This window comes from Caloenas nicobarica, chromosome 11, assembly GCF_036013445.1.
Source record: "Caloenas nicobarica isolate bCalNic1 chromosome 11, bCalNic1.hap1, whole genome shotgun sequence".
NCBI classification, from domain to species: Eukaryota; Metazoa; Chordata; class Aves; order Columbiformes; family Columbidae; genus Caloenas; species Caloenas nicobarica.
In genome coordinates this window covers 876,937-998,832 of record NC_088255.1, presented here as the reverse complement: position 1 = coordinate 998,832, position 121,896 = coordinate 876,937, and the positions used below count along the sequence as shown (strand labels likewise).

General features: G+C 41.4%; 4 protein-coding genes across 13 annotated transcripts; 2 read left to right on the top strand and 2 right to left on the bottom strand.

The window, feature by feature from the left end:
* Window positions 1-7,861: 7,861 nt before the first annotated feature.
* On the top strand, window positions 7,862-85,551 carry RAF1 (Raf-1 proto-oncogene, serine/threonine kinase). Of its 7 annotated transcripts, none has more exons than XM_065642812.1 (19): window positions 7,862-8,151; window positions 51,903-51,958; window positions 60,587-60,802; window positions 61,655-61,767; window positions 62,816-62,918; window positions 63,877-64,034; window positions 64,998-65,096; window positions 66,573-66,726; window positions 68,304-68,363; window positions 70,179-70,206; window positions 70,297-70,424; window positions 71,001-71,118; window positions 74,910-74,994; window positions 75,911-76,087; window positions 77,060-77,106; window positions 78,572-78,690; window positions 80,297-80,428; window positions 82,623-82,757; window positions 84,399-85,551. In XM_065642812.1, the coding sequence occupies exons 3-19, from the start codon at window positions 60,596-60,598 to the stop codon at window positions 84,537-84,539; spliced, it is 2,004 nt and encodes a 667-aa protein (XP_065498884.1). In that variant the 5' UTR covers window positions 7,862-8,151; window positions 51,903-51,958; window positions 60,587-60,595; the 3' UTR covers window positions 84,540-85,551. The 7 variants fall into 7 exon arrangements, with proteins under 7 accessions (XP_065498884.1, XP_065498885.1, XP_065498882.1 ...); XM_065642815.1 differs by lacking the exon at window positions 7,862-8,151 and adding an exon at window positions 41,467-41,525; XM_065642813.1 differs by lacking the exon at window positions 51,903-51,958 and having other exon boundaries at window positions 7,999-8,151.
* A 788-nt stretch (window positions 85,552-86,339) lies between these two features.
* Window positions 86,340-98,353, bottom strand: MKRN2 (makorin ring finger protein 2). Its single transcript, XM_065642817.1, has 8 exons — window positions 98,282-98,353; window positions 97,341-97,469; window positions 95,538-95,713; window positions 94,527-94,831; window positions 92,845-93,059; window positions 91,280-91,390; window positions 89,327-89,471; window positions 86,340-88,726 (listed from the first exon to the last, which is right to left on the bottom strand). The coding sequence occupies exons 1-8, from the start codon at window positions 98,305-98,307 to the stop codon at window positions 88,583-88,585; spliced, it is 1,251 nt and encodes a 416-aa protein (XP_065498889.1). The 5' UTR covers window positions 98,308-98,353; the 3' UTR covers window positions 86,340-88,582.
* An 82-nt stretch (window positions 98,354-98,435) lies between these two features.
* MKRN2OS (MKRN2 opposite strand) lies at window positions 98,436-103,776 on the top strand. The gene is made up of 4 exons (XM_065642765.1): window positions 98,436-98,641; window positions 99,318-99,367; window positions 100,611-100,773; window positions 102,888-103,776. Exons 1-4 carry the CDS (start codon window positions 98,436-98,438, stop codon window positions 103,105-103,107), a joined length of 639 nt encoding a protein of 212 aa, XP_065498837.1. The 3' UTR covers window positions 103,108-103,776.
* Window positions 103,777-103,873: 97 nt separating this feature from the next.
* On the bottom strand, window positions 103,874-116,533 carry TSEN2 (tRNA splicing endonuclease subunit 2). Of its 4 annotated transcripts, XR_010606823.1 has the most exons (13): window positions 116,448-116,533; window positions 115,435-115,630; window positions 114,549-114,630; window positions 113,893-113,929; window positions 111,553-112,075; window positions 111,373-111,450; window positions 110,742-110,792; window positions 109,942-110,080; window positions 108,444-108,480; window positions 107,706-107,817; window positions 107,000-107,089; window positions 106,351-106,528; window positions 103,874-106,130 (listed from the first exon to the last, which is right to left on the bottom strand). XR_010606823.1 is itself a non-coding variant. In XM_065642762.1 (12 exons), the coding sequence occupies exons 2-12, from the start codon at window positions 115,606-115,608 to the stop codon at window positions 106,469-106,471; spliced, it is 1,383 nt and encodes a 460-aa protein (XP_065498834.1). In that variant the 5' UTR covers window positions 115,609-115,630; window positions 116,448-116,533; the 3' UTR covers window positions 106,242-106,468. The 4 variants fall into 4 exon arrangements, 3 of the variants coding, with proteins under 3 accessions (XP_065498834.1, XP_065498835.1, XP_065498836.1); XM_065642762.1 differs by lacking the exon at window positions 103,874-106,130 and having other exon boundaries at window positions 106,242-106,528; XM_065642763.1 differs by lacking the exons at window positions 103,874-106,130; window positions 116,448-116,533 and adding an exon at window positions 116,012-116,240 and having other exon boundaries at window positions 106,242-106,528.
* Between the last annotated feature and the right edge of the window lie 5,363 nt (window positions 116,534-121,896).

Here is a 121,896-nt window from a genome sequence, read left to right as displayed (position 1 = left end):
CTCTCTTCAGAGATTCTCCCAGCGTCATTGGGGTCTGTGCGATGTGCCACACAGAACCGGGGATCAGCTTTTGCACAGTCAGCACTCCTGCAGTGAGCTTATCTGCAGAAAAGAGAATCCGGAGATATAAACCAAATAGCTCCTTCCTCAAGATGGTGCAAAAGCTCTCCCATCTGAGTATCTCCACAGTTGCGTGAAGAAGAAGATATGGGAGAAATATGAATGCCCCCTAAACCAAACAGACTGAGCACGCAAACATTGGTGAATTTTAAAGGTCGCGTTGCTCTCATGCTAACTTGGCTCTGCCTATGCATTTCCCTTTGCCAGGTAAACAACTGCTACTGTTCTTTGCTCTTTGCATATACCATAAAGTATCCAGGATATGAAATGTGGAAGATTCAGAGATGCAGGAACACATCTAAGTTAAAGAGTTTTCTGATTTAATCCTGAACTAGAGCTAGAATTTCACTTCTGGTTTAGCAGTTGCCCTCAGCGCTTCACAGTGCTTCTTTCACTGATGGATCACTCTGTGTCTCTTCTGGATACTTGGCTGAAGACACAGAACTCCTCCAAACTGTCCGCATGCTGGGCCTGAGTCAGCAGCGTGCCTTTGGCCTTGGGAGACAGACTGGCTGCGGAGCAGAAAAATATGCAAAGCAGATCAGCATGTTTTACCATATATGCAAGAGCCCAGTTACCCTTATAAAAAAAAACCTTAGGGGCTGGTGTCATTTGGAATTTAGACCCAGGCTGAAATAGCCCCAAGTGTTTAGGCAATATAATGAGTCACGGATAATGGCTTTGAAAAGCCCTCGTGTAACCACAGGCGAAGGGCAGACTCGATGCTCGCTGCTCCAGGTACGGGTGCCTTTCAAGGCGCTGACATTCGCTTAACCTCCCCGGCACGCAGTGTCAGATAACCCCTGCTCTGCAGAACAATGCGCAGAAAGCTGACAGACTGTCCGAGGAGTGAGCTAGGTTTACATTAGGCATTTGCCGTAAGGTCTTTTGAAAAGGTACACGCAGATCCGAGAAAGAGAGTGAGCAGGAGTGACGGCACTTGGGGATGTGTACAGTCAACAGGCACGAGAGCAGGTGACAGGCTCAGCTAACATGCATTTCTAATCTTCAAAGTGACTCCAAAAGTGACATTGTGGAGGACTCCTTCAATCTGTCGGCCGTTTGTTCGTTTTATAAACAAGTTTTTCCTTGAACTGCCAAGTCTTTCTGTTCCCCAGAGATGCTGAAGTCAGGCAGGGTTCTCCTGACTCATGTTTCATAGACAGCAACTGAGGATGTGCAAGTGAAACTCATTTAACCCTGCGATGGAAACTATTCGCTCAGTGGTGCCTTTCTTACTAGAAAGCCCCCGGCACGGCTGAACACACAGGCAGCTGTATCCCAGGTACCCACCATCTGTCTGCAGACAGAAAGGAAAGGTTTGAGGCGACTTAACTGAAACTATGTGAGATTCCAAGCGTCACAATTAAACCAGAAGCCATGTTTAACAGTTATAGTCAATGTTAGAAATACCACGCGTGACATAACCTAAACATTAAAAATGATCAGAGGCTTTTCCTATCATAAGTTGTTTTTCTGCTCTGTTCTTCTTTGAGCTTAGAGAAAACTCACTCTGATTAGTATTTCTTCCATTATTTTCCAGGATTTTCTATTTTTTGTATGGTAAATCGCAAGGAATGACCAAAAAAATTTCAGGCTGATGCTCATCTGAACTCGAAAGCTGCAAAATGTTCATTTTCTCATCTATATACTGCTCTGCAGTGGCTGCACAACCTACCCACCCCACAATTTTTCATCCTTGAAAGGCTTCACTTCCCACCTTTGGGTGTCTTTAAGGAAAGTACTGGGCAAGACACAGACCTTTGTTAAAGTCATACCGAAAAAATGAAGAGTCTGTGGCTTTGTGTCAAATTCTCTGGCTGTGAATCTGTGCAAGAAGCACCGTGCTGCAGTGCCGGTGTGGCCCTGATCGTCTCGTTATGCAAATGAAGGTCTGTCTGTGGTTGTATAGTTAAATATATCATTCCAAGAAATAAAGATCTTATTGTTACTAAGTAGTTGAATGATTCGATCTGAAATTTAACTGCTATTTTCCTTTGGACTAGAGCTTGTGTAATCTCACTTTCTTTCTAGAGAGGGAAACTAGATCGATTAACAGAACTGAGTTTCACTTACTAATACCTTTGCACAGTTCTGTTTGTTTTGCAAATAATGTAGGACATGTATGTGTATATATATATATAACAAAAAGCTGTTTTCATTGACTTGATTTTCGTAGTTCTTTCTCCTTCTTCCTAAAATTAGGACACTGAATCCAAACCTCTTCACAAAGCAAACTTGCTCCAGAAGCTTTTTTAGCCCCCTGTACAAATTAGAGAGTCAGGCTGCACTTGGAGAGAAACTCCAGCGCTCGCTCCCAGCTGATAACAGGAGAACACGGAGCGCAGGGGCTTCTCCCGCCCCACCACATGAAACGCGGCACTGAACATCAAGGATCCAGTTTCAACCACAAAGCCGTCGTTATCAGCACCAAGGAGTGTCTTTGTTCTTATCCCAGCTCTTGACCTGTATCATGAATAAATATGCTTTACGCTTGCTTTTCCAGTGTGTGTCTTATTGCATGGGATAAGCAAGAATGAACAGCCAAGAAAGTGTAAAGACCTTGTTCCAAAAATTGCAGTTGAAATCCCAGCTTGATCTAAGAACGTATGCCGCTCTTTATGCAACCTTGTCTTTACTGGAGCTTCTGCTTACTTAAAAGGACCTATGATGGTAATATTTTATACCTACCATACGTACATACACAGCAAGTACACATTTTTCAAAATCCTAATTATGTATCTTTACTGTTGCTCCAAGCAGTTTGGACGGTATGCTGACCATATTGATCATATAACACCCAATACTATATTATTTGATTATGTTATTAATGGCAACACAGAAAATCTGTCCACGGTTACATGAGGGTGGCAGGTCTGAGACTGAAACCCAGAATTCTGTTCCCCAAGTCCTTATAATAACTCAGTTGGAACTGATGACTTGGAGGACTCGGGCATTGTCTCCCCCGTTTTGCCTCTGCTGAGATGCTGATATGCTATTAGGGCAGTTTATGAGGCCCAACAATTTATCGCTTCTTGCTGCGACCATGAATGGACTCAGGACACCCCAGCTCACTCAGAATTATCAGAATCATCAGAATTATTCTGGTGATCAGCTTTACGAGGTAAAAAGAGTTCTTTCCAAATGATATTACTTCTGCATTGTCTAGGGCGATCGTTTTTAGACTCAGCCTTGTCCCAGACGTACAAAAAAATCTAGTTTGCTATTTAGTAATAAGGTGTGACTGTTCTGAGAAAGAGAGAGGCTCGTGATACTTCTAAATGGTGTAATAGTCATATGGGAGTTCACTCCCCTGCTCAGATTTGGTTCTCAGTTTTCAGTGTCTCCATCCATAAAGTAGTATTTATTATATGGACATTTCAAGAGTGTCGAGAGCCTGTATAAGAGGGGCAAACAAAATGTTAACTATTACATGACCTTTGAATATGGAAGTGGCCAGGTAGAGAAATTTCTCTAAGAAACCCAGGATTTTGTTAATGTTATTTTGGTTTTAATTTGTTTGAGTATTAACCCACAAGAGTGAGGGCATAAGGCATATTTTGGTCAATAGGAGGAATTCTTTAAGCGCTGTAATAAATTGTATCATCTAAAAATGTTTTTGTTTGGAATAGCATATTTGCTCATTTTAGTAGCGACATGTTTAATTGTAACCAGGATTCTTATTTGCTACAGAAATCCAGGCATCTGCCTGCCTGCCTTGCCCAAGTCTGTATACCCCTGGTTTTGAAAGCACTTGCCTCCTTCGGACTTGGGTTTCTAACCTGGATAAGCTACCATAAATCATACCCAAAAATAACGAGAAAGAAACCAAGTAAAAATACTGTAACAACACTCAAGAAGCACGCCCAAGTCAATAACAGAATGGTATTTCTAGGAAACTGAGCTCCTTGAAAATATTCTTTGCATCTATGATGTTTTTTATCACCAAACCTGCTACAGCTAATTCAGATAATTTCCCTGCACGTGAACGATTAGTTCAAAGGAAGTACAAAGTATAAGTGAATGTGCAGTCTATTGATAAGTTCAGATCATGATACAGAAGAAATGAGGGATATACTTATAAGGAATATACTTATTTCCCTATGTGAGGGAAGTATTTATGAAAGTAGATATCTAAGCTTTTCGGCTGATGGCACAAACGCCAGACGCATTGTCAGCTATGATTTGGAACTGCATTTAAAAAATGTGTCACTGAGAACCATATATTGAGCAAAACACGAGTCTAGCTCAGGGATCTGAATCTGGTTAACATTTGACATACGCATAATTTTTAATTCCGGGTGAAACGAGAGAGAGAAAATCACATCGTTCTCAGTCTAAAGCCAAATCCTCACATTGAAGGAATTAGTGTAAAATGGTTTGGCTCTGCTAATCCTGGCACACTCTGTACTCAAAAAAGAGAGGCAGGATCTTCCAGAAAGTAACTCAAATGAAAATGAGAGTCTGTTTCTCTCCTCACACACCCCAAAGTTAGACACTGTGTGTTAGATCGTGTGGATACTCCCATCCCTTCTCAAAAACAAGATTCAGGTTGCTCTCCTTAAAGTTCCAGGACTGAATAAAAACCTTGGGATTTGATCTGAAATTTTCCATGCCTTCCACAATTATCTCCATATAATTGGTTTTAAAATCTGTCTTCTCCACAATACAGATGCCTAGATTAACATTTTACCATGTCCAAAAAAAGGAAAGAATAAATCAATGAAGGAAAGAGCAACACACCTGCAAGAAACACGTCAGGGTAGGTTGAACACAGTCTTTCTCTAGAGATTAGTTGAAGAGAAACTGTTTATTAGTGGCAGCTACACTGCACACAGATTAGGGTTTGAATAAAATACACTTGCGTTTGAGAATAAAACAGAAGAATTTATGTTTACTCTCATGGACAGGACTCACTCTGCTTTACAAATATTTACACGCTAAGAGCTTAAGGCTTCTTGTGTGTCCTGCTCTCAGGAACTCGCTCCTCTATATTTCTTGGTGACAGAAATGCGAAAAGTCGATGAATCATGACCCACAGTGGTAACTCAGTCCCTACTGTTAAGTCATCCAAGCAGCACTCCATTTTCTTTTTATAACTTTCTATAGCCTTAGGCTGCCCTGCGGGCTCCCTAGAATATCTGGCTGCATTTTCTGCCCAGCACAAACATTTCTGCACCACCCATTATAGAAAAAGCACTGCCATGTACATTCAAAGCTGTATAAAAAACCATACCACACTTAAAATCACTTTTAGTGAACTAACTTATTAAATAGGATGGAATATACTCTCCAAAATTATGCTTTGAGTCTCAATGTTGTAAGGGCTTGTACTGTGGCCACCTGTGCTTTCTCATGGAGGATGCTTCCGCAGCAGGGCAGAGCCCAGCGTGGTGTCACATTTTCTATCCTGGTGGCCACACCTGCTTTTTAATGCTAATTACATCGTGAGTTGTGCTGACCTCCAAAGGCTCCTCGGTGGCACACAGTCCATGGCTGCTCCCAGTTCCCCAGAGACCAGCTCGCTCGCAGCTTTTCTGCCCCGGGCACCTTCTCCAAGCCCCGCGGACCAAGCAGAGAGAGTCAGTCCGAATTTTGAGCTCCTGACAACTGTTGTGTCACCTCACACCATCTGACATCAGCTGTGTACATCCTGAATGTTAGAAAACAGAAAAAAAATAAATAGCAGACCAGAAACTCCCTTAACAAATCAACATTACTATTTTACCAATATAAAGAAAAAAAAGTCAACAGGCAAATTGCCAGTGGGCAAATTGCAACAGAAGAGTCTTTGAGTCATCACAGTCTTTGACTCCTCATGAATCCGTGATCTGAAGCACTTTCACGTAGGTGTCTCGGGCTGCCAGCCAGCACCAGGACGAGAAAGCAGAGGCTTTGGGTCATTTAAGGAAAAATCTCCATGAGAAGAACAACTCTACAGAAAAGTCGCATCAATATGGGAGACTAGAAGGTTTTCCACTTCAGCTGTGCTTGACGTGATGAGACACTGAAGCATCACGGTGGCAATGGCAGTTCCTAAACTGTGATATTCAGTGGCAGGGGTAAATAACACCAGCAAATATGGTTGAGCAAATATGAATACCAAATACCACCTATGCCAAGGAAACATGCTCATGTTACAGAATTTGCCTAAACCAGTTTTAAATATGCCGGGAATAAAAATAAATTTAAAAAATACATAGAACCTTCTTTATGCAGTGGAGAAAACTGACCGATAACATTAGCTGCTCTGCTCGAGATCTCTGCTTTACAGTTCTTTTACTCTGCATTTGTTACTTATGAAGAGACAGAGAAGCTGCCTTGCAAAACATTCATTTTCAAGCAACTTCAGTGTTACACACAATCTATATATTCAGCATATTGGCAGACGAGTGCTCCTGTTCCCTCCAAGTGCAGTTCTGCTGTCACGGTGTTCTTTGCCCCATGGTAAGACCAAAGCTTTCTCTGTTTTTATTGATTTGCCCTCCTTCTTGGCAACAAACAATCAAGCCTGCCAAAACTTTGATAAATAACAAGGTGAAGTGTGAGGGCAGGAGTTGAGCATTTACCACCTAAATGAACTTTATTCCCTGGAGGCTGGAGGAGGAGCGATGGTTTAGTGAGCTGTGGACGGGACGGGCAGGCTGAACGCCGAATTCTAATCCGGGCTCTGCTGACTCACCACGTCACCTTTGGGAAAGAACTGCTGCGATACGCTTGTTTTTTCTTCCGTGAAGTGGTCACACTCCATTGTAGACACTAGTTACCATAGTTACAGATCCTAGAGCAGTTAGGATGAACAATTTCTCAATCAGATAAACTGGCAATCTGTCATTTTGTTCTCTGCTACAGGAAGAAAAGGCCAGAAGTGACAGAAAATTGAAAAGTAAGTTCAAGCGAGGTAATTCGGCTCCTTAGTATCAGAGACCAGGTTTATTCCACGTGCATACCGTGGAAGAGTAACGTAAAAACCTGACACCTGCTCACCGAAGACTGGGTGGAAGATGGCAGCCCAATTAATCCTAAACAGAACTGGTAGTTGCAGTTACGTGTGTGCTAAACGAGCCATCGTAACTCGGAAAATCTGACCTGCGAGATTATTGTCAGCACTGACCTGCTGCCAAGCAGCCTATTCTTATTTATTCCACTGAAGTCAACCTTGCTGACACAAGCCTTTTTAAAAGGCAATCTGCAATGTGCATGCCTGTTGCGTTACTAGGTTACTAGAGAATGAAATATCACTGTTTTTTAGCAAATCCCTGCTCTTGCTTTTGGAAATCTGGTCACAGAGATCTGTTGTAGACCAGACCTATTTGCATCTTTGATTTCTATTTACTTACCCCTAACCTTTCCCAGCTATTCTTTACATTTTGATGAACTCTTCTAGCCTCCTTTCCCAAGCCCTGCCATAAGATAAATAGAGGATTCAGACTATTTGGTTTTGAGCAGTGCCAAGGTCTGCGCTCTCGGCAGCATGCTGATCATGGCTGCAATTCCTGGCTCGCGGGGACCTGGGATCCAGTTACATTTGCTGGCGTCAAGCAGACTCTGCAGACCACTATGAGATACTGAATCTAAAAATAAAAGAGCGAAAAAGTACAAAACCAAAGAGAGCAGGATATTAAAATTCCAGGAGAACTGGAGAGAAGTTTGGAAGAGGCACATAAGCAGTCTCGGGGGAAAACACTAATTTATTGGGTGGGTTTAAATCAAGCCTGTGGGTTCGCCTTTTTTAGCTCTGTCACCCATGTGACACTCCAGAGCTCAGCCTGTGGTCCAGGTATTTCTGCGAACACAAAAACGCCCCAGAGCCCCGTGGAAAGGCGAATCATTCGGACCGGCTCAGCTTCTTGCCTTTGCTCTCCCTGAGAGCCGTTAACCCGGGGATATCTGCTGCATCTTCCCAGCCAGAACCCATCCCAGCCTCTGGATTTCTCCTCTGGATCAGCATTTGGATTTGTCCTTCGGATCCAGCCCACTCCCCATGGTGCCCGCGGGCTGGCTGGGCGCGGGGAGCAGCCCCGGGCTCTGGTGAGTCTTGGGGGGACGGGTGGGGGGAATACGATTTTCACAGCTTTTGCGGCACTTTTAATGGACAGTGACATACGGCAGATCAGTGAATCTGGGAATCCAGGCTAAGTGGTCAGGATTAAGTACTTGCTTGGGACTGCTTCTCAAGGTTAAATTTATTAGTCTGAGATCAGATAGAAAAGCCCAAGTGCTATTTCTAAGGGGCATTTTATGGATCTCATATAAAGAATTTGGTGGGAATGTCCTAATTTTCTGAGGGAAACTCTACTAATATTTGAAATTGTCTTTCCCTATTTAAATATTAAACCAGGACAAGAATGAAGTTTTATCAAGTACAAAGTTGAATTTTGAAGTGCAATGTTTGTTGTAACTGTCCTTTTCTGACCAGCATGGTGCCATTTTAGGGTTTCAGCCTGCCCGTGTTTGAGTTGTTTGCTAAAATTCTTTCTAGATTTAATCGAGGTCTATTTGCAGACTTTATTTCTGCCTCCTTTTTGCTGCTTTGAAATGAAAACCATGATGACTGTGAAACTGAGGTTTAAAAGTCAATGTGTGTTTGCATAACAATGTATTATATACACACAATCCCGGAGCTCCATGGCTACCTGTAATTGCAGCGATAGTGTATCTGCAGGGGTAGCTCCTTGCAAGTCTGCGTGTAGGTCAGAAGTTTCCAAACGATGATTGCGATGATGTGTATTCCGGATTGCATTTTCCAAGTGTGCTATAGTTTAGGCACGGGACTCGTGAGCATTCGTGAGAGCTGTGAAGTTCTGCTCCTCACTCCACGGCAAGTCCCGGTCTGTGGACCTACCCCAGCCCCGTGTCATGGCGCTGAGATATTGCGACGTCTCGTCTTACCTCTGACTTCAGTTTCTTAATGCGTTGCCACAACGGGGTCTGTTGCAGCGGATGAGGCAATAGGGCTCGATACCTCCCGGGCCTTCTGTGTTACACAATTTTGAGATTTGCTTTGGTTCTTGATCTTCAGTACAGTGGCTCACATGGTGCTTTCCAAAGAAACCTAGAAGGAAGCTCCCGCCAGCATTATGTGGGTGTTTAAAACTGCGTGGGTATTTTTGTTGGGGTTCCTTCTAATACTCTAAGACCAAACCTCTGTTGTCCCAACGGTGTGACCTTGAAAGTACTTCACATGCAGCATTTTATGCAAGCCATTTGTTTCTTAATAGTACAAGTAAAATGAAATATTATAATGAGCTATAACAATTTAAGAGATATAATCTAAATATTTTAAAAACTATACTGCTAATTTACATTTCTTCATTTCCCTCACTAACTCTGTAGAAGAAATTTGGACCCATATATTTTAATTTACAGCAGGGAAAAAGCTAATGGAACCATCAGGTGAGCATTTGAAGCTGTTTCACCATGTCTCAGGCGTGCGTGTGTTCCAAACAAAAAACCACCTAAAAATATATATGCAAAATGCCCGTTACTTATGTATATTAACATGGCAGATGCCTTTATAGTTTTGCAGCACATCAGGTTTGCAACTTCACAGCTGATTAAGTGCACATCACAGGGAGAGGTTCTAGGAGTACGAAGGAACTGAACACGTTGCTCTGTTGTCCTACGCAACTCACCAGGTCGGTGGGTCGGATTTAGCACAGCTCAAGGCAGAGTTGGCGTGAGGACTCCCAGCCCTGCAGGACCCGGTCCCGCTGCGCCAGGACACCCGTACAGCAGAGGTTCGTCTTTGTAACCTCATCTGGGTGCTCCTGCTCCAGCGGTGGGATTGGACTGGATGAGCTTTCGAGGTCCCTTTCGATCCCTGACATTCTGGGATTCTGTGATTCTGTGATTCCGTGATCTTGTCTTCTCCCCTGACACCTCGTCTGACTGTAGCTTCAGCCAGAGAACACAGCCTTTGAAGCCTTGATTTAATTAAGATGAGTGAATAGGCTGAATTCCTCGTTACAACTGTCAATCTCTCCCCTTAAGATTCAGGTTTTACATTTTTTCCTAGATGGTCTGAGGTTTAATGCATTTCAGCTATTTATTTGGAATTCATTTGAAGGAAATAACAGTCATTCATATCCTCTGATAGAAAAAAAAAAATCACAAGCTTTTTGATGGCTGTCCTCAGCTGAACAATATCTGGCAGCAGGTCAGAAGTTGCAAGAAAAGCAATAATATCCTCCTTTATCAAAGCCTGTGTCAGCCAGGACGTTCAGCACACAGGAAGGTCTGGAGTTTCTGCCCGACTCTTAAATTCTTCAGCTGTCTCAGAATTGTAACTTCTCTTAACTCCCTCAGTCTTGTGGATATCTACGTTGTCTAGTTCTCTCCCTCTGTGTGTCCACATTCTTGTGAAACCCCTTCTCTCACCGCTCAGTACAAATAAGTTATTATATGTGTCGTATGAGACCCTACCCTACCTTGTCTTATAACCGAAACAGGGGTCAACACAAAAGGTAGGGGACATCAAATACATGAAGTACCTTCCAAGTGAAGGGTAAATGTGTTAGATGTCTCATGCAAAGTCTGCGTGCCATGTTCTGCCTTTATTGCGCATCTCTGAAGGCACAAAGAGGGATCATGGGGCTCGCTGGGGGGAAATGCAAACCTTTTCAGCCTACAGGATGCCAATAGATGCATCCTTAACCAAAGCAATTCACTCACCAAAGCCTGGGCACACTACAGATTCAAAGAAATAGTTGTAAAATGCTTAACAGAGCAAAGCTTTCCTTCTTGAGGAATTGATTGTTGCTATTTTATCCATACGGACGCACACACAACATAACCTTAGGGCAGAGACCCAGCGTGAAAATCTACAGTCCAAATAATATGTTGGCAATCTGCTAAGCAACAGAAATCAGGATTTTATGTTTGGAAATGTCAAGTGGGCACGGTTATCTATACCACTTGGATGTATTGTGTATATTCTGTGTCATGTTCTCAGCTTTAAAATCTAGCTGTCTTTATATGCTTCATGTAACTCCATCTATTATTCCATACTTTTTCTTCTGGTTGTCTGTAGCCAGAAAAGCTTCACAGAAGCCAGCGAAGTTTTTGTTGACAGGGTTTCTAATACAACGCAGGTGTCTCCGCGTGCATTTTCCCTGTTGTCAGCGGCAGGTGCAAGCTGGACTGGCACTGAGAACAATTGAAATGTGTGCGCAGGCTGCAATGTGCTCCCAAAATTCCTTGGTTGTTGTGTGGTCATAGAAACATTAGTAATTCAAGACCTGCAGCGCTGAATAGTGTTTATTGACCTCTACACTAACCCTGCCACCTCTACCCCTTGCTGTATTTTAGGCCCATGTAGCCAATATAGTGGAGTCAGGACTAGCTCTCCAAAAATCCAGCTCACTACTCACTTTTGCTGGTTTCTGAAGTCATTAACTAAGCTAGCAGCGAGTTCATTTTGAATGGTGTCCTTTATTTTTTTACCTTATTTTGAAGAATGATTGCAGGAGCAAGTTGAATGTGTTGCGTCTTGGGTATTACTGAGGCTGGAAAGCAGCCAGAACAACCAAGGAGCAAAATGTCTGGGCAGTTTTCCATATCTACAATAAAAGTCAAGACTCTAGCTAAGTTATCTAAGGAATTCAGGCTGAGAAAAACAAATGAAAAAGGAATGACACAGATAGGGCTGTGCTATAAGAAAAAAGAGCTTAGCATTTCATGATTTTGGGCAAAGTTTCCTGCACAGTTATACGACCCCATTGCTTTTATTCCTTAGAAAAATCTGAGTCAACATGCTGCCACTACAGCAGCTACATTCAGATTCTCATTCTCTGGCAAGCTGGGTAAATCAAAACAATCTTAGAGAGACAGATCAGAAGTTATTACCTACCCTTTCCCATTCACAGGTGAAATAACTTATGGTCATCTAGCCAAGGACAAAAATGTTGCGTATACTTCCACCCAGTATTTTAATTATCTGCTGCCTCAGCTGGGGCACAGTTTGCTGAGACCACGCTGCTTTTGGAACAAGAAGACCACACTTATTGAGTTTGAATGTTTGAGTGCATTTCAAGAATAAAAACCAGCAACGTTGCTCTATGAGCAGCAAAACTAAAGCAGTTTCACTGCAGATTTATAAGGTCTCATCCCTCAAGGACCTTTGCTCCCCACTATAATAAACAAGGATGTCGTAACCGTGCTTCTCATTTCAGTGTCACTGCCATAGGGTGGCTAATTCAGCTGCAGGTAAATGGTGACCGGCTGCTATAGCAAACAGTCTGATGTACAGTGGTTGGTTCCTGAGTTCTTTCTTTCCTTCAGCTGGGGAACGAATATGGTCCCTTTGTCCGTCTTCAGCTCCTGACTTCCAAGAAACTTTAGAAATGTAATTATTTTTGAGGCCTGGGCTCATGTGTCAACTATGTTTGAAATTTGGAGCAAGGGATAGATGGAACCATGACAAAAGCTTCCTCTCCTCAGGAGAGCAAGCTCATCAAGCGTGTTCCATCACAAGCCCCGCACTCAAAGGACTGGAAATGACAAACATTTTTTTTTTTACAAACATAGACCTACGCCAAACCATAGCCATCAGAACCCCTCTGCGCAGCCTCCTTGCTCTTGGCAGTGACACACGCTTGGGTTTGACAATGAAACACGGATTGTTTGTCAGCTGCTTTGAAGAAGGAGTTTACAAGTTAATAGTGATGTCTAGTTATATTCCCAACTTCGATTGAATCCAAATCATTGATAATTACCATTAATCAGGCTGTAGGAGAATAACAAAATGGAAACGTAGTCAGATTTTTTTCCATAATGTTAGGTCAGCGGACTTTTACCCTCTACGCTCCAAAGCTATACTGTACGTCATTTCATTGGCAGATATCCCATACTTCTTCAAAATCTGAAGCAAAAAGATGGGGATGAGTATTCTGGGCATTCATAGTATGTTAGACAAATAGTTGGCTTTCTACTCTGCATCCCATGATTCTGTCAGCCCTCGCTCATCGGTAGCTAGTCTGGATTCTGCTGTCATAGTGGATGTGGTTAGCCCAAGTGCTATCTTTTTTTCTGTTTTTCTGCATATTCCTATAGTATGGATTAGGCCATTTGCTGGCGTGCCCTGTGCTCCTTCCAGTACCTCTGTCTAGGTGGGGGAACATGAGAATATTGACTGTATTTTCGCTCCTAAGTGCAAAGATACTATATCACTCCTACTGGGAAAGCCAAACGCAGATAGTGGTGCTGTACCTACGAACAGGAGCAGTGGCCACACGCAAAGCCGAAGGATGGACCAGCATGTGCAAGAAAATGAACTGTGTTTCCTTCGCCACTCAACTGATCCTTGCACAAAACTCTATTATATTTATGCACTTCTCCCACAAAAGATGTGTTTGCCTTTATTTCATTTTTAATCATACTGCACTAGAACTTTAATTGAATATCTGCTCATTTTGATACTCAGAATTACATTAACTTTTACAATCAATTGAATACAAGAAGATTCACTTTGATGCTCAAATTTAATACTTGCTCATTCTGACTTCAGAAGGTGTGCATGTCTGAGGATCTTTAGCTTGTTCCCTCCTTAGAATATTTCCAACCAGGGATCACTCTTTTGTGTTGCCTCAAATTTGGTGAGAATCAGCTTTTGTTACCCTGGAATGTATCAGGTAGCACTAAGTGTCGGTGGGTTAAATCAGAAAGCTTCATACTTTGGAAGCAGCAGAGAAAGATTCCAGAATTCTGTCACAAGGTTTTATTCTACTCTGTCTTGTACCCTTATTCATTTGCAGTACAAGAAGAAAGCATAAGTAATTCCATAAAGAATGTGGACTTTCATTAAAATGGAAGAACACATCTCTCTGGTGCCCAGACACTCTGGTATGTGATTATTGTTTGGGTAGGAAAAAAAAAAAAAAAGAAATATATATCAAAGTTTTGGCAAGCCCTGCTTTTGCATGCCCCAAACACCAGGTAGACACCTGCACAAATATTGTTTTCATACAAATAAAACTGTGTACACAGAAGTCTGGAGAAAAAAAATCTAAAAGTTGAACCACACTATAGAAGCTGAGCCCCAAACCTCCATCTTGTACAGTATGGCATTACTGAAATAGTGATTAGTTTAAAGTAATTGCATTCAAGGAAAAAATAGGATAAATAATTTTGCTAAGTGATGACATTCACATCCTCTGACACTGGGATTTTACTAGCATTTTGAACTAGCTGGCTGAATTTTATGTAGAGGTATTTTTAGCTACACCTGTAGACAGGTTTTGTTTTTGCAAAATATCTACACACATACCTACCAATCTTTTAAACTTGCCCACTGTATCTACACACCGATCAAAGCAGCACCAGACACATAAAGAATCATCTCACAGAGATCCTTGCCAACAAGCTAGCTGAAACACAAGCTTCTGCTTTACAATATCCACAAGATTTCCAAAGTACTTTTCTCTTTTGAAAAATGAGGAACCTGCAAGTGGACAATGCTGGACTTAAGCTGCTTCTAAGCAGAGTCCCAAACATGTCAATGAGCGCTGAAAGCTCTTCTGAGCCCAGCCGGTTATTCAGACTCATTGAGCACATCTGCTTCCCGTCGCTCACGCGTGGTTTATCATTTATAATCCAGTGGGAACTGAAATGGAGAAAAATTGCTTGAACTAAACCCATGAATTTATGGATACCAGGACAATATTTTCTTTCAAAATTAAGTCTTCCCAACCAGCAGCTTATTTTTTGTCACTTTCACTTGGGTTACTTTACTTCTCATCATCACATACATGGGAAAAATTTTACTATTTTTCCTAGGACACCAGAATTTAATCTGTTTGTCTACCAATTCAGTGACTCCTAAAAAACCTGGCTAAAACTGAGTATCTTTTCCAACTTTCATATGGAAAATTATCCAACCTTTTTTTGTTAGGAAATCTGTAGTGGATTTGAAACAAACCTTGTAGTCACGAAAACTAAATGACACGAGACAGTTTTGGACACAGAAGCTTGAACTTCCAGGAGGAGAAAGCAGTGCTGCTATCTAGAGTAAACGCTATCCTAGGCTTTCTGTTATAAATCCTGTACTCTCCGTGCCTTCGAAAGCCAAACTTCAAGTACTTGGGATTGATTATTTTGTTAGTGTCTACCTCAGAATTCTATTTTTTTTTACTATACTTAAAGATATCAGTAAAAGTAGTTGATCTCTTGATGAGAATCGTAGTTAGAAAGGTGAATGTTTTACCAGAAATATAAAAGAAACATTTCATTAAGTTTGCCTGTGCACTGAAAGGCAGTGAGTGTTATTGGCAGCCGTTGTCTTAGCACAATTTACAACATTCCTTCTGCATCGTACAGACCACGCGCCTGATTTCTGAGTCTACTTTCTTCACTACAGGGTTTCGCATCTGGCTGCCATGCAATGTGTTATTTGTAATTTGAATCTGCATGGATATACACCTGCAGTGGGAAACAGAGACTGGCTAGTAGCACAAAAAAAGGATTGTCCATGGCTATTCCGTGGCGTACGCAGGGCCTGTGCAGTGACTGACTGCAAACACAAGGAAATGGTTTACTGGGGAAGGCTGTGGATTTCTAGTGCAGTTATCTCTTGTCCAGTAGACCAGACAGGCAATATTTTAGGAAAACATTTCATCTTCCCAGAAGAGAACTGAGAATTCTTTTTACCCAAAGCTTGTGTATGTTGAGTGAAAAGCCTAGTTTGTCCTATACAATTCTCTGGATTCTCATCTACTTTCCTTCACATGGAACAAGGCAGAGGCCACAAGGAAAGAATGGGCATGAGAATAATATGTTCTTGCAGAAAGGAGAAGTCCACCAAGTTGCACTGCAGAACATAGATCTGCAAGAGAGGAAAGAGCTGAAGAACAAGCATGCTCCTGGTGAGAGCAGTTCCACTCCTTGTTTACGCCCTGAGGGAGAGGACAGACTTTGTCCCCTGACGGACGAGCAGGGCACCCAGCACCCACCAGCTTCATCTGGAGAACAAAGACAACTGGTAAGGACAGAAAGTCTCTTGGCTGCTATTGGGGACACCAGCAGGAAGAAGGGGCTATAGGCAGAGTGAAGGAGCAGAAAGCAGGACAAATTCAGTGTTTCTCAAAATGAAGAAAAGGGAAGACTTAGTATTTTAGTTAAAGCACCTGCTCCTTTTTTTTTCTTTTTTTTCCTGCTGTAGGCCCATTATCACTGCATGCTAATTTGCATTTAATTCTGCAGCCTCCTCCCCACATTTCTATATGCATTGACTTTTAACAGCTCGACATATTAACAACGGAATCTTTTCAAATTGTGACAGTGCAAGATACCTTACTGTAATGCATTTGCCTAAGCGCAAATTACCACACGCAAAATAACAAGAATAACCCTGATTTTGCAAAATGAAGAAGAAAAAGTGGGTCAAACTTAAGCATACTCGTTGCTGATCTGCTGAATTGCTAAGCACCTGAAGCTAGTGGGTAGCAGCAGCAATTGTAATTGCTCGTTGAGGTTCTTCTTGCCTTATTAAATCAAGTCAATACTTGCTCAATGATCAGAATCTCTCTCAGCTTCAATCTTGTGCAGGAGCTCAAGGGAGGAGACTTGCATGTGGGCTTCTTCTTATAAGAACTAATAAACAGTATAAAAATGGAAGCATGAGCGATCTGTCTTGCCTGGGGATATTATTGAAACCTGGTTACATGTAGATTCATTCTTATTTGGTGATGGCAGCTCCCCATCTGAAGTCACCTGTAGCAGATGAGGAATTCCTTGGGTGTATCAGATACTTCATTTAGCTTTGGGCAGACACCAAGAAAAATTACAGGTTAGTTAGCTAGTTCAAAAGGGAAAAAATGCATTGCAATTAGGGAGCCCATTATAAGCAGGAGACTAAATACCTGCCAAGCTGCATTCTGAGATGCTGGGATCTGTTCCCAATGCCATCAGATGACATGCAGAAGAAGATGCACTAAGTACAAGGCTTTGATTTTGAAATTATATACATAAATATATATACACATATATATTATTTTTTTATCTGAGGGAAGATTGCAATCGCTATTTAATCAAAGATAATGTTTTCAAGGTGCAGAAGCAGCTCTGGTCTTCAAATTGTATATTAAAGTTGGCTATACACATATAAATCTTGTTTTGTCACAAGCAAGGGTTTCAAATCGTGGATATGGTTTTACTTTGAAAAGTGTATCACATATTGCTCACTAAGTACAAAAATACATGTTTACTGTCCTGAGAGAGCTATGCATTTAATGTATGAAAAATTGGTAACTATGTTAGTTGTGAAAAGCTTTTAAATAGTGTAACTAATTTTATATGTGGACTGGAGACAGCTCTAATTCTTTGTTTCCAGAAGGTCCGTAAGAGACCCTTGTGACAGATTTGTGTCCCGTTTGAATATATTCAGTTTATACATTAAATAAATACTGTTTAGAAATACTTTATGATTATGCAGATCTTGAAGCCTATGTGGCAACCAGAACTCAGGAATCTACACAATCCCTGCAGTTACTTTACAACATAGTGGATGTGCAGCCTAACTGGGTATTTTATCTTCCTCTGCTCCCATGGAACTTTCCACCCCTGTACTGTGAATGGAAGGTGATGCTTCGGGCGTGTGTAGGCATGTAGAGGAGGAGATTCTTGTAGGAGTTGTATTCCTGAGGAAATACTACTAGATTTCCTTATGGAACTAAACAATCCTATGGACTGAGATGAAAAAGAATACAGATTTGATAATCATGCCTTTGTCCTGATGTAATTGAAGGAACCTGTATATGAAAGACTAGTAAGAATGCTCGGATTAATTATATGCTACTTTATTATTATTATTTTTAGATTTACACAAGATTCAATTATTTAAGAGGAGTTCAAATCTGTCTAGAACCCAGATTAGCGTAGTTTTGTGTATGTGACTGAACGCAAGGGAAATCACTTCCCTATCGCTTCTCTATTCTATCAATACAAATCTTTCTCTGAGCACGTTCTAGTCCACAAATCCCTGAGATCGCACTAGGTTCATTAAAAGTATCCTGCCCCTATGTTGTTTTCCACACTGCTGCTACTTTATATGGTACAGAAGGAAAGAGTAGCCAAGGGATGTAGGAGCACAACTGAGCAAGATGTGACTTGAGCATGTGTTGTAGAACGTGGCTGCAACATGAAGGAGCCGTTTCCTCCGGCTGCAGCAGTGAGGGATGATAATCGCCACCTTTTCGCAGATAGGCAGCCCTCAATTTCAAAATCAAGTTTATAGTACCCTGTCTTGCTGATTAATGACATATCCACTGGCCAGAATGAAGCTGTAAGAACGAGTTCCGTGTGGTGCTGTGAAAAACAACCCAAACCTGATTGAATTCCACCCAGCCCAGCATCCCTGCCAGCTCCTGGATTTCATTGCTGTCTGGATCCCGCGAGCGAGTGCCTCCCACAAAGAGTTCTGCAGCACCTTTCTGAATCTGGTTTCTCTCCCGGGCGTTGCATTCGGATTCCTTCACGTATTGCCAAAAGCTCGCAGTGCTTTCCTCAAAGTCTCAAATCCCAAAGGAAATGCTTTGCTTACCTTTTTCTGATTCTTTCTTTGGTGCAATTCTCCCTACAGACACAAAGCTGAAAGAATGCCGTGACAATCTAATTTCCTTCAGCAGTATGCAAGCAATTAATATTGTTTAAAGAGCTGATGAATCTGTGGATTTCCAACTTACATGAGCATGTGCTACTTGTAGTCAAAGTTCATTTGCTAACCAGGGCTTGCGGAAAATTTATTACTTCATGAAAGAATTACTCAAATTGTTGAGTGAGGGTCAATGAGGAAGAACTGTTACAGAAACCGGAGTCAAGTTTTACACATTTAGGTCTTAACCAGAAACTTGTGCAATTTGTTGATGTAATTGTCCAGATTCAAATTTGGTTGTTATACCACTTTGAAGTCTAAATAGATGCCACGGGACATCATAAGCATGCATATTTTGATCAGGATCATTGTAAATGAAAGGGATTTCTGACTAAAGTGTTTGCTTATGGACAAAGGTACTAGCGATGAACCATGGAGTTGGTAGGATCGTCATTCTTTGACACAGATTTTGGCGAATGCTTTGTGCCACCCGTGTAGCCTTCATGCTAATACTTCTTATTCGGTGCTTGTCTCTCTTCCTATTTTTCACACCCACCACACCCTTATATTATTAACTATCAATTTATATGGAAAATGTCACGATATTGCACTGTGCCCCTTTTATAATGACAAACTGCACTAAGTCCCACCTTTCTATATCCTGTATCTCTGAATGTGAGTTGCCGTTTACTCAATAGAAACATTTTGTCTTCAAAAGACAGGTTTTTATTCTCCTGGTTTCAATTACACACTAAATCCTCAGATTCTAAAAAGACATGATCTCATTGCTTGTGTCTCCAACTACAAGCAGATCAAAATTATTTTTCCTGCTCAACAAGCAAAATGCAGGATTTCACAGCTCTTTTCAACACAGTTGCAGAAATCTTAATACAATATTAGTAGCTTTTATAGTGATGTTGTGCTGTGTTTTAAAAAGGCCAGACAGGAAACAAAAACATACTGGCCATGTTAGCAGGGCTTTGGAGGTTCCTCTTCTATGCTGTAGTAATCAGACTTAGAATATTCAAGTCAGTCTTCCACTAGGGGAGGGAAAATTTATTGAGAAACTGGGTATTTAGTGATGCTTGTCTTGTTTACAGGAACTTTTGTATCCAGGAAAAACGTATTTCAGAAATTTGAGTGCCAGTAACTGTGCTCAGATATTGAAATATCCAATAAATTCTGTTAGCAGTAACTTCTTGAACAGTTTCTTTATCATCAAACCTCTTCAGACGTTGCCCTTGAGTTCCCTACTGAGGGTGTATCGACACTCCCAGTGAAGGTTGCGTGAGAGGATCGGTTGGCATTTCTTTCTTTAATATTGTTACATGTCTAAAGGTCAATAAAACCGACTGGAGTCATCTTAAGCATAAATACTTACAGTAGCCTCCAGGGAATACGTATACATTAAAGTTGCTTTCTAGGTTGACATCCATAATAATTTATCTTCACTGTTATTTTCACTTGTCCTACCTATACTAAAATGGGCATGGATATATTGTGAGCCGCTCTTGCAATGTAGCATATATTGTAAGTACTTGACTGAAAAAAGACTTATTATGTATCTGGTTTGAAGGAAGTACAAAGATAATTTAAAACATTCAGATTCTCTTGTGTTCATATAATGTAACTGCTTAGAGTCCCATAAATTATCAGTGGAATTTGCTGGGTGATACCAAAAGCATCCGAACAAGTTAAGAATCAAATACAGCTTCCAATCTTAACTGTAGTGTTCAATACCGACAAATGCAATATTTCTTTAAAGAAAAAAAAAGGCAATTGTCCACATAAATTGTAATTTCTTTCTAGCAGGAAGCAAAAGACGTTTTGATCTGTGTGTGACTAATTTCTGCTGCTTCTGAAACAGATTAAATCTATTCATATGCAAAGATTACTCATCTATAAATTGCAGCTGCTTTCACATGCAGTGTTAGCTTACTCACTATACCCTGAAAATAACTGCAAACCAGTACAGAATGCTTATGTACATATCTTTCAAGTTAATTACTTATGCAAAAATCCATCTGTTGGATGACACTGATGAGGCTCATGATTTTCAAACATTTCTTTGTCTTACACACTGATTACTCAAAACGCTTCTGTTCAGAAAGAGAAGTCATCAAGAGTCTTTCAACAAAATGCTTTTTCACTGGAAAATGAGATTCAAAGCCAAACGTTTTGCATGGAAATGAACTTATTTTGCTGAAACTTATGTTAGGAAAGGTTTTGATGTTCCAAGACAAAGTTTCTGGTTTAGATGAGAGACATCATTCCAAATTATCAAATAATGTAGGCCAATTGCTTGGGACAAAGTAAGTTCCAGGATTTTGCTCCTTTTCATGTGTACCTATACAAAATAAACCAGTTCCATCAGGAGAGACTGGAAGACTTACTGAAAACTGGCCGCCAGCGCTGGGCTTGGGTATCCAACTTAGTTATGGCAGAATCTGATGATCTAGCATGTAGACAAAAGACTTCGCCCTTAATGTTTGTTTTGTTTTATTGACAAGCTTCAAAAATAGTCTTGGCTTTACCCCCTAAAACTTCTTATGGGGCTCTTCCCAAAACACTTTCACCCCGTGATTAAGTAACTCCTAATCCAGGGAGAATTGTTCTGCAGATTCCAAATACAGTTGCATTGTTATGGGACGCAAGCTAGAAAACAGATGTGCAATATTACAGCTTAAATAAGCCTGGATTCCTCCCTTCAGATAAAAGTATTTAAAAAAGTAAAATCTGAAGAAAGCTAATATACACATATGTGGAACTTGCAGCTCACTATGTAAATAGGTTTATGTAGTTGACTTATTCAGTAAGTAGCAGAGAACTTTCTTTAAAGCAGAAGCATCCTACTTGTGCCTTTTGTACAGAGTATCACAGCAATCCTCATTTTTCAAGGGTTTCCAGCTAACTCTTTCTCCCCCAGCACCATCCCCGTTCACACCGAGTAGAATCTAAAAGACCAGATTCCTCCCTCTCTGGTACGCTTTGCAATGGGAAAACAAATGGATCGTAATAAATTTTCTCTTTTCCCCTCATGGTCTAGTCTTGGAAACATCACTATAAATGAGAGATTAAACCTGTCTTTTTTGGGGATGCAGGGAAAGAAGAAAAACCAAACCCAACATGTATATTGTTTCCTGAATTCTTTTGTTATCTTAATGTCCGAGTTCTATGTCTATGACTTCATGCCTCTTTCTGTATTTCAATTACTTAACCTTCAGCTAGCACTCTTTGGACTAGTCGTGCAGAGGCTCTCAGTGTTGAATAGCTAGAGAATGTCTTCAGCTATACATTCAGTGCTGGTATTGCAGAATTAACCTCAAAAAGCACAAGCTGGATCCCAAGATATCCCGAGGAAGAAAACTGCAACAGCAACAACAAAACCAAGAAAAGCTTATAAGAGTGTGTGTATATTTATCTGATTATCCCGAGCACTCTGAACTTGAGTCTGTAATGTTGCCAGTTCTCCTAAATATATAGAATGCAATTTGCCTTTGGGGTCCAGGAATGTTTTAAACTGCCTGATAAAGGCTTCCAGTAACGCCCCACATTCTGTTCCACCATCCTCTCTGCTGACATCAGTTAGTGATCTGCCTGACGAGAACATCCCTCATCAATACTTACGGCAGCCAGCTTGTATTTAATCACAGTTTTGTTGCCCTTATTTACATGATGCCCTTAATTACACTTCTGTTCCTTGTGGCTTGCAGTGTGCGCTTGCTTTTACCACAGGCTTGAGACAGCTTCTAGACTGGGGTCTTCCAGTCAAATCGAGGAAAGGCCGGTGTTCTTCAGCCCACCTCCACAATGAGAGGGACAGCAAAGCCCAGCTTTGCTTGCAGGAACGGCAGGAGAAGGAATGAGGGCTGGCTTGGACCTCTGGACACTCTCTGCTTCTTCCTATGAGGGCTGCATTAATGATTCTTCTTCTGGTTTAACCTCAGCTGCAAAAAATCATATTGGTACTGAAGGAGAAAAAGGAAGGTCTGTCTGTCTTGTGAGAGAATGACCTGGATGCTGTACCCCGGGAGGTGGGAGTAGCAGGCAGGCAAAGGAGATTTCCACGGACAGGGCTGAAAATGGGGTGGGAGCTGGAGCTGCTGGGTTTCCAGCAGACTGGCTGGCTCACAGGATGGAATCTTTCTGCTCTTGGAAGAAACACGAGAATTAATAACGCTGTACTGTCCAAGTTCAAAGGAACTGGTCAGGGACTCCAGTCTGTTCCTATGATTATATCACGGATGAGCCATACTACTAATGATACGTGGAAGAATTTCCCTTTGCAGGATTAAACACTGAGTTGTTGTTACATGACCGGCTTCAGCAGATCAGAACTTAACACAAACAAAAACTTGTATGTGGCCAGAGAATTCCAGATAAGTTGTTGCCATGTAACTTTTTATTTTAAACTTCCCACTGGGAGTCTGCATACATTTCAAAAGAGGTTTGTAAGTAATACTACTTGCTATTCCCCAGAACTCCTGGAGTCTTGTATCTCAACAGTGTTTAATTGTCCTCCCTGTTAAAGATGAGATGAGTCAAAGCAAGAGAACCGCATGTCACAGGCCAGCTTGGAAACAAAGTGGTAATCAGCTTTATTCTTTAGGGAACTTGCTGATTTATGACATCATTTGCATTTGATACTTCTCAGACACCATTTTGGACACAATAACCTCTACAAAATAACGTCAGAGGAGCAACTCAGGATCTCTGCAACTACCACAACATGAGCTGAGTGTTAATGTTCTTCCTTCTTTTATAGGAGGTAGGGCAAACAGGGTTGCTAGCCAGAAAAGTGCAATGTTCATAATATTATAATGTAATCTCAGTCTGCTGAGAAGTGAGTAACTCTTAATTTTGATTCTGTTTATGTTTTGGACAGCAAAAGCAGACTGTTTGTGCTGCAAGGATGCTGGCAAAACTCTTCTTAGGTAGACATATGAGATTTTACAGATGTCTAGAACAAATATACAAATGCTGTAAGTGGTGAGAATGAAAAAAAAAAAAAAATTAAATCAGAACCAGTCTTTCCAAGTGGGAAAGGATCTGCTCTTGGAGACAATGCCCTTCTATGAGTTTTTCTGCTGGTTACTGAGAGTCCTTTTCTCTCTTGTTCCCCATGACAAAGAAGGGAGGCAGATGCCTCATGAAGGAGGAGGATGAGGATGGTATTTGCAGGTGGGACTTTCTCTCAGAGGTGTGAAGTTTACCAGGCATGGACACCTACATGTGCTTGGCCCAGGAAGGTCGGTGAGGTTTACTCCTGTCTGACTTCCATGGTACGAAACGAAATGAAATAACACTTAGCTGATTCACAGCTGAAGCGGGAGCTTTATGTAGTAAATAATTCTGATTTCTAGTCTAGTATGCTCTTTAATCCTTCCTCTTCAAAGTGTTAAAGGTTTTGTTGTTGTTGTTTTCCAGTGCCTCACTCTTCACTAATACAGTTTGTTTTGGTTTGGTTTTTGTGCCTTTCCAGTGTTAGTAGGCACTGGAGATATTTTTCTTGTCGATATTCCAGTTATGTCTAATGCTAGCAGGAATTCTGGCTTGAGAATGAGTATGCCCCTCATATAACCGATGTTGATGCCTCATAAACAGTTGAAAGTGTTGAAAGAACAAGGGAAGTGTTCCTGTTTCCATTTCAAGGATTAAAAAATTGAGGCATTGGGAGGCTATGGCCCTTTACTTACAAAACATTTTCCAAATATATTCCGTAACATTAGAACTGAGTCTTTGTTATAGCAATACCCAGGAATCTTGTGATGTTTAGCTTCTCTTTGCTTCATCCTTCCTCACTCAGGTATGGAAGCGTAAAGTATGAGCAAAGAGCAAGACTGAAAATTGGACACTAAAACTGTCTCTAACAACTCCCAGAGCCAAGCTCTGAGCTTGACTTTGCAGTGTGACCCATCCAAACCTCATGGAACGGCTTTGGGCGTAGCTGGAGCAGATTCTGGTCAACGTGCAGTAGATACAGGTGCTCAGGTGGGTTGCGCTTAGAGCTGCTCTGGAGATGCCTCTTTCAGAGCCCTTTAGACAAAGCCCAAGTACCTGGACATGTGCAAAACTTGCAGCAGGGCTGATATTTCACCTCAGTCTTTCTAGTTGAGTGTTGTCAAGTCCTGTGACTCCATTGAATCATGTGAGTCTGGTGAGAACTGGTGTCGGTCTTGTGAGGATGTGAGAAGTTTCAGCCCCGCTGTGGATTTCAGCGCTCCACGGGACACAGCTCTTCTGAAAAGCTGCTTTCCTTCTTTCAGTACCGCTAGAAGCAGCAGCAACAGTCAGCCTGGGAGAGGAAGCAGAACCAACCCACTTGTGGGGGTGTGAAAGAGCTTTTCAATTCGAGGTCAAGTAAATTTGAGAATGGTGGCAATATTATCACATGTGCTGTCCCCTTATCTTTTGGGGACAGCTGAGGGAATAGAAACAAACCACCCTCCCCAAGGGTCAGATCCAATCCTTAAACAGGATTTGTGTGTGTGTGTGTAATCTCACAATTTTGATTCAATGACTTTGAAGCTACAGGTGTGGCTATCGATGGATATTCCCTGTTACCGCCTTGCTACTGTACAATTTTTCCCAACTGATGCACTTGCATGAAGAAAAGTAATTTTGGCATTCTCGAAAATCTCTCTCTTGCACTTAACTTGGTCTCAGAGCCAGTAAAACATTTAACATCCGCTTAAGCACATTTCAATTACTCACCTAAGTGACTTGACTAAGTAGTTTCTCATAGAGCCATAATTCGAGCATTTCACTCCTTGAAATCCAATGTCTTTGTAGGTGTTGCTCATTATAATCCAAAATTTGCTATAATATTGTTTTATACATTTTTTATTGTGTATTTTATCTTAAACCCATGTTATTTCCTTATTAACACCTACTTCTATGAAGAGAATTAAAAATGCATAAAGCATCACTCTTGAATATTCAAGTACTCTAGAAGAAAACTGGAGTCAATGGAGCTGGATAATAAGAGTAACTTCAATAACCAGGAGCTGTGACAGGCTCCAAAGCCAAAGGAGCGTGTTGCGAAACTCCTCGACGGTGTGATGATGTGGTAGAAAACGAAGATAACACAGAATCTATTTATGGGCTAACCTGAATTCAGGAGCAGTTCTAAAAGACAGACCTGGCAAGTCATGTGCAGCTCCATAGCAGGGCCACTTTTTTGTTTTGTTTTTTTCGTAAAGGAGATTCTAAAGCTTTTTTTTTTCCTGGCCATATTCTATGCTGGAAGGAGCAATGCTCCTCTCATGTGGTTTGAAATATCCAGCCGCTTGGCCAATGATCTCAAGCACCAGGGCATACAGAATGACACTTTGCTTGCATTACTGTATTAGCACGCTGCGTCCAGCTAGTAATTTTCTTTAACCATTCACAGCTCAGCACTGTGGTGTGTGTTTTCCAATACACTCTCATGTAATCTTGAAAGCTGTTTTCTTTTTCTGTCTTCCTTACAAATGTTTTAGAATTACATTTTTAAGAAGGTCTCTTTAAAATACTTCAGACTCTGGAAATCCTTATCCTGGAGCATATTCCTATAGGAGTAGGAGGGCAGGCTGGTAAAACTGAAATGCAATCCACTACTCTCTGCTATGTCTCAGATCTCCTGGGTACCTTTATATAAAAGAACATGTGAGAAAAGCAACAGACCAAAAATCCTTCATGTTTGACAAGTCATGAACCTCCTTCATGAGGACGGATTCTCACAATGGGGCTGTTCAACGCTCCCGTCTCTATTTCTGTCCTTGAACAGCAGAAGTGAGGCGCTATATGATGTTGCATTTAATGCAGAGTAACTTTTCCAGAAATGAAGGTCTCATCCATTTCTTCTGTGCAGTGCTTGGCACTGTTATGCCAACGTTAAGATAAGATTTTTCTGCCATGGGACACTGATGTAAGCATCAAATGCGTACAGATGAATGCTGCCCTTGACCTGATTCAGTGCACTAGGAATAACCTTTCTGTTGGTTTGTGTTTTTCCTGGAGTTTCGCTGAATATAAATTTTTCAGTTTAAAAAAAGCAAGGATTTATTTCATGTTCACATTACATCACTCCATGTGACTCCTCCTGTGGCTATTTTTGTAGCCTGTGTTCATATCACTTAGTTCCTAGAATCAGGATGATAAATTTTAACACTGAACATCTATTTAGTTAGTGAACTTCTGTATTTTCTGCCTGCAGGGTTCCTCATTTTACTTCTCTTTTTAGCCTGGTTTTTCTGTAAAGTGTCTGTTTACTATGTTGGGTGGAGTCTGCTATACTTTCCAGAATACCTGCATGTTCTCTTTCTTCTTCCCACCCCTTTTTGTCTTTTTTTTTTTTTCTTTTTTTTTTCCAAGATGTCTGGGATGATAATCCTGTATGCTTTAAAGTTACTTTTCAAAAACATGCTGCACACTGTAATGCTGCTTTGTGTTGCCACGAAAAGTGCTACATATACACAAAAACTCTGAGACCTCCATCTTTTTATATGCTCCGTGTGTCTTTATTCCAGAGGCTAACACCCCAGATGTTTCCTTAGGATACACCTGTCAAGGATTTTCAGGTTATTGGCAAAATTTTTATGAATAGCAAATGTTTTTTTAACCCTTAAAATTAAACTAGATGATATTTCTGCTTAACTATAAAAACTTTTCTAAGTATTTTTATGTCATGTTGCTATTTTTTTTCCCTGCAGTTTCTGGGTGTTGGAGAAACAACCGTGTGTTTATTCTACTTAATTAAACAAAGGTCAAGCAAGGCAAAACATGAACTCTCCAGAATTTTGTGAGGATTTTGCGGAGGAACAAAAGCAGTCAGCTATAGTTTTTCTAAAAAGCTTAGGCAGTCCTGGATGAGTAGATCAAGACTTTGACAACTACAGAGTGCTTGGTGAACAGATCTAGATCTAAATCTTGTGGCCTGAATTCTTTTCAAATTAGGATAGGTGCGTGATTTAAACTATAATATATATCAATAGATAGATCGCTTATTCCCGTGGGTCAAACTGGGATTAATCAGAGCCACATACTTTAGGCACATTTTGGAGAGAAAGAAAATATGACCATTTGGTATTTCAGCAATAGGACTATGACAAAAGTAATCGACTAGCCATTCGGGACGGAAATCCAGCAAAATCACATCAGCACAGATCACAAATAGGAAAGGGATGAAAATGTCTTCAAATTACTTAACTGAGATGCTGTCACTTAAAAGTGACAAGCTGTGGTAATTTTGTCATACTGGCTGCATTTTGCAACGGTAGAAATTAATTTCAAAACAACCGTATGTACACCTTTTGTTGGGAAATTGTGCAATTCTATCCTACTTCATGCACTTGCTACATGTAGGAAAACATGAAGATCTGTATATCATGATTTCAGAGATACATGTAAGTCGAAATCTGGAAATTCCGTTCACATCTGTCTCTAAATGTGGCAGGCAAATTGTGAGAACTCCCCTTACACAAATGGAAGGCACCTGCCTTGTGAATTGGTTCTAGAACTGCCCAGTTGTACCCTGTCAATACATGTTCTGCTGTAATTGTGGTCCGTCCTGAGATAAAACAACCCCAAAATCTTGGTGTGCAAGAATATTTCCATATCATTCAGCTCCAGCAGTCTCATGTATCTCATGTAGCTGTGTTTGGCAGTTTAGTGAAACAGCAGGATAACTGTTGCTAAGGAGTGAACTTTATATTTGTTATACAATAAGAATTTGGGGGGGAAGTTGTATAGCTGGATATTGAAACAACACATTGTCAGTCTTGGCTCCTCAATTTTGTTCCCCATCTCCCTCATTACCATGTGTCCTTAGGCAAATCAATCCCTGTTTTCCTTTTGAAGTAACAGCTAAAAGAATAAAACACTCGCAGGTGGTTCAGAGTTTAAAGATGCTATTCTAGAGACTCAACATAATCTACTGACTTTAATTATTAAAAAAAAAAAAAAAAGGCTGAAAGGATCTTTCCCTCCTAACCTGAGAAGGCTAAACCACAGAACAAAGAGCACTATGAGTTCCAAGAAGTCATTTGTCCAAAAGCGTAAGTTGTTTCTAAATGAGAATTTAAAAGCCCTTGACTCTGGTATCTTAAATATAAAATCATAGTAAGGGGAACACAAAACCCAAAAGGCAACTTACAGAAAGCATAAAACCATCAAAGACATTCAAATGCACAGAAACAGGTGTTCCTGAATTAGAGGCCGATTTTCTCACATGGATTGCTATAACATGGGAGGACCCAGTAGAGGAAAATCTATCATTTTTGTTTGTTTCCAGCACTCTTCCTAATCATCTATCACTGGATTCACTGTGGTTTGTGAAGTGCTGTGAGAACCTGGGTAGGAAATGTCTACAAATACACACCGGAGTACCTGCTTTCTGACTTAGCCTAATTCTTATTCAAATCTTTTTAGACCCTATGAGATGACTATATAGGCATGTGAGAGGTACTTGTCTTACAAAAATAACTTTATTTTTCTCTGTCATCCTTTTATTTTCCCAGCTGAAGTGTCCTAATCTAGTTAGTTGCTTATCACATAGAAGCTGATTTATATTTCTAAAAATTGCTGCTGCCCTTTTTTGCTCTTCGTTTAATTTAGTTAAACACCTATTGTGGCACAGGAACAAATCTCCATGCTGTATTCAACATGTGGGTACATCTTTGAGTTATACAGTGCAATAAATCTTCTCTTCGCATCCCAGATTCCTCACATTGTTTCTCATTTTAAGCATTGCTGAGTGTGGAGCTGGCATTTTTAGGGAGCTATTCACAGTAAATCCCACATCTCTTTATCTGGTTGATGAGAGCTAAACCAGAACCTCTTGCGCTTTACATAGGATGTAGGCTGCCTTTTCGTAGACTGTTGCTTTGCATTAACTTGCATAAGATTTAATCTACTATTTCATAATCTAATATTGTGCTCTTTCAATGTTTGTGTTTTAGTCCCAACTATATTGAAAAATTACTTTTATCAGCAAACTTTCTTGCCTTCCTGGTTATTCCTATTGTTCTTCTTTTTTTTTTTTTTTAAATAACCTTTTGAAGAAGTCATATGGGCTTTTTTCAAACCAGACAATACCTATAGCGCAAGAGGCAAACTAATTATAACACGTGGATTTTACGAACAATAGACTAACTTAGCAACTTCAGCTCTGAGTGTATATAATAATATTGCTGCTTATGTCAGTGTGATAAACAGATGAGTAAGAAGGTAGAGCCTTTGAGATATACTTTGCATATGCACAAAGATACTTTTTCTGGGATCACGGAGTTTCTGACTACTTAGGCTGTGGTTTCACAAACCAAATAATTGGATCCGTGGGCTGTTGCCAAATGGGGCGACTCCAGTCTCTGCACCCCTCATCCACCAGCTGGGCCTTCATTCCTTCCCATGCTTTGATCAAGAAGTGCTGGGATTGTGAGATTAGTCATGAAAACATACAAAATCTGACTCACCAGGCAGTGTCATGACTGCTAGATGTAAGGTGAGAGAAGGGGCACAAATGTTCAGCTGGGGCTGAGAGGGGGGAGAAAGGACCGTGCCTTGGGCAGTAGTATATAGTCAGGACATGGACTGGGACATTGCACCGAAGCCTTAAAGCACAGCAGTGTTCCCACCCTTTCTTTAGAGGAGAAACCTGACGTACAGAGAACTGAACCAAATCCACAGTTTCTCTCCATGTGGCAGCAGGAACGCCGCCCAAATGCTCTGATGCGGTGTGATGCTTTAACCCTAGACAAAACCCATGGAACTGCTGTTCACACCATCACACCTGTGACTTGCTTTGAGTCCATCACCTGTGATTGTTCTTCAGATTACCCCTCATACTGCTTCTGCTGTAAGTGAAAGCTGGTGTCAGGAAATTAAGCCAAAAAAATGAAAAGTTCTCTAATGAAATAGAAAGACTGACTGGTTTAGTCTGATAGTGTCTAATTCTAGTAAGAGTAACTTGCAAAACTTTTGTAGCCTAACTTCTATGAATCAAAAAGCAATCTCTTAAGTATAAATAGATCCGTGCAGTTGGCATTCAGGGTGGGAAAGCATGCTGGGTGGCACACATCTAACGCAGCGCAGGCGGTGCAAAAGCTTTGGAACTGAGGGCAGTGGTACGGTGGGGGAAGAGAGAAATGCGTGAAGGCAGAGAGCAATAAAGGCTCTTGTGATATCAACAGGAAATCAGAATAAGAAGTTCAGGTTAAGCTTAAAAATAAAACAGTTTAGATAGCTTGAAGATAGATGCTAATTAACTGAAAGCAACTGTATAGCGTATCAACAGCTGGCTCAGGATGACATAATGACATTCACTTATTCTGATATGCTAATGACAACCAAGGGTTTTATGCCTTGTAGTAAATAGTTGAGGTAAGAACAGTATTTATATGGCTTATTGCTTTGAAAGTTTTCTACTGCATTAAGTCATCATGAAAGAATAATTCTATATTCTCTCCTTCTGTAATAAGTTATGCTGAAACTTCTTTCTTTTTCTTGAATGAGGAATGCAGTATTCAATGTGAAAACTATCTATTTTCATAAGAAAATTACTATTTTTTTAATAACCTACATAGATGATTATTTATAATACTGCTCAGCTTTGGCTACGTAGCATTTTAAATCCCTGTCATCTCTTATAAAACATTATTTTCAGTACATTCTTGGTTGTTTTGAAAGACTGCTCAGGTTTCTGGCCCAGCAGAACAATTTAACTGACTCAAGATTATAAAAATCTACAGTATTAGCTAAATCCAAGTAGTGCTTTCTTACCAAGAACTTGAACTGCAAAGTAAAGGTAATTAGAACATATTGGCTTTTTGCCACATTCCACGGTAGGCTTCCTTGGCAAGCATCAGCTTCAATGTTTCATATAAGATTTTCTACAGCAGTTTCACTTTTCCTCTAGGAAAAGCTATTTTATAGAAAGGGAGTCTTAGCGATCCTTACTTCGTGCCTATTTTATTATTTATTGTTCCATATCACCATGCAGCAGTAGCATATTTTGTTGTAAATTCTTTCCATTACTCACAAAGCCACACAAACCTCTTGGAGCTTTCCTCAGAGAATTCTTAACTTCCTACAAAAACAAGTGACAAAAAGCTACCAGGAAAAGTAACCAGAAGATTTTTAATCACTTGAGTCTCTTTCCTGTCCCTAAGAGAAACTAGGAATTTCCACATGGTTAAGTTAAATACTCAAGTGAATTACATGGCCTGTAATAAACGAGATAAATCTATGATCTATTATTTTTTATGAACTATATTGTGTTAAATATGAGAACAGATGCTATTTTTTGCCTATACCCAAAGATGTCCTAGGACTGCTACAGAAATGGAAATTCTTCTTGAATAGACCCATTTGATCTTTCCACCACTTAGACGTGAGATTTCATTGTGTTTCTCAAATGTCTGAACTAGCTGCCATCTCTCACTCCTTTTGATAAATGGAAGCTTCTTAAATCCAGTGTTTTAAATATAAAACACTGGGTAACACGTGTGTGCAATAAGTCAACGTCTTTAACTTAGTTTGCTGTGGTAACGCTCACCACTCTCCTCCAGACTCCAGAGGAATTGGGATCTATTGTAATACCAGATTTCACCACTTTGAATACTGGGAGGACAAATTGTTACACTTAGGGTAGCGCATGATGCTGAAGCTTCGCATTCGTGATGTTTAAATACTCTGGACTGCTCCAAGGTGTGTTCAAATGAAAACGTAATTGCACTAACGCTTGTCATATATCATTACATGTTTGTGTGTTTAAAAGTAGTGGCCCACCTTGGAAAGAATCTGGAAGCAAAGCAGAATGGCAGGTGCATCTGGAAGAGATTTTTCTTTATTATAGTCTATATTTAACACTAATAGTGAATTTACTAAATTTAGTAAATCCTGTCCTCTAATACTGACAGGTAATGATTTTTTCTTTTTTAAAATCCTTATGTGTTCTAAGGTTGTGTTTGGTTTGCATTTAGTGTTTTGTTGTGTGGTTTGGTTATTTTTTAATTTTTTAATCCCCCATCTCTCGTCAATCTCATCAATTCTATGTTAAATCTTGCCTTCCTATATCTCACTGACCTATGTGAAGATGAGTAGGAAAGCACTACAGCAGAAGTTAAAGAGTGAAGTGTAGTGATTATGCACAAAGTTACAAAAGCAAACAATCTCAGTAATGAGCTCTACTCTGATGGTACTAAAAATCTGAGGTTAAACTTTGGTTTCAACAGAAATATCCTGAACTCTCCTAGATATAAGCAAAGCAGATGTGAAATATTAATTTAGAATATATTTAATTTATAATAGTATATATAAAGTATCCTATATTTCAAATATTCTGGAAATGTGCTTCTAAAAATATGTAATATTTATTTTGAACAAAAAACCAAACCCATACATATTTAAGAATAAGTGTGGCTGACTGTTACCAAATGCTAAACAAAGCCAGGGCCAGGGGGGAAGGCAAATAATCTTGCTTGCGTTCTTGTCAGCTAAGAGCATGACCCAACTTGAAAACTTGATAAATCAAAATCCATTACTTGGGGAAATAACTTAGTTGCTTTGTACTGAATATTTCCCCCAAATCTTTAGTTAAAATTGCTAATTTTGAAGTCAGTGATCCCGAAAGCTACAAAAAGTCAGATAATTTACCCAGAGAGCTGGGTCAAAGCATCTGAAGACTGAATGCACCAACAGAAGGTATCTTTGGTCGTACTGTTTCTCATTCACTGTGTGGCCTTCCCAAGAAGAGGAAAAAATTCACCTGAGTTTATTTTCAAAAGACAGTTGTAAGAGAAGTGTATCTGTCAAATATGTCCTGGGGAGATGTCTCAGCAATCGATTCTGCTCAGATAGAAATAATGCTTTTGAGTTTCGCCCTGTTGCCTCAGGAAAGATTTAACTTTGCTTCACTTACAGAACCATCATAAAGCATCACTGACCCTATAATACTGCAAGTAATCCTCTGTTTAGAATGAAGATAATAGCATGGCATATACAGAAGAATTAAAACTGTAGTATGCTGAAATCAAACCCCAAGCTGGAATTATAAGTAAATATACATTATATACTGGCAACAAGAACTTGCTGTTCCTTTCCCTCTGTCAACTTTACATATACTAGGGGAAAAAAAAAAACTTTTTTCGTTTCCTGTCTGAAATATAGCATGTGAATATAGAAACAGGTTACTTCAATTCACAAAGATGTCAGCAACACTTACTTTATGGAAAACAGGTCTTTAGTCTCCAGAAAAGATTCTGCCTTTTATTATTTGGCTTTAGTATCAAATAAACTGATGTCTCAGCAAGAATGTTTTAGCAGTTACTTAAGTTCTTATGTCACTGCTCTGCTCAGGTGCAATGCAGAAGAGAGGCTTACATAATTTGTTGCTAATGCAAAGCTTCTGTCTCCACCAGAAATAAGTTTGAGGTTAAGGAATGTCTGAATCAATTAATCTGAATACACTTGAGTGTTAGATATACATCTCAAAAGTATTAAAAATACTCAGGTAAAACCAGACATGTCGATACTCATTTCTCTGCAGTTGCTGAAAGATTTAACAAATCTACTAACGCAGCACACCAGAGCTGTGCAGTGCGGCATAGCAATAGACTTGTATGTTTGCATTCCTTTGACCTGATGTCTTTGCTAATTAGCGTTTGGGTAATTTAGTTGTTTTGCTCACAGCATTGTTTTGGGGGTTTTTTTATCTTGCAAAAAGAAAAAGTTCTTACAAAAATAAGCCCAAAATGAACATTATCTTGTACTAGAAGCTTGAAACAGAATTAAGTTGACTTTTCCATTGGAGAAAAAGCATATTCTGATGCACAAAATCAATCTGATTACCACTCTCCAGTCTAAGAGAAATGAATTCTTAACAACAACAAAAAAAGCCTTAACAAATGACACGAAATACCTGGCAAAAACATCCCCCACCTTTATAATCGGAGACTAAATTAGCCATATACATATGCAATTTTTAAAGAAAATAGCATACCCGCACTGGTGTATCATCCTTCCGGAGCTTCGGGTAGGGAAATGTGCCGCGTTCTGCTGCTGACAAGCACGACGCTGGTACCTGTAACAGAGACATGGGCCGTGAGCATATACCGACATTTTCACCAACGCACCTTAGTCTGAAATGCCACACACCAACATGCTTCACACAGATCCCTTACGAACTTAGACTTGCACAGCTACCAAGCTTAAACAGCTTCATCATAAAAACCTTTCACCACTGTCATATTTTCACTAGTATACTGTTTCTCAAGTTATGTGCTTACAACGTAATTTTTAATTGTCGTACCCTTCTAAGCACAATTTGCTGTACACGACATTGAGGCACAAATTATCAAAGGCTGGCTAAAGCATGGGTACGGCTGCCAGAGGGAATGTACGCCTTTGATCACCTATCTTTGGTTATCTGAATCTTTGAGATGAACTTGAAAGACAATGGATAAATAGGCTTGTACTGAAAGCCAAATACTTTATTTTTCATTACTTTTCATAGCTCTTTATAACAGAATCCCGTAAATGAGAGTTCAGTTTCTTTTAGGATATGAAAGTATGCACATGGCTAAAATGGACTTTTAATGTGTGTTCTTGCTAGACATATCAAACTTTAGCATTTATAACCGTGTACCTATATTCTACTGAGTCTGGCTTTCTCTGGAATAGCAGCGGGAGAGCAGCTTAGATAGAAGCACTGGCTTGGCTGCTTCAGAGTCCCTTGTCTCTTAGAATCTACCTTTGATAAAAGCAGCGTGTGACATCAAAAAGAACAGAAGTGAGTGTTTCTGTACACAACACAAACACCACACCAAGAAGAGGTTCCTCGTCAAAACTATTAAGAAAAAAGTTTGGCATTTAAAAATGAAGAATCACAATAATTAGGATTTATTAAAAGAGAAAGGGAAGTTTAGTGGTTTTCTTTTTGTTGCCTATCATCTCTCCACGTTTTGAACACATATAAACATACAGATATAGTTAAACATATATGCATGTACACACATCCTATTTTACCATATCACTCCTGATTCAATACTTGTGATTCTTCATCAACCCCTGAAGTGTTCCTGTCATCCTAATGTACATTATTACAATGAATAACTTCCAGAGAAACTAAGTATTGAATACAGTTCAGTTACCACACGCTAGAAATTGTCCATGCACAGAAAAAATAATGCATAGCTCGAGGTCATGTCAAAGCAGATGATCAGTCTCTTTATATAGCTCTGTATCAGATATAATAAAAAATATTCTGCAGCTGAGCAATTATATATTCAGGCTAGGTTTTAAGAATGGTTGTCAGGAAAGAGCTATTTATGCTTTGGGGTTTTTTTATGCAGTACCTAGCTCTGAATAGATTTTATTGTGGTTAGACTTTTTCAGAAATTCAAAATAAACCAAATAAACCAGTCTGGTAAGGTTTCAAAAATAGAACGCATGTATAAATCAAAGTGCTCTATTTATTGTCTCTGAAGTAGGAATGACTGTTCAAATAGCAACAAATTAAAGCCTAGATTATTTTTTCCGCTCTTAGAGATCCAATAATGTTTATTCAGACTGAGTATTTATTCACTGTGCAGGTGTCACCCAGCACATTAAATTCGCAAAACATTATTCTAAAATTATTTTCACGCTTCGATATTCTCAGTAGAGGTGATATACCAATTCACTTGGCGTGTTTGTCTTACGCTCCTCTTTGGAGCTTCCTAAGCTCTGTCTGTGACAAAAGGCACGTTATCCAGATTCTCCATCCTGCTGTTGGAAGCCCGACTGCTGTCCCTGCACCGCACGCCCAGCCACAGGGCAAAAACACACCTAATAAAACAGATATACCCAGCAGACACAATTTAAGAGTTCATTTTGAAATGATGTGGCTTTAGTAATTTTTTTCTTTTTTTTTTTTTCAGCCAGCTTGTATTGCATTTGCAAACAAATGGGTAGCCAAGGTCCACAACAGCAAATCAGTCAACACTGTGCAGCGGGGACAATTGTCTGTAAGCAGGACTCGCGATGTACAGCTCAGGTTTCAAAGCTATGATCAGCGTTCTTTTGTGTCACGACTTCTGTTCACGCTAGAAGAAAATGAAATCTTGGTAATAAGTACTGCAAATGAGTATCTAAAATTCAGGAGAGCAACTGAGCTGCTCCTGTGTGGAGAAGGTGTGACGGAACTGGCTGGGGTGGTGCAGCGCCTCTGAATTTTCCTAGAAGCAAATAGCATTGCACTGAAATTGGAGAAGCAGAAATTCCCCACTGCACTGCAGATAACAAGCCCAGAGACACTGGATATCTATAATACCAGAAATTACAGCAGGAGCATATGGAGGACTGAAAACTGGTAGAGAGTTTGTTGAAAATTTTAAGAATGTTTCATGTAAGAGTATCAGTGAAGAAAGGGTAATATAACTTTTTTTTTTTTTTCAGTAAGAGAATACAGCTGGCTGTTCATAGAGCTGCTCTCAGAATAACTTATTTATTACTGTAAGGCTTAATGCAAATATGTTTCAATTTTACTCTGAAGCATTCCCGCACAAACATGTACTGAAAAGCTATTGCAATTGACATTTTCATCGAATATTTTTATTGTTAAGTTTATATAAGGACAATCCAAGAACCATATAAAGATGAATACCTAATAGGTGAATTATAGTATTTGAGATCACAGAATCACAGAATCACAGAATGTTAGGGATTGGAAGGGACCTCGAAAGATCATCTAGTCCAATCCCCCTGCCAGAGCAGGAACACCTAGGTGAGGTTGGGATGGATTCTGGAAGAATATACAAATCTGTAGAGGGTCACAGTCGTTGACATTACAAGCAATTGCATGTTTTTTAGATAAACATGTTTCTTAAATGGAAGTGTTAAAGCAGTAAAAAAGAAGAAAGGAAGGAAAAAAAGAATAACTTAAATTTATATACAGAACTATGTGGTCAACAGATAAGGCAAAATTTGTTTGCAGTACTGTGGAGGCAACTATGGCACAATGTATTTCCCCCGGGCAGCGTCTCATGGGGTGTGCACGTGTGTGTATACATGTGTGTCACACAACAAAAGAAACTTTGTGTGACAGCTCTTTGTAACTGTCCTAAAGCACTTAAATTGACCCTGCAAGCAAATAAACTAAAGTGAAGTTAACAATAAGCTACTGAAGCGCGAAGCGTAGATGAGGTTCGTATCAGACAGTCCATTCTGTATCATAAAGTACATGACCTGGCAGTGAGATGAACATTTACTGCAGGAAATCCATGGGGGTTAAACCCTGCAGAGCCACAAGCCTCTGTGAGCCCGTCTTGTAGTCCGAGTGACTCCCCCGAGTTCTCCGAGCACAGACAAATGGATCTGCTCCCAAGATCCAGCCCTTGCAGGGAAGCAACGAAGTCCCTACGTGCTTAATCTATGATGCTAAAGACTGAAGCTTTCAGGAGGAGATGTCTTTTTGCGTTGCGCCCAAGGGAAGTCAGGTGTTACTTTTCAGAAGGAAAAGAAAAACTCCTGAGATTCAGCCTCACTATTTGGCTGAAGAGATGAGCAGAGTGGAGAAAGGCACTCACTATAGCCAGCCCAATACCAACCACGGTTAGCTGGACATGGATAAAATAAGGAGAGTTTGTTCAGGATAAAACAACACAAATAATGCGAACAGACTGTGCTACGGTTTCCATTCCAGCAAAACAAGTTTACTGTTTAGTTAGCAGCTTCATGTATAAAATGTCCTATTGTTGTAATGGCTGCAATTGAAATTCTACAAGGCATGAAAAAACCCAAACAAACTATGAATTATGTTCCCACCCCTCTCCTTTGATCACTTCAGTAACATGGGGAAATAAAGTCTTTCAGGTGAACTATAAAATATAAACGGTTTATGCACCATCATACAAATAAGATATGCCTTATTTGGAGTACCGCCCCTTTAGGTTGCTATTGCTTGATTTGTTCAAGGCCACTTTCATGCCCTCTGTACGTTGGACTTCTTTTGTATCTAACTTGACTTGAACTTTTCTCTTACTCAGAAAAAAATCTTACGGGGGAATAAGATTATTTATAGCATATATCAAAAGACCATGCAGAAGCACGATGCTTTGAGTGTGGCTCAGGCTGAATAACCCTGGATAAAATGGCAGTCTGTATATAGCAATCCTTGGCTTGAGGAGTAAGGGGGTAAGGTTTGAGACCCAAAATTCCATAATAAAATATATATATGCATTTCTTCTTTTTCCCAGCCAGCATTAGACTCTTAATTATTGCTACTCATTCTTCTGAGCCTCTGTTTTACGTACTAAAGATACAATTAAGGTTATACAATGCCACTTAAAACATTTAATCCTTTTTGAGACTCCCCAGGTAATCACAGTTAAGTTACGGGCACCAGCCCGCTCCCAACCCAGCAGCACTGGTTCTCATCCCATTTCTCGTAACTTCTCAGGCTGCTTTTTAGAGAGGTAGAAAGTACTTCAGATGGTGGCAACCTAAGATTTGATTCGATGCCTGGACAAATGAAAGTCTAATCCCTGGACACTCACATGTTAAACATATTGTAAACCCAGCCGCTAAACACAAACACAAACCAGATCAGCCTCAGTAAGAATGCTAATAACTTTCAGTTTATTTTGGAAAGTTCGTTCAATTTTTGTTTCCCTTCTACTTCAACGCTGTAATGTTTGAGTTTCTTTGCTTGGTTTCTTTGTTTGCTTTTGTTGTTCTTTCTTGTAATTATTGTATTTCTTTGCATGTGCTACATTGTTTAACTATCTGAAATCTGGCTTGGCTTCCTCCATATCTGTGTTCATTTGTTCCATGACTACAATCCTTGATCCTCCTACTCTTTTAAAACAAGTTTGAAACTTTATGAGTGGTCTTCTCTAAAAACCACCAGTTCTTGTGGTTATCCCTCTTTTATTTCCTTTTTTTTTTTAAGCTTCTCATGGCATATTCTTAATCATATTTTATATGACAATATTTCAAGCTCCTTTTGCATGTTTTGCCAAAATCTGTACTACTGTCTACCATTTACATGGTACATGCTTAGTCTTAAGCCATGTGAACATTTATTTTACGCATTGCTTTGAGTTTATTTGTCTCTTCTGGGCCAAATCTCGCGGTCAGATACATGGATATGACTCTTGTTAAAGTCAGGCACACTGTGTATGTGCATCAGAGGACTCCTTCAGTTTAAAGGTGACACAAGAGAAAAGCTACTGTATAAGAATTTGAAAAGAACAATTCAGATTCATAAATTTTGTCCTTAGTAGATACCTTCTTGGTCTGGATTTGTTTTTCTGGGTTTTTTTGGTATGTCTAAGCCCATGGAAGAGAATAAGCACTTTTCCTAACAGAAGGCTGACATATCCACGTGGTTTGCCTGGTAACAGAGCGCTGTAAAGGTTTAGTTAAATCTTTGTTTTAGCAATGTCCTCTAAATTGAAGGCATTATTACACTGGCATGTGGGTAACGTCTAGAAATATGGCAATGAAGTACTGAATCACAGTATTCTAGACACGGAAATTTCTGCTGCAGCCTTCTAGAGCTCTGGTTGCCATTCCCATTTCAATCTCCCATTACTTGGCAACCACACTTCCTCCTAGAGGCACCAGTAGCTAAAGACTCTGTATGGTGGGGTTTTTGTCTTTTTTTAAAAATTATTTCGCTTTATTTGGGCCTCAGGAGGGCCAAGCCCAACAGTGCTGCTCTTCCTTGCCCTGCCTCGGAGGTTAATGTGACTTCAGCTGAACTCAAAGCCTTGGTTTATATCAGAATAAACCTTCTGTAGAGAAAACCCACATAAGGCTGAGATAATTTTGCTAGAGGCTCTTTATAGAGGAGTGCTTCTTTAATTAACAATTAATGTAACTTATGACTGCAAACGCGTATGCTCCTTCAGCAAGGAGAAGCGTTCTACTTTGCAACGGCTATCCTTAGAAGCTTTGGTTTGGGGTGATAAATGAGTTGTTTACCATTGAGTGCGCAGTGCTGCACGTTTTCGCAGCCTGACCTAAACCCGGCCGGTTTGTGGTGCTTTGGGTCCCTCAGTGTCCGTGGCCTCCTGGGGAGGCCGAGTTCACACGGGCTGCTGCCTGACAGCAAAAGAGGTTGCACGCTATATATATGTGTATATATATATATATATTTTTTTTTTTTTAAATAATTTCTCCCCAGATACCTGTCAGTTCACACCCTCACACGCCTCTCAGCACGTACCGCCCCTCGGGGATTCCTGCCCGGTCCCCAGACCGGGGCTGCTGCGGAGCAGGTAGGACCCGGGGCCGGGCGGACTCGCTGCCGATGAGCCTCATTTCATTAACTGTCCAGCAACCGAGAGGTTTCGCCCAGGCCGGGCCGAGCGGGAGGCGGCGGCACCGCCGGGCTGGGGCTGAGGGCGCCTCTGAGGGGAGCGAGGGGCGCGGCGGGGCCGCCCCGTCAGGCCCCGCTCCAGCTGCCCCGGCAGAGCTCACCCCCCACCCGCAGCCCGGTTCCCGAGCGGCGGGAGGGCTGGAGGAGGGCTGGGGGAGGACAGGGGGAAGGAGAGAGGCTCCGACCCCCCCGCAGCACCTCAGCCGCTGCCGCCGCTCCCAAATGGCGGCGCGGGGCGGGGAGGAGCGGGCTCCATCGGCAGCTCGGCGCTCCGCGCTCAGGCCGAGAGGCGGGGCGGAGCAGGACGGGAGGAGAAGGCGAGGCAGGCGAAGGGGAAGGGGCCGAGTGCCGACAGGTCGATGGGCGGAGGATAAATGTCTCGCTGAGTGTGAGGCCGCCATTTTAGATGAGGAACGAAACGAAGGGTGCCGAGCGGGACAAGAGCCTGGGGGGAGCCGCCGGGAGGGAGTGACATCGGTAGGAGCGGCGGTGGGCTGGGGAGCGGCAGAGGACCAGGCAGGGAACGGGAGGGGCAAGGGCTCCCGTTCGGCTCTCCGTTCCTTGGAGCGGCGCCGGCTGCTCCCCGCGGGGCTCAGCCCCGGGCGCGCTGACCCGGCCGCCGCCCCGGCCCTGAGGGGAGGCAGCGCGGCGGGGGGGGCGGCCGCTCGCCCCTGACAGGGCCCGCGGGACGAGGGAGGCGAACTCGGCCGCCTCCGTCCCTGCGGGTCGCGGCTCATCGCCGAGCCCTTTGCGGTCGGAGGGTGTGCAGCGCTGGGCCGGCGTCCCTGCCGCGGAGCCGCCCTGCGCGCCGGGCCCGGGGGAGGTGCCGAAGCCCCGGCGCGGGGGTTGTGAGGGGGTCGGGGGCCCGCGGCGGCCTGGGGGAGGTGGGGGCAGGTGTGTGTGGCCGCCTGTCAGTGCCAGCGCGGGGCCCGGGGATGCGCGGCCGGGGAGGGGGTACCCGGGCTGGGGCTCCGCACCCCGCGGAGCAGCCCCGGCCGGGGTGGGGGGTGCCCGGCGGTGGCTCCGCGGGCCCGGCCCGCTCGGGGCTGGCGGCTCCGTGTTCCCCCCCTGGGCTTCCAGCGGGGGCTCCCTCACCTTTCTGAAACCCAGGACGGAAAACGCGTTTAAGTTGTGTTAGCATAACTGAATGCGTTCTGCTTGGGCATTCTTCAGTTTGAGCTGACTTTTCCTTTTTTTTTGGCTTAGATTCAGTTTGGAAAAAAGACATTTGAAAACTGGAGTAAGATGGTTTCATTTCCCAAGTTCTTCTAACTCGTAACAGCTTTCACATGTATGAACGGTGTTACTCCAGAGCCAGGGCTCGAAGATTGCGCTGTTTCTGGGCTCTTTTTAATCTACATTCTAAATGTACACGCAAATAACCTGCCCGTGCTAACAGCAGCACGGCTGTTGCCCATTGTTTGTCTGGCCTACGTCAGGCTAAATTATCGGTATAGAGGTTTTTTTCCTTCTTAGCCTTTAAGTGACATCCATAAATACAGGGACCTTACCTGGGACAGTGGGGCCTCAAAACCAGTTGTAGTGGAATTGCTGCAGCACAGTGAGCATTCCAGATGCAATTGCAGGTTGTAGGTATGCAAGACGAGAAGGGTCTGTAATGGAGTAAAACTTATATTCTTCAAAAACTGAAGCCAGCATAACGTATCTGAAAATAGTTTTTGTACAAAAGACTTTTAAAATGTCTTTTATTTTAATGCTTCTGAAAAACTCAGCTCCAAATATTGCCTAAAGGATCACTGCATTAGGTAAAACTAGGATATAATTTGAACACACGTGCTTATCCTTTAGGACATGTCTACAGTGTTGGTGCAGAAGGAAAGACTGAATTGGTGAATGTGAGAGTTAATTTCAGACAGTTCAGTTAAATCTGTTCTGTGGACACTTATTCAGAATGGAAGTGGCTTTAGTTTAGTTTGTCTTCATGAATATTTTCTGTAGGTAAACCCTAAGGCTACAATTAATCATAAAAACGGTATGGAGCCGTATGTATATTCATGCAATGGATGACTGATTAATATGGTAAGCAATTTAAGCTCAGATTATTAAATCAGATGTGAACTAGCTTATTTGGGTTGGAGCAGTGGTGCTTTCAGAAATCTGGAATGTGTTTTTCATATGGTTTGTTGCCATACTGAATATCTTCAGGACTGGACAACTTATTGTGCAACACTGCTGACTAACCTGCTTTGAATGAAAATCCGGATATTTTTTTCCAAAGATGATATAAACCTTATTTTTTCAGTCAAATGCCTTTGGTGTGTACATAAAATTTTCCTTTTTTTTTTTCTTTAACAGCAACAAAGTCTATTCAAATTACATATGAAGTTACTGCTGTATCAGGGCCTGAAGTTACTAGAGCTTATTAAAATAACTCATATTTTATAAACCACAAACATGACCCACAGAAATCATTGGTCAGCACTTCTTAGTATGCTAAATCAGCACTAGTTTCTTCTGGGACATGTACTCCTCTCCTCCCCCCAGTTTATTTGGCTCCTTCATTGCTGGGAAACCAGGAGTTGAGGAAAAAACAAATTTTGTTTGCCCCCGAAAGCAAATTAAATGGAGATGCTGAGAGCAGTTGGTTCTAAAACTTTTTTAGGAGATGGGAACCCAAAGCTGTCGGTTCAAATAACTATGTATGACTAAGTCTAAAAATCAGTTAGTTTGAAATGCTGGAGCGGTGCTGACAAATTCACTTTTGTGTTATGGATGCAGAAGGTTTAAATTATTTTTATATCCCAAATAAAGTTATAAGAGCAAATGAACTAACCAAGTCTAGTTCAACACAGATTTGTATTGATCTCTGATCATCTCTGCTGCAAACATACTGTTGTTCTCACCTTCAGCCATTCCCTTTGCCACCCTTTTGCGATACCTCCAGCACCCCCTGCTTCCCCATTTTGATGTTGTCTTACTTAAACACCTTCCAGATTTTTTCTTTTTCTCCTTTCCCTCCGTTTGTGTGTTGACCGTCTACCTCTTGGCCTCCCAGCCAGGTGAGAGGGATTATGTCTGGCTTTGGTGTCACACCAAAGGTTTCTGCTGCGGTTCCAATGAGGAGGATGAGGAGAGTGAAGGATTCTTCCCTACTCTGCCTCCCTATTTCCATATTGCCATAGCCTGTGGGAATTTGTATTCTTGATGCCTCTCCCGAACTGTTTAGTTGAACTGAGAGTTGCTGGAGGAGCAGCAGCAGGACAGCTGAGCGGCGGGATCGCATAAGACCAGTTGCCTAAGAAACAAGAGTAACTTTTTTTTTTTCATTTGTGCAATTGAATTTCCAGAACTTCAACGTGAATTCGTTTTGAAACAGATGAATAATTGATAAGGATGGTTGTTTTCTAAGAAAGAAGTTACTGCACCATCTTTTAAATTAAAGATGCAATAACGATAAACTGTGTAGCTGTGAAGAGAAATAGGAGTGAGTGTTCTGTTTCTCATAAAAACATCAAATTGCATAAGCCAAAATTCTCTCTATTTGAAGAAGTGGCAAAAATAGTCAAAGGAAGATTAAAACTTGTGATTTATCTATAATTTCAAGCACGGTAATAAAAACACCATTTCAGTAAGTTTCACATAAGTTTAATTTGTAAGTGAGCTGACATGTTTACGTCTGCATTGTACTGATTTTGGTTGATTTTGCATAATTGTTTATGCAAAAGCCTTCAGTATTTTCTGGTATGAAATAGATCCACTGTGTATTGAACAAAGTGGTGGAAACATTTTGTCAGCTCTAGAAATTAATGGAAAGAGGAGTTGATACAGCACTAGGAAACCAGGTAAAAATACTTCCTGACAAATGAACAAGGTATTTTAGCAATGTGGATGCATTAGTGCATGGGTTTTGAGACAGCATCAAGCAGGTACAACTTACCCTGTATGGTATTCTGTGTGGGTAATCCAAATATATATTTAGTGATGTTCATAGTTTTTCTGAAAAGAAAGTCTGTTTTGGACAAAGTTCTGTGAATAATTCTCAGTGCTCTGTTGGCTCTCGCTGCGTACACTATTTTTTGTAAACAACAATTTTGCTTTGAAAAGCAGCTGGTGCACGTTTATTCCTTTAGTGACTTGAATATTGTGTTTGTACAATAAATGTCATCTGTTTCACACGAAGTTGATTTTATTGCAGCAATGTGTACTGACCTTTTGCAGTTTAATAGAATATGGTCATCTTGTGTACTGAAATTCTGCAGTGCATGCAGTAGATGAGGATAAACAAAGCGCTATTCTTGAGTCATTTGTAAACGAGTAAAGTATTTTCTTGGTAGACTTCAGAGCTAAGAATTATAACTGATCATTAATGTACAGAATGCTTACATAAGTGAGTATCCTTTTTTCAGGGTTTTTAGTGACAGAGTCAATATGGTTGAATTATGTATTTTGCAGAGGTTTTTGCTCGCTTATGGGGAACGACAGGCTTTTTAGAGTTAAGATTTGAGTGCAGAAAAACTGGATTTGTGTAGGACGCCAGGGTGGCAGATGCAGGTCACTGCATTGGTTTGCAGTTGCAGGTGTGTCTGTTCTGCCGTTTCTCCTGCATGTTCCAAACGGATCCTGCACGCTTGCAGAAACGGAGCGGAGCAGGAGCACAGTTACATCAAAGCCGATTGGTTTTAACTTCAGGCAAAAGAGTTTTTTGCATTGCCTTGCAAATCATCTGTGCCCGTGGTGAATGTGTAAGCGACTCTGCCTTGTTTTCTTTGCACTCATCTGAAGATCTGCACACGGGACCTGTATCTCCAGCTCTTCTGATATGAGCCGCTTTTTATGTTGTTGTTCTCAGTTTCGTTGCTCCGTGGAATCGTTTCACTTGCTGTGTTGTGGCTCCCTGCAGATGTTGATTACGATGCCGCTGCCAGTTTTCTCTTGCTGCTGCATTATATGGCTTCATTTCAGGTTTCAGCTTACGTCGCATACTTGCTATTGGTTTGACCCTAAAATATTTTGTTTCTGACAAACAGCTGACAAAAGGCTGTTAATTAATATTGCATTCCAATTGAAATACGTAGTATCGGTTAAGAGCAGTTGAGACATCGTGTATATTTTTAGTTCACAAGCTAGAGGGAGGTTGCTTCACTAACTCGCAGCTGGGTGTGGCATGGGGTTAACCATATTAATTAAACCTGGCTCAGAGGGTTTTTTTTAAAAATGGCTCAGAGCCCCCATTATAGTCTGCTGTTACATAATTTTTTTCACTGTAGAGTGAGCTAGGGTTTTGAAAATGAGAGTTTGAGGAGCACCAAGCTGGAGAAGACTAGCAAGAGAATAGGGGATGCAAGGTAGTGCATGGCTAGAAGAAAGGTGTCTTTAATGCCTTTGTACCTCTGCAGGGCTAGCATTTAGGTATATATTGAGAAACTTTAATATGCAACTAATCTTCCTTTTTATTTTTCTGTAATGGCTTTTATTTTGCTAGTCATTTGCTTCCAGTATATATCCTTGTCAAATCTGTCAGTAATTTGTGCTAATTTTTGCATATTCCACTTTCTTGTTCCGTTCTCAAACATTTAACAGTGTTTGCTCAAAGTCTCATCATACTTTCAGTGTTTCCTAGGATGGTCTTTAAAGTCCGTTAGCGTAGCACAAAAGGCACTGCTCCCCCACTGTGACTCCTTGTTGGACGAACAAGTAAATTGTCATCCTTTTTGCTTTCTTCTAATTTTTTTTTTCCAGTGTAGAAGAAACTATGAGATTTTACATCAGAGTTTCTTGGTGCAATTGGAGGAGGCATAGTGAAACAGGTGGAGAAATGTGTACTCCCCCGTCTTTGGAGGAGTAGTCCTGCAAAGTAATAGAAATGGAGGGAGGACCATTTAGACTGAAGCTCCAGTGGTGGCAATGCTGCTGGGAAGAAGAAATGCTAGTTAATAATATTTTAACTTTTTTTTAAATTCCCAATTTATTGCTACCCAAAAAATGCTAGTTATGTTATTCCCAAATGATTATCATGGACAGTAGAATATTTTTATAAATTTATTGTAAAAGAAAAAGTGAGATGGATTTTAATTCCACTTAATATGGAGATCAAAGATCCTATAATTACCTCTCTAGCTTCTAGTTGAAAAGGTGTATTTTGATATACCACACTTTGGTTTTTTTAACCTTGCTTTAGAAACTGTGTTCTAAGTTTCACTGAAAGCTGATCATATTTATGACAAAGGATGTGACTTCAGCTTCAGATTCTATATATGCGTTTTCTTAGAATTCTGGAAGTTCAGAATTTACTTAGCAATTGTTAATTCCAAGATTACTCTCAGGTAAATATTTTCCTTCTTTTGATAATTTGAGGTAGAATTTGAATTCCTTCACGTCTAATCTGTTTCATAAGCCCATTGAAATAATTTGTTTAATTAGTTCTTTCTTTGCGCCCCCCTCATTGCAACTTTATGGGGATTTTTGTAAAACCTGTATTGTAAACCCCACACATTAAGTATGGCAAATGTGTCTAAACTCTCTCTGCTTTTGAATTTGCATGAAACGTATATATATTTCTTCATACATACACATGATATTACTGGTGCCATTGTGTGCAAATACGAAACATGTTTGATCATGGCAGCGCTTTCAAACTTAAGGAGACTTAAAGATGTTCATGATCATTCAGTGTTTCCTAGAACAAGGGAAAAATTATACTACTAACTGTGCATGCTAGATGACATCCTGCTTTTTTCTGTCTGCTTTTTCCCTCCCTATGTCCCTCTCTGACAGCTTCTGAAAGCTTTGTGCGATCAATACCAATCCATAGGCACGAGTGGGCAGAAACTTGGTGGCGTTGGAGGTGGGAGGATCCTGGTTTCACTTGTACCTCTTTAGAAAGCGGAGCAATCTCAGTCATCTCTAAGCCAAACTGCTGGCTGAGGAGCACAAATTTCTTCCAGCGGAGCAACATTTCTGTCTCCATCTAACAGTTTTAAACATTCATATGATGATGGTTGTTATCATTCTGTGAAAACACGGCAGAAAACCCATGTGGAGTTGAGGTGCAAGGGGATGGTTGGGATTGAGGGGCTGCCTTTGCAGAACTGAGCCCGAATGCGTTCATTGCAGGATGGCACGCGTGGCTGCAAGAGCGCCTGGTAAGTGAAGCAGCTTCCAGAGTGTGTTGCAGCCAAAAGAAACAACAAAGTGTGCAAGCCTCTAATTTTATGCTGACATTTAACAAAAAAATAAACCGTGTTCTGAATTACATCATTCATCTGTGTTAAATGCTTTAGAAGCAAGGATAAAGCTTATGCAGGCAATAATAGCAACTGAAAGAAAGTGGTTGTGTCGGAGTGACATAGTGGATTGATTTCAGCTGAAAGTGAGTTCCAGAGCTTACTCTTGGATTTCTCAAAGCTTTTAAGTTGACTGTGTAACTTGTTCACTGGCAATCAGGAGGTTATAAAAAGAGAGCCAGCTGATGTGCCAATCTAAGCACTGGCCATATAGTGGAAAGACTCTCCTTTGGCATGTTCACTAGTGCTATTTTTACCTATTCCAGTAAGATCTGCCCGTGTAATGTTAAATTACAGGACAGTACCTGGAATTATTTTGTTTTACAGAAGTGCTGTATGCTCTGAAGAAAGATATCAATAAAATTGTCTGGCAGATTGAGACTAAAATTGTCTTACATTTGAAAATAGTTTTTCTTCTGTCACCACAAATAATACTGCTGCTGTAACTGTAATAGATTCTTTCCATTTTGTTTGCATATTTTATGTCTGGCGAAGGGCTTTTTAAAAATTTTGATTTCCTTTCTATATGGAGTGTTTCGTCTTTCTCAGTTTCTTGTGTGGAGACTTTAAATAGGCAATATGAATTTTAAAGACAGGGAATTAACAGTGTAGTCCAGGAATAAAGTGTAGTAGTAGTAGTGGGTTTTTGTCATTATTCCTAAAAGCCTATCTGATTTTGCTTAAATTTTAAGTTGATGGTTCCCTTGCACAATAGAAAATGAAATTGATACGTTTTTCTGGGAATAGATTTTCAGCACTGCCAGTGACCAAGCGCTGTATCTACCAAACTGGTTGTGGCGAAAACTGGAGGAAACAGCAAGAACGCCGTAACAGGGTAACGCTGGGGCGCGGCTGGAGAAATAGCACGTATAGGATGTCACACATGCAGGTGTATGACCATCTGAATCACACTGCTGAAATGGCTAACGTTTGTGATTACCTAATCTTAAATACAATATTGTCCAGGTATATTTTCTAAAACTGTCAGCATCCAGTTCAGAAGTGACTTGACAAGACCAAAACACAAACCCGTGATTTTAAAACTGTTTGTTTCAAACTCTTGCTCTGGCTATTTGTGCAATTAGGTGTATATTTGCAGCAGAATTTTGAATTTTTCAGAAGCAGTGGTTTGACAGTTAAATATGATCAGCGACCAGCTCGTGCAAGTTCAGTGTTCCCCTTACAGAACACCTGCTTCCCTTGCTCCTTCTCTTGCGCTGTGGGGTATCTCGGGTGGAAATCCTGCAAACTGGCAAACTTCCTCCGGTACAGAGTCATTTTCTTCTCCCTTGGCTTTGCCATTGTCTTAGGTGAACAATTCTACTTCTCATGTTTAATTGAGTCTCACATCTGCAATAACAGCTGGTATTTTTGTCAACTCTTTTGCTTCGTAAATCCTCCTTGTTGCCAGTTCTGTTAGCAAATGTTCTTGCTGATTTTTGTTTTTCATGTACCTCTTATCTGTCAAGGGAAAGATATGATTTGTACTCCCTTACAGCTATTACTTTGGTTGCAGGTAGAAATATTGTACCTGCTCCTTCTTTAACCCATCACGCTTATTTTATGCTATGCCTTCCCTTCTTGATTGGTATATGAGATTCCTTTTTCTTTGATAAAAATGCTTTGGGTTTTCAATCTGTAAAATCTCTACCACTCTCCATCAGTTTTCTCTCCTCTTTTTCATCTAACATTATCTGTCATACTGACTGGAGTAGTTTTCTCAAAGTTTGTCCTGGACTGTTTTCAGCTCAGTTTTTAGCTTTTGTTTTCCTGAGGAACCAGTTGTTGGAAATCTCTTGACCTCTGAGCTAAATGTGAGGATCACAACTGTATCCTTGTTTTGATCAGTTTACTAGTTGTCAACCAAGCTACTTTTAAAAAACAAAAACCCAACACTTCCCTCTCGCTCCCCTATGCCTGTACTGATTCCTGTGTCTTTTTCTGGTCCTCTGCTTATTCTTATGGTTCTTACGGTGGTTTTGATCTTCGCTGTTTCTCTTTGCTGCTGGCCCCCACATGCGTTTCTGGTCTCATCACTTCCCACACCTTATTCCTCACTAATCTGTTAAAAAATAAACAAACAAACACCTCCTCCCCCTTGATTCACTGTGGATTATTTCCTAAATATGTGATATTGCTGACTGGTTGTCTTCTGGTAGAACTAAAGATCTCAGCTTTTCCTCTGGTGTGTGAAAGACAGAATTCTTTCCTCCCTTCTCCCCAGTCCTCCTGCTTATCTTTTTCCACGACAGAAACCATATTCACAGTATTTTGTACGTCACATTCCTAAAGGTTTGCTTTAGAGAGGCATGCAAGTTAGTAAGCTGGGTAAATGTACAGTTCAGACTGTAAATAGGTTTTAATTTTAAAATTACTAAGCAACTCGAGGTGGAGATCCCGAAGCATTCTTCTGGTTTCTTGGTAGTCTTTGTGAGTTTGCTGTCTTGGGTACAATGATTGCAGCTTTTTTTTTTTTTTTTTTCATGTGTGTGCTCTGCCCAGGAGAGATAATACTCCTAACCAAATATGAGCTTGCAATATAAGATCTCTTCTAGATTTTTTTTTTAATGTGTATTTTCTCGTATTTCATCTAAAGAAGGACAGGGCTGTTCAGCCTGGAGAAGAGAAAGCTTTGGGGAGGATGATATCAATGTGTATCAATACACTGCTGGGAGGGAGCAAAGGGGACACCAGGCTCTTCTCACGAGTGCACAGTGACAGCACAAGGTGCAGTGAGCACAAATTAAAACACATGAATCTCCATCTGAACACTCCTTTTACTTTGAGGGTGGTCAAACACTGCAACAAGTCGTGCTGTGGACTGTGTGTTTGTGGAGCTGCTCAAAGCCCAGGGGCCTGGCCCTGCGGGAGCTAAATGACCTCAAGAGGTCCCCTCCAGCCTCGGTGGCTCCGTGACTGGGTTGCATCTTTGCCTTCTCTAATCATCTCTGCATAGCATTGTTTTAGGAATTGCTAATTAGAATGGGAAATTTGGCTAAGAAAGCATTTTACCTTTTACTGTCCAGTGAATATTTTTGTATATTTGACTTTGGCTTCTTTCTTTGACTAATCTGAACTTCCAGTCTTTTAATCAAGACTTCTTCAGCTTCCATAGAAATTCTTCCTCTTACAGCTGACGTTTGTAGACAAGATACAGGTAGCCTTCAGAGACTTAGCTTATTACTTTTTGGTTTGTTTTGGATCCAAGATTTGTCATAACATTTGTGAGTCAGCCAGGTGTTTCTGTGTATGACTGAGGAACTGATGTCTTGAGAAGAAAGTATCCAACTTCTACTTAGTTTTTACTTTAGTGTGTTTTTAGCTGTAAAAGATTTGTATGATGTTTCCGAATGACATAATGTTGAGCTGGGGTAGCATTGTCATGCAGTCTGGCCTTACGCAGTGTGTCTCATTATACTGAAATGTTGCCTAAAATAACGAAAGGCTAGAAGGGCCCAAAACTCTTAACAGTAGAAGGATGGTAAGTTAACTCTACTGTCGATGTAATTCACATAATATTTTTTTGTTATGAATTAGGTATGTTGTGCTTATGTATAAGTTTGTCTATTGAAATAGTAAATATCTTCTGGTTTTGTGTTACCTTCCACAGATGATGTACTTCATCCTTTTGTCATAGGACTTCATCTGCTTAAAGGAAAACTAAAGGTATAAATAACTTTCTGTGGTTATCTTTCCTCTCTTCCTTACTCTGCCCTATTTCTTCTTCTGAGGTCCCTGGGTCTTTCTTGGGGGAATGGGACCCTACCACAACCAAACTCGGTGCTTGTATTTCTTCACTGCTGCTGGAGTTTGGCTTTATTTATTTTTTTTTTAGTTCCACAAAATTGGTGTGATACAGGATAAAGCAAACACTGTAGGTATGTTTAACTTAAGCTCTTACTTTATTAAGTCTCCATGGACATTTACTTTGCAGAGGTAAAGCCCTTCCTCAGTTTAGAACTTTATATCTTGATATTTGCCTGTCTTCTCCAGATAGCGTTTACCTTTCCACACAGCTACAGCAGATCTCTTGTGAATAATCCAGACATAATGTAAATCGTGTCTGTGACATTATCTTACAACTGGTGGTCTTTTTTTTTTTTTTTTCCTTTCTTCTGAGATTGTACCTCTGAAATAGTCTGTTGTGGCACTTTGTTAAATAAATAAAAACCCACCCAAACCAGAACTGTAATTTAATGGATGTATTTAGTAAAATAACATAAGATAGAGTTAAAATGGAGCATAATTTCTTTTTGGAGGCACTCAGACCACTGAATGTCTGAGATAGTCTAAGTAATTTTGATTGTATACAATCTGTGATTTCTAATTACATTCAGTCTTTATTTGCCATTTCACGCAGGCTTCTTTGCAAATAGTGGTGTGTAGGAGACGATAAAATAAAGTTAGGAGAGCAGTCCAGGCAGTTTGTAACTGAAATACTCAAGTAGTATCATGTTAGATTTAGTTTATATTGCAGAAGGGTATGTTCAGCTATTCCTGGGAACACTTAATTATAAAATCTAAGGGAGAAACATTTGTCCTGTCTTCTCACAGAAAAATATCTCAAGGCCCCTTGCAGACCTTGGTGCTATTGTCCCTGTTCACTGCACACACTCCCCCCTGCCCCGGCTCTTAGAACTACAGTAGTGACCTGGTGGCACAGCTGCTGGCACAGAGACGACATTTAATAAACTCAGTTTATTACTTTAAAGCTGCCCTGAGTGACTGCAGAGATCACCTCACTCTTGAATTAGCTGGATCACTGCATCGTAGTCTAACTGTACAGATAGTCTCATGTGTCTGGTATTTTGCAGCAGTATTTGAACAGTAACTGGGGTATGTCTGTGCTGTACAGTTCACCTGCATCACTAGCAGCTCCCAGCAGCTCCTTGAATAATGTCATCTCAGGTTGTGCTCCTTTTCAGCAAAACTGAGGTGGGTTTAAGGACTGGTATGTCCTCAGCGTTACGTGCAACTGAGGGAGGACCGAGCCAGGAATTCTTTATGCTGAGATTCCCAGTCACTTTTGTGTAATCCTTGAGAACTTGTGTGGGAAGGGCATTTGGTAGATTGCTGACATGTGAGTAACTTTTTCATCGTTGCTGTAAAGTGGATGAGTTCCAGGCAACTGTAAACACAGTTTGGGGCTTTCATCCGTACTTGAAACAATTCAAGTGTGAGCAAGTTCAGAATGCAAATAGGCACGTGTCTGAGAATGTATGAACAGTTGATTGAAGGGCTTGGGGAAAAAATTGCTTGTCTGTGTAATGCCAACACACATGTAAACTCATAGTCCTGCAAGGTCTGCTTTAAAGTTCTGTCTTTCAAAATCTTTCTTTGGAGGATTCTGCTGTGAAGAATTTAACATTATGGTGAAGAAACAAGAAGTCTAAGTGTGAGAGGAATGTAATATAATGTGATTGTGATACAATCAGATATAAGAAAGCAGTGTTCAGTATGCTTTGATTTCTAGTAATGCATTCAAATTTACCAGATTAAAAAAGGAGAATGTCTTAAACATCACTTCAGCTTTCATAGTCGTCATGATGTTGACACAGTTAAAACATTGACCACCTCTCAATAACTAGCAATTTTTATTATAAGATAAAAATGATAAATTATCATACTAAAAAAAAAGTGGAGATTTTACTCCATGACATAGAGTTCTGGTGCTTTTTTAGCAAAACTTGCACAAAACGTATATGCAAAATTTGTGTACTTCACTTGCCTTTTCATAGCTGTTTGAATAGCGATTTTATGAGCTTTTTTTGTCAATCTGTATAAACTCAGCAGCAGTACTTAACTAAAACTTTTAAAAAGTGCTGGTTGAGTGCTTGGAAACACATGCTGCATTTTTCTTTTTACCTAGGATGGCTTTTTTTCCTTTGGAAAAGGAAAGGATTTGGATTTGATAGCCCTTGGTGCTCTTCTAGATACAAGCAGAGTGTTCAGTGCTCCTGTTTCTCTAATGAAGGAAGTCAGGTTTTGTAGGGCAACTTAACAGAATTCCGCATTTGAACTTAATACAAATTAAATGTGGAAAGAAATGGGTGACTGACATGGGAATGATCTGCGTGGAAAGGACACACCAAACAGGTCTTCATAAAAATTGTTTAGGAAAAGTAGCCTGGAGCCGGTGCAGTCAACAAAGCAACCAAAGGTGCAGATGGTTTGGGTGACAAATCCCTACTAACCAGAGCCCGAAGTGCAGCCTAATACAGCCAACTATTATCTTATGACTTGGTTGATGCTTACTAACCAAAGTTTTACTCTGAAAGTTACTCTTAAATACAGAAAGGTGTTAGTCTTGCAAAGGATTAATCGATCTGAAAGCACGTCAGCCTGAGCGTCGTATTGCTTGTGCCCACCTTATCGTAGAGCCCAATTGTTGGTAAACCAATGTAATTTTTTTTCTTAAATACTTCAAAGTTACATTAGCAGCATAATGGCTGAAGTAGTGACTAAGAAATGCAGTGTTCAGAGAGATGGAGAAAGAGGTGAGAAAAGATACTTCCAAGATCACAACAACTGAGGCAGAAATTACATGTGTAATTTTTCAGTATTGGTTGGGGTTGGTTGGTTTTTCTCCTGAACAATAACACTTCCTCCTGTTAATTTTTAAATTTTTTGGTAACTTCTATTAGAGGGGAGCTTGCTTTTTGGTGTCAATCTCTTAAAATGAAGGACATTTGAAGGAAAAATGCCAGCCCTGTAGGTGTAGAAGGGATCTGCTCGGGTTGTTTAGACTGATCCTAACTCTTGCCCTGCATTTATGTTTACATGGATCACAGCTTTGTTTATTGATATAGGAGTGCATCCATATTTATCTTCTGCTGCTATGAAAATCTACTTTTAAAAAATACTGCTGTACATCACAATAGATACTTGTTTAGTGTGGGTTTCTTTTTTTCACCAGACAAGTGGTCACTCATGCAATATAAATCAGTTGGGAATTATTGCATGGGAGGGGAACTGAGAAAAGACCGCAGTTAAGTGTATTCTTGATCTTTTTTGTGTCAGAGATGAAAATTTTTCTTATAAGCAACTTTTAAAGCTTATATTTTCTAACAAAAATGTTTGTTTTGAAATGGATTCTGGGTTTTGTTCTGTGGTGTTTCGCTTTTGTGTTTGTATTTCATTAAACATGAGTGTGACTTCTGATGGTTTGTGTGGTTAGAAATGGCAGCATGTGTGTGTTGGGAGGGGGAACTGTATTTACATTTTCTTTGAAAACTTTTGGTGTTTGCTTCAGAAAAAAAGGAGAAGGCAAGGCACCTAAACTCGATACCCAGAGGAGTTCAGCTTTGTATCCCGTGAACTCCGAGGCTGCTTCATCACCAGTTTCAGCATTCTTTAGGGAGACAGACTGAAATTCTTAACAGTTCAGACAAAACACTTTTTGCTAGTCATAGAAAAAGTTAAAGCAACTTAAAGTGTCTTTTGGATATGAATCAGTGATACGAGTGTACGATCCAAGTGGATGTGAATGAACGATCTCCAGAAATTCATTACTGTCAGATGTGCACATTGCATAGACATTGTGTGCATCTGGTTTGAATGCGTGTTCAAATGACTATCAAAATCTGTAATCTATGCAAAAAGGACTAATGAAAAAGTGCAATCTTGGTCACAGTGTGCAGTTTACCTGTGGCAGGTGGAAGAATAGTGTGAGTTTTTTTTCTGTTCAGATTGAATGGTTAATATGAAATGAATCAGTGTCAAGTTTCCTGGCAGTACTGGATCCACGAGGGGACTGATACACTTTAATAGCTTAAAATATTCTTTGCTGCTGTTGTAGTTCATAAGTTGTAGACAGGCTGTTTGAAATCGTTTTCATGAAAGTGAAGATTTGCAGGAAGAAAAATTTTAAATAAAAATTTTAGATGCATGAAAACATTCAGCTGGCAATGGATTATTTGAGCATGGCATAAATATAAATCTAATATCTGGTAACGGTTATGTTTCAGAAGCACACTTATTTAAAGGAGAAAAGCTAATTTTTCTGGAATAGGCAAGCTAAGAGTTATATATTTATGAAGGCATTATTGTGAAGTCTTTCCTTTTTTACTTTAAGTTTCTCTTTCAAACATATTGGACATCTTTTCACTGGAATGGATTGATGTGGAGCTTGGGAGAGTTGGAGAAAATTAATTTCAGTAAAAAGGGCTTTCATCAATTACTGGTTGGAGCAAAAGACCCCAAACGAATAAAGAAACTAGTGGTAGGGCACAGGTTATGGGGCAGGGAAAGGTGAACTGTGCCGTGCATGTGTCTTAGCTGGTAAGGTGGCCAGAAGGGGGACACGCTAGCCTGGGAAACAGCGACAGTCTGTTGGCTTCTGCTGCCGTGCTCGGTCCTGGGTTCAGTGTACCAGATAGAAGTCGTGTGTATGTGCAATATTATGGTGCGTTGATTATATATATATTTTCTTTGTCAGTTCAAAGCTGGTCATATAGTTGCTGTGCTAATTCTCTTACCTCATATCTATGAATACATTGAACTGTTTGGATGTGTTTGTATATATTCATATAATTTTTTTTAAAGCTAGCTTTCCTTACACTAGAGGGCAGGGGAAAAGTGTAATTCATCTATGAAATGACTTCTTAGGAAGCAGCTTTTATGACTGTCTCCATTCTTCCATGGTAATAATTTGGAATAAGAACAGTGACTAGGTTTGAGAAGTGAACATGTCCAGTGGCTGCCCATGTGGGATCACAATTGAAGTGTTCTTGATTAGACTCTTCTTGTCCTGAGCTGAGGACTATTTTTCTGAGGACCTGGAGCCTCCTGTCATCCCACACGAGGGTCACCTGAGGAGTTGGAGAAGTCGGCAGCAGGACAATGGATTGCTGCTGTTTCTTCAGCAAGCTCCACCTTCCCAACTGCATGTCCTTGTGTCATGGGAGCCAAGAGCAGGTTTAGCAACTTCTCATGACCGATTCCCTGTCTCTCCCCAGGAGACTGCAAATATCTTTTAAACCTCCCTTTCTTCTCCCTTGCTCCTCCACCCTCAGGCCACTTGCAGGTTTTTGTCCACTCCAGGCCAGGTCTGAGCCAGGTTCTCATCTCCCTTCAGTGGTGGCTTCTTGAGGCGTGTGAGTAGGACCCGTAGCTTTCAGTTTAAGCAGGAAGGAGAGCCAAAGATGGCGTGGTTTAAATTTACCTGCTGAGATGAGGAAGCAAGTACTTTAATTTTCTAGAAAAAGAACAACTTGCATCTGTGAGTGAACCCAAGCTGCCAGGGACGCAGTCATCCGCTGCAGCCAAAAAGATGGAAAAAAAAAAAAGCACTGATGAAGCGTGATGGCAAGAGAGAGCAGGGCATCTCTGGACGAGAGGATTGTGCCAAACGTACACAGTCCTGAGAATATCCAGCACTGACATGAGGCGAAGATCCTGGGAAAGAGAAGGATCCAAATGCATCATCAAAGACACAGCTGACATCTGTACAGTACAGAAGCCCGATGGCAGCTGCTGTCTTTGTGTTTTGACTGTGCGTACCACCACCTCCAGATGGGTTTTTGTGATCTCTAGTAGGCTTTTCTGCAGTATGCAGCTGGCCTTTCAGATTTGGAGAAAAGAGCACCGCTAGAGCAGAGAAGTACCTTTTCTTTGGTATGAAACTTAGCTTTTGGCAACTTTGAATTTTTGGTCATTTCTTGTTTTCTCTTGAATTTTTCAGGAAACGTCAGCCTGTCAAAATAATAAATACAAAGACTGTAATGTTAGGGTGTTGTCCAGTCATGTGAGCAGTGACAGCAAGGAGATTTTGATGGTTGCCCTGCTATTCCTTATCTTAGCTTGCTCAGTAGAGAAACCCAGTTGAGCTTCTCGTGTTACCTCATGTGTTCCCTAGAGAGGTGAAGTAAAGGAGCATTCCTCACAGTGGGTCAGGAGGAAAACGTACAAGCTGGCTGGGTTTCATCTTACTCCTCTTATCTAACAGTTTATCTCCACTCTGTTTTTACTGCTACCATCTAACTAGTTACTCTTTTAGCTGTCCATGTGCATAATAAGGTTGTTACAACTGTACATAGTGGGTTTTTTTTTTCCCCACCTTTCTGATTGCTGACAGTAGGGCAGTGCATATGAATTGTGAGATTGTCATACTTGTAGATGCTTGTGCGTGCTGAACTCTGTTCTGTTCCTCAATTTTATCTTCACTCCTGCCTCCTCCTTTCAGAATGTCTATGTGTCTTCCTTGTTCCCTTTTTACATCAAGGGTACAACTGTTGTCATTTATGTGCTGTAGATTTAAAAAAGAAAATAATACCAAGTATCTCAACCTTATTAGATTTCAGTTGGGTATTGAGTTTTAAATCTCAATGACGTTTAAATATTTTGAACCCTTGAACAACTGGATGCAGGAATGATGAGGGAAGGAGAGGATGTGCATGTTATCATTGTATGTGGTGTCAGTGAAAGAAATGGCCGTGAATTCACTGAAAAGATCCCTTTGTAGCAGAGAGTGTAAGAGGCCTGGAGCTCTTTGGCTGTAGAGTTTGCATGTGAAAGTAGGTCCTTCATATAAACCAAACCTTTTCCTTGAGTTCGTTGTTACGTGTTTCCTTTCTAGATATTACAGCAGTCAGATCTGCATTGGGGTCTGTAGCCATGGTGAGTACTTAGGGATCTAGCCAAGGCTTTTCGGTGTTGTGCTCTGAGTGAAACACTCTGAAATTCAAAGTTTATCCTTCTGGGCATCCCCAAATGGACCCTTTACACTAGTGGAGATGTTTTTTTTCATTAATTCCATTAGTTTAGCTGTTTAACTGTAGCGAACAGTGTTGTCTTTTCTCTGACAGAAGCGTGTGAGTGTTTGGGATAAGAGAAGCGCTCACGCTTGCTCTGGGTGCTGCACAAAAGAGCAGGAAGAAATGAATCGGAGGGTTCAACCAAGGAGGCACAGGACCGTGCATGAAATAAGGCTTTAATAGATACTCATAGATGTTCAGTAAAGGAGTGTTTGGTATTATATGCTGAATTAAGTTGTTAGTGGTTTCAGGGGAACAACGTAGGTCTTTCAATTTAAGACTTTCCTGTACCATAAAGGGACGAAATTAGGATTGCTTGGAAGCCCTTTGTTTCAGCATTTCCTGGCTGCTTTTTGATGTTGCAGCTTCAAGATGATTTGCTTTCCCTTTCGTAGAGACGATCAGGAGTATCGGTGGGGTGCACAGCCACTGCAGACTGGTGTGGAGGTGATCTGCCAGCGTGGCAAAAGAATTGCCCTCACGCCGTGTACTATTGAACATCAATTTCTCAGATATTTAAAGAAGGATGTTTTATGGGGGAAATAAACTATTGTGCTTATTTTCACTGTTCCTTTTTATTTTTGTTCTTTTTGAAAGCTTGGGAATGAATCCGGGTACTCCGAAATTTAGCAAGGAATACATTTCACTGTTCAAACTGTTTCAGACTTTGTTTTTGCTTAATTTTGAATAAGATGCATTTGGAGTATAATTTGGACTTCAAGCTGCATTGGAGTTGTGAGAGCTGAGGAAAAAATACACAGATACCTTTATCTTTTTCCCTGAGTGTATAAAAATAGTACTGTTTGCTGACTTGGGAGCATGCGAGGGGTTGTTCATGTCCCTGCACTGCGAGAGGTTTACGTTGGAATGGAACTGAGCATAGTGTGCTTTGTTTGTGTTGTTGGGGTTTTTTTGGTTTTTTGATTGGTTTGTTTTTTCTGTTTCATACTATGTGAATTGTGATACTATTAAATGCTCTGTGGTTTTTTGGATACTAACAGCACAAAACTTGTTACTCTTTAGAAACAGCAACCAACCTCTCCCCCACAAAACTCCAAACCAAAGCCCCAAAATCACTGATTAAAAAGTGGAATTTCTTCAGTTAGTGTCTTTTATTATAATTCCTGTTGTGCTTCTTTTTCTTAACAGCACAGACTGTTCTAATGCTTCAGAATTGTTCCTTTGGCCTGCAGCCAGCATCTCGCCACCTCTCTGCAGGCTCCTCGGGCACTGACTATTATTTACATGATGGTAAACTGCTCCTGTGACACCAGCGATGCAGTGAGAGGGGTTACACATATATTAGCCATGATCTGTGCATGTGTCAAAAGTCAAATGCTTTCAGGACTCAGGCTGGTTTTGCAGAGGTGGGTGAACTGCTCTGTTTGTGTAGGTTGATCATGTTAAAGGGAGGAGGCGGGGCAGTTCTCAAAGGCTCTCAAAAGAGGCTGTGAGGTCTGTCATGTCAGGAAGAGAGAATACTGCTTTATAAGGAAGGATATTGTAATTTTCCCTGACTCTCTCAATTTTTGTTTTGTAGAGCGCGTCAATGGAGCACATTCAGGGAGCTTGGAAGACTATCAGTAATGGTTTTGGACTCAAGGATTCTGTCTTTGATGGCCCAAACTGTATCTCACCTACTATTGTCCAGCAGTTTGGTTATCAACGCCGAGCATCTGATGATGGCAAAATATCAGATACTTCCAAAACTAGTAACACTATTCGTGTTTTCTTGCCCAACAAGCAGCGCACAGTGGTAAGTCTAGACCACCTTCTCTAAGAAATGTCATGCTGTTCCCAGTGCTAACACTGGGACGTGGATCTGCCAAGAGAAATGCCAGGCTTCACAAAAGGTCTGATTGTGGTTAAGCGTGTTGTCATCAGTTTGGTAGCTGTAGAGGACACATTTTGAAAACAGCGCATCTGTATTTTGAGAACCCGTATTTCTCTACCTCAGTGCTGTATTTTTCCAATACACATGAGCAAGATACTTTTCTTACAAATTTAACATTAAAAGAGTCTAGTTGGCTCACCTAAGCAGTGATGCCTGCATGAAATAAAACATGTAGTCATTTCTGTCACCATTTTCTTCACTTGGATACCTACGGTGAAGTATGGTGGCTAAAGCTCAAGTGAAACTTCTTGAGGGATCGCTTCTATTAGATTTCCTGGAGCTGACCGTACTAATAATAGTCTCAAACAAAGTTCCCTGAAACCTAAATTAAGCCTTTTTCTATACCGAAGTTAACTGCATTTATCTGCATTTCTATTATTTTACAAGCTACCTACTTGTGTGAGTGCTGTATGAAATCCCATTTCACAGAAACTTACTAATTGTAAGAAATTAAAAAGTTATAAAACAACTTCAAAGCTTCCTTTGCATAAGTACAAAATAGTTACATATATGGCAGAAAACACGCCTGCCTGATCGGTTGGGCAGTGAGTTAAATCGGAAGACACAGTGGTCTGTTGTTACTTCATGCAAATAATTTTTATTTACCTACTTATTAACTACAAAAGGGAGCAGTTGTTTACTTTTACTGGAACTTCTAAAGAAAAGGAGAAAAAAAATGGCAATTACAGACTAATTTTTTTTTCCTTTGGCCAGGTGAATGTGCGAAATGGGATGACCTTACATGACTGTCTTATGAAGGCACTTAAAGTAAGAGGTCTGCAGCCAGAATGCTGTGCAGTTTTTCGACTTCTTACGGAACCAAAAGGGTAAGAGCCTGTGATGTTATATGTGAAACTTATGACTAGAGAACGTAAACATCTTGGGTTTAGGTTAGCGGCAATAATACTTTCTTCCTCTCTCTTGCTAGTTTCTTTTAAAAGGGCGATTTGGTTGTGAACGCTTCCATGTTGCTTTCTTTACTTTCCTCTAGGTCAACTCCTTCAGCTTCCTGCGTATTAAAAATTTTATTTTTGTTGTAAAGCTAAGTATTAAAAATGCTCAAAATTAAGGGGTATCCTCAAGCACATGTAGCATCTTACAGAGTTTTTTGTCATACTCGAGATGAAACGATGTGATATGCCTTCATATTTGAGGTGCATTTCTCTTCACAATTTGTAGTTGGTAAACTTCAGTGCTAGTGGTTCTTAGCCACCTCCTCTGTGCACTCAGTTTTAAGGCTCTACGTTCCTCTACAACTTTTCAATGTTTGGATTTAAATCTCACTTCAGATATTCCTTATTTTTTGTAGGACCGGGGATGCTGCTATTAAATACCAAATGATTCTTTTACAAGCTGAGGGAGTGAAGGTATCTCATGGAGTTAATACATTTAACTTCACACCTCGTAAGGCTTGGGCTTAATGCTCTTTTAAGCTTCAATCATGAGGCAGCCATTTGTGGGTTTACATCTCTGTGTAACTGAGTCCATTCTGGGGTCACCAGTAACTTTAGTGCTGAAGCACGTAATACAGCTTTCATGTCACTAAGTCTGCCATTCGTGATTTCTTCTGTTTTGTTTATCAGGGTGTTTCTGTGACTCCATTACAGCTTCTAGGTGTCTTACTTCAAATAATCTATGTATCTAAATGACTTACATGTTAAAAAATAAACAGAAAAAGAGGTGAAACTCTGTGAAGAGTTGCTTCTAATTACTTAAGTGAAAGGCACTGAAATGTAGCTCAGTATGAGAGGTTAGCCACACTTTTTTGTATGTTTTCAGTTTACTCAATAAAACTCACAAAATATAGATCATTGATTAGGCCAGATTTCTTACCTCCTAAGTAATGTTGTTGTCCCCATTTTCTCTCTTTTTCAGAAAAAAAGTGCGTTTGGATTGGAATACGGATGCCGCCTCCTTGATTGGAGAGGAACTGCAAGTGGACTTTCTTGATCATGTTCCGCTCACCACACACAATTTCGTAAGCTTTTCCTCATCTGGATTTTGACAAAAATTATGTCAGTTGAAGCACATATTCAGTCAAAGAATATTTTAGGCATTAGTTACCTTTTGACTTCCTAAACAGAGGGAGTGGATTTTGGAAGTGATGATTTGATTCCTTCACCCCTGCTCCCTCTATTTTGTGCTAGAAATATATTGTACCAAGTGGCAGAAGTAAGGGATTATCACTTACATCCATTAGAAAGGTTAAGTTTAATATAAAAAAACCCTGACAATAGCTTTGCTTCTACTTTACATTTTTAGAAAACCAGAAGCAAAATTTTCTGCATTTGGTCAGCAGAAAACTAGTGTTTTTTTCCAGATCTGGAAGAAGCTCAGACTTCGAGCCTTCCTCCACAATGTGTTCTGGAGAAAGAAACCCTTTGGTTCATTTTAATCTTTTTTTTTGGTATTTGAGAAGCTGTAAAAAAATGTTAGATACCATTTAAATAAAGTAGAAATGCCTTGAACTATTTTATTTACTAAGGAATTTATTTCTTACATTAGGCGTGTTGGCTACTCAAACACACAACAAACATTTTGGCTAATGAAAATAATGAGGTAGTTCTTACAATCTGATCCTTCTTCAGTTTTGGTGATACTAAAATCAAACAAAAACCCCAATTCTTGGCTCACCCAATTCTTGTCACCTTCCTGAACACAAAACAGTGCTTTTGAATTTGACAAAACATTTTTCCTTTTCTTTCTTTCTAATAATCAGGTGAACAAAGTCCTAAATGTTTGTAAGCTTTCCAGGTTTCCAGCCAAACTGGAAATATATGCAGGAATAGCCAAGTGTAGTTTTAAGTTCAGCAGCACTTTGGGGGCACTGATAACATTTTAACCTGGGATTTATTCATGTCAAGCTCTGGAGATGTTCGTCCGAGCTAGTGAAGAGAAGCTGGTCGCTTGGATTAATCATTTAATGTGTTTTCTAGGCTCGGAAGACGTTTCTAAAACTTGCTTTCTGTGACATCTGTCAGAAGTTTCTGCTAAATGGGTTTCGGTGTCAGACATGCGGTTATAAATTCCACGAGCACTGCAGCACCAAAGTTCCAACCATGTGTGTCGACTGGAGCAATATCAGGCAACTCTTGTAAGGACTGTTCCTTTTCAATAGTGATTCTTTGTGACAGACAAGCATCTTTTTTTAATCTCTTGTGATAGAGATAAATGTGGATTGTTGGGAAGTGTCATCACTTTCTTCAATATAGGGAATGTGTGTGTTGATTTCATAAAACAGCCAGCAAAGATTGTCAGTTCCCAGGTGAAGGCCACTTACATTAAATGCATTTTGTTCTTGCTGTACATTTTCATATTCTGGGACAAGCAAACAGAGATCTTGAATGACCAGGCAGGTGCTATAATTCCCTCTGCTTCAACGTAGGAAGGCATAGTAATTCTTCTCATATAGTACTTTTGTTAGAAGGAAGAAAGGTCACGATTTAGTTGTGTTTTAGCTGTTGGATGCGTGAGGGTTCAGAACTACCACAAATTCGTCACCCTGTTGAAAATGCATGGAAGGGTGAGAAAACTGATAAAGGATAAGACTTTCCTAATATCGATTAGAAAAAGTTGAAAATCATTATGTTAGGAGTAGTCCTTTTATGTAAAAGTGTTAAAACTTATAATTGATTTTATGTGTCTTATGTAGCAATTGTATGTTTTTATAACTAAACTCGGTCATACGGTTATGCATTTTCTTATACTGACTAGTTGTTAGAGTGTAGGATGTCTAGTGCCACTTGGTGCTTACCTGACTTTAACAGAACTTGAAAAATTTGGTCTCAAATACTCTTTGAGGAAAATCTGAAGTCTGATGTAAAAAGATTTGTATCTTAAGTTTAGAGAGAACTCATGGAAATTTTCTTTGGGAGTCTGAAGACGTAGTTTTTAGTCGTACCATACACAGAGGAAAATTATTATGTAAAGATAGGAATGCATTCATGAAGGTAATTATGCTGAAAAGAAACAGCCCTTTAAATTTTCAGCTTTCAAGAGCATTGTACAGGAGGTAGTGTAGCAGTTGAATTTGTAATTGTTTTTGTTGATATTTCAGATTGTTCCCAAATTCAAATATCAGTGACAGTGGTGTCCCTGCACTACCTCCCTTGACAATGAGACGGATGCGGGAGTCTGTCTCCCGGATACCTGTTAGGTAAGCTGGTATTTCCTGTCATTTCTATTTTGGGAAATACAGTTGTTTAGAAAAAAACCAAAACCAAAACAAAACAAACCCAAAACTATCCCAATTTGTAAAAAATAGAACAATCATTTATAGAAGGTTGGGATAAATGTGCAAGAAGGCAACACCACTTCATCACAGATAATATATAGTGTCCTTTCTGGTTCTTAGATTCAAGCAAAACTTTGATTTGGGATTTTGTATTTTTAATTTTTAGTCTTAAGATTTTAAGGGAGGGTATTAAAGGTTTTCTGGAGACCTTCGTTTTCCTGCCTAAGAAAATTCAAGGCTCCCTTTGGTATTTTTGTGAATTAATTTCATTTCATCTGATCAGGTAGTATACTTGTAAGGGTTCATGACTCGTTTTGCATGACTTGCATACAGAAACTAAAGTGATGTTCTGATGTTATGATGACAGGTAAGAGTTTAAAGAGAGAACAGTGGAAACTGAAAACATGTTCCTCTTAAAGAAAATTCTGTGACCTAAAGAGAACACTCCTGTAGTTTTAAATGCTGGAATAAAAATTGCTTTACTTTCAAAGGGGCCTGTTTTCTGAGCCACATTTGAGCCTGTATTCTCTTCCTTGAAATTCTAGAGACTGAGGAGGGCAGGCCATCTTTTGGTTTTTCTGCATCCCTTTGAAAAATCTTGGCCTATTCAGGAGTGAGGCACAGAGCATGTAGCTGACTTGCAAATGGTTCTATGTATCTATTTATTGATTGATTTTAGTGGGAACTGCGTCAGGAATTGACTTTATGTTCTCTTTGCCCTCTTATTTCCAGTATGGTTGAACAATGACGCATTAACTTGACAGGTTTTTCCAAGTTTTTTGTTAAGGTGGGCTGATTTCAGTTAAGATTCTTGTGTGGTTTGGGATAAATACGATTTGAGTGGCCTTGGCTGTGATTTATAAGTCTTTGTTGAACTGGATTTTAGGGTTGGCCTCCTTTTAACTGGTATTGGGTTTCATGACTTCCTTGCTGGCTGTTCTGTGCGACCCATTGAACAGTCTTGCAAACCTTTACAAATTCAGGGTTTAGCAGTGAAAGAAGCTTTTAAGCTCTGCATTACAGGCTTGAAACAATGAGTTTGTGTAAATTTCACAGACCTGAATTAATCCAGCAGAGCCAGGATTTTATCAATATATTAAATGTGATTTGATGAGTGTTGAGGTGAATTTTGTTATGGCAGAAACAGACTTACATTAAACACGCTCAATAAGTGTGCGAACTGGTAAGATCATGTTGAAGTTTTTAAATTTATTTCCCAAATTAAACTGGTAATGATTCAGCTGACTCAACAGTCTAGTTAGCATGTAAGTCCCAACTTTTTCTGTTTGGAGTTCTGTCCGAATTGCATTTGAACAAGTTGCATTGCAGAGTATTTTTCAACTGCTAGAGGATTAAAAAATATCCATAACTTTCCCTTTCTCTCTCTTTCCTTCTCAGTTCCCAGCACAGGTATTCTACACCTCATGCTTTCACATTCAACACATCAAACCCTTCCTCAGAGGGCTCCCTTTCCCAAAGACAGCGATCCACGTCTACACCAAATGTCCACATGGTCAGCACTACGATGCCTGTAGACAACCGGATAATTGAGGTAACATGGGGAGGGAGGGGAATAGTGTAAAGTTAAACTAAAATTGGGGCTGGCTACCTAATAGTCACTGGTTGGTTTTTCCTCTTTGCTTTCTGTCATTTGCTTGCTGTTTGCCTCAGCTGGCTGAGTGATGAAGAATATAGGGGACACATTTGCATAGAAAGTTATAGCTCATTCTTGCAGCCTGTTGACTTTGCTGAAGCTCTAGATAGGTTTTTGGTGTCTGTAAACGTGTAGGGGAGCTTAACAATCCAGTTTCGCAGATCTGAAAAGAAAATAAGCTCATTTTTGCCAAAGAAAGACTTATTAGGCATGTCTAAAAATGTTCTTTTAAACTTACAAATCCAGGTTTGTTGGAGGGGCTGATGTTTGCTTTAAATCAGACTTCAGGTACTGTTAATCTGGGGGTAGTTTTTGGACTACTCAAAGCTTACTGGCAATAGGTTTTGTGTTACGCCTGTACAGAATTAACAGCAATTCTGGGCTTGTGTGCTAAAGGCATCTGTATCTGAGAATATTTCTGCTGTTACTTCCTTTTAAGCACCTTCTTTTTTTTTTCCCTACCTTAGACTGGCAGTAGTGAGAGACAACTCTTTGAACTCAAGCCTAACGTGTGTTTTTTGTTTGTTTTGTGATAACCTTAGCAAAATAAGGGAGTGGTGTGAAGGAAAGGCCTGCAGAAAGAACTGCAGGACTTTAGAGAGAGCACTATGGTGTGGTGGGTTTGGGTTTTTTCTTCTTTTTTTTTTTTTTTTTTTTTGGTCTGTTTTTAGTTTTGTTTGTTTGTTTTCTCTGTAATGGTTTAAAAACTCTTCAGGCTAAGCAGAAGCCTTTGACTATCGAGTTTACTTGCATCTTCAGCTGGTAGTTTATAGGCTTATATGAAACCTGAAGCCTCTGAAAATGCCCGAGAAGTTCTCTGGGCCTGTGGTGGAACTAAAGAAAAGTGCCCAGCAGCCTCGTGAAGCTTTCATGGTTGGAAGCTTTGTGTCAGCTGGGTTTTATGGGGAAACATACCCTACCTTTCTCTTTGGTTTTCTTATGCTTACAGCCTTTTTTACTGGTTCAGAAGCCTGGCTGACCATCTTTTATGGCACAAAAAATAATGAAGCACTCAAGAAATAGAGTATGAATTATTAAACTTTGTAGCGTGATGAGCCTTTACAGAGATGTTGCTTTCTTTATCCTTTATGCACAGTGGTGAAGACAAATGCTTCCTGTTCTGGCTCTTCATAATATCATAGGGACTGAATTAAAATAGCTGTCATATCTTACAGGCAATAGCTGCTTTTCCAAAAGGCTTAAAAAAAATGTTTAAAAAACCCCCACACCACAAAATACGGTAGTAGAGACCTTCTAGTATGACATGAGCCAGATCGTCTTTATAAAGTGGTTTAGCAAAGGATGGATGCTACTGACTTTTACGTTTGAACAGGAATACTTACTTAAAAGTTTTACTGCACTTTATTATCATATATCAGACAAATCAGGTTACTTTTTCTTTCATTTATCCTAACATTTAATTTATTTTTTTTTATACTTCCTCTGTTCTTTTATCTCTTACCGTGTTGGCCTAGAATAACAGCCTGAATGCTTCTCCCAGTTCCTGGTGCAGACGATTTTGTTTGAGGGGAAGAGTAGGTATTTTCTTGGTGCCTTTTGTTTTCTTGTGATTAACAGGATTGCTATAACTTGTAAGCCACGGCAGAATTCACATGAGATGTTTAATCTGGAGCTGATTTGATGAAAATCTTCATAGCATGTTTATACTTAAATATCGAGGACGCTAATTGGGAGACGCAAATTGATAGAAGAGCTTCATTTTTAGTTTAGCTGGATGAATCCACACTGCTGTTAAATTTGGCATGAATTTCTATAGTCTTGGATTAGAGATGCATTTGGTCACACAGTTTTTAAAGTAAAACCCTCTCGAACACACCTCTTTGTGTGGCTTTTTTGCTCTGGAACTATTTTGTTGAATAGAGCTCTACAAACCCCTTAGATTAAGAACATGATGTGCTATTTTTATTTCACATCGAGGTAAAGGTGACAGACTGCAGCACTGTGTATGGTATTATTTATGGTGTAAGAACAACTCCAAAGAACACTGGTTTTGGTTCATTTGCTGTAAGATTCGTAAGTAGAAAAGAAAATATTCACATCAGGACTGAAGTTCAAAAATACTTTTTTCTTAAATAAGAATTATATATACATAAATATGAGAACAATTTTAAATTATTTAGTCATCCTTTGCCAGCTTACTTGAAAGCAGTTACATTCTCAGGCTGATGTGCAAAATCCATCACTCATTATTAATTCAGGTTCTTAAAGATTTTTATTGTTCTCAAAATGGACAAAAGTAGTAACTTGCAGGAGTTCTTCATGGGCAGTGAATGCAGATTTTAATCCACTCAGACGTAGAGATTCTCTGCAAGAACACTGGATATAGAGTCAAGCCTGGGAGAATGCAACTAACTAGCTAAAACAATGTATTTTATAAATGACTCTCTACTAAGGATAATCTGAGTTAATTTGAAAACTCTGGTGGAATGTAGGCCTGTTCTGTCCTCCTATGAAATCTTATGTTTATGATGCTACTAACTAGTTCAAAAGTTTGAATTGCCTTCTATTAACTTTGACGGTGTTTAACATTTCTGTAGTGCATGTTCTTGCTTTGTACTTATACAGTACCTGGATATTTTACCTTTCCTGTATGTACTTTGGGATAATACGTAGCAGGTGAGAAAAGCTGTGGAGTCCTGTTTGTCAGAGCTTAGTTGATCTTGTGCATGGCTGTAGAATTGTGTCGTAACGTGCCTGTGGCATGAGGTGAGAGTTGTCGCACTGTGCCAACTAGTGAACCGTGTACGAACATCACACTTTAATCTGTGGAAAAATGTTGGGAAAATTAGCTGTGTTTGCATTAGGCCACTAGATGTAGCCTTTTTTGGAGGCTTGACATAGTACAGTAGAGATATTTGAAAAAATGTACATTGACTTGGGGTATTTTAGAGGCTTTAAAAAGTTTTCCTGCTTGTAACCCAAAACCTTTTTGAGAACGTGTACTCTAGAGATACAGGAGCTGTGTTCAGATCTGATACACAAGCATGTACAAAAATCCAGCGGTGGGAATGCAGACAGTATTTCTAGTGTTTCATCTTGTTCCGTGTCTTTTTTTTTTCTTTTTTCTCCTTTTTTTTTTTTTTTTTTTCTTTTTGGTAGTAATGCCATTTAATATGCTGTGAATATTTGTAACGTTTTGTAAGTATTCACAAATTGCATGTTTTTTAGCATATAGGATTCTTGTAACTAGAAAATAACTTTTGGAGGGGGTTGGTCAATACTGTAGCACACTTGACCAAAACTGTCAGGAATTATTTCAATGCTATTCCTGCTTGTTCCTTTATATGCTCTCATATATTTATTAACTTGATCTCTCTCCTCTGTTTTAGGATGCAATTCGAAGCCATAGTGAATCAGGTATGGTTTTCAAAAATGAGATAATATATAATATTATTTTGTTTGTTTTCTAGTTGGTACATTTTTTTAAAATTTCTTTCTATATTTAAGCTTCACCCTCTGCTCTGTCTGGAAGTCCTAACAATATGAGCCCCACTGGCTGGTCTCAGCCCAAAACCCCGGTCCCAGCCCAAAGAGAACGAGCCCCTGGATCCAATACACAAGAAAAAAACAAAATTGTAAGTATGGTAATATTTTTTAAAATATATTTTTAAAAATATATTAAACTAGGCTGGGATAGTGGTGTGTTGGGATAAATTTCTATACACAAAAGCCAGTACAAGGTGATGGTAATCTTGGATTTCTCTGCACTGTGTGTATGTAGTAACGATATAATTCTGAAGAATTTGGGAAAGGTAGCTCTATTGCCCTGCATCACACTTGTTAACCACTTAAACATTTGAGAATTCTGCTCTCGTCTTTTTGGTTTATTCCTTCTAAATATGCAAATGAATTCCTGAATTTTAGTATAATTGTGATTTTGTAAAAGTCAGTAAGTTTCTTAAATATTTCATATGTCTTTAAACAGTTGATGATAAAATATTTGTTCCTCTTAAGATCTAATGTAATCTTTTTGGGGAGCGGTAACAAAACCCACCACCCCTCACAAATTGAGGAGAAAAAAGTCCAAAATGCAGGACAAAACCCTCAAGGTTTCAGTGCACCTTAAATTTGTACGAAGGAAGTTCTTTCGTTCTTGTGTATATATATGTGATTAAATACTTGGGGTAAAACCATATAAATTTTTGTTCCAGAGGCCTCGTGGACAGAGAGATTCCAGTTATTACTGGGAAATCGAAGCAAGCGAAGTCATGCTCTCCACCAGAATAGGATCGGGTTCCTTTGGAACGGTTTACAAAGGCAAATGGCATGGTAAGGTCTTGCCCATTGTTACTGTCTTCTCAAAATGTTGATGCTGTAGGACAGCAAGCCAGGAAAAGGTAAAATCCTTGTAATGGTGCTGTGTCCTTGTCTACCACCAAAGGCACTAGGTGAGAAAAACTAATTCCCTGATATTAGCAGTGGGGGAATTAAGGCAAAGAGGAGGCGTCAAAATCTGAATCTCCCAACTGCCATCTTATGTGTTCATTATATTGGAGTGAACTTTTTCTTTGTTACCGTGTTCTACAGCAGCTTGTTTTCTGAAAAGGTTTTGCTTTCCGTTAGCAGGATGGAATTAGCAGAATCAGCTGGGAAATTTCACAGCCTGATGTTAAATTACATTTACCTTTTTTTTTTTTTTTAAATACCTCGGTGGTTTAATTAGCATACTTATATCCAGGATGGCAGGGAAAGGAAAAAGCATAAATTGCTTCTACGGTTGAGTTTTTCTAAGGAAAAAAATAGTTGATGTGAGAGTTGATGATCCAGAGTTAGCTGGAGTACCCTGAAAAGAGAGACACTGCAGAACTACAGGATTGGTTTCCAGATTCAGAGCTTGGCATTTAAAGAGAAACACACATAAACATCTCCAGGCCCTAATTTAAATAGCGTTATTGTCATAAAATAAACTGAAAAAAAAATCTGGAAACTCATCTTCCACCCTCTATTTTTAAAGAATAAATACTTTCATGTCTTAAAGCCCAAATATTGTCAACATCAGTGGAAGGACTATTCTTAGGCTAAAAGTAATATTCATGAACAGTTAAACTGATTTTCATTATATAAGTGAAATGGAATACAGAAATCAGGGAGAAAAATAGTTTAAGAAAGATTTCACTAAGTAAGGGTAATAAAGGTGAATTCCTTGTCAATATACTTGAATTTTATGTTAATAAATACTCTTTGTGTATCGGGAACTTTGGTTCTTCCTATGCTGAACAGGAAATACATTGAGCTACATATTTAGGAAGAACCTTCAGCTGTGTGCACAAGATGGTTGTGTGGCTGTCACCTAACTTGATATTGATAAGATTCAATATCTTATTTGTGATAACTGTTTATAGTTCTCCTGATTTTCAGGAAATTCAAAGTTAAATTACTAATTTTTTTCTTTTTTTTTTTTTGTAACCATTATTCGTTGTGTGGTCTTAAAGGATTTATATTTCTTGCAAGTCCTTTCTGTTTGGAATTTAAGAAACTGGGAGCTCACAGTGCACAAATGAGTGAAACTGCAGACTTTTTTTGTAGTAACCTAATAGTGCAAATGCAGCAATAAAAATGTCTTGGTGAAGCTGAAGGTAATGAATTGAAGTGGGCAGATTGCTGCAAGCTCACGTAGAAATTCCAGGGTAAGTTAGAGGGTTTCCTAAGACGCCCAACTATGAAGAGCTGCTTGCAATGAAGCTTTGGAGATCACCCATGGAAGACTCTGCACCATAGTAGGTTCCCAACAAGCTTCCCTGATTTAGTCTTCCAAAGTAAAAATAAAGAAGTCTTGCTCTGAGGAGTGCGTGTCTCGTTGAACGGCTGTCTTGCACTTCCATATTTTTCCAGCTTGTTCTGATGGCTAGTTTTCGCATTTGCGCCACTTCTGTTACAGACCCCATGTGGATCCGTAGTGTCCTGTAGCACGCTTCTAAATTTAAAAGGCAGAAAGAGAAGCAAGGTAGTTTAAATGGGTTGGAAAATTACCTGTCATAAACACATTTCCCTTTGACCCTGGTAATCAGTTCTAGGGTTTTGGGGGATGGCAGAAGCTGATTTGTATTCAGGTTGCTGCTAAAAAAACCCAAGTGCTGTTGTGTATTTGTTTCTGTAGAGAAAACTGCACAGGAAATGCGATTGAGCCTAAAAAAAGTGTGGCACCTGATTCAACAAAAACAGTGTAAGGTTAAAAACATCTTTTCATCCACGGAGCAAGGATCATAATTGAAAAATAATCTGAAATCATCTGACCCACTGCATCCTCACCTTGTCTTGGCATAGCTCATAGCAATATACTTCAGGTGTTGGTCTGGTGTTGTACATCCGCAGGACTTATAGTAGGAACTGGCTGCTTCAAAGCCTGTGGTTTTGGTGGTCCCATGAAAATGCCGTTTTTCTACCAGTTATCTTCTGTTCTGGTCTGCAAGCAGAGAGATCTCTTAAGTTCTAGAACATCAGGAACGCTACAAATCGAGATGGTTCTCTTTATGAAGATGCTAGAGGATGAGATAGGAAGCATGTTGCGTTTATTGAAGTTAAAGGAAGAATATACACATGTATAATACCAGGTTCAATATTTGTGCATCTTTGTGACTTCAAATAACATGGCACACTAAGCACCTGGTAACTGCAGTGGAAGATCCCGGAGTCACTTAGGGTGCTCTGAAACTTTCAAGTACCAGTTTGCAAATCCTTCTCCTACTTTGTTGGCAGCGTTCATTTTTGGTTTTTTTAATTGAGCAGTTAGTATTCCTAATGTAATCAGTGTCTAGAGATATATTGAAAAAAAGGCTATATTAAGAAGAAAATAATTAGTGATTTTGGTAGCAGAGCGATCTTTCACTCTAGGGATATTTTTTTTTTTTAAAGTGATGTGAAGTGGCAGCAGCCCTTTAAACCTTGGGATAAGTTTGAGTATAGTATCTCTCAAGTCTTTTTACTGCGTGCGGACTGAGGTGGAAGTTTCCGTTTTCCTGAGCTGTTTTTCCTTTCCTGTGACAGTCTCAGAGCAAATTTATCCCCCTCTTGAGTTCTAAAGTGCTGTCCATCTGTAGTTCAAATGAACGTGGTGTTCACTTCGTTCGTGGAGGAGTCAGTGGGTCTTGCTGTTAGTGCTTTTCCTTTTGTTAGAACAGTTCTACTATTGTACCTTTTTAGAATCAGTTCTATTCTACTCTTTTCTAGACATACACTGTAAAGGTTTTTACAACTTTATTCTCTGGAAACAGTCTCTAAACAGATAGCACTGGATCAGCATTTATTCCTCTCTGTATTACCCTTTAACAGATACTGAAATTTAAAGCAAGTGCTGACACTGAAAACAATTCAGATGAAGCTTTTAGGTCAAATTTTATAACGTGTCAGCTTAAAGAGCAGTAAGATATTCTGCTTTCTGTAGTCCCCAAATTTGTTATTGAAATAATAAAATCAGTTGTATCATCCATTATTTTTCTCCTATTCCTGGACAGATTTATCCCTCCCATTCCTGCAAAAGTAGTATTTAAATCTAGAAGGGTTTTGGTTTTTTTTTTTAATAAGCTTTATATTAAAAAGGCTGTGTGTTTGTATGCATACATATGTTTTATGTATAAACTTTAGTATATAAACTTAATTATATAAAAATACAAAGGTGTATATAATATGCGTGCTAAAGCTGGATAGAAAAGGGAAAATGATGAAATTTGGATGCTGTTTGGAGAGACTGATGTGAATGTGCTTGAAATAAATTGCTGAGAATGCAGCTACACTAGAATGCCTTCATTTTCAACAGCTAGTGGAGATTTTAGTAGTTCATATCTTGCAAAAAGCATACATGTAATTCTAGCCAGCCATATCTGTTAAAAAAATAGAAGGGAAGCATGTGAACAATTAATGACTTTTTTTGTTAGACTGAAGTTCAGATAAATGAATTGCTTGATACTACCAAAGTTTATATGTCTGCAGAAAAATCCTGACCCATGTATGAATTAGTAGAGGCATACTGTGCACAAATTAGGAATTTTAAGTATACTGTATATTAATGTTATTTTGGAAAAAAGCTGCATTTTTAGTAAATTTTACGGTAAATGTATTTTCAGGGGATGTAGCAGTGAAGATACTAAAGGTTGTCGATCCAACCCCAGAACAGTTCCAGGCTTTCAGAAATGAAGTGGCTGTATTAAGGTGAGTTGGTAGTTTTGTCGCTAAATTCTGTTATTTCAGGGCATGGCATTTGGCTGCTCCCCCTCCTTTAAGCCATCTTGCTCAATATTCCATGTTTGATAGACAGAAAAAGCAGCTCTCTGGAGAAAAAGAATAAAACCAGAGCATATAGTGATACTTGTGAATATTGTTGTACTTCAGGGCATTTCAGTGATTCTTCACTATTTCTGAAAGTCACCTTTTCAGATAAATAATACTAACAGCCATAATTGTTAAGGTCACATTTGACATGCAATAAAAGGTGAGGATTAACAAATTCTGCCATAATTTTCATCACTGGACAGAATACTTGAACTGTACTTTTTACAATTGCAGCATAATTCCTTTTTTTTTTTTTAATGTGTGCTCTGAGGTACGTATGTTTGTTTACTTTCAAATACTGTTTCTGTAGTGTCCAGTTAACTATCTGTAATGTTAATCCTGTAACTGAAGCAGTTCGAGTACATCACAACTATCTTCCCATCTGTTAATTCCTCACAGTTTATGATGACCCTTTATTTTCCTGTTAAGGTTCAGGCTTCTATCTAAAGCTGTCACTTTTTCACGGCTTCCAGGGTGATTTCTGTTATTCCAATAACTTTATCTAATACCCCTTGCAGGTGTGAATGTTGGCCACTAATTTCAAAACGTTTGAATTTTCATGACATCTTTTTCTTAAAGTTTTATTTACAAATAATAACTTGGCAACTGTGGCATATGTTTATTATTTTTAAAGACAAACTTTACAAACACATCCACTTAGCAAAAATTTTGCGAGAAACATGTTTTTGGACTCAAAAGCTGAAATATGTTCCTTGAGCCAGGAATGCATTTTTAAAAGAACTTAAGCTTTTTTTTTGTAAAGATACTAATTTCTCTCTCTTCTACTTTCTATTAGGAAGACTCGGCATGTTAATATTTTGCTCTTCATGGGCTACATGACTAAAGACAACCTGGCCATCGTCACGCAGTGGTGCGAAGGAAGCAGTTTGTATAAACACCTGCACGTCCAGGAGACCAAGTTCCAGATGTTCCAGCTCATTGACATCGCTCGGCAGACGGCGCAGGGCATGGAGTGAGTAGGAGACGTGTTGATGGATGTTTTCCTTCTTGGGAAGGTGTTTCCCTTCTCCTCCCCAAACCCTCACGTGGAGTTACTGCACTAAAATAGTGATGGGTCAAAAATACACCAAATGAAGATTTTTTTGCAGCCTTAATTCAGCACTCTTGTATACATTCTTACTTTCGTTTGGTATTTCTTTTTCCATGGATTCTTGTTTTAGTTCGTGTTAAACCACTAGTCACTGACCAGCTGGCTTTTCTGTATTTTCTGTTCTTTTGTAGCTGGAGGTCTTACTGTAACGCTCTAGGTGAGATCCTCTTCTAAACAGAGAATTAACTTTTGGCTTTTTTCCTCTAACACCGTAGTGTTTGGCAAACACTCATTCATACTCATGGTGCTCTGGTGAGATGGGAGGATGGTTGTTCCTCTTCTACAGCTGCTGTATTTTGGAACCTTTCTCCAGGTGTCTGACTTGATCCAGGAACCACCTCACTTCTTTTCAGAACATGTTAACAATGTTCGCAGCGCAGCAGATGCTGGTTCTGTCAGTGCTTATCCATTTTGTAGATCAGGACCCAGGTTTCCAGTCAGTCACCCAGAAAACAAGGAACATATATTGTGACTGCAAAATAAAGCAGTTTGTAAAATGTAAACCTTAGCATAGCATACAAACTTCAGGTGTATGAGTACAGCACCGGTTTTCTAGGGCATGATGCAGTTCCCCAGCCCTGACGCTGCTCTTTCTCTTCTTGAGATGTATTTTTTGCGCTGCCTCCCGTCTCTGCAGCGCAGGAGGTGTTGGGCATCCACTCCTGCTCGCTGGTTCTCTTTTCCCAGAGTAGACGCATCCTGTACATTGACTAAAGCAAGAGGGATGTGAAACGCTTGAGTACATGATAAACTGCCCCAGTGGCTGTCAGTAAATTGCAAGGCTTTGTTTCTGTGAACAGCCGTCATAATAGCAATTTTCTTTTTCTTTCACAGCTATTTACATGCAAAGAACATCATCCACAGAGACATGAAATCCAATAGTATCCTTTCCTAACTTCAGCATACTTCGTTGTGTGTGAGACCCGCTTGTTAATATGGAGCTTTTTGGGTGGTCGAAGTAGCTGTTTCAAATGTATATAACTAATAAAGAGTAATTCCTATGAGTAAGAAGTTACTTTTTAGCGAAGACTTTCAGAGAACATCTGTGCTTGTTTACTAAACCGTTGTGATAAAGATGAAAAAGGATGTGCAACAGTTGTGCTCTAAGTGTCTTATTTTACTGAAAAGGTGTTTCTGTAATTCTCTGTTATCCAAATGCTGTCCTGGAGAGTAGCTGCACTCTTTACTTGACAGAGATGTGTGTGTGCGCATGCTGATGTGTATGCACACACAGGCTTTATTTTACTGTTTCTTATATATTTTTAATAAATGTAAAACGCTTTCACATGACTGGCAGAAACGAAGCCAAAAATCTTACTTTGAACTCAAGAAAAGACAACCTTTTACCCCTGTATTTCTTGGAAAAACAGATTTAGTGATGCATATGGAGTAAAAATGTTGTGAACTGCTGTCTTTGGCCTTTGCAAATGCCTGTTTTCAAAATTGCCCAGAGCATCCATTGGGCTAGCAGCATAAATTGTAACTTCTTCTATAAAATGTGAACAGAGTGTTTTGCAAATGTCATCATAAAACCCACACCACAGTCAGTAGTTCATAATGTAAGGGGATTCCCTTTTTCAGTTAAGCTAGAAAAAGAATAATTTTAGTGTATAGGACGTCAGGAGTTCGTGATTCCTCGTAATTACAACCACTTTTGTGAATAAATGAACTCTTTACCTGACATGGAAACGGGAAGGGAGTCTGTCATGTTTATACTTCTGAATCATCTTTTTGAACTTAAAACATTCTTAAATGAAATCGTAAAATATCTTAAAATAACCCCAACAAATAAAGTGTTATCTATCAATCTGAACAGACAAATCAATTAAGTAGATAGATTACAAATAGTACAGACGTTTGTATTTCCAGTTGAAATAGTTAAATCAGGAGGTCTGCCAGAGAGCTTTACAGAAACAGATTTTGTTGCGATATTTGTTTCTACTTGTAATTGGTTTTTCTTAGTTTTCTTTTTTTGAGTTGTGATGACTTCTATGCTGTTTCCCCTTGTGTCTCTTGACACCAGTTATTTAAGTACCTGCAGTCGTGGATGTTAATTAACATGGTTGATTTCTATCCTAACTCACCATGAAGATAAATGTATAAATAATAATAAAACTTCTGTTCTTGTTTAGTCTTAAATGTTAACTCTGTAAATACGGATGCCATAAAATTACTTTTCCTCTGTTTAACACACAACTCATAGCTGCTTTAAAAAAACAAATCAGCATTATTCTTGGATAGCTGGCTTAGATTTGTGATAACCTAACCAGGCACTTTGTAATCACGTCAGAAAATTCAGACTTCTTTACGCAAGCTTTCTACAGAATTTCCTTAACAAACGTTCAGATATATTTCTTCATGAAGGCCTCACAGTGAAAATAGGAGACTTTGGGCTGGCAACGGTGAAGTCCAGGTGGAGCGGATCTCAGCAGGTGGAGCAGCCGACCGGGTCGATCCTGTGGATGGTGAGCGAACAGCACTGCCCTCAAACAGCCGCCCGGCATTCTCTTCTTGCCACCTCCTTGTCCCACAGGGCATTCCCAACAATTGCTTTATGGTTCACTTCTGCCAGAACTTGCAAGGCAGCTCCACAGTTTTCCTGCGAAAAAATCACTCGAAGAAAATCTAGTTAGGAACTTTTCAGTGTGGGGCTTCAATAAAGTAAATGGAAAAAGTGGAACAGTGCCTGTTACCACATCATTAAAGTGATGCAAGAATGTCTTATTTGGCGCTCAAATAAAATATTTTGTTGAAGTTTCACTTGACCCATTTTTGCTCATGCTGTGCAGTTGACTTGCATTCAGCATGGGCACTGAGCAACAATATTTTCCAGCTCCCAGGGCAGTGCACGTGGCATTTGATGCGCGTACTTCAGGGAAGCGGAACCAAATAAAAAATGACGTGCTGAATGCTACGTAGTAGTACATTTTAAATCTTCCGATATTTATCACTGAATGACCTGCAAGTGTTACTGTAAACAGGTTTTCCTTTTTAAAAATCATTCATTATTACTAGTCTTGCAGCCTTCACTGGAGTGGAAGTATTTGTATTTTGAGAAAAGCCAGAAAGTGTTCGTTAGGAACATCAGGATGCTTGGTCAAGGTTTGTTTGTGACCTGTAGAAAACACAAATCACCTGAAACAAAGTTACAAAACCAGAAACTACAAGCCAAGGCTTTTTACAGCTTCCCCTAAAGGATTTAAACCCACCTCACCTAATGGTGTGCCTGTAAACATGGAACACACCTTCGAAAAACCCTGCATTTTTGCTCTTTGCAGTTTTTTTCATTTTAATCATTTCTAGACCATCTTTGCCGAGTTGCCATTACGTAGAAGCGGAGGTTGATTCTGTTTCCTTGGAAGTTGATGCAATCTCTGAGTTTTTGTTGTTGTACTCTTATACTTTAACTAGTACTTTGCTCGGTAATTCTGTGGGGGAAAAAATATTTTGGTCAACAGGAAAGATATTTTGATGGTTTATATCTTGTTTTATTAATTCATTCAATGTTGTTTCTTTTAAGTTCTTCAATTTCATAATTTTGCTTTGTTTTGCAAAGATGCAAGAATGTTCTTGCATTTCTTCCCCCATCTTCAATATATCCTGTTTTGTATTTGGCTTTCACATTTCATGGAAGTGTTTTGGTATCAGTTTTACACGAGATTAAGCCTGTATTAGAATTTTGTATTTTTCCCCTTTAATATCAATACTTGTTTAAGAACTGAAGGGGAGAGACTCAGACTGAGCTGTATGTAAGATGCAACAGAAGGCAATAAATCCCGTGAATCAGAATAATTATTTTGCTAATGGTAAGATGTTTGTTGAATTAAAATGTTGCTTTTTTGTTTACTTAGAATTGTTTTTTGTTTTTGTTTTTTTTTAATAAGATGTACAGTAGCACTTTCCAGAGCCTTAGGTACAACTCATGGAAGGTTTGAAGTGTCCTTCATGCACTAATTTTTGGTTGCGCTCACTCTCTCTGCTTTCCAAATATTTTCCCCTTCTCTTGTCCTTTCTGTCTTTAAATTCTATTAATATTGCTTATAATTTGTTTGTTTTTTCCTCTTCTTCCAGGCACCAGAAGTGATTCGGATGCAGGACAGTAACCCGTTTAGTTTCCAGTCCGATGTCTACTCCTATGGAATAGTATTATATGAACTTATGACGGGAGAGCTGCCGTACTCCCACATTAACAACCGAGATCAGGTAAGAAAGATTCTTGGAACACTGCGTTTGATTACTGGGCATAGTACATTTTGTCCTCCTTGAGAAATGTAAGAGGAAGACATTTGCAAAACAAGAACTGAAATGTTGTTTACAACGCGATTTGTTTCAGCGTTAAGTCTGTGTAATTGTATGTTTACTTAAATAAATAGCGACAGTCAAAAGGAAAAAAAAATCTCTTTTATAAAAGTTTTAAGTGCCCTGTTAAAGCTACCTCACTAAAATCTTGGCTTATATATTTGCAGTTATGTGAAATTTCCATTTTGATGTTAAATGTGCTGTTCTTCTATCAGCAAGGTTGGATTCGGTGCATTTTACTAAGTGAAAAAACGTAGTGGCTATTGTCAAACCTTTTAGTATTGAATGTTTGTGGGATTTAGTTTCCCCTCAGTTGTATTCTCACCGAGTCTGTTAACCAGTAATTCCAAAGCAGCACATTAAGGCCAAACCCCCCACCTGTTCCCTTTGCTCGTTCTGCTTTAGCAAGCGTAGAACTAACTCATTCTGTAGGGCACGAACTTCAGACTCTTACATCTTTTTCATCTGTGTTTTGCTGATCCTTAGTTGTGGTTTGGTGGTTTTTTTGGCTTTGTTGTTGTTTTTAATTAAGATCTTAGAAGTGTGAGTGTATGGGGACAAACTACTAGATTTTAGTGTCTATTATGTTATATAATCTGTATTCCAAGTAGGAGAGGCCAACTCTGTTAAGGAAGATTTTTCTTATTTTTAAGTTTCTTTACAAACTAGGATATTGGAATGTGGTTTAGTTCATAATATTGAAATTATATGCAAGCTTTAATAATCATCACTGTTGCAAAACACGTGACACTTGCCTCTCAAGTAAGTTTTCCAGGAAGGGATGGAATATTTCCTGGAGAACCACACCAAGACCTTATTTTAGCAACATTATATTGACCTGTTCTTTTTTCTGAGACAACACTAGTTGAAAAAGAACCAGTAGCGCCATTAGTTCTGTTTGCCCCTCTTGCCCCCAGTAAAACCCTCAAACAAACTCCCATCACCCAACCAAGCCAACCAGCATTTGCCCAGTCCTACCAACATGATAGAGTCGACTGTTAAGGTTACTGGAAGTCTGATGAAAATCCGAAATGATGACTTGGACTAAACCAGAAAATGTATTTACAGACACTAATAATATGTTATTGTTTGTCTGGAAACAAAACCAAGCCCATGTCCTTTTTTGCTGCATTAGCTGTGACCAGTTCTGCCAATCTGGGCAGCCTGTTCCAGTGCTGTCACCCTCAAAGTAAAGACGTTTCTTCTCAAAGTAAAGAAATTTCTCCTTATTTTAGGTTTTATGACAAAAATCTTGGTTACAGAACCTAAGCTGACTTTTCAGATCCTATTATGAGCTTCCAAGATGGATTTACTTATTTTAACCTGTAAAGGATTTTAAACTGTGGAATCTCAATGTGCCATTTCATAGTCACTTTTTGGGAGTACAGCTGCAGCTAATTAGCTTAAAAATCCCACCCTATCTTACACATATGCTCAGTTTTCTGCAGTATTAATTTCAGTGGGACTACTCATGTGCATAAATTAAGCGCATGCTTAAATATATGCAAAATCTGAGCTCAAATGTCTAGAAAATACGTTCTCAAAATGACAAGTACGCATGAAAAAAAAATCATCATGAGAGGTCTGCCAGACAGGGAGTGCAGTGTCTGTCTGCTGTCAGCCCCGATGAAAACACAGAACAATTTTTGAAACCCAGAATGCATTGCAAGTGAAAGAACCGTGCAGGACAGAGTGAAAAAAGGGGGTTCGGTTGCATGCAGTCTAATTTCAAGTGTGTAATCACAGTCCTGTTTTCTTTGGCCTAAATAAAAAAAAATAACAAAAGAACACCAACTAACCTCTCCTCACCTCCACAACATCATTTCTACTGACGGATTGAGCTGTTGTGCCAAATTGGCTGCTGCTTGTGGCTCGTTAGTCGCTGTAGCCTTCAATTGAAGGAAGAGGCTCAGCCATACAGACCAGCGTCACTGATTTAATCCTGTCCTGCGCTACACAAAAGCAGCACCGTTGTTTCCGTGAACTAATTTGGACAAATCTCCAGGGCCCTGCTGGTGCCTGTGCCTTTGGTACTCGCGTTAATGATACTGAAGCTGTCGGCTAGTGAAACAGCTTTTCCAACTTCGGTTTTTTGCAGATCATTTTCATGGTGGGCCGAGGGTATGCATCTCCAGACCTCAGCAAACTGTACAAGAACTGCCCCAAGGCCATGAAGAGGCTCGTAGCAGATTGTTTGAAGAAAGTGAGGGAAGAACGACCTCTGTTTCCACAAGTAAGTGTTGTTTTCTGCACACGAGTTTCAGAGTATTTCATAAGTAGCCATTAGCACACAAACATTGCACACAGGTACAAGCGTTGGTTTATATGAAGTGTAGCCTGCTTCCTACTTTTGTCTTTATTCACATGCACATCTTTTGCAGTTCTGACCGTACGTAGTTCTGTGAAGGTCACGAAAAAATTTACGCATGCAGATTGAAGCACTGTTACACTAACACTAGAGCAATTTGCTTTCAGCAGCTCACCAGTTTTTAGAGATAAGCAAAAAAGGCCCCAACACAATAAAATCTTTGTATTGATATTTTATTTTAGTGTAGGTTTGGGGGAAGTGAGAGGCTGTTCCTCCTTTCCTTCCCCACAACTACGAACAAGCAAACAAAACCACTGGGGGATTTAAATTCATGTAGCGGGTTTTGGTATTTTTACAAAGGATATTTTACCTTTTCCTGTCACTTTGAGGATGGTGAAGGTACTTTTTTGGACTCACTAAATAGCTGGAATTAAATATCAGCAGCTTTTAGAAAAATAACTTCTTGCAGTTAGAATCAAGTACTTTTGTTGTTTAGAAAGTTTTCTAAATGGTTTCTAAACGGACTGTTAGAAGATGCAATTCTTGCCCGGTTACTCTGTTGGAGAATTGCGTAGATACTCATTAATTAATTGTGAGCTAATGACAAGTATCTCCCCACTCCTTGGAACTCGGACTCCTATAGTAGTGGCACTGCCTGGCATATTCCTGGAGTGCTGTTCTCAGAGCCTCCACGCGGTACGTCAGTGCTGTTAAGGACAAGTGTAGAGTCTTGCATCTGGGCAGGAACAACCCCGGGTTGCAGTATCAGTTGGGGAATGACCTGTTGGAGAGCAGTGTAGGGGAAAGGGACCTGGGGGTCCTGGGGGACAGCAGGGTGACCATGAGCCAGCACTGGGCCCTTGTGGCCAGGAAGGCCAATGGGACCTGGGGGGGATTAGAAGGGGGATGGTCAGTAGGTCAGAGAAGTTTTCCTGCCCCTCTACTCTGCCCTGGTGAGACCACATCTGGAATATTGTGTCCAGTTCTGGGCCCCTCAGTTCCAGAAGGACAGGGAACTGCTGGAGAGAGTCCAGCGCAGTCACGAAGATGCTGCAGGGAGTGGAGCATCCCCCGTGTGAGGAAAGGCTGAGGAGCTGGGGCTCTGAGCTGGAGAAGAGGAGACTGAGGGCTGACCTCATTCATGGGGATCAATATGGAAAGGGGGAGTGTCAGGAGGATGGAGCCAGGCTCTTCTGGGTGACAACCAGTGATAGGACAAGGGGCAATGGGTGCAAACTGGAACACAGGAGGTGCCACTTAAAGATGAGAAGAAACTTCTTCCCAGTGAGGGTGCCAGAGCCTGGCCCAGGCTGCCCAGGGAGGTTGTGGAGTCTCCTTCTCTGCAGACATTCCAACCCGCCTGGACACCTTCCTGTGTAACCTCATCTGGGTGTTCCTGCTCCGGCGGGGGGATTGGACTGGATGAGCTTTCAAGGTCCCTTCCGATCCCTGACATTCTGAGATTCTGTGATATGCTTGAAGTCGGAATAAATGAAGGTTTAAGACTGAGAAAGAAAGACAAGCAGCTCTTACGAGCCGCCTTTTCCTTTTGTGCGTTTCCCTCAGATACTGTCGTCCATCGAACTGTTGCAACATTCTTTACCCAAAATCAACCGGAGTGCTTCGGAGCCCTCTCTGCACCGCGCCGCCCACACAGAGGACATCAACTCCTGCACGTTAACATCCACGAGACTGCCCGTGTTTTAGGCTCGCGCTCCCTTCCCTTGTTCTCGCCAGCAACGGGGAAGGAGCAGCAGGACAGAAGTTGTGCGTGTGATGCCTCCGTGTCCAGGATCGGTGCCCGCAGGATCAGCTGCAGCTCAGGCTGAAGAACAAGCTGCTAAGGATTCCTGCAGTTCTCCTCCTGCAGGGCCACAGCTCCACCTTGCCTTTTTCTACCATCTCTTTTACTGGGGTAGTTAACAGACTGTAAATCAAGAGATCTATTACTATTTTTTTAATAGATGCACTTGAGCCTTATTTTTCCCCATACACAGAAGCGATGGATGGTTCTTCGGCAGCGTTTCTGGATTGGAATCTGGTGATGAATTGGTGTTTTTACTTGCCTCGGTGGTTGAGGCAAGATGATGGTTGTGGTGCTGGCGCTTGCCCCACGCCCTGTGGGAGAGTTTGCCCTGAAATGGGGAACTGCAAACAAGACCGAGGGAAGAGGAAAAAAAAGAAAACAAAAAATAAAAAGAAGAAAACCCCCAACTTTCTGGAAATCAGCTCCTGCCTAAGAGCTTTCATCAAGCCAATGAAATAAGTTAAAATGCTAATTCAACAAAAAATAGTTTTGCAATAGTTTTGCACATAGAAGAAAAACTCTTGCAAAAGAAAGGAATCTGTTTGGAACTGTACTGCTCGGAGAAGGAAGCTACGCCAGTCTCGCTACGGGCACCCGCAGTAACTTCAGCAGCTTATTTTGGTACTAGTGACTCGTTCCTTGCGGCCCACAGAGGCGGGAGGTGCAGAACGACGGGCTCCTGTGGCCGAGGCAAGTGAACGTGATCCGGATACTTCTGCAAAAACGAGCGGAGTCTTTGTCCCATCGGAAGCTGTCGTCCAAGAGATGCACTATCCAGAGGAAACTGAGTGTATACAGTTTTTCTTGCTGATTTGGGTTTTAATTTTGTTTTTATTGCTCCTGAGAAAATGCATTTATTGTAAGCCAAGGTTCCTCTGATTATCTTATTTTAATAAAATAAATTAAATTTTAGGTTTAAGATTCAATGTCATCATTTAATGTAGTAATCCATTTTTCTAACATGTACATCTGGATTTGAAAAACTCAGAAAATGACATTCTGAATATATTTTAAAACATTATTGGGATAGATAATAGTTCAGGTAAAAACACACATGATATGATAACCTATAGGTTTCCCATCACATTCTTTACAATATGTTTTTTTATTTTACAGTAGTGATTGTTCAGCAGCATCTACTGATGGACTATCAAGGTATTTAACTGAACCACCTCGGCATTTTATCTTCTGTGAACCAGTTTCCTTAGTTAGAAGTGAGTGTTTTGTCTTGGCTGAACTCCACAGATGACAAAAAATAGGTGTCCAATTAATAGGTTTAATCAAAGAATCAGTTTTTCAAATGTCCTTCTGTTTAAATATGATCCTTAGGGAAAGGATGGAAGCCAAGGTTCCATTCCTGGAGTGGAAGCCCGGGATTCTGTGTGTCAGGGTACGTCATTTCTCTCTCATTTTACCTTCATTTTAATAAGATACAGTTGAAGAAAGGAAGAACAAAAGAGAAACGGTAAACTGCTTTAGCTCTGATTTCCAAAACCAAACTATTAATGCCTGATTTTTTTAAAACTGACGTGTCACTTGAAAAATTAAAATATTTTGATAAATAGGCTTATTTTGACCAGCATTTGATGTCAAAATAGATGAAAGCTTCTAAGTGAAGTACTTAAGTTTCTAAGTCTTACTGCTCTTAAATTAAAACTCCTCTTTATGTTGTCCCTAGATAGCTTTGAAAAACAAGGGTCTTTCAGGCTATTGTTGCCTGGTTTATAACTTCTTGGGGCAAAGTAAATCAGGAACGTCTTGTTTAAGGTAAAGAACATCCTCTCCATTGACTTTTTTTGGGTACATTTTATTACTGAAAATATTTCTCTCTGGAAAAATGTGCAAGACCAGCTAGAAACAAGCTTCAGCGGGGAGGCAAAAGCCTGTCCAAGGGTTTCGGGATAGAAAGAGCTGTTGAACCTTCGCCTTACAGCAAGTTCTCCAGCTCTCCTTGCGCTACTGTATTTTCCTTCACCTTTGTAATTAGCGCTGAACAATTACACTAATGACTTACTGGGTTAAGACTTTCTGTGGTGCTGTCACATGGCAGTTTTAAAAAGCAGCTGCACTGTTACAGGCAGTGACGAGCTGACTTCACAGGAAGCATTGATGAAAATTAACTTGAGGGGGGAAATAATAGTGGAAAAATTCCATTTCCTAGGAGATGGGCGTGTTGAGCTGGAGGAGCTGGTGGGCAGCAGAGAGGGGAGCTCTCACCCTTACAGACATGCAGTATTTCCATCCAGGACATTGCTCAGCTTCAGGTTTGGCCCAGAAATGCCAACCAGCAGCCCAAGCAGATAATCCTCGCCTCACTAACTTGGTGCTGTTTAAAGTTGTTTGAATCTCAGGTGAAGGTTCCTGCTCTTTGCTTTATGACAGTGACCCAGATGCTGGGTTTACCCACCGAAGCAGCAACCCGGTTGTGCTGGCTGAAGGAGTTTTGCACAAGTGTGTCTAAATATACACTGCTTCACAATACAAATAATTTCCATAGTCTCACCAATGAATCTTTCTGAAATGCTGGAGTGGTTAAGCAGCCAAGCAGCCTCTCAGGGGTATGCGGTCTTCTCCTCCAGCCATGGGATAAATTGCCCCACTACTTGTTTTAAAATGGTATGAATGTGCTTGAGAAAACTTCTACTCGAGTGTTTTAATGCTGTATCACACAGTCACCATTTCAGTTAGGGCCAGACTGAATTTAACTGTGAAGTTACTACAAATGACTTAGCGCAGAATTAACAACTTGGATCAACCTTCACAAATTGCTTTTGCTCAAAGCTTTTGCAACACAAACGTGAACTAAATTTTTGACAAAAGTCAAATTCAGTAGTGATTTTATGGTTGGATCAATGATCTTAAGGGTGTTCTCCAACCGACATTATTTTATGATTGTAATTCCATTACCTCAGCAGAGATGTGCGTTAATTGCGTTAATACCGTGGAGCTCTTGGGGCTGTGCCGTTGTCCTTCGTGGACACTGTGGGCAGTGTCACCAGTGCTGGGGCCGCTGGGTGGCTCTGAGCCGCTCCCAGCCCAGCAGGAGCTCTCGGAAAAGCAGCCGTTAAAACTAATTGTTTCTTTTGTAACTGAAATTAGATGTGCAAACTGTAAGATCACTGACATACGATCAGAAAATTATTTAGTTCATTGAATTAACTGAATCAAGGTTTCCTTTCCAGTCAAATACATTTGCAGTAATTACATTGAACAAAAATTTAACTCTTACTGTTGCAGTGACCACTAACTACTCTCATACAGTTTCCAGGTTCCAGTTGGCACTGTGGGTTTAATTTGGGTGTATGTTGTGGCTGCACTATTGCTCTGCCTGAATCTATTAATCAGTATAGTCGTGTTTGCTGTCCTGGAGGTGCTCTGAGACTCCTCCTGCCCCTATACACTGCAATTATTTTAAAACAAGATTATTTTAACACAAGGATGGGAACTGGCAGAGTCTGTGAGAGCCCAGCAGTGCCCAAACGTGATTGTGACCTCCAGGTACTACTTTGGTTGAGGTATAAATGTATTAGTTCTTAAAGCTCCTTTTTAAGTAAGAAAAAGCTACACTGACCATCATTTCCAGTGGGTTTTGTAGATATACATTTAGTGAAAAAAGCACCCAAAATAGATTTTTAGCAACAGTTTTTAACAGCTTAAGCTTTAAATGGTAAGAGAGGAGCTGTATTTAAACCACCACTCAACTCACAAGACAGAAGCTGTTATATCCAAGAGGGAGAAAAGCCCCTTGGGATTAAGGGATTTTTTTCCATGCAATCAATTTCACTTTTTAAATATATTTTAGTATTTTTGTTGCCATCCAAAAACTTTACCAGGACTGCACAAGTAAACCACAAGGCACACTCATTCCAGGGTGCTGTAGAAAGGAGAAGCAGCGCTAAACAAACAGGTCGCTTGCTGTCGAAGGCAGCACCTTGTGTTCGCTTTATTGAGAGGTGGCAGAATCCTCGTCGGCCCCGGAAAGGTGCATGAACAGTTCTCCAAGTTCCGTAACGTCATCGTCTGTGCTGGCCACAGTCCTGCTTTCTCTGTCTTCAATAAAGTCCCACAGGCGAACCGAATTGAAGAACTGCAATGGAAGAAAATCCCACTGAGCCTGAACCAGCACTTGTCCCAGTTCCATCCAAGTATTGTGCCTTACCAGCCTCATTTCTTGATTAAAAAAAAAAATAAAGTCGGAAGTTGAGACTCAAAATCTGGGTTTGTGCTGGGATTTACTAACACTCTTGGCACCATTTGGTGTTAAATTCAAAGTGACAGCTCCTCTTTACCATGACGATAGTTGTCCAGGAGCTGCCCCTGCCTGCGGTTAAAGCCCTGGCACTGCGAGTTTTTGGGGAGGTTCTGACTTTTTTAGCCGGTCTCATTGCCAGCTGTGTGCAAGCAGGCCAGAGGAGTTTTTAATACCATCGGTGAAAGCTTTAACAGCAAAATCCCTCTGAAGAAGATTTGCCATGAGAAGAATTGGTTGAAAAAATAGACAGTAATAAATGTTTACAATTAAATGAAAGGTGCCTTCTCCTTCCCCTGATAACAAACCTTCACCTCAAGGCAAGCTGAGGCACGCCGTATTTGCTTCTCTAAGGCCATGCAGGGTGCAAAACACCTTTCCATAGTACACTTCACATTTAAAACGTTTTAATGACACTTGGCTGGAGCAGCCCCTTACCCGCACAGTCCCCTCGGAGCTGAGCTGTTTCCGTGGTTTTTCAGGTTCAGCTCGCGTCCCGTCTGGATACGCATGAAGGTAAAGACACTTTCCGCCAAACGGGCAAGTTCCTTTCCCTTGCTCAAAGTACTTGCAGGGTTTTTTCCTGGTGTAACGAGAGGAGAGAGCGTTATTGCCGCAGTGAGCAGGCAGCACACACAGGTCATCATCTCAGCCTTAGTGATGCGAAGTACTTGCTCCTGGTAACAAACACACCCAGAGGCTGGGTCTGTTCCCCACCTGACAGCAATCAAAATAGATGGGAAAGATTATTAAAAACGAACAAAGAAATAAATAAAAAAACCAGCATCATAACAAAAAAACCTGAAAACATCCTAAGACATGGAAAGCAAAGGATGTTCAAAGAATGCGCATCTTCATCAAGTGACCAAATCTCTTGCTATTTTTCTGGCATTCCTCCCCTGTATTTTCCACCACTTCATTATTACAAACCAGTTCTTCTCATCATCTCTTTTGGAAGACCTATGACAATAATTTCTTAATTTAAGTTTCCATCAGCTTTGGTGTTCAACCAAGCCGCTGTAGCTGCGTAGCAAGTTTTTACAACCGTGTTCCTCACAAAGGTTGTGCACCAGTACCCAGGGCGGGGGCTGATGGATTGTTCTACAATGAAAAACATCTGCAGAGGAAACTACAGAGAAAATGCAGTTGAACTTGGGAACTTTACATGCACTGATTCCTAAGACATCTATCAGATCTCCAGTCTGGCAAATAGCAACTGCATGGAGAAAGAAGTTCAAAAATAACAAAAAAACCACCACCCAACCCAAACCCCCCAGCCAGGCAGTACACTAAAAGCAGAATGAATTTGTCTCGGTTGGGAACACAAGGGGTCTGCAAATTCCACATTTCTGGGGCTGACTTCTTTCGTGCTGCACTGGCATGTAAATCAGAATGGACTTGTGCTGGCGTGACCCCCTGCTCTTAATTCAGCCTTCCCTTTATGAGCTGCTTGTCATTCAAGGCAATGCTAAATCCTCAAGTTAACCTGACTGCCAAGAGATCTACTCATAAAAACGTCCGCGGCACAGAAACTCTGTCTCCACCACAATGTATTACTCTTAGCTGAGCACTTAAGCAAAGCCCTTTTTGTATTCTCCTGTACACAACAGCTCCTCACGCTGACACCTCTGTTTGGAACACCAAAGCTGACCTCACCCAGAACGCAGCCATTTAAAAACTGCACAACTTACTACCCTCAGTTCCGAGTCCTTAGGAATTAAAATGAAAACCCACGACAGCAATAGGGTATTAAAAACAAACCATATCTGAAGAACCTCATTTTAAAGTGACTCATTTTATTCAAATGTTTTCCCTGACTGTAAGGTAAGACGAGATGCCGGATTAAACATCTAACGCCACAGTGCTGCTCTCAGCAATTCTGCCGTGCTGTAACAGGACTTCAGAGCCTTACAGCTTCTGAAGAAGCTGAAAAGCTCGTAGCAACAGCTCTGCACAGATTTAGGTAAGGCCCGGGGTTTCTTTTTGTTCTCCAAAGGCATGTTTAAAGCCTGGTGCACCTATTTCCAGCAGATATTACAAAAGCCTCGTGAATTTTTATCCCATCTTTCACAAGACTATTACATTTTCCTTCCCTACCTGTTCTCCTCAGTAACTGACAACCTTCCAGGCGATTATGTCTGAGGGATCAGCAGAAAACCCATGAAGCCAATTTTGGCAAGTGAACTGAAACAGCTCCAACACTTCAGAGCACAGTGAGTTTGAATAATTTCTGATCTGTAATTATGCGACAGACCCTTTTGTGGCAGTCACAAAGCTAAATCACAGTGCTGACAGAGATTAAGGGTTCCATGTTCAACGAGCACTTCGATTAAGTCTTACTGTATTTGTCTTAAGAATGATGTAAATAGTGTTTGTGGTCGCGGAACTTACCCAACTCCCTGCTTAAATGCTTCGATCAGCTCATTTTTCTTCTCCTGGTCTTCCACCCAATACGCGCTGGGAATGACGAACTCGGATATCACACGGCACTCCGGGCAAGACCTGAACGGATGGAGACAAAACAGCAACACTCTGTCACCTTCCGAGAATGATATTCCTCAATACATTTGCCAGAAGCAGCCACCTCCTGAGGGAGCAGGAGATGTTTCTCACCGCGACGTGTCAAATGTGTGCAGCTGTTAGAAGTTTCGATGGAAATAACCCAACTCAAGGCAGCCAGGGCTTGTGCTGCCTTGTGTTTGTTTCTAGACTTGAACAAAATAACAGGTATTTCCTCAATACGCAGAAGCAAACTGTCCCTGCTAATCCCAGAAATAAACCCTGTTACACGAGTGCTGCAGCAGAAAGACAAAGCAGCTGAAGAAAGACACAGGAAGGTCTCAATGCCTTTTGAAATGGGATCCGAGCTCCACCAGCAGCGATGGGTTGTTCACTTAGTGCATTTACGAGATGGATTTCTACATGAGGAACTAAGGAACGTGAGGAACTAAGATCAAGAATCAAATATGCCACCTCAGGTCCCTTGACAGCCTAGGAAGGGCTTTATTACACCCTCCTCCTAAATCCCGTAAAACACCTTGTCCCCCAGCAGGCTTTAGAACTGAGCCAAATCCCTCCTTTAGATTAACTTTGCAACAACCAGTATGTTCAGCATTACGGAAAAATGTAAAAAACTTGTTTGAAGAATTTGTATTAGTATTTAATCCATGCTCAAAATGCATTCCAGGGTGGTTTCTGGAAAAAACCCCCACAGTCCCTGCTGTAGGCAGAATATCTCAGTACACATCCAATACAGGTTACATCCTAATGAGCTAAAGTTCAATTAAATTTATAACAAAAGTTGTGCAGAACAGTCTCCTTTGGCAAAAGACAAAATATTTCCCGCCTGTCCCTCAGCAGGCTTGTAACTTGAGGGGGTTTTCAGAGAGATGCTCAAAAAAGGGAATTGCCTTAATAGGATGTTTTACATTCTCTCATCTGAGGAAGAGCACTTTTGGAATACATTTTTTATACAACTAGAAGACGAAGGCATTTCCTCAGATACAGGTAAATGTGTGATTAGTGGGACATTTAGCTTGAGTCAGCCATCACTTAGAGAAAAATCCCATAATTAAGCACACACACAGGGAGGAAGGAGCCGCTGTCGTTGCACACAGGTCACTGGGAAGGTCTCAGCTGCTCCAGAGCCCAACGTGCGCTTTGTCCCATCATCAGCGTAATCAGAGGGCAAAGTGACACAGGGCCGAGCTCTCCCCACGTCAGGGAACCAAAGGACCCAATGGATCCTGCTGCTCCCGACAGTCGTTGTCACAGCCACGCTCCAACGTCCTGGAATTTGCCAGCACTTGGACTGGGATTTTCTGAGCTCAGACTTAAGAATGGCTACGGTAGCACTTACAGCTACCGGCAGTTTTTTTTCCGTATCAAGTCAAAGCGCAGCGGGGAGCCCATCGCACCGACACAGAGCACAGAGACCCCCGATAACACCGACTTACTTGATGATAGGATTCTCGAACTGCTTGGCGCATCTCCACTGCCGGATGCAGGACAGGCAGTACGTGTGGTTGCAGTTGGAAAGGATCCCAAACCTCCTCTCGGAGGCTGACGGTTTCTCATACACCACTTCCATGCAGATGCTGCACACCTTGTCCTGACTGGCCTGAAAGGCAAAGGCCTTCTCCATGTCGTGCTCGAACGTTGCCATACACATCTGTCGGGGGAGAGACATCGCTGGTAACCGCAGTCCGCGTATCGGGCTGTCCCTTGTCAAACACGAGTGTCTATGAAAAGGATCTATTGCAGGAAAAGCAAGGTTTACTCCTTAGAAGCATCACTCCTACCCTTTATTGTCAGCATTTAACTTTAAGAACATTAAATTCAATCACATATTTCAACCCTTCAGTGTCCTCTGCAGCTTCAGGAGAATCAGAGGCAAGGCTGCCCCAGTGCTCTGCATTCACCCCTTCCTGTGTCTCTGTCACGGAAGGAGATGTTTCAAATACCCCGAAAACCAGCTAATTCAGGGGCCAGAACAGGGGCCGCACTCCAGATGTTTCTCTGCTCAGCATTAAGGTCACACTTGTTTGCCAGACACTAAGCTGTACCCAGCTAAGGATTTAGTCTCCTGTTACCGGCTTTTCTACAGCATTTCTCATCACAGCACCCCAGAAGTGACAAGCCAGAACCAATTTACATTTCACAGCACTACAAGGTGAGCTGGTGCTTACACCTGCATGGTTTTACCTCTTGCTTTTCAAAGTTCTCAGGACTTGACACGTGAAATAAAGACTTTGAATTACAATAATAAAATATCAGACACAAACCAATTCCACATTAGCAGCAGCATTTTGAGCCGCAGCGCACACCTCTGGAGCCGAGCGCCTGAGAGCGGCGGTGATGGGACACGGTGCCAGACAGCAACCAGGTCCCGCCAGCAGCGAGAACTCCCGCAGCCACGCGATCTGCAGGGACCTGCCGACCACACACAACTCATTTTTAACCCCTTGGATTCTACTTTGGACTCTGGAGAGACATGATTCAGTAACCACTGACACTGCTGGTCTGTTTCCTCCTCAGCCTTGAGAACTTGTGCACCTGACCAGCCCTGACCTAAATCTGATAGCCAGGCAGAGAGAAGAGCAGCCCCTTAAGCCCAGCTTCGCACAGCCAATTCCCCATCCAGTCCCTCCAGCTGTTCTACTGCAAGTTTAGCTCAAAAATCTTCATACAGCCTGAAATCAGCCCGACCAAGAGGAGGCACATGAAGAGGCGAGGCAGCAGAGGGGCCGGGCGACCTCTCAGAGTGCCCCAGCACATCACAATTCCTCTCCCACGCTGTACACAACATACCACTGCGACCTCATGTAAGCTACAAACGACATTTTCCTGGTAGGGTTTTAGGGTGTTCCGGGAGAAGGCTGCAGGCAAGGTTCCCATCAGGATGAAACGGGAAAAAAAGAAGTTGCTATAAAAGGCCGTGTGCATCATCAGTACCAATTAAGCCCCAGATGCCTGGACAGACCACTCTGAGAATCATTTTATAGCTAAATAACAATTAAACAAAAGTTCTTTGGAACAACAGACTCTTCTACAAAGCACATCTTTGGATTTTAGGGCAAACAAACCAAACCTTGCCCTAAGCAAAGCAAACCTCCCACAGATTTCATGACAATATTACCATCTCGTGAGCCTTCCTCTGTTCTTGGTCGAAAGGGTGAAGTACTTGCAAGCCGCAAATCTCGCAGACGTCCCCATGCAGGTAGAGGCAGCGATCCCCGAAGTGGCAGGTGCCTGCCGCAGCGTAGGGACACAGCTGCTCTCCCTCGGCTCCAGAGCCGCCAGCAACCGGCTCTTCCAGCCCACTGCAAATTGCTTCCAAGTACGAGTGGGGCTTCATTTCCAGATTCTCGTTTTGGTCGCTGCAATAGACCACATCGCCCGTGGCACTGGGCTTCTGCTTTTCTTCGTTCGAGCCGCACAGGTCTTGGGAAACAGAAACATAATATGAACCACGCAAGATGCTGCACAAAGCCTGCACAAGAAGCTCCGTATTATTTTGTTCCAACAATTACCAAGTGTTCTGCTTAATGAAATCTCATCTCTAAGCCCCCTTTCCTCACAAATCACAAGGATTTTTACAAATTACCTATGGAAAAGTCCAATTTCAAGGTCTCTTCAGCTGTTTGCCGTTCACAAGTAGGATTAAAAAGTCCTCTCAGTTTACATGAGGGCAACTGGCCCATTTGGTGCACGAGCCCCCTGCTCTGCCAGGCGCAGGAGGGGACGTCTCCGTCCTGCTGTCCCTAGGGGCTGGCACAACCTCCACCGGCACGTGCCCAGCACCCTGGCACAAAGCCGCCAGGTTTTGCACCATTTCGGACACCCTCACGTTGAGAACTGAACACACAAAAAAAAGCTCTGAGGGGCAGAGATATTTTAACCAAAAAAACACCCCTAAAAATCCCCCAAAACAAACCCCATCCTTCAGGGAACACCTAAAGCCAGTGGGCTGGACAAGGGCAGGAAAAGGCACCGACCAGGACAAGCGTTTCCAGGAATGAGGCCTCAGGGGGTGGGCAGTGTGACTGCACCTTGCCAGCCATCCAGGGAACTCGAGTAATAAAAGGAGAAAAACCACCCGGCTCCTACGAAGCACCGAGGAGGACGCAGGCGGCACCATCCCACTCACTTCTGTCCCTCAGCACCAGCGTTTTCTTCTCCCGCTTGCCAGTTTCGTGCAGTTTGCTGCGGGTGATCGGGGCGCCGTGCTCGGGAGGGGGCCGGGGGCTGTGCGGCGCGGCCGAGCAGAGCGGAGGTGGCGCGGGGGCCACTCCCCCCGACGGAGGGTGCCTGATGTGATCGTACCTGCCGAAGGAAAAAGGCAGAATGGCTAAACTCGGCACAGTGGCAGGACACTCCCCTGACGTATAGTCAAACAAAATAAAACCAATTAGCTCCTTTTTCCTTTAAAAGGGTTGTTCTGACAAGTTGACTGAACTGCTCAGTCTCTTCCAAAGCCAGACTAAAAGGTTTCTCAGTCTCAAAAAGCAGATGCCTCTGAAAGCACACCTGTATTTTCTTCTCCACAGACACCAAGCACAGCTGAAAGAACATTATTCATGTGCATATTAAATTAGACCTTCGTCATCCCCACACACAAACAGGTTTGCTGGCGTTTCTCAGAGAAGCAACATCCAAACGCTGCGCAGGAAGGAATGGCATTTTGTGATCTCGGTTTCCTCCTGCAAGCAGTAACACTCAAACACCACAGGACAAGATGTGGGATCTGCATACAGGATAGAAAAGGACCTGAAACATCCAGTGAAGCACGGGAATATGCTCCAGCAGCGGAGCAGGAGCAAGCGGTGCAGTAAAGAGCCTGGTCCAGTAAAGCCCTGGATGTACCTGAACGCTATAGAATATTTTTGACGGGAACAAAAACGTTGTCCGCATCTGTTTCTGGTCCCATGCTCAGGGCCCGTACACGCTCACAGATGTGCTGTAGCACGAATCACTTCTGCACAGAGTGCCCCAAGCTCCTGCAACACAGCTGGAGTAAAACAGCAACACACTTTGCAGCCATCGCTACGGCCCAGTCAGCGTGTGATGCAGTGCCCGGAACGACACGGCTGTCAGCAGCGTTATACATCGCTAATTAATGTGAGCAGCTACTGGGAGCTGCAGAAACCACTGATGTTCCATCTCCTGATCCCAGTTTGGTACCATGAACTAGGCAAAGGAAACACAACGAAGCTGCTGCAATCCCAGCAACACCGCGAGATCCCGCTCTCGTCAGGCAAAGGCACGAACACCGGCTTCTCATACGCGACCTGCATTTTTCCACCAAGGAGCCCCGGGCTGCCCCGTGACATGTCCCTGATGGAATGTAATGCCATTAACTAACACACAGTATTTGCTAGAGCATTTCTCCAGGAGTTTTAACCAGAAGACTCCAGGAAAAGGTGTGGGACTGCTCAGTTTTCCCCGCAAACCCAGGGGAGCACAAGAAAACCACTTTGCTCTAACACAGAACTGAAAGTTCTGAAAATTGTGCCTTAGGATCTGCACGAAGGAGGCTGTGAGCTGCATCGGGAGAACAGGGCAATGCGCTGCCCACACACCCCTGCTTCCAGCCGCTTCATTGTCTGAAAGGAAACGTGCAGCCAAGTGCTATTTCACGTGAGGTTGAAAGGGTTTTTTGCATTTAATTGGCTTTACTAAAGTAAGAACTAGATAAAAAACATATGTGAAATCTAAAGTTTAATTTCTACAGACTGAAATAATTGCAGAAGCCAAGACAGAGTAAAACTATAATACTGGATCCATAAGCTGGTTTTGCTACTGGGAAAAAAAGCTCATATTTAATATATTATTTCACTCCCTTTATCATCTTTTCTTGATCTTTGATTCCCCGGGGTTTAAAGCTGACCACACACGATTATTATGCCCAGTTCTTTAGAACCCCCTGTCCCAAGGCAAGCCGGGTCTTTACCTGCAGCGCGTTCCGTAGGCGCACTGTCCCTTCTGGTAATACTTGCAGATGGTGGAGGATTTGCTTGTAGCCAAATCATGTGAGAACAGACACTTGTTTCCCTCCCGACACACTCCCTGCACGTAGTACCTGCGGAGAGCAGCGCTGCTCAGAGGCCTCGCGGAGCCGGAGCACCCTGGGAGGCGCTTCGGGCCTGGGGACGGGGAGCGGGGGTGGCACCGCGGGGGTGGCACCCGGCTCGGCCTCCACAGCCCGGCCGCCGATCGCTGCTCCCGGCCCGGCGGGGCTGGGGAGAACGCGCTCCCGCGGCCCGGGCCCCAGAGCCCCCACAGGCCCCACAGCCCCCACAGGCCCCACAGCCCCCAGAAGCCCCACAGCCCCCAGAGGCTCCATAGGCCCCAGAGCCCCCACAGGCCCCACAGCCCCCAGAGGCCCCACAGGCCCCACAGCCCCCACAGGCCCCACAGCCCCCACAGCCCCTAGAAGCCCCACAGGCCTCACAGCCCACAGAGGCCCCACAGGCCCCACAGCCCCCAGAGGCCCCACAGGCCCCAGAGCCCCCAGAGCCCCCACAGGCCCCACAGCCCCCACAGGCCTCACAGCCCACAGAGGCCCCACAGGCCCCACAGCCCCCAGAGGCCCCACAGGCCCCAGAGCCCCCAGAGCCCCCACAGGCCCCACAGCCCCCAGAAGCCCCACAGGCCCCAGAGCCCCCACAGCCCCTAGAGGCCCCAGAGCCCCCACAGGCCCCACAGCCCCCAGAGCCCCCACAGGCCCCACAGCCCCCAGAAGCCCCACAGGCTCCAGAGCCCCCACAGGCCCGGCGGCCGCCAGGCCCCGCCCGCCCCAGGCCCGGCCCGGGACGGCCTCCGACCGCGACCTTGTCCCGAGAGGGCCCCGAGCGGCTCCGCGGGCCGTGTGGGGCAGCCCGGGGGACCCACCTGCAGGTGACCTGCCGGGTGCTCATCCTGCCCGCGCCGCGCCGGGCCCGGCCCCGCCCCCGCGGTAACGCCGTTCGGGGAAGCGCGGGGGGGACGGGCTAGAGCGCCGCTCGGTGCGACCATAGAGAGCGGGGCGGCGGGGCGGAGCGCCGCCATGGCGGAGGCCGCCATCGTGCGCGTCCGGCACTGCGGCGCCGCCATCTTCAGCCGGCGGGCCCCGGAGCGCTGTCCCGCCTGCGGCCGCCCCCTTAGCGGCTCCGCGCTGCCCGCCGCCCCGCTGCGCCTGCCCAGCCCCTTCCGACACGGCCACCGGCAGCCCCGCGCCTTCCTCCTGCGGCCCACGGCCGGAACGTTCCTCGGGTAGGGCCTGCGGGGGGCAGCGCGGGCAGGGGCGGCCCCCTCAGCACAGAATCATTTTGGGTGGGAAAGCCCCTCAAAATCATCGAGTCCAACCGTCCCCCCACCCCTGGCACTACCTCACGTCCCTGAGAACCTCATCTCCGTCTGTCCAACCCCTCCAGGGATGGTGACTCCAGCACTGCCCTGGGCAGCCTGTTCCAATGCCCCACAGCCCTTTGGGGAAGAAGTTGTTCCCCAGATCCAACCTCAACCTCCCCTGGCGCAACTTGAGGCCGTTTCCTCTGGTCCTGGCGCTTGTTCCTGGGGAGCAGAGCCCGACCCCCCCTGGCTCCAAGCTCCTTTCAGGCAGGTCAGAGATCAGAAGGTCTCCCCTCAGCTCCTGTTCTCCAGCTGAACCCCCAGCTCCCTCAGCCGCCCCCATCACACTCGGGCCACGTTCTCACCGGTTTTGCCATTGCCGGGCTGGTACCCAAGGGCCCGCACCTGACACCTGTGCCAGTCCTGACCGAACCCTTTCTGGGAAGGAAAATGCCTTTTCGGTGGAGCTTCGCCTCCTCATCCCATCCCAGGCACAGACACCAGCTCAGTGCCTCCGTCCTGCGCTGTTTGCTCCGACACAGCCGGCGTTGGGACGGTTCTGTCGGCACTCACACCACCACCCCTCTTTCTGTTTCAGAGGATATGACGGGAAATCTGATCTTCATGTTGGAATAACCAACAGTAATGGTAAGAAGTATTTCATGTTTGCCTTACAGCCCATCTCCTGTATCTTGTATTCAGACCGTATGCCCGGTTTACAGGATCCCAGAATGTCAGGGATCAGAAGGGACCTCGAAAGCTCATCCAGTGCAATCCCCCCGCCGGAGCAGGAACACCCAGATGAGGTTACACAGGAAGGTGTCCAGGCGGGTTGGAATGTCTGCAGAGAAGGAGACTCCACAGCCTCCCTGGGCAGCCTGGGCCAGGCTCTGGCACCCTCACTGGGAAGAAGTTTCTTCTCATCTTTAAGTGGCACCTCCTGTGTTCCAGTTTGCACCCATTGCCCCTTGTCCTATCACTGGTTGTCACCCAGAAGAGCCTGGCTCCATCCTCCTGACACTCTCCCTTTCCATATTGATAACCATTAATGAGGTCGCCCCTCAGGTCTGTCCCCTCCACCTGCGACAATCCGAATTGCATGACAGGTGTTTCAGAGCCACCTCTGGTACCTGTTGCGGTTGTCGGCTGCAGCATCCCAAGAGCTAGTGCTCTGCTGTTGCTTCCTCAGCACGCTGCAGGTGTCAGAACTGGGCACTCAGCTGTTCCCTACAGAAGAATATCACATAATAAAGATTAAAAAAAAAAAAAAAAAAAAATCTTGAGTCCAAAGAATTTCTCTCACCTTGCAGCAGTGAGCACACACAGAGCTCCAAATCAAAGCCACGCACCTCTCGTGCTGCACAGGATGGAATTGACAGGTGACTTTATTCCTGATGCAGGGAATAAAAACCTAGGCAGCCTGCTTTTTAAAAGTAGTTTCAGGAAATTTTGACTTAAACACAGTTTTTGCTAATTCTAAAATACCCCTAATTAAAAAGAAAAATCCCCACATTAAAAATCATATCAGGTTCTCCTAAAGTAGGCCCAACCTGCAAAACCTCACTTGAGATGTTTATTTAATATAAAAGTGGTCTAATGCGTGGGTTTAAAAAAGAAGCCTGGTTGTGCTCAAGTTGCGTGCATCATCAGTAGGCAGCTGAAGTTGCATTGTAAAAATAAGAACAGGTTTTTGATAAAAGCAAGTACTGCATTTTCTACTCTCTAGCCACAGAGGCCACCAATGGGAAGCCCATGGTACAGCCAGTACAAGAATGGCAGGATGGAAAACTAGTAGTAGCTTTCATCACTGAACACAGAATAAAAACAACACCAAAGGCTATGGATCAGACTCTTCAGTGCCACCTCACCATCTGCTGCTCTTTATTTGCAGGCGTGGTGTATAATTACGACGCAGAGGGCGTTCACAGAGCTGGAACGGGCTGGGAGCAGTGCATCAGCGTCCCGCTGGTACAGCCACACATGTTTGGGCTGCTGCAGCAGTGGGATCAGCTCCTGGAGGAGTTTTCCGCGGGAGAGGCCTGGCTTCCTCACAGGTACGTAGTTTAAAAGCTGGACACAAGAGGAGTTTTTAGTCTGGGATGAGAAATGGGGCGATTCCGGTTTGGACCCTGCGAGGTTCATTGAGAGCCTCGCTCCTTTCAAACACGCATTTCTAACAAACCAGTCTGAACAATGCTGTCAGGCTGTCTTGAAATGTACTGGCCGTGCTGAACAGAAAGAGAATATTTTATATTTCTAAGTAACAAACTCATCTGCTGGAATGTAAAAGCTCTAAAATAATTTTAGGGAAGTTTTCTCAAGCAACAAAATAATTTTGTGTGAAACAGTTCAATGAAACATTACCTTTAAGAGGATGGTGCTGAGAAAAAAAAAAGTCCAGGTGCAATTCTGTAATTATTTCTTCTAAGTTTCAACAGTTTCAGGTATATTTGCTTGTACGGGCTGGCCACGCTGATGGGATTCTTGCCCAGATCTCACATCCAGATGACTTCTTTGTTGTCAATGACCAGAAATGGGAAACAGGCTCATTTCCAGCTGGCTCATAACATTGCTTTGGATAGTTAAATACAGAAAGACTTCCACATATTTTGAGTTAAACCAGTACGTTCCACCGAGAATGTGCAGTTCTTTGTAGCCTTCCTTGAGGTCAGTGCCCAATGACAGCATTACAGGTTACACAGCCCAGCTAAAACATGCGCTGCCACGTCACTGAGCTGCTCTTCAGGAAAACACCCGTCCTGGAACTGCTGCTCGGTGACCATACGTGTAACAAACAGCCTGAGCATCGTTCTGTGTTTAAGTGAATGAACATAGACATCTCACATAAAAGGAAAAAAAAAACCAAACACAACAAATCAAAAGCAGGTCCCAGCAATGCAGTATGTGCTGGACTACAAAATTTCAGAGATGATGTATTATCTCCCTCATACCAGCAGATGAAAGAATTTGACCTACAATGGACTTTTTGAGATGTTAAATTAACTCCTCTATTTTTTCAATGGACAGGAACTGCGCTAAATTAATCCTGTAACTCCTTTGGGTTCAGGCCAAGCCTGATTCTAATTTTCTTGATTGCTTTTCATTTACTGGAAGGATAGTCTATAATAGCAGCAAAGAACAGCAGCCACAGCCACCAGTATCTGAAATTACTGAGGGATACTGGGTTTGCTTGTCAGGATATAAAGACATGCTTCCCAAAAATGAGATGCTAACGGGAAGACACAGATGGTAGTGAGAAGTATATTACAGAGCCTTTTGCATTATAAATACAAAGGTGGCCTGCAAACAAAAATGAAAATTGTAGAACTGTACCAGCAGTACGAGGCAAGGAATGAGTCCCAGGGCCAGGAATAACAGAGGAAAATGACGGACTATGAGGTAATTAGGGAAGAAGCTTGAGGATTAGGCAGAGGCAGGTCTGTGTCCAATGCGGCTGTACAGGGCCAGAGGAAAAAGCAGCACTGCAGGGAGGGAATGGATAAATTACTGCAATTGGTAGTGGCCAATGTGAAACATTGGGGAGAATCCAAGAAACTCTGACCGTGAGAAGAACAGTGAAGTGCCATATGCTCCTAGGTTAGGGTAGTGGGCGAGAAAGAAAAAAGAAAAAAAGGCAAGAATATTTTAAATGGCTGCTTCTCCTAGTCAGTTAGTGTTTCTGTCCTTTCACAATGGGAAGAAACTCTCAGCGGGAGTTTGACTGGCACACCGTACAGCAACTGTATCAACATATTAGCGATGGAATTGATTTGATTTTAACTAAGCGTCCAAGTTAATGCCACGCTGAAGGAAGTGCACGTGGTGGCACACCATTAACATCACTGCTGCAGGAAGAAGTGTTCAAGATAACAGAGTAACAATACATGGAAGAGCAAAGGTTAACAAGGTAAAAGCCAAATAAGTATAAAAAAATAAATTATTGGAAAGTCTGCAGCCATTTTTTTTTTCCCAATGGTCACAGTTGCTAGTATCCCTGGCTGGAAAGTACAACTCGAGATTAACAGAATATATTTGTTAAGCATCAGCATGAAAGTGGCAATAGTTCCTGGAGAGCATGCGCTTCCTTCTTTCACTCCGTAAAATATTCCTCCACGCACAGTAATTAAGGGATTAGGGCTAACTCTTACTAACAAGATATTTTTCCTAGGTATGATGAACATGAGCACAACTGCTACACATACGCGCTGGCATTCATTAACAGCATACTGACCGCACAAGGAAAACGGGAAATGAGTAAAAGTGAATTTACAGAGAAATTTGTGATCCCACAGACAAAGAGAGCTGCCAGATACATGACTTTGCACCAGGAGCTAACAGCTAATGATTTCTACATTGTACCCCTTCCCCAGCAGGAAAAACAGTGCTGAACGTGACAAGTTGCTGTATTAAAACATCTACAAGCTGCAACGGGAAAAGTCTTCGGACTCCAAATCTCAGGGATTAAGATGCATGATCTACTAACATATTTAATCGCACAATTAACTTTACACATTAACCTGCACATCATGGAAGGATCAGGAACCTGAACTTGGGCACGTGAATGAAATAACATAGATACAATGTACACACTACAGAAAATTTCCTTGGGAACTATTCATATGGAAAAAAGTTGCATTTACATTTACTATATGGTCTCTTCTGCCAGGACACCAGAAATCGTAACTGCTGTGAAATTAAGGGTTCTAACAAATGAACTGTGGTAACTAAAGCTGTAGCAAACGAAAATGTTGGTTGTTTTGTTTTTTTCCTGTCACATTTGTTTACTGATGAGTGGAAAAAAAGGGAATTTGTGCTTGCGTGCTACTGAAATCCAAAGTCCGTGACTTAATGCAGATTCACGACATGCAAAGTTTTTTTCTTTTCCTTTAATTACTAATAAATATAACAAGTAAATCCTGCCTCTTTGCCAGATATATTTATTTTCCAATTCTTCTTTACATTTTGTACATTTATTCCTCAACGCAAGACAGATGCTTAGTATTAAAAGGTAATAATTTAGTGTCTGTATCTGTTAGTATCTGTAATAAGCCACAGACTCCTCAGGATTTACATTGGAGTTAAAACTTTAGAACTTAAAAAGAAATCTAAGTTAAAAAGATACTCCAACAGCACTTTTAACTATTGTGCATTACACAGAAGCGTATGCTGAGGTGAAAATTCTGCAGTCCATAATTTTGTGCAATTTCACTTTATTTACATTCTAATTTAAGAAAATAACACCAGCTTTTTTCCCCTTCTACTAATTTCTGGTTTTAGTGAAAATTTAAGTCCTATTTTGTCAAAGATGGAGAAGTAATCTCAAACAATTGGGGCTTTGTTCACATCTAGTTTATACGTTTTTATACACAAACTGCATTAGCCCTGCCCCGCAACGCTCTCCAGCTGCAGACGCCACACTATACACACTTCTCTCCCCCATGTCCTTCCACTTCTTGCTAAATTCTAAATTATAGCTCCATTAAAAGCATATTTTAAAAAGCACAACACAATAGAGACAACCAGCTTGAAATGCGCAATTTGGCTGCTGTTAGAGACCTGTCCACCCACTCCTAGTGCAGAATTCTTCAGCTAGGATTTGGCTTACAAAAATAAATCATGGTATGCTACTTTGGAGTGAATTGGAATCCATACTTTGTTTAAGTACTGTATTTCAATTGGTAAAATATAAATACAATGGCAAGTATCAGTGGTGGTGTACAACTGTCTAGTGTAAAGTTATTTGATCCGACAGTACTGAAACATGAAGTACAGTCATCTGCAGCTAAAAATAAAATGCCTTGCCACGTACAGTCAACCCATATGTACCTGTTCCACCTGAAAAAACTATTATGCAATCGACGTTTTCAGTTTACATCTTTCCAGTAGGGACATACTAAATGAAAGCAAAGATGAGCAAATCTTCCACTTGGAATTGTATGCAGTCTCCTGCATTCACGACACGGTTTTACAATCTAAACTGCTTAAGGAAACAAGATTGCGGGTTTGCGTTTGGTGGGAACAGCCCGAGTTGACAGAATTTTGACCAGCCCTGGAAAATTTCCTGCAGCCAGGACGCAAAACCCCTTTTACAGTGAGTGGAAACAGCACAAAGAAAATCCAGAACAGTGTAACTGTCACCAGCTGTAATGCATCCTTACGGTTGCAGCAAATGTGTTCTCATGATACAGGGAAATAAAAATAACAGCACAGTGAAGCAAGGAAGCCTCTTGATCACACCCTACGATGGAAAGCAAATGCCCGAATCTAAAGCAGGCAGTACTTAAAATGCAGCGTAGTTGATACTGAAACCTCCTGGCTCGACTTGAAAGACAGCTGGATACCTGCTGGGGTGGTTTGTTTGTTTTCCAAATGTGGCTTAGCAATAGCAAACATGGCATTTAGGAACCCGCAATCTAGATGACTGAGTCTTAGAAAAAAGCAGCAGCAGGCACCTAGTGTGGCAAGTCAGAGTTGCGCAGCACAGACCGATACCTCACTAAACACAAATGCAGCGGTGTCTCCCAGTCTTTTTACAACATGCCAGGGCAAAGAACTATGAGTGTGCTATGAAAAAAAAATGTGGACTGTTGTAGTTGCTGGATAAAAGAGAAAAAAGCAAGGAATGAAAGTGAGACTTACAGTTGCCAAGCTAGAGAGACTGACTTCCTCTCACTAGCTCAGCAAATTTTCCTTATTTTCTATGCTGTAACCCACAGTCAACAGAAGTAAAGGGCATCAACGTGCAGTCAGGGCATCCTGCTTTCCAGTGGCAAGGTTAGGCACTTGCTTTCAAGGGGGAATCTCATGCTGCAAATCCCAAGGGAAGAAAGACATCTCATCGCAATGGGGAAAGGTGCCCCGGCACTCCCTACTGCCTAACACCTTTGCTGTCAGGTGCCCAGACCCCAGAATTCATTTAAATCCTTGCACAATCTGGGAAAAGTTCCTCAGTTCTGACCAGTGCTTGTGAAAATAAGCACTTTTAGCTGGGACCACTAACAGCAACGTGTTAAAATGCCCAGAATTGCAACAAGCAAATCTCTTCCCATACTGCAGTTTGTGCACCTTCACCAAGGCCACAAAGTCAGTTTTTGGTTGAATTAGAATGGTACCATTGATACCCCAAAAGGTTCTTTGACTCACTATAATTACTATAATTAACAAGTTAAAAACCAGGCACAAACTTGAGCACTATCAAGGTTAAGTCCTCATTTCTGAAGAACTGTAGGGCCCTGTGCAGAGCTGCAAAGGGAAGTCAGCCTTGCAATTCCTAAGTTCGACTGAAGAGTCTGTGAGGAATTCCCGGAAAACCATTTGATCCCTCATTGCTTCAGCTTTCAGGCAGACACTCGGGGTTGGGACTCACGTGGCTCTGCAGGCTGTAGTGCCTACTCAGCACTAATGCCTGGATCTGTCAGAATTTAAAAAATATCATTATTAATCACCACAGTCTAGCCATCAATGTATATCAAAGATACGCATTTGTAAGCTTTAAGGAAACAAACAAGTAGTTTGAGTTCAGATACAGCTTTAATTTTTTTCCCTTCCTATGCAATTCAGTTATGTTTTTCAATACAACATTCTCAGCAGTAAACAGGATATACTTCATTTTAAATAGCATTTATACATACCAACTCAGTATGTTGATAGAAACTGTTCTGAGGCAATAGTTCATCACGAGAAGATCAGGTAAAAAACAATAAGATGTGGTTTCAAAAAAAAAAAAAAAAACTTCTCCTATGCAGTCAGTTAAAGTTCATCTTGCTCGCCGCGCTCACGGGAAGAAACCCAACGACTTACAATCAGTTCCTGAAACAAAAAAAGCAACTGTTATGGAAGTGGGAAGTTAAAAACAACAAATAGCTACAGGCAGTGAGGGATGGAGATTAAGACTCCAGCAAATTGATGTATTAATATATTATGGGACCACTGAAAAACTCTAGTAGATGGCTACAATTGCTCCTGAAGTGAGCTGGTCTCTCACACATTTTTCTCCATTTTTTAATATACATGAACCTTACAGTCTCCATAGGTATCCCTGTGTCCCCATGCAAATGCTCACACTCACTGTAGCAGCAACATCAAAATTTAGAAGATTTGAAGTATTTAAAGAGCCTGTAATGCACTTCTCATGCATTGGGGCACAAAGGAATCTTGTTTATTTCACCACAGCTACGCCTGCAAAAACCAAAGCGTGCTAAAGAGCAAATGACAGTTCAGGGGGCTCTTACAATGAGCGGTCCAGATGCCCTAAGGCAAAGAAGATAAATAATTACTCACCTGAACCTTAATTCTTTTCATACATTCTGGTGTCGACATCTCTTTTTCAGTCATGTCAGATGGTCTAATCAAATAGCATAGCATAAGTTCCTGTTGGTAAATGGAAAACATGAATAGATTAATTCCAACCAATTCCTTTCTATACAAGTTTTAGATTAATGAAAAATGCAGATACCAAGTTTCCTACAAGATGCCTTCTGCAAACCAAGTTAGGGGAGAGCTGTATAACATGCATATCTCATTTTTCTTATCAAAGCATAATACTGCTATCAGATAAAGTAGAATTATAACACAACACCTGAGCAACACAGCTATGAGTATGGAAGGACCATGTCTGAGGTTCTATCACAGAGAAAACATTTTAGAAACTTTCAGTTTCACTGCTCAAAAGAAAATTCTGGTAGATGGAGAGGGCTTTAAAACAGAAGTGGCAAATGGGAAAGACGTGTCCCTCAGGTCTTCCTTCTGCTCCTCACACAACTTTTAACATTCCCACAGGTGACAGAACTTTATTAAGCTTCTTCCAGAATTCATCTGGTTATTGACAAACGAACCTCCTGTTTGCCTACTGGCAACTCAACATGTTCTTCAGCAGATTAGAAAGAGAAGGATTCCCCTTCCAGCCTCACTCCAACTCCCTGTTCTTTGGAACTAAACTGTACATTTATTGCTTTAGAGCCATTTTAAAACCAGCATCTTACCTTACCTTAGAAGCGTTAGCAGTTGTTCTGTTCAAGCCAGATAAGGACGTCCAGCTGAGTGGCCTGCGAAGAGAACCTTCAAAGCTATCATCAACTAATTCAGCAAGGACAGAGTAACTGGAAAACAAAGCAGACAGGACAATTCACAGAGAGAAAACTACCATTTTAGGAATATCATGAGCCTAAAAATTTGTGTTAATATGCCAGCATGCAGTGAGCAAGTTGTGAAACTTAAGTCTCTTTCTACTAAGCAAAGAGGAGAAAAAATGAAGCTGTGAATATACTGGCACTTTCCCTCCCCACCCTTCTACTGATGTTTGTAGCACCCTCTTAGGAATGCCAATCTGACATTCACAATCAATTTGTTATCTAGGAGTTCACCCTGACTTGCTAGCGAATAAAGACAATTATCATTCCTTAACATTCCTTATCATTCCTTAACATAAATTATCTATACCGTTTCTTTTTAAAGGTCAATATTACTAAATCGAATTACTTTCCTGAGTGTATTTACCACATGAGTGCTAAAAATGTTCATTCCAACTTTTAATTTGTGATGTTTTATTACTGTTATATGAATTCAATGAAATTGTGTTATTTAATACCACTGCTAAAAGGACTTTTGGATTCCCAGTATGAATGTTATCTGGCAAAGGGTTTTTAGCGAAGAATATGTGCTTAACCAGTGAGAGAAATATACTAATCTGAAACTAAGAAATGAGACAGAAACATGAGCTTCAAACCTTGCATGATAGAAGGGGGGGCCTTTTCGATAGAGCACTGAAATGAAAGAGAAGCACCTTAGTTAGATAATCTCAGAGTTTCCATCTGAGTTTAATACCTGGGTCCACAAATATTTTCAAATGTTCTCTAAGTTTTAATGAAACAAGACAAAACGTCAACACCTTTGAATTCTGCTCAGAATTAAGTTGTCCCAGCAAGTGCAGAGAGGGAAGAGACAAACCCCACCATGGGAGCAGCAGGGTGACTCAGGGCAGTGGCAGGTAAAAGACAAAGTCGAAGGACACTTAGCAATTGCCATGGCAAAAAGTTTAGGATGGAATTTTTCTGCAACAGACTCATGCTTTTAACGCTGTATTCACAACCGAAGTTGAGCCACTGGAGTACACATGAAAGATCCCAATAAGCCACCGAGTTCCTGCTCCAAACAAGCATTTTCCACAAAGTTTTAGGAGAGGCAAAGGGCACAAGTTCTTAAACGCTGCCCACCAGACCCCCTAGAAGTTCCTTCTCTAGCCAAGATAACACAAGACTCATGGCAGCTGCTCTGCTGTAACAGAGCTAAACAGTTACATGTCCTCTCTTCTCTTCGTCACGAGCTTGTAAGAGGGGACTTTAACTAGCGTAGGTTATCCTATACAGCTGGCCAGACAGACCCTGTCAGGAAAAGGATAAGCAGCATTTAATTCCAGCAACCACCATGATTTGCAAATTATGCATTATAAGCAATTGCAGTAATACCAATCCTATGAAAGTATTGCCAAAGAACAAGAAGCCAGCGGAGCTCAGGGGTAAGAGCTCCCACTGGCTTAAACTAATCCCCCACTAGCCTAAACTAATCCACTTCCTTTGTCTGGCACAAATGCAAAGGCAGTGATATGCTAAACAACAAGTCAGGCCAGAACACAAATGAACAGTGAACAATTTAGTATCAATTTCACGTAGACACCAGGTGCTCAATAGCAAAACCCCATCTGCAGCACCGGGTACTAAGAACAGAGATGTTGAATTCAGCCAAATCTACACACTGATCTAAAGGACCAGCTCAGCACAACCTCAACATACTCAAATACATGAACCCCTAAATTATAAAATTGCTTCAGCAGTATTAAAACACCTGCTGGTTTGCATGCATACATTAAAAAATATCTCCCTTTATGCACATTTTCCTGTAACAACAGGCGTTACCGTACTGTTTATGTTGACATGAGCTGAATGTACTTCTTGAATTACTAAGCAAGGGATTATGGATGCTGCTGATTATTTCTGTAAGATTAAAAACCCCACCATTAGCAAATAAGCAAGTCCCTTCCCCCTCCTCTGACCCAAGAAAAAAAACATACAGAGAAACAGACTTAGCAGTAAGCTGAGCAGAAGCCCAGCTTCCATTAAATGAATCATGAGATGCATGGACTTTGCTCAGCTTTGGCACTGGAGTCTGGCACTGCCTGAAGAGAAGTCAGCTGCAAATGATCCCATTTTTGTACGGAAGCTACTCACAGAGATCGGTTCCGTACTTCAGTCCGACTTTGGGGACCCAGCCCTTACTGCGGAAGTAGTGATATGCCATGTACGTTGTCTTAAAGTTGGGCTTGACTTCACTGAAAACTTCCCATAGCTTCAAAATAGTTAAGGGCTCCTAAAAATCACAACCAAAGGCATTAATATGACTATATTAATATTAAATGGGTATAAAATACTGTGTATATTAGAGCATAACAGCCAAATATCAGATATCACAGTCTACTGCTAAGAGCGTGAACTTTGGGCAATAAAGACAGAATCCTTAAACATAAGACAGAAACCTGTTACTCCATGTAGCCGTTTTTCTAGCATTTCACAATCAGTCCCATAATGCTCTCGTTTAAAGGAAAATATGTTAAATTTTGAACCAGACACATAGGTTTCAATTATTTTGTCATTACATTAAAAGTAGCTTGATATAGATCAATGCTTACTCCAAAGAATTTTCCTGTTTCAGGAAAAAGAGAGTATTCACCACATTATTCCTCCCATACTTGCTTTCCCCATATTTCCTGCCTAAATTACGACAAAAATCTTTCTCTGCAGAAGGACCGTGCTTAGCTATATTTGCCTTAGTAAACATAACACTTTCAGACCAGTATTTAATAAACAGAAATACCCTTACTTATAACAAAAACTTCCTAATTAGTCTGTTTGGTATTTCCTCCTTCAGAATTAACAGCATAAAATCCTACCGCAGTCAGTAAACGTTTCAGACCAAAACATATCTAAACTAATGATATCCCCAGAAATCCAAAATTAATCCCATCTCTTACCTCACCATAATAAATACTCAAACATCCCAGAGCATACACCAAGAAAAAAGCCTGAAAAAATAAAAATAATGAGTTCAACTGATAGCTAGACTCTACCTGTACTTTATATTCCATTCAAGAACAAAGGCTCAGATCCATTTTATACAAGAATCCTAATGTCACCAAGAGAAACAAGTTGCCTGAAAGTTTCCTTAGAGATTTGTCTTCACGACCTTTACATTTCAACAGACAAAGCACTACAAGGAGTCTATGCATTTGCTGCAGACTCCTGAAGGTGCTGTGTTAAAACGAACACACGTGAATATATTTAGAAGCAGCACAATCAAAGCAGGATTTATATAAATGTTATATTCCTGGTATTTCTATACTTAAGTCCTATCAGTGCTGTCCTTGTCAGTGGGATTATTCATTTAAATCAAATAGGATTGGATCATTCGTATTTTTTTTAACCATATCATGTAACTGTCTCAGGTTATTAAAAATATGTTTACTGACTAAGACAGTCCAAATACTTTAGAGACAAAGGAGAACCCTGTACTTTAGAAACAGGTATTAAATTACATTGTAACACAGATCAATGTTTACCTTTCAGATTAAAAGTAAAACAACTTGTACTGTACTTGAAACATACCTCTTCCAAGCTGAGTTGTAAATATTCAGAAATCCTAAACGGATTTTTTCTGCATACTAGTTTCTCCTTCTTGACAAGCTAAAAGAAAAAAAAATAATATATTACTAAACCTAGATAAAATACTGAATGCTGAAAATAGCACTGATTATATAACTTTACTAAGATGCTCCTCATCCTTACATTTTCTTGCGCATGAGCAGAGTCACCTTCTGGATGTAAGCTGCCTTCATCTTCTTCTTGCACCAAGACGTATTCTGGAGCGCATTCTTTTGACTCGATCGTCTCACAGGATCTTTGCTCCGCGCTCTCCTTCGCCTCACAGCCATAACACATGAGAAGACCGTGCTTCTGGCAGGACGCTTCGGCTCTCTCTTTTGAGTCCCCTTGCTCCTGTTCTTTAGAGCCACATACGGCCACAGGACCACACGCCGTGTCTCCTTCCAAACGGGCTTGCTTGCAGCCGGCATTCTGGTTCTCGGGACTCAGGGCTCCTACATTTCCAGTATCTGTAGAAGACTGTCTGGAAAGTTCTGTATTTGGGCCCATTCTGTTGCAACTATTTCCGGTTGGCTCAGTTCCATCCTCTTTCAACAATGGCAGCTCAAGAGGCTTCGTGTAATTTTCAAGAATTCTGGTAACTGAGCCATCATCAAATCCTCGCTCTTGCAAAATACTTTTAGCCCACTGAACACGCCGCTGGTACCTAGTAAAATAAATGAGAAGTTCTAGGGTGTTACATCTTTTATTTAGCACCTTAAAAAAAGATGATTCAACACAGTTCACAAAGCAAGTCTGAACACACCGCCCAATAACCGCTATGCAAAATACAACACGCACAATGTAACAGGACTCTGGTATTTGGGAAGCTGCAGATGCCATTATTGATCACCAAGATTCTGCTCCCCTCTTTGGCTTTGTTTTGCATTTTAAATTTCTGTGTCAACACCATTACCGAACATTGCACAATGACTACTGCTACAGAGTTTCAAGAAAAACTTCACCAAGCAAAAACTCCTTCCTCCCACAGAAGCCTTAAGCCTGAATTTCTTTCAAAAACATCTTGGTATCACAGCTTGCATGGTTAAAACACGCAACAAGACTTTGCATACATATCTCTCACACATGTCATCTATTATGCAGCTAAGTACTGAGAACAGTGTCTTTAAAACTCTGTTGTAACCATCTTTGAAGTAGCAATGGTGTAGCCAAAAGCACCAGCATAAAAAACTGAAGCAGAAACTACCTTCATTTTTAAACGAAACTCTCACACCCCTGAGAAATAACAATAATCCCATCAGTGAGACAGTAGCTGGAAGTTGTAAATATTTCTAATATTTTTCAATTATGATAATCCCAGTTGTCAGTTTTTAGTGCCCCTTCAATTATTTCTCCTTGGAAGATAACAGTAATATCCAAAGACATTGATCTTTATTTTGTGAAAGTTACAGGTAGCTGAGTGCAGCTGTCGTTATTCAAACCTGGACAACTCCAATCCAATATTCTTTATTTCCCCAGACAAAATCCTAACACAGCAAATACAGACCAGGTAATGAGGAACTGCAAAGACAATTAAATGCAAATTTCATATGTCAACACAAAATATAAGTCCCTCTGAAGTCTCATAATAAAGCCATGATTCAGTGCTGTACTTTTTGTTACAAAAAATAGACTCCTCTTTGTCCTGTGATTTAATTACCATATAGTTTGCACTTACAGATCTCTCCTCAGACAGATCATGACGCAGCTTCTGCACCAATGCAATGACATTTTCCTTGATGCTCAGCTGTATTTGCTGACACACAGAGCAGACTAATGACTGACAAGCATTTCTGCACACAGTAATAACTGTAGTAGCAGTAATATTGCTGCTGTTTGCCTTACCTAAAGTTGAGGACTGAAGGAGCTTAATTTTTAAACTTAAGTAATTTTCTTGGAAGTTATCATAGGATTAAAGCAAACAGAGTAACTAACTTGCACACTCTTGCAGTTAGTACATATACTATTTAAGCAGAGCAAAATAAATAGGTGGCTCAACATTCTGTTTTCTTAAATGTACAAATTAGTGATGTTAATAGAGACTTAGAAAAGAAAGGTAAAACATTTATGTTTTATAAAAGATCACGAGCTGCTTCAGCCCACGCTGTATTAATTCAATAAGGAACTGGGAAAGCTATTTTAAGTCGCCTGCCCCAGAAACATCTATTTCTCCTCCTCAGCTAAAGAACAAATTTATTATGGTTGATATTGTTATGAATTAGTTATCCATACTATTATACTATGCATTCACTCAATCCTGGCTTCTAGGCAGCAATTAATACTGCAAGCTTACATGAAAAACCATGCTGAATATCATCTGCTCTATTTCTGCTTTTTCTAATGTGATTTATAAATGAAATACAAAGAACAGAAATAAAAGCAAGTCATCAGCGTGTACACAACCAACTATCTGAAAACCAGCAAGATAAAACATAAAACAGAATCGTCTGGGTTACAAAAAAAAAAAAAAGTAAATTAACTTACTTTTTGGATGTAATTATAGGCATATTTATGTTAGTACCTGTATAAAGAAAAATCATACATTATTTCACAAATATAAAAATGTTATTTTCAGCACTGAGGCAATCTGCGGTCTAATATTTAACCACATTTTCAATTCTCTATGCCATTTTGGCCCAACTTGTATTAAAGGACATAGCAGAACTAGAAAAGGTACAGAGATAAAGATTGAACACCCTGCACAAGCAGAACAACTAAATGTACTATTTTTCTCCAGCCTGTAAAAAGACAGACCAGATCAGATGTAATTAGCTATAAGCAGATTAAAAATGTCACATATCCTTGCCTCATGATTTCACAGACACTAAAATTTACAGATTAAAATGAATAAAAACTGGACAGTTATAGGAAGAAAAGTCCAGGGATGATACCTTTTTTTACTTCCTACACAGCAGGCCAGCGAAGGCTGGGAGAACGCACTGAGGAGCTATCAACACGTTCACTGGCCCTGTATTTTCCTGGGAATCTGGTACTGGCCATCAGCAGAGACAGATCCTTGATCTGACCCAGTACAGAGATTATTTTTTCTGTGTGTAATTTCTAAATACATATCTTCAATAAGTGAAAGAGTGAAAAGTACTATCAGAATAGCGATAGAAGTACAAATGGGCACAATTTACCTTGCCACTTAGAAACCAGTGAAGGATCTGAAATGCTGTGCACTGGGCGACTTCTTGAAAGGATACCTTTTCCAAAATAGCCCTTCGGAGAAAAGGGAAAAGCCTTATCATATCACCAGACAAAAGTGAACTTCTTTCCAAATATAAAATGTTTACTGCCAAGATTAGCTGAAAAAAATATCTGAAATTCTGCAGCATTTAAGTTTTGCTTGAAGCTTGGTGCTTAGCTTCTGATAACTAGCTCAATACCAAACACGTGCACTCAAAGATTTAACCAGTGGAGGGTGTTGGGTCTTTTTCCTCAGTTCTAAATATTTGTCAGTCGATGTCTCCAAGTAGACTTTTGAAAGCAGAGGCAGAAGAAACCACCTGTGTATCAATGCTGTGACAATGCATAACAGAAAACAAAGAGATGGATAAAACTACTGGGCAAGAATGGTGGTGAAATAGTACTTGGACATAAGAAGCTTAATGTAGCTTATTTTACTCAGAAATCAATCCCTCTGATACTAAAAGAATTACACAAGCATTTATAAAACATTAGTATTCCTACCTCCTGATCGTTAAAAACAATAAAATGCTTTTGTAAGGTTGCATAAAATGTTGAAAGAAGAAATAAACATAACAAACATGAAATCTTTGCAGCTGTATTTTTAGCTCACAACATCATTTCATTCCAAAATGTATTTGCTGGGATAAGAATGAAATATATTCTGTATCAAACATGGAAAGTATGTTTTGTACTGATTTCAGGAGAGGAGGGAAAAATGGAAAATTATTGGCGGCTAAAGAGGAAGGAAAACATAAAGGCAGGCAGATTTTAACACGTATTATGCTTTACCTACATTTAAAACACTAAAAATAGTGTGCAAACAGGGTACAGCACCTTGTTATACAGCTGCTCAATATCTTCAGGGTTGCTCACAATAACATTGTTGTTAATGATTTCAGCCCGGCACATTCTGAAATCCTTCCCACCTACATCCACAGGAAAGGGAGAATCGTATGTCTCAAAAACTCTTCTTTTCCTTCTTGGGGGATGAAAAACTGCTTCTGCCATTTCCTAAAATTGACGTTTTCTCCTAAAAAGCGGAAACAAAACATTTAAAGCTCAGGAGTTACAGTTCACCTATTTTTCCATGTTTCAGTAATCTTCCTTTCCCAGAAGCAAATTAGCAATAAATCCTACAGTATAACCCAAGTTTAATTCTATAACCATTATGCAGACAAACACAAGCAGCGATTTGCCAGCGTTTTCTGTTCATTTTTTCTCTCGGGCACCACAGTCTGCCCTGAACACCAGGCAGGGATTGTTCTCAGCCAAGAGTTTATAAAGTGAACTTAAGATAAAAGGCGGGCACATAAACTACTGAAAACGTTTCAAGGATAAAGCAGACGAGTGAATAGAATAGCAGAAACCACAGCACAAAAGCGCCTAAAAATCAACTGGTTTGAATAACTACGGGAATAGTGAAGAAGGAGCAGCAGCTTGGCAGGTTTCTTCAAACAGGGAGCCCCTGTCACAAGGGAGCGGGACAGAGCCCGACGCTCTCTGGGAACGCGGGGCCCGGCTCCCCGCTGCTGCCCGGGCCTGGCAGCGGCCTCAGGGCCGGGCCCGTCCCCGCCGGGCCCACCGCCGCCCGCTCGGACCGCGGCGCTGCGGCCGCGGCACAGGCCCCGCCGCGGGGCCCAGGGCCGGCAGCGCGGCGCCTCCCGCCCGGGCAGCCACCCACGCAGCGCCCAGCCCGCCCCGGCGCCGGCAGCCCCGCCCGGGGCGAGGTGCTGGGAGCCGGGGGGGAGCGGCCCGGCCCGGCCCGGCCCGGCCCGGCCCGGCCCGGCGGCCACAGGCCGGGCGCCGCCGCTCGCCCGTCGCCATGGCGACCGCGCGCCCCCACGCACCCGTCACCGCCGCGCGAGGAGGCCGCGCGCGCGAGGAGGCCGCGCGTGCGCGGGGAAGGTGGCGCGCGGGGGCGCCTCGCGGGTGGCCCCGCCCCCCCCCCCCCTCGTTGGCGGGAGGGCGGCGCGCGGCGGGAGCCGGTTGTGGAGGCGCGCGGGGCCGGCGGGGGCGGGGCGAAGTGAGGGGAGCGGCTCCATGGGTGTGAGGAGAGTGTCGCCATCGGTCTGAGAGCAACGTCCCCATCGGTGAGGGCAGTGTCCCCAGCGCTGTGAGGGGACTGTCCCCATCGGTCTGAGGGGATCGGCCCCATGGATGTGAGGGTAGTGTCCCCATGGGTCTGAGGAGAGTGTCCCCGTTGCTCTGAGGGGATCGTCTTCATTGCTGTGAGGGGACTGTCCCCATCGGTCTGAGGGGATCGTCCCCATCGGTGACGGCAGTGTCCCCAGCGCTGTGAGGGGAATGTCCCCATCGGTCTGAGGGGATCGGCCCCATGGATGTGAAGGGATTGTCCCCATGGGTCTGAGGGGAGTGTCCTCATCGATCTGAGGGGATCGTCTTCATTGCTGTGAGGGGAGTGTCCCCATGGATGTGAGGGAGTTGTCCCCATTGCTGTGAGGGGACTGTCCCCGTCGGTCTGAGGGGATCGGCCCCATGGGTCTGAGGGGAGTGTCCCCATCGGTCTGAGGGGATCGTCCCATCGGTCTGAGGGGAGTGTCCCCATCGGTCTGAGAGGAACGTCCCCATCGGTGAGGGGAGTGTCCCCAGCGCTGTGAAGGGCTCGTCCCCATGGGTGTGAGGAGAGTGTCCCCATCGCTGTGAGGGGCCGGTCCTGCCGCAGGTCACCGCGGGTGTGACCGGCCCCCCGGCGGGGCCGTGCGGAGGCGGCTGCCGGGCGGGGAGGGAAAGGCCGCGCTGCCCGGGGCCTCCGCAGCGCTGCGCTTGTGCCTGTGCCAACCGCCGACTGCAGCGGCGTCCCCTGACTGCAAACCTGCCCGTGCTGGCCATTTAATAAAGTGAGCGAAAAATGACATTTTGTGCGGAACACCCACCCTCAAATGAGTTATGAGCTTCTTAATGAGGGGCATTTGAGATACATGGGTGGATGGAATTTTATAGCTGTGGGAGGTGAGGCAGGGATATAATTTTCAGCTTGGAGCAATTGGTTTTGGCTCTGTAACAAACCCTTGACATGGCCCTGACTCATGTAACTGCCTGGGATAATGCAGTGGGACTGACACAACTTGTTAACAGAGGTAATTGTGATGGTGCAGCTTATTGCCAGAGCTGGATTCAGGACGACGTGGTGGTGCAATTTAAAAAAAAAAAAGATCTGAATAAAATGTGAGGCATTTTCGGTAGCTAGTGAGGAGCAAACATCCCTTTTTCTGTTTTCGTACACAGTGAACTTGTTACCAGTTTGAGCTTTGCTCATCGACTTCACAGTCATACAGGCAACTACAATGCAATAGTTTTTCTTATTTTCAGGGTATTTTGTGAAGTACCACTACCAAAGAAAGAGGATGAAGATGTTTTGGCTCCAGGGATGCAGGCAGCAGAAAAATCTGCCTGATTTTCAACAGTGAGATCAGTGAAGTCACTGGCGGAAAGTTGTGAAAATACATCATTCTTACAAGGTATTTTATCTCTTATTCCCATTTTCCTTACAGAGCAGTGAGACACAGGGAGGGCAGCAGTGGTTATAAGGCTACAGAAGAAATGTAACACAAAACACGAGAACACTAAGCTAGTGTTCTCACGGTTATTTCCCACAGAGGTCGCTTTATATACCATCTAATGAGTGTTAATTTATTTTGAACGTTGGTTGATTCACATACAAAGTGTTGAAGTTAAACCACAAAGGATCCTGTTGTATTCCTGTCACCAAAGCACACAGCAATTCTCTGATCAATTCAGGTTCGTTCTTAGAGCTCTGCCATTAAAAAACCCTTGAGTTAAAGTATTCTAGTCAAAACCATGAAAGTAAGCCAATATCAGAGGTGTCGCTCTGTTTCAAAATTCCTTCTAGATTGGTCAAGTCTCATCTAAATGGAAGTGGAATTTATCTATGCTAGATACATCTATATTTTCTCATTGTGCAGACACATTGCTGTGAGACGTAGATTACAGCGAGAAGCAGACAAAACATAAAAAAGTGATGGGTCAGTTCCTTTCCTTCACATTTCCTTATCTTCCTAGAGCCTTGAGAGGGAAACCGCAGCGTACGCCACTCCGTCAATGAACCGAATCATACTCATGTTTCTTCAACCAAATATCTGCTCCCGTTTCTGATTATAAGCCCAGATTGTGCTTCAGCCAGACATTTTGCTATCTGAAGGACAAGCTGTCTGTAAGATGAGTCAGGCCAATTTTTTTCTTAGAATATCAATAATCGTACAGACACTTTCACAAATATCTGGATCTCCCTTTTTATGATGAGACAGCAGATGACAAGGTGACAGCTAAATGACTAGCCTGTAGCTCTGAAAAGCAAACCCTTGAGATGATAGTGAATCACGAACTGGGAATGAGTCAGAAATGTCATACTGCTGTCAAGAGACAAGAAGAGAGTGACAAGAGTGACCTATGAGGAAACACTGAAATGACTCAGTCTAGAAAAGGCAAAATGGGCAAAATAGACCATTGCAAAGAGTACATAGTTGCGCATGACCACCGGAAAGTAACAGAAGGAGCAAGGAGATTATATTGCAAAGTAATTTTGTACCTATGAGGTGAGGACAACACTCATTACCTGTGAGGAGTGTATTATGTCCATCACTGGGAATTTTAAGCACAAGTTAGACAAATATCTTTCAGGAATGGTTCAAATTAATCCTGCCTTGAGACAAGGGACTGCACTACAAGCAACAAAAATCTCTTTCAGGGGAGTTGTCAGGATTTGTCCTTCCAGGAGCTTTTCTGATCTCTGCAGTGCGGCAGAAAATGCAATCTCGATGCTGCCCTACAGAGGCTGAACGCCTGCCGCTTCTGTTAAATCAACTTTGAGATTTCCATTTCTGTTGTACAGGCTTTCGGTTCAGGGATGTCATTATGAGAACAGACTATTTCAAGTTGTCTCTGGCTGATTCATTGCTTCTAATGCAGAATACTTGATTGCTGACTATTTCTTGATACTCAGATCAATTATTCTATTGCTCTCTATTAAATTAACGTCCAAACCAATGTCCGCTTTCTGAAATGACTTAATATGACCTTCTTTTCCAAATCGTTATGAGAACAACCTGGTTGTATCCCTTCAGTTCTAGAAATGCATCGCCTTAAACTTTGACACAGTTGCCTTTGCTGCATAATTCCCAGTTGGCCGTTGCCTGATGTTTGCATTGTCATTCCCAGAATTTCCTGCAGCATTGTCCCGTTTGGGAACACCAGTGCACACCGACTAGTCTCTCAGAACGAGCAATACGTCTTTCAGGGGGAAGTTGCTAGCTTCTGCTCAATGTTACAGGGTTTCTTGGTCAGTGGTAGGGAAGTGTAATGGACACACAGTTACGATGGAAAGAGATGCTCTCACCATCAGGCTTATTAAACTCTTTCTGTGACCATATACGCAGAAATATCCTTTAAAATCTCCATAAGCATTTGCAATCATGTACTCTCAGCCCTTCTCTGGTTTATTGTGTCCTTCCACAATAACAGTCGTATTACAAAGTCCATCTGGAACCCTTTAGACAAAACATTCTGTTTATACAATACATTTAATATAATATTAACGAGTATTTAACAGCTAATATTAACTAATTTTCATGCTATGAAGATTCTACTGCCAGTAAAATTAAGTTGCCATATGCAGGAAAGTGCTAGAGAGTTTCGTTATCCAAGCTGGTTGTTTTCTGGATGTTTGGGGACTTTTACAGGGAGTTGGGAAGTTAATTCCCAGTCCTATCTCAGCCAAAACATACAGACCAGGTACTCTTTAAATGCATATTTTACATTCTTAGGTGTATTAAAAGAAACAGAAATGTTAGCTTGTAAAACTATTTGCTATGTAGCACTCTCAAGGAAGTTAGTCATAAAATCGTAGAAGAATGACCTATTCTTGTAGTGTCTTTAGGTAATTTTGGATTGCATACCAAAAAAAAAAAAAAGTTTTGCATAGAATCCCGTGAAATTCAAGTCATGATTCATCATTAGGTTCATTTCTGTCTCTGGTTTCCACAGAATGTTCCTGTAAAGTTTTCTCATCCCATACTAGTTGTAGTCTGCAAAAGAAAGAAACATTATGACACTTTCTTTTCAATAAAGCTCATTCCTTTCTCACAAGGTGATCTGAACAGCAGTGGGAGGATGTGCTGTTGTTACGTACATTAGCCAGTTCCAGTTTCCTGAGACTGACAGAAATTCCCATGGAAATTCTGGTTACATTAACTTTGACAGAGATATGGGACTGTTTTTGGAAACTTTTTTAAAAAAAACAACTAGGGAATAGTTTTCATTTTTATTAATATGCAGTATCTTCATTTTGTTTATTAAAGAAATAAATCAAGGTTAGTTTCTGCTTAGTTTCAGATGGTTTTCACAGGAGACAAAAAAAGCGAAGTCAGATAAATATTGGCCAAGAATCAATTCAGTAAGAAATCCCATAATAGCAGAAATCCCGAGGTGGACGGCAATAAAGCAAATAGCATGAGAAAAGAGAACATTAAAAATGAGTATGCAGTTAGCATGCTTACTTCCAACGTGGAGAATGATTTTGTGTTCTTGTGGATTAAACACTATTTGATGAGGAATTCTTACAGAACCATCTGATCCAGCTGACATCCCGTCACATCAGTCCGTGATGTGCGGGTTCTCTGCAGACACACACCGCACAGTGTCACTTCTTTGTCCTCATAGCTAGCTCCCAATTTCTGTTACAACCTATAAGCACTTGCAAATCTAAATATTCATTTTTGCTGCATCAAGGCTTTCAACACTCCTGAAATTATCACTTCACTTCTCCCCATGGAAACTAATGCAAAAAGTCTGAGCTTGCAGTTTCAGGGAAATTAAGGGCACTTACAACCTCTGATTTCTGCCCATCCCTTGAGCTCCCATATCAGGTTTATTTACCTTTTGTTGAAGAAACATTTGTTCCTTCATGGGTCGTTAGTTTTTCTGCTTCATCAGTCACCTAGGCAAGTTGTTAAATGACGCACAGCTTCTGTTTTGCCAAATTCTGACTCCGTCACCTTCACCTCATGCAACTAAGCAATGGGCCAGGCAGTGAAAAGCAAGGACAAAACTCCAGGCTCCAGCAAGAGAATCAGTAAAATCCATTTCATTTTTTTGGATTTCAATTGGGAAGGAAACTGTAATAATTAGATGTCTCCACTAGATGTCTATATTTCAGCAATTTTCAATTATAACTTAAACGAACAAAGCAACCCTGTGCAAAATGCATAAAAATTGCTATGCTCCACTGAAAGATGTAAATACAAGATAGATTTTTGTATT

Bases quoted from the DNA above. Each gene is read 5' to 3' on its own strand.
- MKRN2 (XM_065642817.1), bottom strand. From the start codon at position 98,307: ATGAGCACCCGGCAGGTCACCTGCAG. The intron at 97,470-98,281 runs GTGGGTCCCCCG...TGCTCTCCGCAG, and splicing joins ACCCGGCAGGTCACCTGCAG to GTACTACGTGCAGGGAGTGT. The intron at 94,832-95,537 runs GTGAGTGGGATG...CTGTTTCCCAAG, and splicing joins GCTGGTGCTGAGGGACAGAA to ACCTGTGCGGCTCGAACGAA.
- MKRN2OS (XM_065642765.1), top strand. From the start codon at position 98,436: ATGGCGGAGGCCGCCATCGTGCGCGTCCGGCACTGCGGCGCCGCCATC. The intron at 98,642-99,317 runs GTAGGGCCTGCG...TTTCTGTTTCAG, and splicing joins ACGGCCGGAACGTTCCTCGG to AGGATATGACGGGAAATCTG. The intron at 99,368-100,610 runs GTAAGAAGTATT...CTTTATTTGCAG, and splicing joins TGGAATAACCAACAGTAATG to GCGTGGTGTATAATTACGAC.
- RAF1 (XM_065642812.1), top strand. From the start codon at position 60,596: ATGGAGCACATTCAGGGAGCTTGGAAGACTATCAGTAATGGTTTTGGA. The intron at 77,107-78,571 runs GTATCCTTTCCT...ACAAACGTTCAG, and splicing joins CAGAGACATGAAATCCAATA to ATATATTTCTTCATGAAGGC. The intron at 82,758-84,398 runs GTAAGTGTTGTT...CGTTTCCCTCAG, and splicing joins AACGACCTCTGTTTCCACAA to ATACTGTCGTCCATCGAACT.
- TSEN2 (XM_065642762.1), bottom strand. From the start codon at position 115,608: ATGGCAGAAGCAGTTTTTCATCCCCCAAGAAGGAAAAGAAGAGTTTTT. The intron at 107,090-107,705 runs GTAAGGTAAGAT...ATTTACCAACAG, and splicing joins CAACTGCTAACGCTTCTAAG to GAACTTATGCTATGCTATTT. The intron at 106,529-106,999 runs GTGAGTAATTAT...TTTTTGTTTCAG, and splicing joins TGAAAAGAATTAAGGTTCAG to GAACTGATTGTAAGTCGTTG.